General features: G+C 46.7%; 2 protein-coding genes across 5 annotated transcripts; one reads left to right on the top strand and one right to left on the bottom strand.

Moving 5' to 3' along the window:
• Positions 1–81462: 81462 nt before the first annotated feature.
• Positions 81463–112365, bottom strand: THAP12 (THAP domain containing 12). Of its 2 annotated transcripts, XR_004053614.1 has the most exons (6): positions 111987–112365; positions 97325–97445; positions 95833–95927; positions 92472–92579; positions 87093–87129; positions 81463–84303 (listed from the first exon to the last, which is right to left on the bottom strand). XR_004053614.1 is itself a non-coding variant. In XM_010366782.2 (5 exons), exons 1-5 carry the CDS (start codon positions 112073–112075, stop codon positions 82373–82375), a joined length of 2286 nt encoding a protein of 761 aa, XP_010365084.2. In that variant the 5' UTR covers positions 112076–112365; the 3' UTR covers positions 81463–82372. The 2 variants fall into 2 exon arrangements, 1 of the variants encoding a protein (XP_010365084.2); XM_010366782.2 differs by lacking the exon at positions 95833–95927.
• A 151-nt stretch (positions 112366–112516) lies between these two features.
• Positions 112517–142224, top strand: GVQW3 (GVQW motif containing 3). 3 transcript variants are annotated; one of them, XM_030918054.1, is made up of 2 exons: positions 112517–113509; positions 141985–142224. In XM_030918054.1, the coding sequence occupies exons 1-2, from the start codon at positions 113045–113047 to the stop codon at positions 142222–142224; spliced, it is 705 nt and encodes a 234-aa protein (XP_030773914.1). In that variant the 5' UTR covers positions 112517–113044. The 3 variants fall into 3 exon arrangements, with proteins under 3 accessions (XP_030773914.1, XP_030773912.1, XP_030773913.1); XM_030918052.1 differs by lacking the exon at positions 141985–142224 and adding an exon at positions 117202–117313 and having other exon boundaries at positions 112517–113684; XM_030918053.1 differs by lacking the exon at positions 141985–142224 and adding an exon at positions 117033–117082 and having other exon boundaries at positions 112517–113684.
• Positions 142225–144179: the final 1955 nt, after the last annotated feature.

The following is a 144179-nucleotide window of genomic DNA, read 5'->3' as shown; positions in this document are numbered from 1 at the left end:
GGCTGGGGGGGAAGCAGGCCAAGGGGAACTTGGAGAAAGAGCTCTTAATAACATACCTTCCCCAAGCTGCTTCCAAAGAAACTTCTCCTCACAAATCATTCCATAAACACTTAGCAGGCTCTCAGGAAAGCGTGCACAGCTCTCACCCGGCTATTAGGAGGCTCCTCACAAGTAAATTGAGACCAGGCAGCAGAGGCCTGTGCCAAATCCCCCTTCCTGCCCTCTTCCCACATGGCGTCCTCCTCCCCCACCCTGGGCCCTTCAGTTCCAAGGGCCAAGGTCTCCTCCCCTGCTGCTCCAGCCTCTCCTCTGACTCTGGCCCTCTCTCCCTGCTGAGCTCAGGGTGCCTTGCTTCCCTGGAAACCAGACCTCCTCCCCAGCATGGCTGCTAGGTTTCCACAGAGCTCTCCTGGGCCGCTGTGTAGACCTAAATCCTACTGAGACTTCCGAGGGCCACACCACCAGGCCAGGCATGGACAGACTGGGCCAGCCCACAGCCCCACTCTGTCCCAGTCACCCCTTAGCAGAGGCTGCTGGTGCCTCTCAGGCTGTGGCTGCTCAATAGGGAAATAACTCCAGGTTCATCCAAGTCACGAGCTGGAAAATCCCTCCCATCCAACAGTCCCCCTCCAGGGAGAGCATTGTGCAACCCACTCAGCTGGATAATATCCAGCACTTGGCTAATAGCCAATGGGGATCGGGGAATTGTCTGATTGTTCGTAGGTTGACACACTTGCTTACAGGTTAGCAGCTTGCTTGTGTAATGACTTTCATTAGGGTCTTGGAGAACAACAGTAGGAGCTGGCACCCCAGTCTAGCTCTTCATCATCATAGGCTTTGGAAAACACTTCAAGAATGATTGCCCCTTTTTCTAGGTTCATCCAATATCATTTTGAAGAACAAAAGGCTCTACTGTAAACAGAAATCATGGGTGAAATAAATAAAACATTCAGATGAAAATAAACCTGCAGATTTGCGGGCACTGCAATTAGCGTGGATGGGCTTTGAGAGACAGGCCCTGGGCACAGGTCTCCGGTCAAGTCCCAGCCACCAGTGATTGGAAAGCTGACCATGGGCAGGCCCCTGTAAACCTCAGTTCTTCAACTCTAAAATGAGGATAAATCTTACCTATCTCGAAGAGCTGCCGGGACCAGCTCCTCCTGCTCCACCACCTCTTCACAGGAGGTTAGTGGAGGCCTCCCAGGGAACCCAGAGGCTGGAGGCCTTGCTACGGCACCAGGCCTTCTGCTGCCCCCTCCAGGAGTTCAATCACAGGTCACCCATTCAACCTTTCTTCCAGCAATCATTGAGGAAGCCTCTTGTATACACCAGGCACTGAGCAAGACACTGACCAACACAGACACAGGCCTGCCTCATGAGGAGCAAGCAGAGAAGGGGGACAAGCACGAAAGGACAAGTGCTCACCTGCAGCCGCGGTAAGAGTTACAGTGGCCCTGAGTCAAATGACTGAACGTTTCCTTCCACAGGGCAGGCAGTCAGACTCCAGGCCCCAAGCTGCACAGAAATAGAACTCCAGGCCCAAAGGCACCCGTGAGAAGAATCAGGCTTCTTGTGTGTTGGCCGTAGTGGGAGAAAGAACGAAGGAGGGGTCTAGACCACTATGCTGCTGCTGATGATGAAGGCGAAGATGATGGTGATAGCTACAGTTCTCAGAGCACCCATCTAGTGCCAAGCACCATACTTTACTTTCATTGTGGATGATCCTCACCACAACTCTGTAACTACAGATGGGATGCTGAGGTTCAGAAAGGTGATGTGAGTCATCCGATGTTACATGTCTTGGAAGCAGAAGGGGCAAAATGGAAGCCCAGGACTGTCTGATATCAAGAAAATATGGCAGTGGGCCCCTTCTGCGGACCTGAAACAAAGGAGTCACCTCTGGAAACAGTGAAGTGGGCACCACTCCACAGTGTGTGGTCTGCAGCCTCTTCCAAAGCCAGTGTTCCCAGATGTCAGGACCTGAATATCCAGCCCTGGTTCCCTGCCCCTTTGCGCCCACCATTATCCTCCTTAGACATCTCAGTCCCATATACATCCCTGAGGAGTCTTTTCTTTGGTGGGGGTCAGGGGATGGGGTCTTGCTCTGGCACCCAGGCCGGAGTGCAGGGGTATGATCACAGCTCACTCAACTTCCTGGGCTCAAGTAATCCTTCCACCTCAGCCTCCCCAGTAGATGGGACCATGGCCACAAGCCACCAGGCCCAGCTAATTTTTTTATTTTTTGTACAGACAAGGTCTCACTATGTCGCCCAGTTCCTGGCCTCAAGGGATCTTAAGTTCCTGGCCTCAAGGGATCCTCCGACCTCAGCCTCCCAAAGTGCTGGGGGTTACAGGCGTGAGCCACGGTGCTCGGCCCCTGGGGACTTTTAAGTAGAAATTCCTCCACTCGACAGTGAGGTGGTGCTGCCTGTCCACCTGCGTGCCTGTCCTCACATCGCCTGGCTCAATGGGCCCTAGACCGCCCACCTCTCTCCATCACGCCTGTCCTTTCCCTCCCCAAAGCTTTGGCACACATTGTTTCTTTCCCTAAAATGCCCTTCCTGTCTTCTTCTAATGGACTCCTACCCATTCCTCAAGGTTCAGCTCAAACTCCACTTCTTCCCAGAACTTCTGATTCCTCACCTTCTGGGAAGGTGACACAAGAGAGGAGAAAAAGACACTTGTTTTCACTTTAGAAAACCTGGCCCTAGCCCTTACCTAATGTACAACTGTGAACAAATCACATTTCCTCTCTCTGGATCAGTTATCTTAACTATAAAATAGGGCTAATAGACCAGTCTTGGTGGCTCACGCCTGTAATCCCAGCACTTTGGGAGGCTGAGGCTGGTGGATCACTTGAGGCCAGGAGTTCGAGACTAGCCTGGCCAACATGGTGAAACCCCATCTTTACTAAAAATACAAAACTTAGCTGGGTGTGATGGCACGCACCTGTACTCCCAGCTACTTGGGAGGTTGAGGCAGGAGAATCACTTGGAGGCTGGAGAATCGCTTGAACCTGGGAGGTAGAGGTTGCAGTAAGCCGAGATCGCACCACTGCACTCCAGCCTGGTAACAGAGTGAAACCTTGTCTCGAAAAAAAAATAGGGATGATAATTATTACTTTGTGAGCTTAAGATGGTGACTAAATGAGGTATGAATATAAATGCTCTTTGTAAACAACAGAGTGCACCGGGCACGGTGGCTCATGCTTGTAATCCTAGCACTTTGGGAGGCTGAGACAGGCAGATCACTTCAGGTCAGGAGTTTGAAAGCAGCCTAGCCAACATGATGAAACCCCATCTCTACTAAAAATTCTCCCTACAAAAAAAGAAAAAAAAAAAGGAGCTGGATATGGTGGCACACACCTATAATCCTAGCTACTTGGGATTCTGAGGCGGGAGAATTGCTTGAATCCGGGAGGCAGAGGTTGCAGTCAGCCAAGATCATGCCATTGCACTCCAGCCTGGGTGACAGAGCAAGACTTTGTCTCAAAAAATAAAATAAACAAAAAATAAATGACAGAGTGCTAAAGGATATTATTTATAATCAACAATCTCATTGCCACATAAAGTGACAAAAATTGGCTTAGTCAAAAAAAGAAAGAAGGAAAAGAAAAATATCGACTTATCTAACTGCAAAGCCCAAGGGCGTAAGAGCTTCAGGCACAGCTTTATCCAGGGGCTCAAATTCTGTCCCCAGACCTGCTTGCTCCATCTCTCGGTTCTGCTGGTTCCTATGTTGGCTTCATTTTTAGGCTCCATATAGTGAAAAGATAACTACGAAATTAACTTCCAGGTTCAGGTTCAGCCAAAAAAAATTTTTTAAGAGTCCTGCTTTCTTAGTAGACCCAGCAAGTATTCAAATATGTAACCCATTTCTTCTAACAGGTCACGAGTCCATCCGTGAACAAGTCCCTGTGGCCAGGAATATGTGATGCTCTGATTGGTTGGGCCTATGTCTCACAGCCAGCTCTGGAGCTCTGGAGTTGGGGGATGGGGAAAACACTATCTGAAATATAGGAGCCAACGCGTAGGGAAGAGTGGATGAGAGGAACAATTACCCTAGGGCAAAAGCAGAGTCCTGCCACGAGAATAAAAGGGGAAAGGATGTTGAGGACAAGATAGTAACTGCCCACACAGTCCACCCCTTTGATGGGCTGACATTCATGCATGCCTTTACTTGCATACAAAATAATACCTTCCCACTTCCTCCCCTCTCTCAAATAGAAGACAAATCAGAGACTCATAATACTGACTTCAGAATCTCTGGGTGACTTATATTCTTTTCCTTCAGAGTTAGATGTGTTCTGAGGTCCTGCAATCGGTGGTTGAAAGATGATCACTCCAACAGACCATGACTCCACAATGGCAGAGAGAATTGGTTAACTGCAATAACAGTTCCTACTGAAAAGAGAGAAGAAAGAAAAACAGCACATGGCACTACCAGTCGGCAGCATTCACCAGTTCCTGATGAACAGGGATAGCAAAGTCTTCCTGTCCTGGTTGGAGAAATGAGTTACTTGAATGGAGTGGTAGGCAGCATACGCTCCCCACCCCAAAGATGTCCACAGCCTGATCCCTGGAGCCTGTGAATATGTTATGTTAAATGGCAAAGGGGAATGAAGATCACAGATGGAAATCGGGTGCTAGTCTGCTGATCTTAAAATCGGGAGAAAATCCTGGATTATCTGGTGAGCCACTGTAAGCACAGGGTCCTTAAAAATGAAAGAGGAGGCAGCAGAAGAGTCCATGTCTGAGTGATGGGATGCAGGAAAGGCTCAATCAGCCATCGCTGACTTTGAGGAGGGAAGGGGGCCACGAGCCAAGGAGTGTGGGCAGCCTCTAGAAGCTGGGAAAGGAAAGAGGACAGATTCTCCCCAGAGCCTCTGTAAAGGAGCACAGTCCTGACAGAGGCTCTGTCCTGGACTGTCCACTCTGATGCTAACCCAATAAAGTGCATTTTGGACTTCTGGCCTATGGGATTGTAAGATAATACATTTGTGTTAAATCCTTGAGTTTGTGGGAAGTTGTTACAGTGGCCATAGCGAGATAGCGATACAGCAAATCCCACTACCACGATACTCCTTTTGTTCCCACTGTTATGCCTCTGGCTGGAATGGAACAGACACTGCCATTTTTGGTCCCCCTAACAATCTTGGGAGAAGGCGTAATCATCCTTAGGTTACAGATGAGAAAACAGAGACTCAGGTAACAGACAACTGCTAAAGGCAACCAGTTAGCAGAAGAGGGAGCCAACAGGCAAACCCTTGCCTGCCTGACTTGGAGCTGGGCTGGGGTCCTCATATAACTTCCTCACACAGTGGTCCTCTTATCTCTGCTGAGACCCTCCAGCCACAGGGGCTCACACCCTGCAAAGCCCCAAGCCTCCCTGCTCCCTCCTGGCCTCACGCCCTGCATGACCTGATGGATGGCTGCTAGAATAGCCAGCGGAGGGCGGCCAGAATGTCAGACCCTGGCCAGTCAGTGGGCAATGAATCCAGGACGCAGTTGCCTTGTTGGTGGGCCCAGGCGGAGCATCCCTACTCATAGGGAGTAGGTTCTGTTTATCAAAATCTAGACTTCTGCCCTCCTCTCCTGCCTCCAGCCTCCACACTCCCCTTGGCTGAACTGAGTTTTGGAATGCATTGCTTTGTACTAAATGGAGAAAATGTGGAACTTTGTCTTTCAAGATTTATTCTTCTCTGTGCTGTCACCTCCACTCCCATCTAATCCTGGAATGTCCCTGGGGTGGCTGAGGTGAGGGAGGGCAACTAGTTCTCCTCCAATTTCCTCCTGACAAATGTAAAATGGGCCAGGGGGGCCACAGGGGAGGTAAATCGATCCCAAAAAGTGCCTTGTATGCAATTTGGGGATGAGAGAAAGTTCATGTAGAGATAGGGCTCCAAGGATGCACCCCCAGGGGCTGGCCTGGCCAGCTGACGACCAAAACACAGCTGCCTCCCTCCTCCCCAACACACACAACCCGTACACAGGCCCAGGCTTACACCCCCCAACTGAGTGAGAATAGTCAAGATCCCAGAGGCCAGACCACAAAACCTAAAACACAGACTCCAGAGGGCAGATGAGACCCAAGGGAACATCTCCTCCGACCTCTTCATTGGCCCAGAGAAGGGAGATGACTTTCCTAAGGTCACATGACAAAGTTAGGACTACTGCTTCATCAAGCCTCAGTTTCTCAGGGGAAAAATGCAGGCTTGATGAGAAGCTCAAGCGGGGCAGAAATTGCTAAGTGAATGTGAGAGGGAAATAATAACAGCCCAGCAAGGATTGGGAGCAGTTTTCTTTCTTAATGCTGTGAAACTGAGGCTCGGAGAGGACCTTTTTCAAGATCACACAGCTGGCAAGTAGCAAAGCTGAACTTCGGACTGGCTCTGTCTGACTTCAGAGCCCACAGGTGCTACCTTTCACCACATTGTCATGTCACATGTCAGCATCACAGTGACCCTTTCCATACCTGAAATCTGTTCCAATTTGCTGAACCCAAGACCCAAGGGAGTGACTGGGAGGCCTGGGAGCCTCTGGGGAGAGGTGTAAGTCTGAACAAAGGTCAGACCCCGGCTTGACTGCAGTCCCCAGTCCCTCAGGTGGTCCTGTGTGCCAGGGTATACCCTTCAGGGTATACCCTGAAGACCAGCAGACAGCCCTGGCAGGAGGTCTCTGGGTGGGCAGAGCATACATCATACACACTGTGGGCTTGGGCCTGTGGGGGATGCCCTTCTTGACCCACCTGGGCATTTCTGATGTCCCTGTATCTGTCTGGGGCTTGAGGGGCTTCTTTGGGTGCAGGCCCTGAATGGGGTCCTCAGGTGCTGGGCACACACAAGGGGTCACTCAAGCACTCAGCAAATGCCTGGCAGGCCCTGTTCCGGGTTCTGTGTAGAGACCATCAGACCCAGTCCCTTCCCTGGAGCAGTCCCTGAGCAAGTGCAGGAGAGGCAGGAAGAGATAAATGACAGAAAGGGAGCTGGCACCTTCGCACATCCACCAAAGCCGCCCCTTCCTGCAAACACAACGTTGTCTTAAAAAATATACAAATTCCTGTTGACAGTCATGGGCCAGGTGGCCCCCAGAGTGGTGTAGGGTCAACCAGCACGGCGGCCTGGCCCCCTGCACCCCAGATCTTCAGGCCAGAACCTGAATGGAGGGCTCTCTGACTCCAAAGCTGTGCCTTCCTCACAGCTCCACAGGAGGCCTGGCCACCGCCACTGTAGCCCACACCCTCTCCTGTGCTTGCTGCTCCCACACCCGGGCGGCTTCCTGTCCAGGCCTTCCTGCCTCTTCTGCATAGACAGGGGCTAGATGGGGGAACCCCGGCCCCCCCCCCGCCGCCTGGGACGGTCTGGCATGAGTGTATGCAGAGCTGGCCCTCGAGCCAGGGCAATGGTCCTTGAAGCGCCTGAGAGCATTCCTCGTCAATGTGACATGACCACAGGGGTCACTTGGAAAGGGCGGGACAAATGGGTCATGGGAGAGAACAGGAGCATAGCAGGAGCCCCTCCCATCTGCACAGTGGTTTGCCCCTTACGAATCCTGTTTCCATACTGTGGCTCCCTGAAAGAACCACTACAAAGGAATGGGTGAAGCAAGAGAGGCTCAGAGAGCTCAAGTCACTTGCCCAAGGTCACACAGCCACACCACAGCCCAGCTGAGTCTGCCTGTCAGCCTGCCTCTCCATCCCAGGCCTCCTTCACCACCCCCAGCCTCTCTCTGGCTCACGTGGGTGGGCTCAGGGAGGCAGGGGGCTGGGCTCTGTGGCTGGGCCCCTCCATGCGCACTGAGGCATTGGAGTTGGCAATGACGATGGAGCTGCCAGAGCTGCTGTCTGCCGGGAGGTGGTCACGGTCTGCAGATGCCACGGTCTGTTGGCTTTGCGAGCAGGATGAACTGGGGAGGCCCACCTGGTCCCGGATAGGTTGGGGTGCTCTCAGCAGAGCCGGGGAGACGGCAGCTCCACCAGGGCCCTCTTGTTTCCCTGCTTCCTGCTGGAGTGTGGGGGCAAATAGCCCATCCAAGCCTCCTTTGCAGGGCAGGTGGAGTGGGTGGTGCACTAGGTGAGGGGTGCACTGCAGGAGACCAGGGGGACCACAGGCCAAGGGCAGCATTACCTGTCCCCCTTGGAAGCCCAGCAACTACCTAAGCATGGGCACTCTGGAGCTACAATTCTGGGTTCAAATCCCAGCCACCTGTGTGTGACCGTGGGCAAGGTCACATTCACCTCTCTGTCCCAGCTGCCCCATCTGTATGATGATGCTGATACCAATGTTTACCTGATAGGGTTGTTATGACAATTAAATACTGACCCTCATAACCAGCAAGTCAGGCAAGGGCTGGGACATGAACGTAGGATCCCTTTCAACAAAGGCACAGCGTATGCATGGGAAAGGCTACCCTAGAATTGTTTCACAAGCCTCTTCCCCTCTCCAGACCTCAGTCTTTCCATCTAAAAAGTGGGTGGGTCAGCCTACTAAGTCTCCAAGTCCCTGAGGGGTTAGCCACCCGATGTCCTGTGCCCCCTTGAGCACTGATGGAGGATGGAGAGGCAGCAGGATTAGGCAAGTGACCGGCAGGTCTAGGGCTGAAGACAGTCTGTCCTCTCCACTCTAAGGACATTGGGAGTGGTGGCAGAGGAGGGGATGCCCTTATGGGGGTGTGGAAGACCAGGTCCCCCATCTCACTTGCCCAGCTGACTAAGGCCAGGCTCCTTAGGCAATAGGGACAAGAGCAGGATTGGGGCACCCCAAACTGCTCCCCAAATCAACTTCCTTTCTTAAAAAAATGGCAAAATCTTTCTCTCTAGTGTGGATTGACAAAAACTACAGAGCCATTTATGACCAGACAGACGTAGGTTCCCAACCCGCCTTTTCCACATAATGCTGTGTAACTTGGGCAAGACACTCAACCTCTCTCTGCCTTCAATTCCTCATCTGTAAAATGGGGTTTATGGTTCTTCCCTCACAGGTGGATGACAGGTGGGAGAGTTCCCTAACCAGAGCGGGTGCTCGGAAGATGCTGGGCCGCTGGGTCCTTCCCACCTTCGTTTGGTGATTCAATCCAACTACCTCGATGCCACCTAAAATGGACTAGTCCGTGTCGTGGGCTGAGGACTCACATAGACCAGCATCAGTCCTGCTTCAAACCAGCTAAAGGGTCCCAGGAGAAGCCAACGCTGTGACCAAAATGTTGAGATGTGTGAAGGCTTCACGATGGAGGTGGAGGCAACTGGATGTTTTACCATGATCATTGAAGTCAGATGATCCAGACGTGGACTTTAGGACACTATTCTATACGATGTTGTGTTTCATGAATCACCTAAAATGATCTCAAATACTATCGTCCATATGTAATAGTCTCAACAACCAGATGTCAGGAAGCATTGGAGGATCTATCCAACTTTGCCTCCCCTGGACAAGCTCCAGTTTGTCCATGGAGCCCAGAGTAGGCGGTTCTCCAAAGTAGAACATTCCTTCCACGTCCTGCTTTGGAGAAATGTAGGGTCCCGGCCCCCACATTTCTGGTGATACAGCCAGAGATGATAGTGGTGTCCTTTGCAGCCTGCCGCTGTTGGCTCATGGCCACTCTCCCCTCTGCTCCTATCCTGGGTGGCCTGCAGGTGGGCTGAACCACAGGCGGCAAATATTTGCTGACCGAGGGAATGTATTGTCATTGAAGACCACTCAGCAGGTGTCTGCATGTGAGGGGGTGAAACAGGGGGCAGTGGCTGCGGAAGGAATTGCCTGAAGCTTTGCACCTGTGGGGCGGCCCAGACAGTGGATGACCCAGCCCCAACCCTGGTCAAGTTCAAAGGCTGAGGGAGAAGACAGGGGCCAGATCGGATGCTTGAACAACAGGGCACAAGAAGTAAAGATGTCATCAAAGGCTGAGGTGACAGCTTTGCAGCTGTGCTGAGCCAGAAAGAGCTGGGCACGAGAAGACTGGTCAGGTCCCTACAGCAGAGTGAGGGCAGGGCACCAGCAGCTCCTGGGGTAGCCCACATATTCAGAGACACCCCCTCGCAAGGAGAGGGCAGGGTTAAACATGAGTGACCAGGTGGAGTGTGGCATATGAGCGTCAGGACCCCATAGAAAGCCAGATCTACCCTCGAATGTGGGCAGCCTCACAGGGCACTCCTGCAGGCGGGGATAGCAGTAATACCCCCTTGAGGTGTTCAGGGTGGAGTTGATGGTGGGCTGACACTCTGGGTGGGTGCTCGGTGGAGAGGGACTCACCTGCCTCTAAATCAGGACCAGCCCTCAGCTCCGGGGCTGCTCCTAGCGAAGTTGGCCCTGCCCACCACTTGTTAAAAAATATTCAGAATAATACTCAGCTGCATCTTGTCAAGCATCTGCTAGGTGTCAGACACTTGCTAAGTGCTTTGTAGGCCCTAACACATGGCAACTGCATGAAGTAGGTGCTACCACTTCCTCCCTTTCCAGGCGAGAATACTGAGGCTGGGGAGCTGAGGAGACTGCCTGAGTTGCAAAGCCAACATTCAACAGAGGGCTTTGGGGACCGCCAGCCAGGCTGCAGGGCCCTGCTTGTCCTGTGACCATTCCTTCCTGCAGCTTGCCACCTGGGCCACTCAGCTGGCCCAGAACCACCTGCTGCCTTTTGTTATCCTTAAAACAGGGAATAGTGGGGTTCCTTAGAACAGACTGTTGGGGTGCCCACTGGTCCTGTGGGCAGACAGAGACTCTGACCACTACCTTAGGTCTCCCACTCCCAGCAGGGAGAGACTTGGTGGCCTCATGCCCTGTGGAGAGATGAGGGCCTGCGTTGGGGGGAGTGAGAATTCGGCCACTGCTGGGCAGGGGTCCTCAGAGCAGCCACGAGTCCAGAACTTAGAGGGGAACTCACACAGCTTGCCATACCAGGGGCTGCTGAGGACCCTGGCCTCCTGCTCCCAGCCGGGTTCTGGCCACGTCATGGAAGAAGGGGAGGCAGGGAGCAGGAACAGCCAGGTCTCCCGTGATGGGGCCAAGGCATTGGAACCTCCTGCTCACTGTCTGGGATGGGGGCTCAAGAAAGAGCACAAGGGCCTGGAAACTTGGGACGTGTGGAGCGGTCTTTGGAGAGCCCCTTACCGTCTCAGAGCCTCCGTTTCTGCCCAGTTGACCCACTGGCTGAAGTGTCCAGCAAGACAATGTGTGTGAGTGTCCTCGGTGGTCCCCTGCCCAAGCTTTCTACCACTGCTGTTGATACATGACCTCGGGGCACCTGTGTGGCTGTCCTGGCCAGGGTCCAGGTGGGAGCGGAGCTGTGGTCTGCCTAGATAAGGAGCCCCTGGTTCCCAAACAGGATGGCAGCGGCCCCACTGTGTGATTTTAGGGACCATCATAGCAGTTAGGCAAACCAGGAAAATAATACTAACCCGGCCAGCTCCTTCCTGCTGCCAGAAATCACAGACGGGAAAGTGCAGGGTCCATGGTGGGCAAGGGTGCTGGGGAAGCCAGATGCCCTTGAGCCCACCTGCCCTGGCACTCTGTGGGATGTTTCTGGGAAAGGCTGGGCAAGGGGGCTGGTCTCAGCTACTTATGCCCACCCCTCCCCTAGGTGGGACCCTGGGGTGGGGGAAGGGCACCAGAGGAGGTTTTGCTGGGCTGGACTGGGAAGGCCCTGTCCCTGCCTCCATGTGACCGTGGAGGTCCCTGGCCCTCTCCGGATGCTAGGATTTCCACCTACATCAGGGGACTTCTTTCTGACTCCCTGTGATACTGACAGTGGCTGGGGGCGTCACATCTGCAGGGCCCTGCGGCTGACACAGCCCCAGGGAAGGGTTGGAACTCTGTCTCAGGCACTCCCCACCCCCCATCTCCCTGCAGCCCGCTTCTCCCATCCCTCATCCGGACTACCCACTTCCTCCCCCAGGCTCCCCACCTCCGAATCTGCCTCACTCATTCCAAAGGGATGCAGACATCACCCCCAAACAAACAGGCCTCCTCGGGATGAATCTCTGATAGGTGCCTGGCATATAGGAGGCACCTAGGAAATGTTCGCTTTGGAGAGGAAAGTTCTGGGCAGAGAGAAAAACACACTGAACGCCCGAGGAGACCCGGCCCATTTGGGTGCCAGGGTGGCCCATGGTGTGGCTCAAAGAACAAGATGCGGTGGGGACACAGTGGCGGCAGCGGAGGCGGGATGAGGCGTGTGGGGGACAGTGAGGGCGGTGAATGCCTGTGAGGTCTGTGCTGGGGAGGCTGCTGCACAGGACGCAAGTGCTTGAGGAAGAGGCTCTGCCCACAGTGTGGGAGGCACAGCACCGGGCCAAGGAAGAAGACAGAGAGACTAGGGCGGCAGGCCTGGGGAGTGTGCTGGGGTCGGGGAGGACTCCAGAGCCTTGACAGAAGCATCAGGATGGCCCAGAAAAGGGGTACCCACCCTGTGGATAGGAGCCTGGCTGGGCTCCAGCGTCTCCCATCCTGGGGCAGGGGCAGGGAGGGATCTGGTGTTCAGTGGCCTCAGAATGTGGGGCCTGGTGCAGCCTTGGGGTGTGGACAGGGCTTTCATGAACTGCAAGAAAGAAATTTCTGTTCTGTATAAGTGACCCAGTCTATGGTGTCCGTGATAGCAGCAAGAGACGGCCTCAGACAGTGTCATAGACTGTGAGATGGAGTGAGAGTGCTGTAAGTGTGCGTGTTCAGCACTCAGTGTAGCAGAATTCCCAGGGAGCAGCCGGTCAGCTCTACCCTAAAACAGGCTTTGGGCCAGGGATGAGCAGCATTCTCTGTGTCAGAGACCCCACTGTCCCCTGCTAGGGACACGAAGCAGGACCCTGGCTGACACCCCCAGGGGGTCACCCACTCTGAAGACAGAGGTTGGACTCCTGTGCACAGGACTCCTGGACTCCTCTGCCTCAGCAGAGCCTTGGCCTCAACCTGGCCCCTGCCGCTAACTCTGTTGACTACCCTGGGGGCAGAGGGGCTGGAGAGAAAGGCCTGGGGGAGGACATGGGGATGGGGAGAGGGGACTGCGTCCAGGGCCTAGGGTTTTCCTATAACTGCAGGCAGCTCATGAAATCCTTGCAGCAGCTGTCAAAGGAGGCAGGAGAGGTGAAGTGGGTTCCCCAAGGGCATAATGCAGGAAGCCGAGAGTGGACTTGACCCCAAAGCCCTCACCCTTTCTCTTTCAGGGCTGTTGCCCCCAGAAGGAAGGTGAGAGGTGAGAATGAACTTACCATACCACGTGGCCTACCATGGAGGCCACAGGCTCTGCAGAGTTGCCAGCGCTGCTCGAGCCAATGAATTGTTAGTCTCAGGAGGGAGCAGAGGAGAAGGGGGAAGGGGAGGGAGGGATGGAGAGGGAGTGGAAGCATGTGGGAACTCCTGCCTGGCTGCCTGGCACTCAGACACTGCTCCAGGGAGCCAATCCTTGTGAAGCTGATGGCGTCTTTGCCCTGAGTTGATTAGCCTCCCCCAGGGTCTGTGGGTCCCGGTGGGAAAGCTCCATAGGGTGCTGACAAAACACTGGGCTGGGCGCGGTGGCTCACACCTGGAATCCCACCACTTTGGGAGGCCAAGGAAGAAGAATCACTTGAGCCCCGGAGTTCGAGACCAGCCTGGACAACATGGCAAGACCCCATCTCTGCAAAAAATTTAAAAAGTTAGCCGGGCATGGTGCTGCGTGCGCCTATGGTCTCAGCTACTTGGGAAGCTGAAGCAGTAGGACCGCTTGAGCCTGGAAGGTTGAGGCAGCAGTGAGCTGTGATGGCACCACTGCACTCCAGCCTGGGTGTGAGAGGGAGAGGGACCCTGTCTCGAGAAAACCTGCTGAATCAAGGGCACATGTCGCTGACGTTCTGAGGGGCTGTGGGTAATTCATGCCTCTCTGAGCCTCAGCTTCCCAATCCATGCAATGGTATGATGATCACCACCAGGCCCATCCCACAGGCTGCTGCGGCCCAGTGAGCTCGTGGCAGTGAGAGCATGCATGGCCCTCTCAGCCTCCTGCACAAGGAGGGTGTCAGGACCGGTCTCCTCCTGGGGGCAGGTGCTGAGTGTGCTTGGCACCCATGGGATCTGGGTGAAAGGAGGCTGCTCCCTGTCTGGTCTGTGGTTTCATCTCAGCCACCTGCACCCCAGGGCCTTGCTCAGCCGAGCCCAGCCCTGTCCCTCCCTGCCCGGCCCTGTCTGTCCCAGGAGTCCCAGTTCCCTAGGCCTCTATTGTTCTCCCAACCCTTCATCCTGTGGCCCTCCCAGCCTGGAGTTCTGGAGACAATTCACATTCCATTCCATGAATTCCACAGCCCCCACCCCTGCCCTCAGCCTCCTTCAAAGTGGCCGCTGGGGCTGGGGTCTGTCTTTGCAGAGGTGCCAGGCCACATGCCCCGCCCACCTCTGCCAGCTATGCCGCCTCTGAAGCTCCTCCAGCAGCGCTGAGGAGGGGCCCTGTGGTCGAGGGTGCAGTCAAATGAGGCCCGACCAGGTGGTTGAGCTGAGCTTGGCTGCACTTGTCTTCCTTGGACCTGCTGGGCACCCCCAGGTAAGTCACTGCACGATTGGACCTCAGTATCCCCCCCCTGTAAAGTGGGGCAGAGACAGCAGGGTGGGACCGAGACAGCAGGGTGGGGAGGAGACAGCAGGGTGTGGCAGTCATGAGCATGGGCCTTGGAGTCAGACACCCCTGCTCTCTGCTTTGACATGAGCACGTGGTCAGGTCCCTCCATGCCAGGTCATCCAGTGGGGAAGACACCAGTACCTACCTCAGAGGCTGTGGGATTTAGATGAGTTCCGCAGGTCCCCACCGTGATGGACTGCATGTGTGTCCTCCAAAGTTCTATGCTGAAACCTTAACACCCAGTGCAATGTCATTATGGGGCCACTTGGAGGTAATTAGGTTAGGAGGACGGAGCCCTTGTGATGGGTTAGTGCCCTTATAAGAAGAGACTCCAGGGAGCTTACTTCCTCTCGCTCTGCTCTCCACCATGTGAGGATACAAGGAGAACATAGCCATCTGCGAACCAGGAGGCAGGCCCTCACCAGACACTGACCTGCCGGCACCTGGAGCTCAGACTTCGAGCCTCCAGAAGTGCCAGCTCGTTGTCTAAGCCACCCAGTCTATGGGGATCTGGTGTAGCAGCCTGAACAGACTAAGACACCACCAAGTTCAGGGCCCAGCCGAGATGAGCCTCGAGGGGACAGTTGTTTCTAAGGGGCCTTCCAAAAGCCCTCTCCCCAGTGTCACTTCCTGCCATTCTCTGCCCCGACACTGGGTCTCCATGTGGTGCTGCCATCTTGCCTTTCCTCATACTGCCCCCCGCATACCAGGCTTCTCTCAGCTTGTCCAATCCTCACCAGCACGCACATGCCAAATGGGAAGGGCATCCGTCTTCCCTAGGGACCTGCTGGGTGCTAGCCACGCTAATGTCTCCTACCTCCAATCTTCCCACTTCCTCATTCTCTCTGTGGAGCCTAGCGGGTGCCTAGCACTGTATGCCCACCACACTCCCTCAGACAGGAAACCCCTCCAGCACATCTCCTTGGCCAGGTTTCTGCTAGACAGAGACTTAATTTGCGTTACAATTCAGCTCCCCTCCTGAGCTCCTGCCCTGTGCCTGCCTGGCCTGTGAGCTGCCCTCAGGTGGCTCCCAGGCTGTTGGGGATGGCAGAAGGTGACACCCTCTGAAACACAGTGATCTGAGCATATAGGAGGCTGGGGTATCCAGGGAAGGGGACCTAACTCTGTGGGGAAATGGGCTAACCAAGGAAGGCTTCTCAGAGGTGGTGGCACTGAGCTGAATCTTAAAAGATGAGTGGGATTCATCAGATGGACAGGGAGTGGGGGTTCCTGCCTCACAGTGGGAAAACACACAAAGCCCAAAGGCTGAAGCCACCGGAAGGGCTGCAGAATGACACATCTCACTGTTCACTGGGAGGCAGCACAGGGTGGAAGGGCTGGGAGAAGGGCACTGGATTCTAAAAGGGGCCAGAGAGAGCCAGGCTCAGGCACGGGGGTGCTGCTGGAGAGATGCGATTAGTTGGCATTGCAGCAGGGCCCTCCTGGCTGCTGGCAAGGATGACTTGGAATGGGTGAGACTGGAGGTCCAGAGCCCAGGGAGGGGCAGAGGCCCTGGTCTGCACAGGAGCAAGGAGGTAATAAGGAGGCAAATTTTCAGGAGCTACTCAGGCTCTGCACTGAGCCCTTCTATACTCTCTGGCCATTTCTCCTGGGCAGTCTTTATCTCTACCTCCCTATATGTATCTCAGGCCTCTCTTTCCAGAGCCACATGGGCCACCTGACATCTCACAGGTTCTTCTACCTTCCAAGACCAGCTCATCACCTCTGGCACCCCTCTCTATAGTTGCCTCCCAAAGTCTCCCATCTCATACCCACAGCCCCCTTGGCATCAAGCTAGACATCTGGGAACGACCTTCAGCACCAACTCCCCGCACCGGTCACCTGGATTTGCAAAAGTCTCCTTACTGGTCTCCCTGTCATCCAGGAGCCATGGTGAATGATTTAAAAATTCTTTTCTTCAGCCGGATGCAGTGACTCATTCCTATAATCCCAGCACTTTGAGGCTGAGGCAGACAGACCACCTGAGGTCAGGAGTACGAGACCAGCCTGGCCAACATGGTGAGACCCTGTCTCTACTAAAAATACAAAATTATTTTTATTTACCACAGGCGTGGTAGCGCATGCCTGTAATCCCAGCTACTAGGGAGACTGAAGCAGGAGAATTGCCTGAGGGAGACGGTCATAGCCTCACAGATGGCCACCATGGAGACGGCTCTGCAGGGAGGAGTGGAAGAGAGCGAATTTGTCAGAGGAGGAGCCAGGGGAGGGCATCCCAGGCAGAGGGAAGAGCTTGTGGAGGCTAAGGCAAGAAGGAGCAGGTTCAAGGCCAGTGTGGCTGGAGCACAGGCGCCTGGAGAGAGGATGGGAGGTGAGGCAGCCATTCTGTGTAGGGTCAGAAACCCTTGAAAAAGAGAAGCAGAGATGACCGAGTACGCAGTTCTCTGTGCCAGGGCCTGGGCTGTGCAGCAGGGTGATGGGCAAGCATGCCCTGGCCTTGCTGTAAGGCTGGAGAAAAGATTTTTTTTTTTCAGATAGAGTTTCGCTCTTGTTGCCCAGGCTGTAGTGCAATGGCCCAATCTCAGCTCACTGCAGCCTCCACCTCTGGGTTCAAGTGATTCTCCTGCCTCAGCCTCTCCTATGAGGTCGAGGTGGCAGAAAGCAGCACCACTCAGATCTCAGAGCAAGGCAAAGCAAGCAGGGAGCTGAGCCTGCCTCAGGCCTAAGACTTTGCCCAGGGCTGTTTTCAGAGCTCCTCTCCACCTCCTGGGCAGGACGGAGGCTGCTTCTGGTGGGCCCAACATGGAGAACCATCAGGGGCTAAGGCAGAACCAGAACACAGGGATTTGCTCTCCTGCCAGCCCAGGCCTGCAACCCCCTCCTGCCCCTCACCTCCTCCTTAGAGTTCCCTGGGGCCTGAGAACCCACTCACAGTGCCCTGGAGGGTCACTTCCCCACCTGCTCCCCTGTTGGCCTCCTACACCCATCAAGAGCTAACTCACAGCTTACCCTCTTCTGAAGCTGTTGCTGTGCCTCAGGCAGGGCTGGTCACCAGCCTCAGGGCACCCTGTGTCATTAACTCCCTACTCATCAGCCTCCCACCCAACCCCCTATGCACACACCAGGTCTGGAGCCCCTTGGAGTCAGAGCCTGAGCCTGCTCCATCTCCATCTCCGTGTCTGCAGTCCCAGCACGGGGACCTCAGTTGGGGTTGGTGTGGAACAGGGTGAAAGGTGGAAGGAAGGATCGATGAATAGCAGAATCGAAGGGTTACTCTGATCTCCGAACAGCTCCAGCCAGTTCTCCTCCCCATCTGGTACCTCCTGCTCCACCTCCCAGGCAGGACAGCAGTAGACCTGGCCCTCCCATTGCCAGTCCTGATTTGTGGGGTCCCTGAGGTGGTGAAAGGAGTCTGGGCCCCTTTCCCCTTCCTGCTTGGCCCATGTGCACCTCCTGGACTCTCTGAGCCAGAGAAACCCCCTCTGGAGGGAGGCATCTCTCAACAGCGTCAGGGAAGGGACACGGTCAGCTCGTTTGTCAGCCCTGCTGGTCAACACCTGCCCGCCTCACAGGGAGGGGCTGGCGCTGGCCTCCCCTCCGGGGCCTGTTTCCCTTGGAGCCCTTTCCCAGAGCTGTCTAGAGCTCCCCACGAGCAAGTCCTGCTCATTTCCTTCTGAAAATACAAACCACTTCCTGGCTTCGCAGAGAACTGCTCGGATGAAATGGGCCATGGTCTCCGAGTCATCTATGCACCACCCCCCACGACCCAGCTGGTCAGAGCTGTGTGCCCGCCTCCCCGACCACACAGTCAGCCCATCCATAGGCTCCCTCCAAGGCCTCCTGTCTGTCCAGCCCTGCACAAAGGAGCGGGGCAGGCGCAGGATGTTCTTTGATTCAACAGGCCTCCAGCAACATCTCCTCTGTGCCAGGACCTCAGCTGGCCACAGGGGAGCCGAGTCAGCATGCCCTGGCACTGCCTATGGCTCTGCCAGCCTGGACATTGTCATTCCAGATCCAGGTTTGCATCCTGACTCGGCCACTCCCAAGGCCATTTGGCCCCAGCAAATGCCTGGACCTAGGTCCCAGGTTCAGAGAGAACAGGGCTGCGGGAGGAGCAGAGGAAGTAAGGTGTTTCTCACTGCAAAGCCCTCAACAAATCTTAGATAATAAGCAGGTGGCAAGGCCACAAATGCTTGGGGCTCAGCAAGCGATTCACTCTGGAAGGGGTGAAGAGTTTCACAAACCAAGATGTGGAGGAGAACAGGAGCCTGTAGCCCCTGGAGACCAGGACCTGGAGGTCTGCCCCTCACAACCTCTGCCCAGGATCCCAGTGTACAGAAGGGGACACTGAGGTCCAGAGTGGAGCATGACCTGTCTCAGGTCTCACACTGAATCACGGCAGTGCCTGGGGTGGAAGGGACCATCAAAGCCAGGTTCACTGCAGGCGCCCTCACAACCCTAGACGCAGGGGAAGAGGAGGTAGAATGGAGAGGCTATGGAGAGGATGGGGGCCAGGAGAGGCACAGGGGTGAAGCCTGGGGCAGGGATGAAGGGGCAGCAGGTGAATAGATACGCGATGCACACACACACAGCTGATAACCCCTGGATGTCCCCAGGCCCTGCAGACTCCCCATGCCCGTCCATCCTCAAACCTGCTCTCCTCAGGTTGTCTCAGAAATGGCACTTCTGCCCTCCAGAAGCCCAGCCAGACGGTGGACATTCCCCTGAATGACCCGCCTTCCCCTTCCTCCCAACAGTGAACTTCTCTACACCTCACAAAAACCTCTCCACGATGACAATGTGAAGCACCTGGAGCTCACACATTGCTGGGGGAGTATAACTGGGTACAAATACTTTGGAACACTGTGTCACACTTAAAGCTGAACATCTGCTATGAACCAGCAATCTACTCTTAGGGACATATCCAGTGGTGTGCTGGTAAATGTTTAACAACCAGCTCTCAAAAAAAAAAAAAAAAAAAAAAGGTCGGGCATGGTGGCTCACGCCTGCAATCTCAGCACTTTGGGAGGCTAAGGCAGGTGGATCACCAGAGACCAGGAGTTCGAAACCAGCCTGGCCAACGTGGTGAAACCCTTGCATATTTAAATGATTCTTCAGGATAATGGCATGAACCCAGGAGGCGGAGCTTGCAGTGAGCTGAGATGGCACCATTGCCCTCCAGCCTGGGCCACAGAGTGAGAGCTCATCAAAAAAAAAAAAAAAAAAAGAAGAAGAAGAAAGAAAGAAAGAAAGGAAAAGTCCTGATTTGTAGCATTTGCCAATTTCTATGGTGTCAATAATCCCACTATGGCCTATTTGAAACTACCAACGTGATGCCCCAGAATGCACATTTGGGAAGAGATGCATGTAATGGACTCTTTTTTTGAGATGGGGTCTGCCTCTATCACCCAGGCTGGAGTGCAGTGGTGCGATCTCGGCTTACTACAACCTCTGCCTCCCGGGTTCAATCAATTCTTCTGCCTCAGCCTCTGGAGTAGCTGGGATTATAAGCGCCTGCCACCACGCCCAGCTAATTTTTGTATTTTTAGTAGACACAGGGTTTCACCATGTTGCCCAGGCTTGTCTCAAACTCCTGACCTCAAAGTGATCTGCCTGCCTCGGCCTCCAAAAGTGCTGGGATTACAGGCGTGAGCCACCATGCCCGGCCACATGTAATGCATGTGGCTCCAGCATATCACTGAATGTATCCCGTACACTTGTGGACAAATGCACCCCCATAGACAGGTTCTGGCATGTTCAAAGTAGCACTGTTCCTAAAGCCCCAAACTGGACACTACCCAAATGCCCACCAACAGTAAAAGGGAAAATCAATTGTGATCCTTTCACACAACAGAATGCAATACAGCTATGAGAGTGGCCAGCCACTGCTACTACATGCAGCCCCATGGAGGACTCTCACAGATACAACACTGAACAAAAGAGGCCAGGCACGAACAGCACAGGTGGAACTGAGGAGTCCCAACCCAGCGCACGAAGGGCACAAGAACATCGTCCTGTTTGTGGACTCACCTGGTAGTTACCCGCATGTGTTCACTTTCAATAATTTGTTGAGGAATATTTTTATGATTGGTGCACTTTCCTGTATGCATGTTATATTTCAAAAACAAGTTTTCATGAAAAAAATAAACAAATACCAATGCTCTCTGCTGTCCCGTCCTATCCTCCCATGCCCTTGCCCTGTGGAGGCCAGCACTGCCTCCCCGGGATGGCTGCCCTGGCCTTCCTCTCATGTGTCCACCTCCCCACACCTCCCACTCCCACTGCAAATCACAGCCACCAGGCTGATTTGTACACTAATGCCAAAAAAATTGTTCACTGTTTATCTGTAATTCACATTTGACTGAGGATCCTATGTTTGACCTGACAACTCTACTCCCGATGTGTGTTCAACCCCCGCCTCCTGAGAGGTCTTCCTCAAAGGCAAATTGGGCCACGTCCTTCCACTTCCCCTGTTCCCCTCTGGCCTAGGACTCACCAAACTCCTTAGTATGCTCTTTAAGATTCTCCATTTCCAGTACCCCCCATTGTTTTCCAGTCCCATACTCTAACTACACCAAACTTCTTCTCATGCATTCATTCATTCAAAAGATGTTTGCTGAGTGCTTGCTGTGTGCCAGGCCCTCTTCCTAACCGTACCGTTCCCTCTAGAGGACTGTCACTCTGCAGGTGCTGTTTTCCCTGCCTTCGGTGCCTTCCATAGCTGGGCACCCTGATGAACTCATCTTCAGAATGCAGGTCAGGCCTCCGCCTCCCCTAGGGCACACCCCCACCCTCCTGATCTCGGTCTATGTTAGGGGCCCCTCCCTGGGGTTTCTCTTTGTCCCAGCTCTGAGCACACCGCTTTGTCATTGTCACTGCCTGTGTCCACACCTGTCTCCCCACCAGACTGTGACTTCATCCTGGACAAAGGCCAGGTCTGACTCATCTTGGGGTCCCCAGCCCCAGCCCAGGGCCTGCAGAGGAGCTGGCACCAGGAAAGGTGCGTGCAGCACGCGGGGGAATCAGTGATAAATGAGCACAGGGAGCGGAGCCCCGGAGTTTTCAAGACGGTTCTGATTTTGGTTTCTGTCCAGTTGCTCCCATAAGAAGCCAGCTATGGCCAGATCACATGTCTCACCTGCTGGCTTAGAAAGCACAGTCTCCATCTACAGGAGAGGTGTGGGGCCTGGGGTGTTATATCCTGATGCTCCAGTTCTGTCTCTGCCTCAGGGGCTCCCTGCTCCCTCCAGTCCCCAAGCCTCAGTCCCAAATCAGTGACGGGGTCTGGGAAGACTGGGAAGTGTCTGAGGGTCCTTGTCATGCAGCCCCCTCACCCTCACTTGTCTTCTCCGAGCTGCCTCTGTGCCTCACACTCAAGCGCCTGTGGCTCTGGGAGGTGAGACTGACGGCAGCAGAGGTGAAACCCCGGGTGCATTAATGGAGCCCGTGTTTACCCAGGCTGGGCCCATAAAATGCCTCAAGCGGACCTGAGCTTGGCTTGCAGCTCCTGGGCATTGTCCGTTCCGGCTGCTGAACCTTGGAATGGACCACCCGGGTGGGCATCTCATTCCCTTGACACCTTGGAAAACTCCAAAGGGAAGCTTGGGAATGCCTTGAGGCAGAGGAGTAGACAAGGATGGGTTGCAGGCTTGGGACCCTGAGAGGTTGGCCTGTCCAACCTCCTGCCCCATGCTGCATTATGCCCTGGGGCAGAAGGACTTGGACTTTTCCTGCATGCTGCCTCTAAGCGGAACCCTGCAGGAGTACCCAGTAGACGTGGCTCTGTGACTTGTCACCTCTGCCTGGTGTAGGTCTTCTTTCCCGACACTATGGCTGGGCCCTGAGGGCAGGGCCTGGGGCACTTCACCTCTCAGCCTCCCAGCCTGGCCCCTTTCTGAGTTCCTCTTCTCTGTCCTGCCCTGTGCAAGGGAAGCATCAGACTCTGTCTTGCCTTTGGGGAGTTCCCTGTCTGAAAACAGCTAGCAGCTGAGTACCCAGTAAACTAGAGGACGAGGCAGGCGTTCATCTATCCATCCACCCATTCTTGCATCCATGTCTTGGCAACAGTCCCATCAGCTTCTGGGGAGCAAAGTTACTAGTGCAGCCTCAGGGGTCACGTGGTTCTGACTTCAAACCTCTTCCCATCGGTCACATGACTTTTGGCTTCTCTGTCTACCTCTTTAGATCTCAGTTTCTGCATTGTTTAAAAAAAATAATCCCACCTCACAGAGTAGTTACGGAGATTTCCTGAGATAATCAATGCTCATCCACTGATTAGAACAGGGCCAGGCACCAAGGCAGACGTGTCCAGAAGCTAGTAAAGTCTATACTTCAGTCTCCCTTGCTTACTGCTGTCCCTTCTCTGGGAGATAGATACCCTAGCAATGCATTCCCATGGTCATATGTTTTTGTAAAACTTTGCACAAAGCAAGGTATTCTAACCGCAAAGCATTGATACCGCTGTTTCTTTTCACTTTTGCTTCCCCTCCTTCCTTTCCTGTCAAGGGGTGTTGAGTGGCTGAGGCATTTGCAGGGTTTAGCTGAAGGGAAGCTGAGCTGAGGATACATTTACAGTAATTTGGGATTAGTGGTACATATTTATATGGTTCGCAGTCACTTACAGGTAGAGTTATTACTAGACGTTCTGGTATAGGAACAGCTTCCAGAATGAATACCCGTACTGCCTGCCCACCGTGCCGACTCATTTGGCGTCATAGCTGTGACCGGCGCTGGAAGTCTGTGGACAGTGGAGGAGAAACAAGGTTTGAAATGTATAGAGACTGAAGCCAGTCTGTGGAGTGTTCTTGCAGGCATCAGATGTACCAAATTGTAGGCAAAGAATTTGGGCCTCATCAAAACAGAAATTATCAGCCTAGTGCTGTGGCTCATGCCTATAATCTCAGCACTTTGGGAGGCTGAGGTAGGCAGATCGTTTGAGTCCAGGAATTCGGGAACAGCCTGGGCAACATGATGAAACCCCCATCTCTACAAAAAATGCAAAAAAAAAAAAGTTCAATGGGCATGGTAGTGCATGCCTATAGTTCAGCTACTCAGGAGGCTGAGGTGGGAGGATCACTTGAGCTCAGGAGGTGGAGGCTGCAGTGACCCATGATTGCACCACTGCATTTTGGCCTGGGTGACAGAGTGAGACCCCATCTCAAAAAACAAACAAAAAACAAACCCAGTAATGATCTTGCATCAGGAATGTAATAGATAGTGCAGCCTATATAATTAGAAATTATAAATACATCTTTTCTGGGCCGGGTGCAGTGGCTCACACCTGTAATCCCAGAACTTTAGGAGGCTAAGGAGGACAGATTGCTTGAGCCCAGGAGTTTGAAACCAGCCTGGGTAACATGGCGAAACCCCATCTCTACTAGAAATTCAAAAATCAGTTGGGCATGGTGGTGTGCATCTATAATCCCAGCTACTCCAGGGCTGAGAGGTCGGGGGATCACTTGACCCTGGGAGGTAGAGGCTGTAGTGAGCTGAAATCCCACCACTGCATTCCAGCCTGGGTGACATGACAGCATGACAGAGTGACATCCTGTCTCAAAAAACAAAACAAAACAAACAAACAAAAAACACAATAGGCTGGCATGGTGGCTTATACCTGTAATCCTAGCATTTTGGGAGGTCGAGGCGGGCAGATCACTTGAGGTCAGGAGTTTGAAACCAGCCTGGCCAACATGGTGAAACCCTGTCTCTACTAAAAATACAAAAAAAAAAAAAAATTAGCCAGGCATGGTGGCAGGTGCTTGTAATTCCAGCTACTCAGGAGGCTGAGGCAGGAGAATCGCTCAAACCTGGGAGGCAGAGGTTGCAGTGAGCCGAGATTGCACACCACTGCATTCCAATCTGGGTGACAGAGTGAGACTCCATCTCAAAACAACAACAACAACAACAACACAAAACAGACAAAATAAATAAAAAGTAAATAAATACATCCATGTTTTCTTCTTGATGGGAATCATGTGAAATAGAATTTGCCAGAGGTCTACATTCGTAGGACACAACTCTACAGCAGTAGAACAAATAGCAAGTGTATTTGTGTCTGAAGTTGCATATTTTATGCATCTCAGCTGTCAATCATAATACACTAGTTTCAGTCAATCACATGGAAAAAGACTGAATTATCTTTCTATTCTTTCTATAGAAAATATTACAAAAGTTGGCCAGGCGCAGTGGCTCATGCCTGTAATCCCAGCATTTTGGGAGGCCAAGGCAGGAGAATCACAAGGTCAGGAGCTCAAGACCAGCTTGGCCAACATAGTGAAACCCCACCTCTACTAAAAATACCAAAAGAAATTAGCCAGGCATGGTGACAGGCACTTGTAATCCCAGCTACTTGGGAGGCTGAGGCAAGGAGAATCGCTTGAAACTGGGAGGCGAGGGTTGCGGTGAGCTGAGATCACACCACTGCACTCCAGCCTGGGAGAGAGTACGAGACTCCATCTCAAAAAAAAAAAAGGAAAGAAAATATTGCGTAAGTTATTATAATAACTTTATTATTATTTTTAATTATTAATAAGTTTCAGTATCAGGAAGCGAAGAGTATATAGTTCATATTTATAAGAGAAAAGTATTATGGAGATATTTTTGGCACTTAAGAAAAAATATTTTCAGAATTTGGTGATGTTTATGGTATTTTTTGGCATTTAAAAATGTGTAATTAATTGTGGTTTTTCTCATCCTAAATAAATATTCACTTTTGTACTTGATTTTGTCATTTTTAATTCGATTTCTCTTTTCTTTTCTTTTTATATTTTTATTTTTTTTCCCAGGGTGGAGTTCAGTGGTATGATCCTAGCTCACTGCAGCCTCAAACTCAAGCAATCCTCCTGCCTCAGCCTCCTGCACAGCTGGGACTATAGGCACATGCCACCCTGCTTGGCTAATGTTTTAATTTTTGTTTGTGGAGATGGGGTCCCACTATGTTGCTCAGGCTGGTCTTGAACTCTGGGCGCAAGCAATCCGCTCACCTCAGCCTCCCAAAGTGCTGGGATTATGGTTGTGCACTGCGCCTGGCATATATTTTTCTTCTTAAAGAGGATACCCAGAATTACAAGTTTCAGGGTACCCCAAAACTGGATCCAATCCTGCCTAACACATAGTAAGTGCTCAATAAGTGTTGGAAATTTCTGACTTGGCCCTATTAATCTAGCCAGGACTCCAGTCAAAGTTTTCCCCCTCCTCCCACAGTGGAACCCAACGTCCCCTTCCCATTTTGCAATTAGATAAACAGACACATGGAGCCAGATACAGGGGCACATGCAAGATCAGCTCAGCCAGCCAATGTTCCTATCTCTCCCACCAAAGAGGGAGGATCCCTGGTGTATTGGCTGGGGTTCTCTACAGTGTTAACCATCAGGCCTGGCAAGGACATGCCTGACTCATCTGAGTCCCCAGTGCCCAGCAGGATCCTGGCGTGAAGTAGGAACTCAAGCCCACGCGCAATCAGGCTCAGCGTCAGCAACATCTGGGTTTCCCCTAGCTTCCTTCACTTTTTATCTGATGGACAAAGAAGAGCATAGCTTGGTGATTTTAAACTGAGCCCTCCGGATCCTCAGAGGGGCTGGGAACAGCCAAGATGGTCAAGGGAAGGTGAACAGATGGGACTCCAAGCATTCCTCCCTTCCCTTCAACCAGGGTGCTTTCCCTTGTATCTGATAGATGAATTGGGGTTCTGCCTAAGAGTCTCTTGGAAAGCAAGATGCAATGCTAGGAACCAGATAGAAACCAGTGCTGTGCTTCTAGTCTTGCAAGGTTCTGGAAAGCTCAGAGCTGTGTTCAAGGCTCACGTTTAGAGAACCTTTCAGCAGGTGTTTTGTGAGCTAACCTTACCTCTTGCATCCTTGTTACTTATTTTATTTTATTTATTTTTTGAGACAGAGTTTTGCTCTATTACCTAGGCTGGAATGCAGTGGCACGATCTCAGCTCACTGCCACCTCCACTTCCTGGGTTCAAATGATTCTTGTGCCTCAGCCTCCCAAGTAGCTGAGATTACAGGTGCACACCACCTCACCTGGCTAATTTTTTTTTTTTTTTTTTTTTTTGTATTTTTTGTAGATATGGGGTTTCACCGTGTTGTCTAGTCTGGTCTCGAACTCCTGGCCTCAAGTGATCCACCCGCCTCAACCTCCCAAAGTGCTGGGATTACAGGCATGAGCCACCACGCCCGGTCCCTAGTTATTTTATTTTATTATTTTACTTTTTGCCCTGATTGTCTCTTCGCCTTTTAAAAACTGGTTGTGTTCTATATATGTCTGTATGCTATCTCCCTTTTGGAATGAGGCAAGCAAGAAATAAATTAATCTAAGGGTTTGATAAAAGTTTGTTGAATGGAAGATTCTCTAAACATGTGCTCTCCCTCAGCCCAGCCCTCCCCACAATTCTCTTGCTTTCTGTGTCTCACAGAATAATTCTCAGCCCCTGTCTGTTTTCCCCACTAGAAGATGAGCTCCTCTATGGCAGAGGCCTGTGTGTCCAGCAACTCCCCAGATAGTTGAAGTTTTTACTACGTGTTTACAGAGAGCAGGAAGGCAGAAAGGGAGGAGGAAAGAAAGGATGTCCTGTGTGGTAACCTATATCACTCAGGATGTGTGGCAGAGCCCACTTGGGCTCTGGAATCACACACACTCAGGTTCAAATTTTGGCCCTGCTGCCTACCAATTGTGTGACATTGGGCAAGTCACTTCTCCTCTCTGAGCCTCATCTCTAAAATAGAAACAATGGGCCGGGCACAGTGGCTCATACCTGTAATCCCAGCGCTTTGGGAGGCCAATGCGGGGGGATCACTTGAGGTCAGGAGTTCAAGACAAGCCTGGCCAACATGGTGAAACCCCTTCTTTACAAAAATACAAAAATTAGCCAGGCATGATGGTGCGTGCCTGTAATCCCAGCTACTCGGGAGGCTGAGGCTGGAGAATTGCTTGAATCCAGGAGGCAGAGGTTGCAGTGAGCCAAGATCACACCACTGCACTCCGGCCTGGGCAACAGAATGAGGCTCTCTCTCTCAATAAAATAACATAAAATAATAAAATAAAATAAAAACAAAATAAATTAAATTTGTTTTTTTAAAAAAGGAACAATGATCCTTCGCTTGCAAGTCAGTGGTCAGTGAGATAACAGGCAAAGCCTCCAGGCAGGCCTGCCACACAGTAGGTGCTCAGGAAAGGGCTGGAAAATGAACTAAACTGGCTGTGAAGGGGAGGGGCCTCTGGGTGCAGAGCCTGTCCCAAGCTGAGACCTCCTCTCTCCCACAAGTTCCTCAACCCCGGGGCTCCAAGTCTAGTGGGGCAGAACCTTTAATTGGGCCAGGCCTGAAGGGTCGAAGGAGGCAATCAAGCCTGCCCTACCTTTGGTAGGTAGCCTGGCCCCACTAAGCCTGACCATGCCAGCCACCAAGTCTCTTAACAACAGAGTGTTCCAAGGCCTGTCTGCCTCCACCAGCCAGCTGGCCACACAGCTGCTTGGCTCCCCACCTGTGCAGGCTAAAGCAACTCCATCTCAGATGCTGATACACCATGTTGACTTTTGATTAACCCCTGTTCTGGGAAGGCCTCTAAGATTTCCAGTTTCTCCATTGTTCCTTGTGTAAGAGTGCACACTTACTGTAAATCCTGCCCTTAGGCCAAAACAACCTTGATGTTATGGTACTTCGATTGTCCTACACATCCCTTCTGAATCACAGATGCCCTTTCCCTATGGTATACAAGCCCTGGGTCTTTGGGGGATAATGGTGCAGTTATCCACCACCTTGTCTCACTGCCACCCGAGACACCACAATGGCTTCTGTTTGTCAGACCCTATTACATTTTTCTCTCTAAGAAACTGAATTTGCCAGTTTCCTCAGACACTGGGGACAGGTTTGCATATGCCTACGCACTGTGGAACACCATTCTATGGAGTCCTTGAAGCCTGTTGTGCATGGTTAGGAGCCCAGTGTAAAGGCTGGGCACACAGGTGAGTTGAGCACAATTGCCATCTGTGGGCATACTCCCATAGAATGCACAGATACCTCTGTAAGATGCAGAACCCCTGGCCTTATATGGGCAAAATGAAATAACACAATCGCCACTTACTGAGCATCTACAATACATGAAACATATTTATATAATGTAACCACCAACAGGACTCGGTGGCTCACACTTGTAATCCCAGCATTCTGGGAGGTTGAGTTGGGAGAATCGCTTGAGGTCAAGAGTTTGAGACTAGCTTGGGCAACACAACAAGATCCTGTCTCCACAAAAAATCAAAAAATTAACTGGGCATGGTGGCTTGTGCCTGTAGTCCCAGCTACTCAGGAGGCTGAGATGAAAGGATCAGCTTGAGCCCAGGAGTTGGAGGCTGCAGTGAGCTACGAACGTGCCATTGCACTCCAAGCTGGGTCACAGAGTGAGACCCTGTCTCAAAAATAAAGAAAGAAAATATAATTTAATTTCCTCTGGAGTATTATCCCCATTTTATAGGTGAGGAAACTGAGGCCCAGGGAAGTTAAAAACTTGCTCAAGGTCACAGAGATCATAAGCTGTGGCTGGAGTTTAAGCCCCACCACCCACCCTGGAAGTGGGTGTTCTTATTCTGCCTGTTGCCACCCACCTCTCGGTTCAGGCCCATGTTACCCAAACCTTCCTCTGTGCCCAGCCCAGTGTTGGGGCTGGGGTACGTGATAAATCTTCAGGGATCTGCCAGGGCAGGTTTGCCTCTTACACAGTCAATGCCAAGATGAGGTAGCCGTTCTCAGAGCAGAGACTAGAAGAATCTGAGCTGGGGTCAGAGGGCCAGAGGTGGCCTTTGCACAGAGCCTTGAGGGGTAAAGAGCGATGAGCCTCAAGACCATCTGCTTTGAATTCCCATTTTACAGACAAGACCACAGAGGGGTGCAGGAAGCAGAGGCAGAGCTGGGCCTGCAACCCAGGCCCTCACACCCAGCTGGGGGCTCTGGCCCTGCTGTCTGACCATGGCCTCCTACGGGTCCTTGCTGACTGTTCAGATGGCAGCCAGGTGGTAGGAAGCTGGGAGCAGAGAAAGAATGGACCAAGAGTGGAGGCAGCCTCCAGAGAACACAGAGCGCTCCTGTCACAGAGGGGTTGCCTGGGCAGAGGGAATGGTAGACACAGGCTCCACCCACACTGGACTCAGTATTTGCTGAAGGAAAACATGAACAAATGAATGAGGGGGGTCCCAGAGGGCGAAGTGAGGATCAAAGAAAGGAGGCACAGGAAGTCAGACGTTTGAACCAGTGTCTGGAAGCATCTTCTCCCAGGCAGATGGGCCCCACATGAGGTTACCCTGGGAGGAGGGAGCATGCGCCCCATCAAGGCAGGGGTGAAAAAATCACTTCCTGGAGGGCTATTGGTCAGGACTGCTGCAGCCAGGATTCCCTCCTGAGGAGCTGGTATCACTGGTCTGAGCTTCTTCCCACAAAGCCGCCTGGCCCAGAAATGACTTGCATTAGGAGAAGCAATGTGCTTGCAGGCCGGCGATCTACCAGCTGACAGGTACCCCTCTGCTGGGCCGGGGGGCCAGCCTCTGACCTCCACACCAGACACCAGCTCCCACTCCCTGCTGGCCCCATGGGCCCAGGCCAGCCTGCCACCAGCTCATGGCGTGGCTGCATGGAGGGTGGATCCCCTTGGTGCCCTCCCCTGACCTGTCTGCAGTCAAGGGTGTTTTGATGCAAAATTCCCCCACGTTGCAGCCTAAAAACATGTTTACTTTATTTCTTTCATATAAAGGCTGGAGGTGGGGGACCTCAGTGATGGATATAATTTCTTAGGTACAAGAGCCTCCCCCTGTAGCTGGGGTGGGGGTGGTCCCCAGAACAGCCCGGCCTGGGTCATTTCTTTCTCCTCCTCTTTCTTGTCCCCAGGGCCACCTTGTTCTTCAAGTCACTTCACCTCTCTGAGTCTCAGTTTCATGTTATGTAGAATAAGAATACAGCATGATTTTACAAAATCAAAACAAACCAAAACATGTTATTTAGAAAGGAATGATCCTCCGCACCTGATTCAGGGACTGTGAGGACTGGCAGGATGCCTGGCAGGTGCCTGTTTCCTGGCTGGCTCTCAGGTCCCCAGTCTCAACCCCCAACCCACAGCAGGCCTGAATGTGCGAGCTGCCCCACAAAACCCTGTGCCCAGCTCCTGCTCCGCTCATTTTGTGCCTGGGAGACATGGAAACTCTGAGGGCTTCAAACTCAATGTGTTTTATGGGCCCTGCGAACCCAGCAGCCCCATAAAGTTGCTCTAGATGGTTTCCAGGTCCTGAGACCTCCAATCCCCTGACCCAGGGAACCCTGAGCTCGCTGGAGAGCACTGGGCCTCAAAACCAAAGGACAAGCTGCCACGCCCATGGGACTGGGCCGTCGAGATAACTGCCTCTGCCTACCCTGCTGCCCCTGCAGCCTGAGAGAGGCAGGGAATGGCTGTCACCACAGATGGGGCCATCAGAGGACCCAGAGAGGGATTCTACCTGCAGTGATTCTTAGCAGCTTCTGGCTTTCCAAGGAAATAATGTATCAACCCAGCCACGGCCCAGGCGCTGGATGGGCTGAAGGAATGGCCGCGCCACCCACCCATATGGCTCTCACAGAGGTGTGGTGGGGGCCGCTGGAGAACTGCAGCCTCCCTCTGCTTCCCTTCCCAGGAGGGCCATAGTTATAGGCACAGGTTTAGAGTCATCCCCAGCTTGAATCCTGCTTCTGCCACCCGCCCTGTGACCTGAAGCAAGTGAGTCCCAGTCACCTCATCTGTGCACTGAGATGCAGAGCAGCTATTTCTACTGCATGCGGCTCCTGTGGGGACTGAGCGAGAGAGGTCCCGAACAGGTGCTATGATTTTCTCCCTGCTTTGCCCCTCTGGTAAGATGGCACCAACCATGGACCCAACACATGGGCACATCCTGTTGTCGCCATGTCCCAGTTCTCTCTGGGGCTTTGCCCAACCCAGCTACATTCTTTCCATTTTTTTTTTTTTTTTTTTTTTTTGAGACGGAGTTTCGCTCTTGTTGCCTAGACTGGAGTGCAGTGGCCCAATCTTGGCTCACCATAACCTCCGTCTCCTGGGTTCAAGCAATTCTCCTGCCTCAGCCTCCCGAGCAACTGGGATTACAGGCATGTGCTACCACACCCAGCTAATTTTGTATTTTTAGTAGAGACTGTGTTTCCCCGTGTTGGTCAGGCTGGTCTTGAACTCCTAACCTCAGGTGATCCGCCCGCCCCAGCTTCCCAAAGTGCTGGGATTACAGGCATGAGCCACCGCTCCCGACCCTACATTCTTTCTTGTTCCTTGATTGTCAAGGAACTTCCAACAGAAACATCTGCTTTGTTGTCCTCCAGCCATACCTGGCAACCCCCGAGCTTTGATCTGGCCCCAGGTAGACCGATCATTTCCTCCAAGTCCCCCTTCCCTGAGGAGCTGGCATGCTTCAGTCTCACAAGTAATACTATTACTACTGATATGCATAATAGTGATAGGAATAGCTAGCATTTATGGAGGGCGAGCCCCCATGTATTGCGCGTTACACACAACTGAGTTACAGAAACAAATCCAAGTCATCCTCACCACTATCTGTGACATAGGTGCCAACAATATCTCATGTTACAGATGAGGATGCTGAGGCACAGAGAGAAGTAACTTGCCCCAAAGTCACACAATTAAGGAGTAGTTGAGCTGGAATTCAAACTTGCCAAGTTCTAGAGCCCCCGCAATGATCATTCTTGGCACACGCTATGCATTCATTCACGAAACATGAATGGGGACTGGAAGGCACAGAAAACGTGGGACAAGAGGAGTGTCCTCCAGGCTAGACATCTACAAAGCCCAAGTGCAAATGTGTTCTGCAAACATTGCACACACACTATCTCTTTTTTTTTTTTTTTTTTCTTTTTTGAGATGGAGTTTCATTCTTGTTTTCTAGGCTGGAGTGCAATGGCACGATCTCGGCTCACTGCAACCTCTGCTTCCCAGGTTCAAGCGATTCTCCTGTCTCAGCCTCCTGAGTAGCTGGGATTAAAGGTGCATGCCATCACACCTGGCTAATTTTTGTATTTTTAGTAGAGACTGGGTTTCATCATATTGGTCAGGCTGGTCTCGAACTCCTGACCTCAGGTGATCTGCCCGCCTCGGCCTCCCATAGTGCTGGGATTACAGGAGTGAGCCACCGTGCCCAGCCTCCACACCCACTATCGTTGCCATTTTCAGATGAGGTGGCTGAGCCTGGAATGCAGAGAAGTGAGCAGCCTAGGAGCTCACAGAACTGAAGGAAGGAACCCCAGGGCCCTGCCCGCTGAGGTGCACAGATTTCCCTGGTGGTACAGTGCCCTCATGCCTGGTCACTCTGGAGCCGACCCTGTCACCTACAATGTTATTCTCACCATAAAGGCATCAATGTGAGGGTGGTGCTTCCCAGGACATGCTCCCTGGACCACTTACCTGTGCCAGAGTCTCCCAGACACTTGTGAAAATGCAGATTCCTTGGTTCCATTCCTGAGCTCCTGAACTAGAGTCTCCAGGGGTTGAGAAAAAGCATTAGGCTAGAAGGATTTCTGCTCAGACGTTGGAATCCATTCAGATGCTGAATCAAGGAACCCTGGGCAAGTCACTGAATTTTTCTCAACCTTCATTTTTTTCATCTGTAACTTGGAAATGATAAAACCGGTGACTGTGAGATTCAGTGAAATAGTGTGTGTGTAACTGGTATATGGAACAGGCCGAATCAGTGGCATGCAGGTGAAAAACTTTTAGTGGCATGCAAGTAAAAAACTTTTTCACTACCACCTTTCTTTTTTTTTGAGACAGAATCTCGCTTTGTTCCCCAGGTTGGAGTGCAATGGCGCTATCTCAGCTCACTGCAGCCTCTGCCTCCAGGGTTCAAGCGATTCTCCTCCCTCATTCTTCCGAATAGCTGGGACTATAGGTGTGCGCCACCACGCCCAGCTAATTTTTGATTTTTAGTAGAGATGGGGTTTCACCATGTTGGCCACGCTGGTCTCGAACTCCTGACCTCAGATGATCCACTCTCCTCGGCCTCCCAAAGTACTGGGATTACAGGCCTGGCCTCACTACCATCTTTTAAACCTGCCCTATTGGATCTCCCTCCCCACCTCTGAAAAGGACCTAGGGCCAGGCGTGGTGGCTCACGCCTGTAATCCCAGCACTTTGGGAGGCCAAGGCGGGTGGATCACGAGGTCAGGAGTTTGAGACCAGCCTGGCTAACATGGTGAAACCCCATCTCTACTAAAAATACAAAAATTAGCTGGGCATGGTGACGCACACCTGTAATCCCAGCTACTCGGAAGGCTGAAGCAGAAGAATCGCTTGAACCCAGGAGGTGGAGGTTGCAGTGAGCCGAGATTGTGCCACTGCATTTCAGCCTGAGACAGTGAGACTATGTCTCAAAAAAAAAAAAAAAAAAAAAAAAGGAAAGGACCTAGGGTGGACCCGCATCTCCCTGCTCTGCGTTCAGTATTAAGGAACAGGCTCATCTTCAGCTGGTAACAGGTGCACCCAGTCTGACCCCAGGAGCTTCATCTCATGCCCAAATCAAAGTTCCGCCTCCCCCAGCCCAGGCTCATTCCCTGATTCCACTGCTGGGTGGGGAGGGGCTCAGTTTCTTCCTCTCTTCCCTCCTTCCACTCCTCTATGCTGCCCTCTGCCCACAGTCAGGCCTAGAATGAGGAGTGGAGGGCAGTGTGGAACACCAGTAGGGTCTTACCTGGAACTGCTGAATCCAGGACAGGGGAGTCCTCTCAGGGTGGCAGTGTCCAAATGCCAGCCTTCTGTCTCTGGGGTGTCCTGTGTCCTGTGGACTCTTCAGTGACCCCTTTTTGCTAAGAACCTCCAACCCACAATTCATCGGCCTGGGCACGCCTCCTCTTCCTGCTGCTGACTTCCCCAGCCCCGCCCTCAAGCCCACCTGAGGTCTTCAGTCTTCCCTTCAGCCCCACACTGCAGCATGAGAGATCAGCAGCTTCAGAATCCAGCTGGGTGCCATCATTTCACAAATGGGGAAACTGAGCCCCACAGCCACACAGAGAGCAGGCGCAAAGCTTTCTGTTGGGATTCCCCGATCCTGGCAAGCGGCAGACTCCTCGGACTGGTCCTTGCTGCGTGGTTTGAGCCCCACTCCATTCCAGAGTGTCTACTTTGACCCACAGGAAACTTGGCTTTTGCCTGCCAAACTCTGGCAGAAAGGGTTTGCCCCTGCAGCCCCCTCTTCTCTCCCTCCAGCTTCCAGCCTCCAGATGTTGTTTCAAGTGCAAATCAGATACCTGTCCCTCTGCCCCCCAAATCCAGGACTTGCCAGGAAGGGGACAGTCCTTGCATACCAGACCTCTCCTTCCAGTCCCTGCCTCCTTTCATGCTTGGGCTAGAGGTGGGTGCCAGTAATAGAACTGGTTTGGGGTCATCCCTTTCTTCTGTCCTACACAGAGACCTTAACATTTGTGGTGCTGAGCATCCGTGGTGTGCACTTTGGGGCCTCAGCACCTAACACAAAGAAGGAGCCCATAAAGAATCCCAGACCCTTCTCTTCCTAAAACAAGGGGAGTTGGGGACTCAAGGGAGGAAACAGAAGAGCAGAAACCAGGGATATGCAAAGCATCAGGCGGAGCAGGGCACCTCCACAGGCTCCCGGAGATGGACATAAAACCAGGGATTGGGAGGGATTCATTTTTAATTAAAAACCCATCAAGGCCCAGGTATAAAGTATCATGACACTAATGGCTCAGGAAATCTGGAACCTTAAATCACAGCAATTTCTCCCTGGAGGGCAGGCCTGGGACCCCAGGATTAGATAGGGGGCTTGGCATGTGCCAAGGCAGGAAATGCTGAAGGCGAGTGCAGACTCCTCCCTGCTAAGACATTCAGATACACAGCAGCATGAGAGATCAGCAGCTTCAGAATCCAGCTGGGTGCCATCATTTCACAAACGGGGAAACTGAGGCCCACAGCCACACAGAGAGCAGGCGCAAAGCCAGAAGAGGAGCCTGAGCTGGAGGCCCCTCCCTGTGCCAGCCTTGAAATCGCACCCCAGGATGGAGGGCTTTCCCACACTCCCTTGCCAGGGTTCTCCAGCGGGCCCTGGGGGAGGAGAACTCTGCCAGGGTCACTGAGCCCAGAGTGTTGAGTTTCTGCAGGGCTGTTGGGTGGTGGTGCTAGATGGGGCTAACCTAGAGATCTTGTAAACAGGGTGAGCCAGCTGTCCCCACAAGTAGAGGCTGCCGGCACTCACACCATCCAATGTGGTCCTCCCTATCCGCCTGCACCGCCTTCCAATAGGGACTCCCTGGGTGACTCTAGGAACCTTGCCAGCCTCCTTCTACTCCAGCCTCACTTTCACCATCTCTGTGCAGAGGAGGTTGAACTGGACTCTCTGTAGAAGCCCTCCCAGTACTGACAACCTGAGATTCCATGAGTCTATCAGCCTGCTGTTCCATCCCCCAAAGAGTGGTATTGTGAAGGCAGAAGGCAACCAGCAGGGTGGGGGGAATGATGAATGGAAAGACAGGAAGTATTTTGAGCTCCCAAGGAAAAACTGTAACACCACCCCCAGGCTTGAAGATTCCTTTGTGCCCCCTAACTCTCCAGATTCCCTCCTCGGGGCCGGCATGAGCCAAAAATCAGACACTTCATTCATTCATCCCACAAGGATTTATTGCTTCCCTGGAATGTTCTGTGCTTCTTCTACAAATCTTAAAATGTCTGACAGCATAGCCAAAGTGGATGGGTCTCCCTGCTGCAGCCGGGTGAGACGGGCTGCCAAATAACTACTGATCTCTTTAGCCATCTCAATAGAGATATTGTACCCAAATCCAGGGAGGTGATTTTCTCAATCTACTCCATACTGACTAGATTCCTAGAGAGGGGTAGTGACCAGTGTGGAAGCATAGCTTTAAAGTGGAGCCAGAGAAGGTGACCAGGCTCCACTCAAAGTTATGCCACACACACATACATGCACACACCATCTGTGCCTATTATGTTTTCTGACATATAGCAGGCACTCTGTTTGTCTAATCAATACATGAATGCATCAAAAATTCAACTCCACTCTCACCCACTTGGGGAAGTCTTCCCTGCCTCCTGCCTACAGGGGCTGCTGCAGGCCCCCTCCCTGCTCCCACCATAGTCTCCACTAACACCCACATCCATACCCCACACACCCCCCCAGATGACCACTGGCGTCTCTCCTGACATGGCCTTGGCACAGAGGAGGAACCCAGAAAGGAACGTGGAGTTCACTGTAACATTAGACCCCTAATAAAACTGAAAGATGACTACATCTAATCCTCTATTGTTACAAAAGAGGAAACTGAGGCTTGGAGAAGGCCGAGCTGGGAGGACAGGAATCCACGCTCTAAATCCCCATCCATTTAGATGTCCTTACCAAAGAAAAAGGCCAATCAGATGAGGAGGAGGCCTGTGGGGACTTAAGGGCCTGAGCTGGCGCTAAGTTCCCCCTCGGGTCAGCCATCCCCATAGTGGAGCTTGCAAGACCTGCCTCTGGGGCCCTGGAGGGGTGAGCTGAGGGTCAGCGAGAGTTACTCAGGCTCCTGCCTCCCCACAGAGGCCTTTTATTTTCCAGGCCAAGGGCCTCCTCCTTCCGCTGGCTGGAGGAAAGGCCTCTGTGGGTGCTGAGTGGAAGGCTAAGGTTCAAAAGCTGCCTGCAGCAGGCACCAGCCCTCAGCTTCCACCATAAATTTACAACCCCCAAATGGCCCTGTATCCTTCAGGGAGGGGGAAAGGTGGCGAAGGCGGGTTTTTCCATGGCTGGCCCCCCTGCTCTAGAGAGTCAATGACTTGCTGGAAAGTCTGAGTGAGACAAAGTGGTCCATCCATGCTGAGGGAAGCGGTAGGCCTGACCTGGGTGTAAAGGGTCTGCCCGAGGGGCCTCACCTGGGGGCATCTCCAGACAGGATTATAGCCTGCCCCCATCTCATCAGGCCATTTCCTGCTTAGCACAAGCTCCCACACCCCATAGGATGAAGTTCAAGCCCTGGATCAAGAGTCAAAAAACAGGGGTGGGTGGGGTGAAGGAGAGAGGTTAACTCCTTACCTCCAACCCCTGGGGGGCCTCTCTGGGCCCAGAGCCATGTGAGCCTGGCAGAAGCTGCCAGTCCTACAGATGGCAGCCTGGATCCCAAAGTGGAGTGTCCGAGCAGCAGCAGAAGTGGGCAGCACAGTGAGACTGATGGACGGTTGCGGGATGGGGCCCAGCCCTGCTGCCGTGCTCAGCCTAGGACCTCCCCTGATGCCCTCCTCTGTCTTCCTCACCTTCATGGCTCTCAGAAGCCAGTATCCACACTGGCCTCTGCTTGGTAGGGCAAGATTTCCACACCAGAAACTGCAGAATCCCTGAGCATCAGATGCAGGAGGGCCCCGGGGTCCCTGACACCATGTCGCCTTTTGCAGAATGGACAACTGAGGTTGAGAGAAAGAAAATAACTTGTCCCAGGCCAGCAGCTGAGTCACGAGCAAGGCACCTGGTTCTTCATCTAGTGCGGCCTGTGCAGGTGAGTGATGACCCAGCCCGGGCTAGGGACTGGGGCAGAGTCACAGCAGGAGAGCTGCCGGCAACACTCAAATTATCTCACCTCCGCTGATGCCGCCTCCATGCCAAGTCTGGCCTGGCCCTGGGGCCTGGTGCTGATGGTATCTGCCTTTGCCCTCCTAGTCATTTCCTGGCAAGACAGACCACCACATTCCAAGTGCTAAGTGTAGGGGTGGGGAGATGATCGAGTGCTGTCTAGGGAAAGTGAGGAAGAGGAGGTCCTGGGCAGGGGAATAGCACGGGCAAAGGCCGTGCCCAGCCAGGAGCTGCAGGTGGATTCAGTCTCTCTAGAATGTAGGGTGGGAGTCAGGTGGAAGGAAGATAACCAGGAGATGAAGCAGGAGAGCCAGGTGAGTGGGGGCTTTGCGAGCCACATTAAGCAGGTGGGCTTTATCCTGAGCCTGGGAAGAGTTCGAGGATGTCCTCACAACCAGCTGCAGCAGAGCCACCTACGGCCCTGGTGCCCAGCTCTCCCCTGCACCTGCCCACTCAGCAGAAAGAGCCATGGGTCCCCTCGCCGGGGAGAGTGAGGCACTGAGGTCTGGCCACAAGCCAAGGCCACCCCAAATCATCTTGTCAAGGTTCCTCCCTGGAACCTTGGGAAGCTTGTCCTTAGCCAGACCTGCCAGACCTCACCTGAACGAGGAATCAGCTTCTTCAAGTCTTTATTTAATTAAGGTAATTTCCTCCCAACCTGCACATCAGACTGAAAACAAACAGCCCTTGGCCTTTCCCTCCGATGCTGGGGACTGGCTTTCCCACCGCAAGGGCGCAGCCTCCACATTAACCTCCCTGGGGGCTGAGCCTGGGCCTGGGGGCCAAGGTGGGTGGGTCAGGCCGGCCCCCCCATGGCTGAGGGAGGGGCTGGAGCATAGAGTCCATATAAATTAATTTAATCGGGTCCTATTATCACTTTGCTCCAAGCCTGCAAGCCTAATCTAGCGTTGAAGTAATTCATTGGGTGTAAAGTGTCCTGGAGCCAAGACTTCCCTCTGCTCATGGAACAAACCTCTCCACGCTTGGCCCAGGCCCTGGGCCACTGCAGCCTGGCTCAGCAGAGGGGCTGTGTGGGGAACAGGGCGGGCAGGGGAGGCCTTAAAATAGCTCTTTGCCTTGGCTACATCCCCTGACTTTCCCAGAAGGAGGCCCTAGCCCACACCCCACCCCCAACACACACACAGCCACATATCAGGGTGACGGTCGGACCCTTATGGACCTAGAAGATGGCTGAAGAGGTCCAAGGAGACCTGGGTGAACCCCCAAATACTCTAAAATTTTTGACAAGTCTTTTTTCACCTTTCTGTGCCTCAATTTCCCTTCTTGCAAAATTTTCTGACTCCTCCCTTTAGTAGCTACCTGACTTTAGGCAAGTTATAAGACTCAGTTTCCTCATCTATGAAACACAGAATCCAATAATGACCATCTTATAATGCTACTGGAAGGGCTGAATACATTAATATGCATAAGGTGATCTGAACTGTGCCCAGCATACAGTAAGCACTCCATAAATGTTTGCTCATTCCTATTGTGAGACGCGGGTGGCATGGGAGCAGAGAGCCCTCTGTGCAATTGTGATTACTGAGGCCAAGGTGCACGTTGTCGTTATAATTTCAGAAAAGTAGGAGGGTGTGGGATGGTGTGGTTCCCACGGAAGTTTTGTCCCAGAATTAGGGCCCCTGAGAGCTGAGAGAATGCAAGTTGCCCAGCACAGTGTTGTTATGATTAGATTTGCATAACTTGTGGTGCAATTATTTGTACCCTGATGCCAAGCTCATTAAGCAATCAGGCACCATGAACCCACTGGTTGAGGCCCAATCTGAAGGGGATACATGGCTTGGGGGCTCTAGGGGGCCCTGCTCTGGGGGCAGAAGCAGGACACTCATGCATGAATGCAAGTGTGCATACCACATACCCACAGGGGGCCCAGGCACTGCCACAGTCTCATCAGGAACAGGTAAGGCCCATAAGCCCTAAAGCAGGTTAGGGAGGCTGAGGATTTCCCGGTCTGCCTGCCCATTCCTTTATCCCTCCTGAAAGAGCAGCCGACCTTTGCAGGGCTTTTGTGCTCCAGAGCCTGGGCCTGTGCTAACCCCTGCCATCTGGACCATGCAGCATCCTGAAAGACAGCATTGATTAGCACTGCCTCTGGTATTAATACCCATTTAATGGCTTTAGTGCTCAGGCCAGTCTCCGGAGAGGTTAACGGGCAACACACTGAGACCCCCATCTCTACAAAAACTTTAAAAATTAGGCACTAGGGTGGGCGCAGTGGCTCAAGCCTGTAATCCCAGCACTTTGGGAGGCCGAGGCGGGAGGATCACGAGGTCAGGGGATCGAGACCATCCTGGCTAACATGGTGAAACCCCGTCTCTACTAAAAATACAAAAAATTAGCCGGGCGTAGTGGCACGTGCCTATAGTACCAGCTAGTTGGGAAGCTGAGGCAGGAGAATCGCTTGAACCCAGGAGGCAGAGGTTGCAGTGAGCCAAGATTGCACCACTGCACTCCAGCCTGGGCGAGACTCCGTCTAAAAAAAAAACTAGGCACAATGCTGCATGCCTGTAGTCCCAGCTACTCAGGAGGCTGAGGCAAGAGGATCACCAGGAGTTTGAGGCTGCAGTGAGCCATGATCATGTCACTACACTCCAGCCTAGGCAACAGAGCAAGAATTCTCTACCTCCTGAGTTCCTCCCGTCACAACTTATCAGCCGGACATCACCATGCAAGTCACTAGAGCTTTTCAAGCCTCTGTGTTAAAATGGGCTAAGAAATTGTCCCTCCTGCCAGCCTGGCCAACATGTCAAAGCCCCATCTCTATTAAAAATACAAAAATTAGCCAGGTGTAGTGGCAGGTGCCTGTGATCCCAGCTACTCAGGAGGCTGAGGCACAAGAATCGCTTGAACCTGGGAGGCGGAGGTTGCAGTGAGCCAGGATCACGCCACTGCACACTCTAGCCTGGGCAATAGAGCAAGACTCCATCTCAAAAAAAAAAAAAAAAAAAAATTGTCCCTCCTTACAGTGTTGTGAGAATGACCTGCAGTGTAAGTAAAGCACCTGGGGAAGTGCTTGGCAAACAGTAACAGAGGGCTGGCGAGCCGGGGGTTTGTTTTGTTTTGTTGTTTAGCCTGTCTAACCCACAGTCCTGGGAACAGCAGGCCCCGCTCTGCTCACTTGTCTTCCCCCTCAATCATACCACTTACATCACCTGCAGGCTCTCAGCCAGTACCCAGGCTGTGCCTCTGAGGGGTACAGGGGCCACGGATGCCACCAGGGGCCGAATCGTGAGGACAGCTCTGAATCGGTGAGGTCCAAGAGCCCCCACACTCTAAACACAATGGTATGGCCCCTAGAGGCAGCATTTGCAGTGCCCCTCCAAGTACCAGGTGAGGCCAAGTAGCAGACCTGGCAGAGGAACCAGCCCTCGCTGCTCCTCCAGTCCACCCCCGCGGTGCTGGATTATTGAATTCTCTGGAGTACCCCTTAGCCTCTCCAGTGCTCAGCTGCCTCCATGGCTCCCCAGGGGGGAAGCAGGTGCCAAAAGAGGAGAAGTTTGGAAGAAGAGAGACAATTAAAAGGCTGATGAGTGAGCTGTATGACCACAGGAAAGCCTGTAACTCCTGTGAGCCTCAGTTTCCCCACATGCCACGCATGGGTGATAACACACGCCTCCATGTGAGATGCTGGGCCTTCTAGGTCCCTCTTCAGAAGTGAAATGCTGAGAGTGCAGGAAGACAGCCCCCAGCTGTCAGCACTTCGGTGAGATCAGCTCCGCTGAAGAAAGCTGCCTTGGCCAAGATCACTCCCTCTTCTAGGGGCAGCCTCCACCGATGACTGACCAGCTTGCAGGGAGGGAAGACCCAGCCCCTCACCTCAAACTGGGGCAACTTTGAGTCTTGTCTCAGGTCCAGAGCTCCCCCGGGGGCCAGCTGAGGGCTTCATACGACTATCACAGCATCCTGCTTCCTCCCCTCCCTTTAGTAGGGATAATTCCAGGGACACCCTCATCAGCCAGCCAGGGGCTGCCTCTCAGGGAAGCCAATCTGTGACCAATCTCACGTGAGAAGTAGCAAATGCTTGTCTCAATTTGTCTTTATGTCCTGGGCATTTCTCTGCCAACATAAGCCTCCCTCATTGGAATCCAGGCTCCCTGAGGGCCAGGACCCTGCTTATTTTTGTTCATCACTGTATTTTCACGCCAGGTATATGGTAGGCACTTAACAAATGTGGACAGAAAGAAGACAGGCAGGAAATGGAGATGTTAGGGTGGTCTTTTTTTTTTCTTTTCGAGTCGGGGTCTTGCTGTGTTGCCCAGTGAGATCTCAGCTCACTACAACTTCCACCTCCCAGGTTCAAGCGATTCTGCTGCCTCAGCCTCCCAAGTAGCTGAGATCTCAGGCACCCACCACCACCAAGTAGCTGAGATCATAGGTGCCCGCCACCATGCCTAGCTACTTTTTGTATTTTTAGTAGAGATGGGGTTTCACCACATTGGCCAGGCTGGTCTCGAACTCCTGACCTCGTGATCCGCCTGACTCAGCCTCCCAAAGTGCTGGGATTACAGGCATGAGCCACCGCACCTGGCCAAGGATGGTCTTAAGGGAGGAAGGAAGGCAGTCAGAAGGGACATAGGAGAACCTACTAGACTGAGGTTCAGGTGAGAATAACCCCAGGAAGTGCTGTTCAAACTGAGAGCTGATGGGAGGGAAGACACTGGCCAGCGGTGGCTGCCATGAGGAGCAGACGGAGGGGCAGAAGGACATATTCTTCCAGGCACAGGCAAAGGCTCTGAAGCGGGAGTTTGAGGAGCAGAAAGAAGGCTGTCACGAGGGTGACACGAGATGAGGCCAGAGAGGTGGGCACAGCTGGACACTGCCCCATGGAACATGGCCTGAGCCTCGAGGCAATGGGAGCCTGAAAGAGTTTTAAGCAGAGAGAGTCAGGGTTGGGTCTGCGTTTGGAAAGGTCTCACTGCCACTGTGGAGGAGGGGTGAGAGGAGACAGTCACGGCCCAGTGTGACTGTGCTTCTGTGACTGTGGCCATGGTGGAGACGGGAGAATTGGCAACAGCAGCTTATTTGGAGGCAGTATCCTCAGATTTTATTGCTCGCTTGTTTCGGTGTCAAGGGTGAGTGAGAGGAGAGAGGAATCTGGGAAGATGTGTAGAGTTTAAGCCCTGGATGGATCACGGGGCCATTTATTGACCTGGGGAAACCTGAGAGAGAAGCACATAGCAGGTAGGGTGGGGAACAAATCAAGTGTTCTTGTTTGAAAGCCTGTGGGACACCCAAAGGGCAAAGTCAGGGTGTCTCTGAGATATAAGATCTGGACCTGGGAAGAAGTGCCCAGGTTGGGGGCTGAGATGTGAGGGCAGCTTGGAGGTGGATTGTGAGTCTTTGAAGGAAGGACCCTGTGGGAGTCTGCTCTGCAGTCCCACATAGCCTAGGCCTGGGACAGAGACCATGTCGGGTAAATGTTTGCTGGCTGGATAGGTGTGTGGATGGATGAACGAAAGGATGGCGGGGGATGGGTGGAAGAATGGGGGGATGGATGGGGGATGGAGGGATGTGGGGATGGATAGATGGATGGATGGATAGATGACCTATGGTGGATGGATGAACTGACAAATAGATGTGTCCTCCCCTGTACATCCATGGGTTCCCTAAGGGTGGAGACTGGGCCCTCTCTTGATGCCCATAGCCCAACCCAGGCCTGAAAAATAGCCAGCGCACAGGAGGCTCCTCTTGCTACCGCCTTCACTGTGAGGGTGATGAAGCAAGAGTGAGGAGGAAGTGGGGAGGAACAAGGGACAGCCAGGCCCCTCACTCTACAGACAGAGAGCTGAGGCCAGAGAGAAGAAGAGCCAGGGTCTGGCTCCCAGCTGGTGCCTTTTCCATAGTGTCCAGCAGCCCCTCCACCTCTCCAGGCACCTTCAGGAGTACTGGGCAACAGCCATCCCCCTGAAACAGAAAAAGAAACTGAGACCCAGAGGAAATCACCCACTTGCCCAAATTCACACCTTGAGATAGCCACTAGGGATTAAAATAAAGCAGTTTGGAGTTTAAGACTTGAGTCCAGATTCTCAGCTGGGGCACCGGTCACTGGGCACTCAGGGACATTCCAGCCCCTCCTTCCGTGGGTCTCACTTTCCTCAGTAACAGAATGATGATGGAGAGCCCAGCCCTCTGGGGTGTGGGGAGGCTGGGCTGGGTGTGGCACAGGCTTGGAAACCTGCAGAGCATTGTAGAAGCTTTTTGATCCTGTGGGTGGATTACAGGGCCTGGCCCCCAACCCTGGCCCCCAGCAAGTCCTGGCTGATGTCAGCGGGTCTGCCGGCCAAGCTATCTTGCTTGGGGCAGAGAGATGAGAGCTAAGATGGAGTGTTTCTGAGATGAGGCAATGCAACGCAGCGTTAGGGGAATGCAATTTGACGGGCCCTTCCTCCACCCTCAGTAGGCGGGGCTCAGGCTGAGGGGATAAGCACAGGGAGGCAGCTTCAAGCTGAGCATCCGCCAGTGGCACTTAGTCCCTCCCTCGTTACCTGTTTCTCAGAGGCAGTTGGAGGGTCCCATGGCCACAGAGTACAGATGGGACATGTGAAACCAGAGTGGAATGGGGCTTTGCCAGCTGGTGGCAGAACTGAAGCCCAAGGCTTGCAGGCTAGGGATATTTGCACTACTTGTTTTACTCATTCATTCATTCATTCATTCATTCATTCATTCATTCAACAACATTTCCTTCTGGCCCTGTCATGGGAGCTGCAGACTCGGACAGGAATCAAACAACCCCCTGCCTTCAGGAACTCCTGGTCTGATGGGGAAACAACCACGTAACTAGTCGATGACAACATGGAACTTGTGTCACAACAATTCACAAGGGCTGGGAAGCCCAGAGCAAGGCCCAGTCCAGGCTCCAGTGCAAGGAAGCTTCCTGGAGGAGGCTGAGTCTGTAGGAGAAGAGGGGCTCCAGGGCTACATCCCAGCAGGGCAGGGAGTACAGAGAGATGACGGGAACTCGCGGAGGAAACACCCTCCGCCAACTAATTCATGCCCCACCCTAATCCCCGGTTGTCTTCCTGCTCCTCAGATTTGCCTTGCCTACGTCTCAAAGGTGGTGGGACAAGCATGCTGTGCCCACAGGTCCCCGAGCGGAGCCTGCCCTTGCATCGGCAGCTCTCTCCACACAGTGTGGTTTCCAACAGGGCCGGTGCTGAATGCCAAGAAGGGCAGTCATCTCAGCAGCTCCCAGTCCTAACAACTAGTTCATTTGCTCACAACAAGTATTGATTGAGTCACTACTATGTGTTAGTTATTCCTACCAGTTAGAGTCACTTTAAGAAAAAAACAATGAATGAATATTGCTTCCCTATGCATGAATAAGGACAGCTTAGGAAAAGGTGAGAAACTGGATCAGGAAAGACATTCAAGTGCCGATTCCACTTTTAGTGGCTTGGCAATTCGGGATCTCAGCTGGTCAAATGGGGATGGTAACACCTCCACCTCACGGAGCGGCTGTGAGGACTCTGGTGGAAGAGGCCTTTACACCAGGCAGGGGCTCAGCAAAAGTGTGTCTCCTCTCGTGAGCAGCACCCTCCACACACCTCCCTGGGCAGGGAGTGGGAGTTTCAGGGATGAGGCAGGACCAGAGGCAGCAGGAGAGGGTCTGGGACATGCTAATACTCGCCTGACTTCCCCACTCGAGCTGGGATGATGCTTTACCCCTCGTGTCCCCTGGCGTGAGTTGGCGGCACCATCCCAGGGGCCAGTCTGACTTCTCCCACCAGGAAACCAGCAGGGACCCTCACTGCAGCCCACAGCTAAGGACCAGTGCCAGAGGCCCTGCTGTTCAGAACTGGGTGGTGCTTGGAAGAGGCACCCTGCCCTGAGACTGATGATCCAGGGGAAAGGTTTACCCTCCAGAAGTGGCTGGACCCCTTGGATGAGTCAAGGAGAAGCCCTGACCAGGACCCCAAGGGACCCCTAAGAGGCAGCCTCCCAGCAAGAGGCTGACCTCACCAAGTGGTGTGATGCTGGCAGGGGTGGTGATAGGAAGGTGGGCATCAGACTGCACTGGGCATCACCACCAAGCAGACACTCCCCAGCAACTCCCCACACTGTCCTGCCCCAAACACACCCCCAAGAAGAATGGCTGCAGCTAGGGCACAGGGTAAATTAAAGGAAGTTCTGTAGCACGCTCACCAGGAAGGCATCCTGAGTGCTCCCTCCTGGGAATAAAGAGGAAGCTGCAGGCCGGGCATGGTGGCTCACACCTATAATCCCAGCACTTTGGGAGGACAAGGCGGGTGGATCACTTGAGGTCAGGAGTTTAAGACCAACCTGGTGAACATGGTGAAACCCTGTCTCTACTAAAAATACAAAAATTAGTTGGGCATGATGGTGGGTGCCTGTAATCCCAGCTACTCAGGAGGCTGAGGCAGGAGAATTGCTTGAACCCAGGAGGCAAAATTTGCAGTGAGCCAAGATAGCGCCACTGCACTCCAGTCTGGGCGATAGAGCAAGACTCTGTCTCAAAAAAAAAAAAAAAAAAAAAAAAAAAAGATGGGCCAGGCACAGTGGCTCACACCTGTAATCCCAACACTTTGGGAGGCCGAGGCGGGTGGATCACGAGGTCAGGAGTTGAAGACCAGCCTGGCCAAGATGGTGAAACCCCGTCTCTACTAAAACTACAAAAATTATTCAGGTATGGTGGCAGGTGCCTGTAATCCCAGCTGCTTGGGATGCTGAGGCAGAGAACTGCTTGAACCTGGGAGATGGAGATTGTGGTGAGTCGAGATCGCACCACTGCACTCCAGTCTGGGCAACAGAGCGAGACTTTTGTTTCAAAAAAAAAAAAAAAAAAAAGAAGAAGCTGCAGTTGCCCAGCCAAAGAGGCTGCACCAAATGACCACCAAAGGGCTCCCTAAAGGATCTGAACACTCGCCTTGGAAGAGCAGGAGGGAGTGTGCTTTGTGCCGTAACCAAGGCAGACTGAGAATCAGGAGTTCTTGGTTCTGGGCCTGTGTTCGTTGTGGGATGTGGGCAGGCCCAATCCCTCTCTGAGCCTGAGACACCAAGGGCCCTTCTACCTCTGACTTCTATGTAGCATCAAGACTGGGCACCCAGATACAGAGGCCCCTTGGGGGACTTCAGGCTAAAATTTCCCTTACTGGGGCCTAGAGAGGAACAGGGATAAGATCAAGGTCATGCAACAAGTTGAAGACACTCCCATCACTGGGAGTGTCAGGCTCTAGAAGCCTGAGCCCACTCTGCTGGCCTCTGCTTTTGCCCTTCCATGCTCCTGGGTTTTTCTGCAACAAATATTTGCAGTTTGTTACCATGGTTTTTTGTTTTGTTTTGTTTTTTTCTGAGACAGAGTCTTAGTCTGTCACCCAAGGTGGAGTGTAGTGGTGCAATCTCGGCTCACTGCAGCCTTGACCTGCCAGGCTCAAGCAATCCTCCCACCTCAGTAGCTGGGACTACAGGTGCATGCCACTGCTCCCAGGTAAATTTTGCATTTTTAGTAGAGATGGGCTTTTGCCATGTTGGCCAGGCTAGTCTCCAACTCCTGGGTTCAAGCGATCTGCCCACCTCAGCCTCCCAAAGTGCTGGGATTACAGGCGAGAGCCACAGCACCCAGCTCGTTATCACATTCTGCCCACCCATCTTCATGGGCAGCCCCATCGCTGCTTACTTCTTGCTTCCAGGCACTCAGCCTACTGACCACAGGGCCCCTTGGAAGGCCTTGGTATTAATATTTTGGCCGGGCCTGATCCCAGACCGTGTGCTGCTTGACCCACTGGGCCTTGCCTCTCCCTGGATCACTAGGTTGGCCTCTTGGCTGGCTTCCAGCTGCTGGTCTCTACCTCACAGCAGCCATAGAAGTGCTTCTGGTACTCAAGTCTGCCCAGGTCCCTGCCTAACTTGGAACAACTGAAGACTTCCCATGCTCTAAAACAGGGAGGGAACCTGACTTCTTGAGGGCCCAGGCACCTAAGTGGCCTCCTGATAGCTCCACATTAGCTTTGCTCAGACTCTGGGAGATTTGGCCCCTGCTGCCCTGTAGCTCCTGGGAGCAGTCCCACCATGCTGAGCCCATCCCTTTAGCTGCCTGAGGTCTTGCTATGCCAGGCAGCCTGGTGAGTCTGGTTTCTATTCACTCACTTGCTGTGTGACTTTAGGCAAGTCATCTCTCCTCTCTGTGCTTCACTCTCCTCTTCTGCAAAACAGAGTTAGTAATTCTAGTGTGACCCCACCAAGGCTGCTATTAGGATTGCAAGGCTGTGCATGGAAGTACCAGCACAGTGCCTGGCCCATGGCAGTGTACCATGATCTGGTAAGGATCCTCTCAGAGTGCACCTGTCATTCAGACATTCATCCAAAAGGACAGCACAAAGCTCCCACGGGGGCCAAGCCCCATGCCACGGGGAGCAATGTGAATCAGGTGCCAGGGTCCCCACCCTGGATGTGCTCTGGGTGATTCAGCAGAGAAGATGGGAGCAGGGACCCTCACTCACACAGTGTGGTCACAGCTATGGCAGCCCAGAAGGGGCACCTAAGCCCCCATACCTTGGAGGCCCCCACTGAGTCATGGAGGGTTAGTAAGAGTGCGACAGTAGGATTGGCACAGATAAGGCATGAGGGCCAGGGTGAGCAGGGACCTGGGGGCCCAGAGCAGATCCGCATCTGCCAAGCAAACTAAGCAGCCTTTAGGGATGATGAGGGGGCAGGGAAGGGTTTAACAGGGGAGGGTGACCATTGGATCTGTGTGTGAATGAAATCCCTGGGTTGGGTGGGGGATGGATGGGGTGGGGAAAGGCACGGGCAGGCATGGAAGAGACAACACAGCCATCTGTGAGGAGGCTGGGACAGTGGTCCAGGCCAGGTAGATGGCAGGAACTGAGAGGAGAGGGGCCAAGGGGGAGGGCAAGAGGAGGCAAACGGGAGGGATTTAGGAGGGGGAAGGGATGGGATGACCTCCCATGTCAAGCACTGGAACCGGCCCTGAGCTACTAACCCATTCCGTGATTCAGGCAAGCCCCTCCCCCTTGGGGGCCTCAGTTTACCTACACGTGAAATAGGACATGGGCCAGAAAGTCCCTGGAGGCCCTCTCTACTCACACATCCTGTGGTTCTGTAAAGCAAGTGGCCTCCCTGCTTCTGGAGGAGGAAGAGCAAATCCTACCTACCATCCCCATCCTACCCCTCCAAGCCTCATCCCTGGAGATGGGACCCAAGCCCCAGGGCCAAGCGGGACAAGGGGTCTGACCCACCTAGGTGAGGGCAGGTAGCTGCGCCCTAGAGGCTGCATACACAGAGCTGCAGCGCCACCTACTGTCCATGTGGGAAGAGGCCACCAGTCCCAGGAGCCCGGCTCTGACCTAAATAAATCCCAGTGGACTGAAGCACAGCTAAGAGTTCCTACCTGGGCCCACTGGCCCAATTCCCTCCCCGCCACCCCCAGGTCTCTCCAGATGGCTCGATGAATGCAAGATGCTTCCTTCTGTAATGGATTCTGACCACATCATTCTCTTGCTCAGAAACCTTTCATGCGTCCTCACTGCCCTCACTACTCTTGGAGACCGTGCTTGCTCCTTAGCTAGCATTCAAGGCTCTTCCCATCCGGGCCTCTGCTGACCTCTGATGCCCCATTTCCTATACAGCAAAATACTCACCAGCTCCTTGAACATTCCATGCTTTCCCTAGTCTTGTGACTTTGTATTAGGTTGGTGCAAAATTGCGATTTTTGCCTTTACAGTTAATGGCACAAACCGCAATTACTTTTGCACCGACCAACATACATTCTTCTTTTTTTTTTTTTTCTTTTTCTTTTTGAAATGGAGTAGTCTTGCTCTGTTGCCCAGGCTGGAGTGCAATTATGCGATCTCAGCTCACTGCAACCTCCACCTCCCAAGTTCAAGCAATTCTCCTGCCTCGGCCTCCTGAGTAGCTGGGATTATAGGCACACCCCACCACGCCTGGCTAATTTTTGTGTTTTTTAGTACAGACAAGGTTTCACCATGTTGGTCAGGCTGGTCTCGAACTCCTGACCTCATGATCCACCCACCTCGGTCTCCCAAAGTGCTAGGATTACAGGCATGAGCTACCGCTCCCGGCCCCCCATATATATTCTTGCTTCTGCTTGAAATAACTTTCTCTGCCTTCTTGGCTTAAAAACCAGTGCAGGCCAGGCATGGTGGCTCACACCTGTAATTCCAGCACTTTGGGAGGCTGAGGTGGGTGGATCACTTGAGGCCAGGAGTTCAAGACCAGCCTGGCCAACATGGTGAAACCCTGTCTCTACTGAAACAACAAAAATTAGCCAGGCATGGTGGCACATGCCTGTAGTTCCAGCTACTCCGAGGTTGAAGCAGAAGAATCGCTTAAACTGGGAGGTGGGGATTGCAGTGAGCCGATATGGTGCCACTGCACTCCAGCCTGGGCAACAGAGCAAGACTCCATCTCAAACAAAACAAAAAGTGCCAGAGCAAAGTCACCTCCTCCATGAAACCTTCCTTAATATAACTTTCTCCCCAAGTTCACTACTGAGCACAGAGCCTGCTCTTGGTAAAAGTTCAATCCCATCTTCCTCTGGGTCCCCATAGTTCCTGTGGTGTCCTTTATCCCTGCATAGGCCAGGAATGTTTCTGTACCCATCTCTTGCTCTCCCCAGGCTCTGAGCTCAAGGGAAGAGACTGTGTGTGACCCACTGCTTCTCAGTATAAGGTCTGGTGTTCAATAAATTTGCATTTATTAAGCATCTCCTATGTGCCATTGGACTAGATGTTTTCCTGTGCTTTACCTCACTACAGACTTAGGTCACCTGAGTTGAACATGGGAGTCTTGACCACTTTGTTCCTGCTCTTCCTGTCAGCCAAAATGCCTTGCGATGAGCTTGCCACATAACCATGGCTGGCTCACTGGACTTTCATCTGGGCAAAGAGAAGGGTGTGATGACACCACTCATGGCTCCTTCATCTGGGACCTACCCAAATCCCACGGCTTTGCTCACACGCATCTGATCCTGTTGTGCCCAAGATGCCTGCTCCCATGCCTGGCTACCTGCTGTAGCTGCTCCAAGCCAGGATCCTGGCAATCTGTCATCTTAGATCTTCAGCTCTGGGCTGGTCTTCCAGGTGCCTCTGCCTCCCAAGGAAACCCAAAGAACTCCACCAGAAAGGTAACACCTAAAAAGAGCAGCAGTAGAGACTGTAGGAGTCCTCCTGCCTGCCCCCTTGTTATCCAGAGTGCACAGAGGGGCCCTGACTTGCCTGAAGTCACACAGGGACTCCGGTATTCCAATCCTTGGCCTTAAAAATCACTGCTATCCACTGTTGCTTCTATCTAAAAGCCCTAGAGAAGTTTCAGGAGACACTCAAAGGGCCCTTGTCTGGTTTCCAGGCTGACCAACTCTAGTGGAGAAAAAGCTCACTCACTGAGCATACCCATATGCCAGGCATATAGAATCCTTCAACGGAGGGATCATTCTCCCCATTTTACAGAGGAAGAAAGTGAGCTCAGAGTGAATGAAAGACTTTCCCAGTTCACATGTCTGCAGTAGAACTGGGGTTCTCGGGTGGTCATGATCACCATGCCCAGCTCCCTTGAAGGCTGATGCACACAGATTAATTCCAAAGACAAGGCAGCAAATAATCAGATACAGGCTTTGGTGTTCTGAGACCCTGAGGGAGCAGGGAAGACTTACTGGAGGTGGTGAGTGGGGCACTGAGCCAGGCCTTGGAAGAGGGTCCAAGCTGGACCAATGAGGAAGAAGGGTTTGGCAGGAGGGAGACATTCCCACTGCCGTCACCTGGGTGCAGGCACTGTGACCTCTACCTACAGCCTCCTCACCCATTCCCCTGCCACTCCCCCAGTCCCCTTCCCACACCAGTCAGAGTGGCCTTCCCGGAAAGCAAATGATTGGCCAGTCAGGGTCCTGCTTACAATCCCTCAGAGCCGCCCATCCTCCAGCATGGTTTTCCAAGCACCTGCTCGGGACACTCTCCCCACTCTCTCCAGCCCCATCTTGAGCCACTACACCTTGAACTCAGTGTTGTGACAATACACAATATTTGGAATCTCCCCAACTGCCACCCTGTTGGTCTTTGCATATTCTGTTCCCTCTGTCCATCATATCCGTTCATCTTTCAGAGCTTTGCTGAAATGCCTCCAGAACGCCTTCCCTGAGCCCCGGATTGAGTGGGGCACCCTCCCCCAGCCCCCACCTTGGGTCTGTGTCCGCCTGCCTTGCCCACGCCCGCCCCCCAAGGCCCACGCTTGTACCCTCGGGCTGCGCAGGGCGAGGGTTTGGGGGCGCGGTACTGACTGGTGTCCAGGCCTCTCCTCGCAGGGTTCCGCGCGTGGAAAGGTGGACCGCGGCTAGAAGACGCGTTGGAAAGCGTTTTCTGCCCCCTCCGGGCCTCGGGAATATTTATGGACTGCTGGCCGGGCAGGCGGGGGCGAGGCTGCCCGGCGGGCGGAAAGCGCCGCGCACTCGGGTCCCCTGCTGTCCCCGGCAGGGGTCGGCGCGTGCGGAAAGCGGCCCCGAGCCGCCCAGCCTCGGCCCTTGCGCAGCGGAAGAGGAGGCGACCGCAGCCTGGAAGCGAAGAGCCCCCAGCTGTTTCCTTCCACCCGGGCGGGCGGGACCGAGAAGGGGAAGGGAGCCTGGGAGAGAGGCAGGTGTTGCGCTCGCCAGTGCTGTCGGGGCGGCAGGCGGGGCACGGCACCCTCGGAGTCTCGACTCTGCCCACTTCACAGGCAGAAAACTGAGGTGTTCCCATGGCCAGAGCTAAGAAAGGCGATGCTGATTCCTGGGCCGCCGCTGCTCACAGAGCCCTTCAGCATCCCAGTAGGCCGAGGGCAGCTCAGTCGTAGGTGACCACAAGAATCACGGGGACAGTTGTTAAAATGCAGATTCCAGGGCCCCATCTCCCAAAGATGCAGTAGGTCTGAGATGGGACCCGGAAATCAGCTCTTTAAAGCAAGTAAATAGTCCACATGTTGCGAAGCACTGGTAAAGAGATGTTTTGGAATAGGAAGCTTCCCCCTCGGCCTGGTTAAAGCAGAGAGCAGGGACTTGGAAGGGACGGACTTGGACCCTGAAGCCCAGGCTTTCCTGCTGGATGACTAACTTCTCTGTGCCTTGATTTTATCTTGCCTAAAGTGAAGATAACATTCAGCCCACAAAGTTCTGTAAAATCAAAGAGATCTGAGTAAAAGTGCTTTACTAACTTCACCACCACCATCATTATTATTCACTGTCACCGCCCATCCCCTAGGTAAGAAAAGAAGCCATCCTGAACCTGTGGGGTGATGAGCTCAGATGCCACCACCTCTGCAAAGGCAGTCCTGGTTATTCGGGAGGAAGCACTCTTTCCTTTGAACTGCACACCACTCCTTCACCCCCATTTGGTGCTCCTTTTATGTGCCCAGGGCTGACTCTGCAGTACACGTGCCATTTTTTCACCAAAATATGAGCTCCACCTTTGGGGCTCCTCAAAGTCAGCAATTATGTCAGAAAGGCTGCATGGAAGAGACCTGAGTTCAAGTCTCAGGTCTGTCATTTACTGAGAGATCTTGAAACCGCCTTTGCAAAATTATGACTGAGACAGTGAAAGAGATCTAACTTAACTGACTCAATTTTGCTTCTAACCTCCAAGCTGTCCTTGTTCATTCCTAAGCATAGATTGAACTATCTTTGGGAGAAATATAGTTTATAGTTTATTGTTTAAACAAAGATGGTAACAGACCTTTCCCAAAGCAGACCTCCTTCTTGCCTGGGGGTTAGATTGCTTTGGTAGGACTAACATTAGCCACAAGATTAGGAATTATGGTTTAGGAGTCATGCAGCTGAAGGATACAAGATTCTGACCCTCTGTAACCTGCTCTAAGATCTGTGCTTCAGACGTTTTGCAGACCCTGCACTTGATGGATCAGCTGGCACCACCCAGATCAATTAACTGGCTCATCTGATCTTGTGGCCCCCACCCAGGAACTGACTCAGCATAAGAAGACAGCTTCCATTCCCTATGATTTCATCTCAATCAGAGCTCCTGGCACACTGGACCCACCAAGTTATCCTTCAAAACTCTGCTCCCCAGTGCTTGGGGAGACTGATTTGAGTAATAATAAAACTCTGATCTCCCGCACAGCCGGCTCTGCCTGAATTACGCTTTCTCTATTGCAATTCTCGTCTTGATGAATTGGCTCTGTCTAGGCAGTGGGCAAGGTGAACCCCTTGGGCTGTTACGATCTCAGTAAATGTAAACTGTCCCTGTGATTCTTGTGGCCACCTAAGAGTGAGCTGCTCTTGGCCTACTGTGATGCCAAAGGGCGCAGTGAGCAGCGGGGGCCCAGGAATCAGCACTGCCTTTCTTAGCTCTGGCCATGGGACCACCTCAGTTTTCCACCTGTGAAGTGGTTAGGAAGGCTGTGGGATCTTAGTCAGTGCATCCACCTCTCCAAATCTCTAACACTTTAGAGTGTAAAGGTTTAAATGGAATAATGTCTATAAAGTACTGTAATATCTATCACTCAGTTGGCCTAACTTGAATAAAACAAATACAAGCTGGGGAGACTGAGGAAGGCATTGCAAGGAGTGGCTTTTGACCTGGGCTTTTAGAGCCAGGAGTCTTAACAGGTAAAGAACTGGTGGGGGGCCGGGCGCGGTGGCTCAAGCCTGTAATCCCAGCACTTTGGGAGGCCAAGACGGGAGGATCACGAGGTCAGGAGATCGAGACCATCCTGGCTAATACGGTGAAACCCTGTCTCTACTTAAAAATACAAAAAACTAGCCGGGCGACGAGGCGGGCGCCTGTAGTCCCAGCTACTTGGGAGGCTGAGGCAGGAGAATGGCGTAAACCCGGAAGGCGGAGCTTGCAGTGAGCTGAGATCCGGCCACCGCACTCCAGCCTGGGCGACAGAGCCAGACTCTGTCTCAAAAAAAAAAAAAAAAAAAAAAAGAACTGGTGGGGAAGGGCTCCTCTAGGCCCTTTTCCATATTCTGGTTACGGTCTCTGTTAATGTTTATAAACAGAGACTTCCTGCCTGAAATGTGTTGTTGCTGCCCATTTAAAAATTGAACTACAATAAAGATAGCAAGTGGAACTCACACTATGGTCTTCCCTGAAACCAACTAAAACAACAGTAAAGGGATTTATCATAATATTGGAAACCAGACACGGCCAACAAAGAATGGTAACTGATTAAATCCTAAAAGGCAATAAAGAAAGTTGAAAATCAGCCCAATTTACACTGTTAAACCCCCAAATGGTTCAGGAATTGGTTGTACCAGGTACTTTTGGAAAGTGGATGGATCAGGGGCAGGGGGAGGCTAAAAACAGAAAGATTGCTTGGAAACAATCAGATTTCCAGATACTCTGTCTCCTGGCAAAATATTAATACTCCAGACAGGATATGTAGAACACTTCAGGCAGGAGATTGGTGGAGCTTTTCTTTTGACTAGCACAAAAGAAAAGACATGGAATGGCCCAACTAGATCCCTGTGCACAGCCCCAATCATGTTCAGAGGGTATCAAATCTGTTCTAGTGTCTCATTCTTAAATATGAGCAGACTGCAAAGGATGAGTAAGCATTTGAGAAAAGCCTCTAATTAAAAAGAAGTCAAAACAATAGCGGGAAACAACAAAGGAACTTAGAAGATGGCAACCATGCAAAAAGTTAAAGACTTAAAACTATAATTAACATCCTAAGAAATAAGGTATTGCTACAAAAAGCTGAAGACTGAAGACTTAAAAGAAAACTATAATTAATGTCCTAAGAGATAAGATATTGCATCCATAAACAAGAATGGGATGCTACAAAAAAGAACTCTTGGAAATTAAAAATACAATAGCCAAAGATGAAAAAACCTCAAAAGAATGGTTGGAAGATAAATTTGAGAAAATATAGGGAAAAGGAAGAGACAGAAAACAGCAAAGACAAGTTAATTAGAGGGCTACTCAAGGTGATTAAACACCTAAATGACATCAATTCTAGAAAGAGGGATTAGAGAAAATGTCTGAGACTGAAATACATGAGTTTCAGACTGAAATACATGAGTTTCGGACTGAAATAACCCATTGAGGACTCAGTACAATGTATGAAAATAGATTCACACCAAGACATCAAAATTTTAGAATCTTGATAACAAAGAAAAGATCATAAAAGTTTCCAGATAGAAGAGGAAATAAGAAGGCTTCATACAAAGGATTAAGAATCAGAATATCATTGGATTTCTCAATAGCAAGATGGGAATTAGGAGACAATAGGGAAATGCCTCCAAAATTCTGAAGAAAGTTATATTTCCATCCCAGAAAGTTATATTTCCGCCCAGCCAACTGATGATCATGGGTGAAGAGAGAATACATTTCTAGTCATGTGAATTATCTTTGCATGCTTTCTGAGGAAGCTTCTGGAGGGTGTGCTTCAGCAGAAATGAGGGAGTTAACCAAGAAAGAGGAAAACATGGCATCCAAGGAAGAGAAAATGTAACAAAGAATAGGGGCAAAGGAATCCCCAGGCCATTCTATTCTATTGTGCAATAGAAGACAATTCATCCTAATGGGACATGGTGGAAGACTCTGGGAGGGACTTCCTCAGGAAGATGAAATTGGTAGACTAGCCAATGCGTTTAAACATATTGAAAGGAGAATTGCATAACCACAATTGTTATGCAGGGAAGGAAAAATAATTATAGAATACTACACAGCCCAGTTGTCAATAGCATGTCGCCTGATAATGAAAACATGAATGCTGTTCCAATCAAACTTGTGATACTAAGAGGAAGTAGGGAGACACAAAATGCACATGTGAGTGTGGAGAGAGTAAGGGAAAAGAGAGAGAGAAAGAGAAAGAAACTGAAAAATCAAGAAGTAGCAGTATAAGCAAATAATTTAGAGTGAAAAGCAGTAGCCTATGTCAAGCAGAAAATTTGTGTGCGTTTGTATGTGTGTGTGTGTTGTGGGAGGGGTGCAGGGGGATTGCTGCTTTCCATTACGAGCCTTACAGACTTTCTAAACTGTACACATGTACAACTAAATATTTAAATTGCGTAACAACAGGCCCTTAAGTGAGGGCTACTCTTGGCGGGAGGGCAGTATTTTCAGCAGAAGGCCCAGCTGGACACTGGCCAACTCAGCAAGGCTAGCAGGAGAGGAACATTCTGGGGACACTGGGATGCTAAGTTAGCTGAGTAGGTGGAACACAACTCATCCATCTAGGGCAAATTCAAATGCATGGCTTTGAGGAGCCTTCCATGCTCCCCACAATCTCATGTGATGTTTCCTTCCCCTTTCCCCTGTATCCCACTCTCATTACTGTGATCACGTCTAGCTTTGACTGTAGATATTATGTCTGGTCTCATTTCTCCAACCAGGCTGTGAACTCCCCAAAGATAGTGAGTTTAGCCTAGTGACACAGAGAGACTGCTCAATAAAATATTTGCTGAATGCATGAATGGTCAACACCTAGTGAGGGCCAGGCACATATTTATTGAGCATAATGATACGTAAGACTTACTGAACAGAAAAGGTCCTCTTCCTTAGAATCACTTTAATCTATGTTTGGGTACAAAGCAAGTCCTTGACAAATGTGCATTGCCTTGGTTGAGTGGATGTGGCCTCCTGGATTCCCAACCTGTTGTGTGATTTTGAACAAATCTCATAGCCTTTAGAAAGATGCCAGGGTTTCTCCATTAACAATAGAGAAAAAAAGGGTCAGAGAATGCTTCCTGGGTCTCGGAGCTGTGACTTGAGAATTGAGTGGGGGGAGAGGAGATGGCAATGGTGATGCACAATGTGCACCTGAGGATTCCTAGGTGTCCAGAAGACCTGCCCCTGGGGTGGGCAGGTGGAAGGGAAAAGTAACGGCTGATGAAAAGAGGCTGCAAAAGAGGCCTGGGTGGGAGGAATGATTCTTCCCCAGCATCTCCCTTCCAAAGCCACTCCTCATCACTGCGCCTCAGCCCTGGCATCCAGCAGCCAACTCTCCTGAATCTGGAGGGGATGTTTGGGCCAGATTCCCCCTATCTCCTGAGATGGGGTGAAGTGGGTCCCTGGCCCATGTCTGCTTTCCTCTGGTTGTTGTGTCACAGGAGATAATGGCTCCAAGGGCTCCAGCAGCACTGCATGGGACATTATTAGATCAGCTAGCCCAACTGGTAAAATTTAAATGAAGAGGAGGTGACCAGCGTAAAGTTACCAGCTTTTAAAGTTTGCTTAAAAAAAAAAGGAAAGAACATTAAAAAAAAGAACTATCATGATGTTCTGTTTCTTTATCTGGGAGGTGGTTCCATGGTGTGTTTATTTAGTGGTAAAGCATCAAGCTATACATTTAGGAGTGTGATTATTCTGAATACATATTAGACTTTGTGAAAAGTTACTCAAAAACTATCATGTACTAGGCCAGGTGTGGTGGCTTACACTTGTAATCTCAGCACTTTGGGAGGCCGAGGTGGGCAGATTACCTAAGGTCAGGAATTCGAGACCAGCCTGGCCAACATGGTGAAACCCCATCTCTACTAAAAATACAAAAATTAGCCGGTATGGTGGTAGGTGTAATCCCAGCTACTCAGGAGGATGAGGCAGGAGAATTGCTTGAGCCCAGGAGGCGGAAGTTGCAATGAGCCGAGATCGTGCCACAGCACTCCAGCCTGGGAGACAGAGCAAGTCTCCATCCTCTGTCTCAAAAAAATTTTAAAAAAGAAAAACTATCCTGTACTATTGCACCACTATTTCATCTAAAAATTTTTTTTGATGCAAAATGGGAAAAGCATAATCTCAGTAAAGTCCAGTTGGTCCTTATGAAAAGGTAGTGAATAGTGAATGGTAGGTGAAATTACAATAGCATGCTTTACATGTATGATAGTAACATTCTAGGGGAGAAAACCAAAAGCGTCATTTCACAACGTTACTCACATATTGGTTTTTGTGAATTGAGGGATTCAGATGCTAAGTGGAATCCTGTAAATAGCTTGTTCTTAAGCTTTCTCATAGTTGTTGAGAAAAATTCAGTTTCACTTGGTTATCATAAGGCAAGTGGAAGCCACACCCAGTGTAGTTCCACTGAATTTCTAATATTCTCTGACTCCTGAGAGAGGCTGGGAACCAAGACAGCAGCTGCCAGCCCCTGCTCTCCCTACCACTGGAAAGGAGGCCAGGTGAGGGGGGGCTCACAGCTACTGGGCACCCTGATCACCAGGCACAGAGTAGTCAGGTCTTTATTTGAAAGGGATGCTGCAGACCAAGAAGACCCTGACCAGTTAGTCCATCTGTAAGCACTCGGGGACTTTCTGTCAGGCTCCCTTATATGAGAACTGAGGTCCAGAGTGAGGAAGTGATATATTCAAAGACACACAGGAAGTTAGTGAAGAACTGCAGCTAGAACCTGGCCAGCCAGCCCTGTGTTCTCCCCATGCACCCTGGCTGAGGAGCTCCTGGTGGCCACCCTCCTTGACCTTGAAAACTGCTCCCTGCCACGTTGGAGGTAAACTCTTCAGAGCTCCGGCCCTGGTGGCCAGAGCTGGGCTGATGCTGGGCTGTAGGGAATCGAGTTACCTAGCTGGAGAGGATCCCTCAGGAGCCAGCCACTCTCCAGTTGGCAGGAGGACAACTTGGTGAGGCTGGGCTCATGGAAGATGCCAGAGCTGCTACAATGGAGGGCTTTAACCATCCAACACCTCCTTCAGGGCTGCTGTCACCAAACCCAAGCTGACACCCTGGCTCTGGGCAGAGGCTGGCGGGTGTGGGTGGAGGAGGGAAGGTTGTTAGGAAGGCTCTGCCAGGTGGGAGGGAGGAAGTTGGCCTCTGCAAAACGGGCCTCTTTCCCGCCTAGAGAGCTTTGCTCACCCTTGCCTCCTTGCTGCTTCTCTCTCATCATGGACACGCCCAGTCTCCACTGACTGCACAAAGCCTCTTTGATTAATGATGCCATAAAGAGGCTGCTTCAGGGGACCTAGGGGTTGGCCCACTCTTTGGGCCTTCCCCACCCTATCTGTGAAATGGCCAATTGTGAGTACATGAATATACTCAGCTCTGACAGGGAACCTTTCAGCTGAGCACCATGGTTAAGGAGCTCCCAAATGAGGGCATGGGCCTATAGCAGCCAGGCGGCCCATTCCTATGCTGAGTGGAGGCGTAGGGACCCTTAATTCTGTAACACATGTCAGAGACACTCAAAGCAGGAAGCAGTCTGGTAAACCATATGTTCCGGGTGCCTTGAAAGTCTCAATATTTGTTGAATGGGCGAACGAATGAAGTTCAGCTTAAGACTTTCTTTTTTTTTTTTTTTTGAGATGGAGTCTTACTCTGTCACCCAGGCTGGAGTGCAGTGGTGGAATCTCAGCGCACTGCAACCTGCGCCTCCCAGGTTCAAGCCATTCTCCTGCCTCAGCCCCCTGAGTAGCTGGGACTATAGGTGCCCGCCACCACACCCTGCTAATTTTTGTATTTTTAGTAGAGACGGGGGTTTCACCATGTTGGCCAGGCTGGTCTCGAACTCCTGACCTCAGGTGATCCACCCGCCTCGGCCTCCCAAAGTGCTGAGATTACAGGTGTGAGCCACCGCGCCCAGCCAAGACTATTTTAAAGAAAGATGCCATTGCTGAACAATAAAAATCAAAGACCTCATTTAGTAGCCCTCATCTGACAAGAGAAACATGCCCGGTGAAGGGCCCTTCTTGCTGACGTTTCCAAGTAACACAAGGGACCAGGCAGGCATCCCAAGCCCAGGTGTCTGATGGCTGCTCTTCTGCTGGGTGAGAGTCCCCCAACACCCCTACCCAGGGCCTGGGCTCACTACTCCATGAGCAGCCCCACTGTTTGCCAGCAGATCTGCAGCTTCCATAGACACTTCCAGCTTTCAGTTCCTTGAACATTCCTGTCATTCCTTGGGAAAACTCACTCTCCCCCACCTTTCTTTGAACTTCCCCGACTTCCCTGACCCTCTGAGACTAGCTGTATGACCTTGGGCAAGTTGCTCAACTTCTCTAAGCTTGAGCTTGCACATCATGAAAGTGAGACAAGCATTACTGACCCTGAAGGGTTGCTGTGAGGCCCACAGCTCCAGCTGAGAAAGTGCATCATAAAGTCAACATGATGGGACCTTCACTGTGTGCCAGACACATGCAAGACAGGATTATCTCCTGCACAAAGCAGTGTAGGGGTTAAGCACAGATTAGATTCACAGGTGAGGCCAACCTGAATTAGAATTCTAGCCCTACCACTGACTCACTGTGTAACCCTGGGTGAGTCCCCTTAGCCTTTCTAGGACCCTCTTTTCTTGTCTGTAAAATAAAGACAATAATACCTACAGTTGCTTAAAGGATGAAAAGGGAACCCCATAAATGAAGTGCCCTGCCCAACGCTCCGCATACAGCAAGTGCTCAGTGAAGGGCCACCTCCACGCACCTCCTTCTCCATGAAGTCTCCCGCAGGTTGGTCCTGCAGGTCCTCCAGTGACTTAAGAGTCCCAAGTGTGAGCACTGGCCCCTGCTGCTTCGTAAGTCCTCTGCCCAAAGCTGTGAAGTTCTACTTGGGTTTAACTGGGAACACCAAAGTAAAGAGGAATGAGGACGTCCCAGGATGGAGAGTTTGGAGTGGGGCTGCTGTGTAGGATGGCAGCCAGCAGGCCTGGCCCTAAACCCCAGGGCCACTACCTTTTTAAATCAGATGCTTCCCTCCAAGCAAGCAAGCAAGCTGGCTCTGGCGGAGTTCCTGGCCAAGCACAGCAGAACCTTGTGAGCTCTTGGCTCTCCCCCTGCCTCCCCCCTCATCCTTGTCATCACCTGCAGGGAGCTCTAGGGGTGGAGCTCCGGGCAGGGGAGCAGCTCGCAGGCTGCTGGCTTAGCCTGATGTTCAAGGCCTGAGGGGCTGGTCTCACCCTCCAGTCACATCTTCCTCCAGCCCCCTCCTCCCCTCCCAGGCTGCCGCTTGGTCTTTGGAGGTGTAGTTGTCTCTCCCTCTGATACTCTGGAGAGGTAGAACTAAAGTGGAGGCTAGGGCTGTGGAAGGGCAGGGAGAGGTCTTCATTCCAGGAGAGGCCAGCCTTGTCCTCACGCCCTTTGCTGTTCCTGGAGCAAAGCAATACTTCACCTCCGCCCCGGCCAATTCTAACTTCTCAGACCCGAGTTTAAGTCTCTGCTGGCAGGGTAGCTTCAGCCCTGAGAGGTACTTCCCTCCCCTATACAAAGAGGTGAAACTCTCTAGACCCTCACAGGGTAGCTTTCTGTGCACCTCAGAGACTCAACGAGACTCCTGGGACTCCTGCCCTTGCCTTTCATGAGTGGCCATAACAGGTGCTTCATCACCACTCAGTAGAGCATAGGCTGCAAGAACCTGCACTCTGAAACCTCCATCTCTCGGAGGTCTAGCCTTGTATGAGTTACTGCTCAGAACCCTCCCGCTGCAGCCTGGACCCCTGGGAAGTCCCTCTTCACTCTTCAGGTCCAGCTGGGGAGGTGTCCCTGTAACACCTGCGCTGAGTACTGCCCTGCTTACCCATCAGTGCCATGATGGCAGAGCCTCTGCCCACCTCACTCACCGCTGGACACCAGTGCCTGGGCCAGGGCTGGGAACAAGGTAGGGGATCCAGAAACAAGTATTGCCTGCCTGGCCCAGGTACCCCATCCCCTTCGCTGTCAGCACCTGAACCCACCTTCCCTTCACTGACAAGGCGAGCATTACTACATGAAAAAATAAATAAATAAATAAGTTAGTCAAGTAACAAATAGAGAAAACATTTGGATGCAAGACAGACAAAAATGCTAATTCCCCCTTTTTATGTAAAGCAATAAGAAAAATACTTTTGTTCATATTTTTTGATTTTTTGGAGACAGGGTCTCACTCTGTCGCTCAAACTGGAGTGCCATGGCGCGATCTTGACTTACTGAAAGCTCCACCTCCTGGGTTCATGCCATTCTCCTGCCTCAGACTCCCGAGTAGCTGGGACTACAGGCTCCCGCCACCACGCCCAGCTAATTTTTTGTATTTTTAGTAGAGACAGGGTTTCACCATGTTAGCCAGGATGGTCTTGATCTCCTGACCTCGTGATCCGCCCACCTCGACATCCCAAAGTGCTGGGATTATAGGTGTGAGCCACCGTGCCTGGCCACACCTGGCTAATTTTTAAACTTTTTGTAGAGACAGGATCTCACTATGTTGCCCAGACTTGTTTTGAACTTCTGGGCTCAAGTGATCCACCCACCTTGGCCTCCCAAAGTGCTGGGTTTACAGGCATGAGCCGCCACAACTGACCCATATTCTTTATCAAATTGAAAAAAAAATTTACAGTAAAGAGTAAACACACACATTATGTATATATACTATACACACACATATAAATATATAGATATATATAATTTTTTTTGAGACACTTGTCACCCAGGCTGGAGTGCAGTAGCACAGTCATGACTAATTGAAGCTTTGACTTTCCAAATTCAAGCGATCCTCCTGCCTCAGCTTCCCTGGTAGCTGGGACTGCAGGCACGTGCTACCACACTGGGCAGTTATTTGTATTTTATTTTATTTTATTTTAAGATGGAGTTTTGCTCTTGTCACTCAGACAAGAGTGGCACAATCTCGGCTCACTGAAACCTCTGCCTCCTGGGTTCAAGCGATTTTCCTGCCTCAGCCTCCTGAATAGCTGGGGTTACAGGTGCCCTCCACTATACTTGGCTAATTTTTGTATTTTTAGCAGGGACGGGGTTTTGCCATGTTGGCCAGGCTGGTCTTGAAGTCCTGACCTCAAGTGATACGCCTGCCTCCGCCTCCCAAAATGCTGGGATTACAGGCATGAGCCACCACACCCCACCTGGATAGTAGTTTTAGTAGAGACGGAGGTCTCACCACGTTACCCAACTGGTCTTGAACTCCTGCGCTCAAGTTATTCTCCTGGCTCAGCCTCCTAAATTGCTGGGATTACAAGTGTGAGCCATCACACATGGCCCAACACTTTTATGTGTTTAAAAAGATGCTTACTTAACTTCACTTAAAATAAAAGAAAAATTAACTAAAATCGCTGAAATGTGCTTTTTGAGCTATGTCTCTCAGATTGGCTTAGATCAAATGGGCTATTTATGAGAGATCTACTTACATGTTTGCAGTAATGGGGAAAGATATTTGTTGCAGCACTGTTTAAAGCAGAGGTCAGTAACCTTTTTCTGTAAAGGATAGACAGTAACTATTTTAGGCTTGAGAACTATACAGTCTCTTGAACTCCTCGGCTCAAGTGATCTGCCTGCCTCGGCCTCCCAAAGTGCTGGAATTACAGGTGTGAGCCACCATACCCACACTATACGGTCTCATTGTAGCTAATCCACAATGCTGCTGCAGCTCAAAAGCAGTCATAAACAAACATAAATGGATGGGTATGCCTGTGTTCCAATAAAATCTTATTTATGAATGTTGAAACTTAAATTTTGTATACTTTTCGTGTGTCACAAAATATCATTTTTTCAAAATCATTTATAGGATGGTTGTGGTGGCTCATGCCTATAATCCTAGCACTTTGGGAGGCTGAGGCAGGAGGATCACTTGAGGCCAGGAGTTTGAGACCAGCCTGGCCAACATGGTGGAACTGCGTCTATACCAAAAATACAAAACTTAACTTGGTGTGATGGCACCTACCTGTAGTCCCAGCTACTCAGGAGGCTGAGACACGATAATCTCTTGGACCTGGGAAGTGGAGGTTGCAGTGAGCCGAGATTGTGCCACCGTACTCCAGCCTGGGCAACAGAACCAGACTGTCTCAAAACAAACAAACAAACAAAAAAACCCATTTATAAACATAAAAAAAAATTCATAGCTGAAGGTACATAAAAAACAAGAGCTGAGCTGGATTTGGTCAGGAATCCAGAGATTGCCAAACCTGGTTTAGATTAACAGAAGACTAGAAACTATCTCAATGCCCCTCACTGGAAGAATGGCTAAATGCATTATGATACATCCATAGGACCCCTGGATAGTTCCTCCTCATTCCTCAGGTCCAGCCAAAGGAGGTGTCCCCATGACACCATTGCTGAACACTGCCTTGCACCGGAAGCCCTTAAAATACCTGCAGTAGAGATATGTTTATCAGCTGCCTCCACCTGCATTTTGAAAAGAAAACACGGCCATACATCCTTGTATAGCCTGGAACTTGGGAGGATACAGAAGAGAGACAAATGACCACCTTTGGAGAAGGAAACTGGAGACTGAGGGAGTCAAGGGTGGGAGGAAAATGCTTCAAAGTGTACCCTAGTGCACTGTTTGGAATATATGAATACCATAAGCACATAGCTTTTTCAAAAAACAGTCAATCAGCTGGGCACAGTGGCTCACACCTGTAATCCCAGCACTTTGGGAGGCCAAGGCGGGCAGATCACCTGAGGTCAGGAGTTAGAGACCAGCCTGGCCAACATGGCCAAATCCCGTCTCTACTGAAAATACAGAAATTAGCCAGGTGTGGCAGCATGCACCTGTAGTCCTAGCTACTCGGGAGGCTGAGGCAGGGGAATTGCTTGAACCTGGGAGGTAAACGTCGCAGTGAGCCGAGATCATGCTACTGTACTCCAGCCTAGGCAACAGAGTAAGGCTCTGTCTCAAAAACAAACAAACAAACAAACAAACAAAAAACAGTCAACTCCCCACTCCCCCAAATAAAGATGTTCCCTGACACAAAGGGATTTTTGGTGAAATAAGTTTGGTACATGCAGGGTTAAGTGATGTTCAAGTGTCTTTGCTGCATAGGCTTGGGGTGGGGTGGCCTTTAACATGCTGCTGTGTCTGGTGAACCCATCTGAGGCCTGGTGTTCTCTACACTTGCTGCTGGGACCATTTTTCCAGCCCATCTGATGTGGTTTGGCTCTGTGCCCCCACCCAAATCTCATGCTGAATTGTAATCCTCAGCACTGGAGGAGTGGCCTAGTGGGAGGTGATTGAATCATGGGGGTGGTGGTTGTGAACAAAATGCTGATAGTGATATGGACAATGAAGTCCAGGCTAAAGAGGTCTCAGATGGAGATGAGAAACTTTTTGGGAACTGGTGTAAAGGTTACTTTTGCTATGCTTTAGCAAAGAGACTGGCAGCATTGTGCCCCTGTGCTCTAGGGATCACTTGAACTTTGAACTTGAGAGAGATGAATTAGGGTATCTGGTGGAAGAAATTTCTAAGCAGCAAAGCATTCATGATGTGGCCTTGCTGCTTCTAAAAGCCTACACTCACCTGCATAAACAAAGAAATGACTTGAAATTGGAACTTATATTCAAAAGGGAAGCAAAGCACAAAGATGTGGAAAATTTGCAGCCTGGCCATGTGGTAGAAAAGGGAAACACATTTTAATACATTTTCAGGGAAGGAATTCAAGCTGGCTGCAGAAATTTGCATAGGAGGAGCTTTACTTATTAATTACATTAAAGTATGTTAATAGCCAAGACAATGGGGAAAATGCCTCCTAGACATTGCAGATATCTTTGCAGCACCCCCTCCTGTCACAGGCCTGGAGGCCTAGGAGGGAAGAATGGTTTTGCTGACTGGGCCCAGGGCCCTGCTGTCCTGCGCAACCTTGGGACACTGCTCCCTGCATCCCAGCCATGGCTAACAGGGGCCAAGCTATATCTCAGGTTACTGTTCAAAAAAGTGCAAGCAAGTCTTGGCAGCTTCCTGTGGGTGCACAGAGGGCAAGAGTTGAGGCTTGGGAGCCTCCACCTAGATTTCAGAGGATGTATGAAAACACCTGAATGTCTAGGCAGAAGTCTGCTACAGGGTGGAGCCCTCGTGGAGAACCTGTACTAGGGCATTGTGGAGGGGAAATGTGGGGTTGGATCCCCCACACAGAGTCCCCACTGGGGCACTGCCTAGTGGAGCTGTGAGAAGAGGGCCACCACCCTCCAGACAGCAGAATGGTAGATCCATCAACAGCTTGCACCCTGTACCTGGAAAAGCCACAGGCACTCAACTGCAGTCCATGAAAGCAGCCAAGGGGTCTATATCCTGCAGAGCTACAGGGGCAGAGCTGCCCAGGGCTTTGGGAGCCCACCCCTTGCATCAATGTGGCCTGAATGTGAGAGATGGAGTCATAAGAGATTATTTTGGAACTTTGAGATTTAATGACTGCCCTGCTGGGGTTTGGACTTGCATGGGCCTTTATTTTGGCCAATTTCTCCCTTTTGGAATGGGAGCATTTACCCAATGCCTATACCCACACTGTATCTTAGAAGTAACTAACTTGCTTCTGATTTTATAGGCTCATAGGTGAAAAGGATTTGCCTTGTCTCAGATGAGAATTTGGATTGTGGACTTTTGAGTTAAAACTTAGTGAACTGTTAAGAAGGAATGATTGTGTTTTGAAGTGTGAGGACATGAGATTTGGGAGGGGCCAGGGCTGGAATGATACAGTTTGGCTCTGTGTCTCCACCCAGATCTCATGTTGAATTGTAATCCACAGTGTTGGAGGGGAAGCCTTGTGGGAGGCGATTGAATCATGGGGGTGGTTTCTAATGACTTAGGCACATCCCCCAGTGCTGTCTTGTGACAGAGTTCTCATGAGATCTGGTTGTCTGAAAGTGCATAGCACCTCCCCATTTCTTCTCTCTCTTCCTTCTGCTCCGGCCATGTAAGATGTGCCTACTTCCTCTTTAACTTCCACCATGATTGTAAGTTTCCTAAGGCCTCCCCAGCCATGCTTCCTGTATAGCATGTGGAACCATGAGCTGATTAAACCGCTTTTCTTTATAAATTACCCAGTCTCAGGTAGTTCTTTATAGCAATGCAAGAACAGACTAATACAGCATCCCTGAGGACTAGTATTCTGTGGATTAGATGTTGGGGATCACCACCTCCAGGAGCAAGTACAAATGCCCTCACCTTCCTGTTCTCCAGCACATACACACACACACACACACACACACACACACACCCCTCCCAGCTTTTCCTGAAGTGCATTCCTCAGGCCACTGATCAGAGATTCTCTATGGTCAAACATTCTTGGGAAACACTGCTCTGTCAAAGTAAATGACAAATGATCACCAACATTTCTCCTAGACTTTAATACTTCTCTGCTTTAGCTCCCACCATTCTTTCCATCAGGACTGCTTTTGTTTTAACTCGTTTCTCTCTGCCAAAGTTCTGTGTCATCTGTTAAGGGTTGAATCTCATGCTTTTTGCACCATGATGAAGGCTTCTTGGATCCTAGCAAAGTGCTTGAGGTGCCTGACAGGTGTCCCTAGACACTCATTGAAAGAAATAAATTACTGAGTGCAACAGGGGAATGACTGAAAGGAGGGAGGAGGAGGTGATAGGTGGATGGGTGAGTGGAGAATTAGATCATTGGGAGTGATTGTGACTGGGTTAATGAGTAGGGCATGCAGTAGTTTGTTATTCCTGTGTCCACAATTCTACTTATTGTGGGTGGTTTAGGCAGGAGCTTGAGCTCTACAGGTTGGACTGAGGTTCCCACAGTAGCCTGTTGGTGGCTCTTGGGCAGCCCCCAGAAACAGCTGAAAGGTCCCTCTCCTCAACCTTCCCCTTGATCTCTCATTCTTGTCTGAGCCCCACCAAGAACACTGCCAACCACTGGACAGTGATCTAGGAGTGCCTTTCTGCATTGCCTGTTCTTGTCCTTTAGACCATCCCCACGGGCACTCCAGAGGAGAGGGCACCTGAGTTAGTTTGATCAGATAATCTGGTAGGGCTGTGTGGAAACTGGGCTGTACTCACTTCCCACCCAGATTCTGCAGCTCACTGGACACTCCAACACTGCTCCTCTCAGGGGCCATAAGAGAGTGGACCTCCAAAAGGACCCAAAATGGAGAGGCCTTATTGTTTTTTATTTATTTTTATCTTTTGAGACAGGGTCTCACTGTCACCCAGGCTGGAGAGCAGCGGCACAATCATGGCTCACCACAACCTGAACCTCCTGGGCTCAGGTGATCCTCCTACCTCAGGCTCCCTAGTAGCTGGGACCACACGAGTGCACCACCATGCCCAGGGAATTAAAAAAAAAAATTTAATGGAGACAAATAAGACGGGGTTTTGCCATGTTGCCCAGGCTGGTCTCAAACTGCTGGCCTCAAGCAATCAGCCTGCCTCAACCTCCCAAAGTACTGGGATTACAGGTATGAGCCACAGCAGCCGGCCTGACCTATTTACCCTTATAAGCAATTTCCTTTGGAACCATCAGCAAATTGTCTAACCTCTTCGAACCTCATTTCCTCCTAACTCTACAATGGGTCTATCTATCTCACAGGCTAGTCATAAGTTAAAGTAGATTAAAGTGCCTGGCCTATAGGAGGTCCCTAGCAGCTGTTACTTTCCTCCTTTTCCCAGTTCTCATTCTGAGTTGCTAGATAGAGACTGTTCTTTAGTTTTCCATCATGTGGTGTCAGGACACTGAATGTAGGATAAGTTGTGATGATGACAGGGGGCAGCTGTGGCCCAGTACATGTCAGATACAGGTGTGCAAATTTTAAAAGAAGTCTCACCGCAACCCCCCATCCCGCCTCCGCCCGCTCTAGGGAAGGCTTTCCTGAGCCTTTCCCCTTCAAGGATTGCTTTTATCGTGCTATCTTGTAACAAGCCGGTTTTCTCATCAGTCTCCCACTCACTCCCACTCACCTCCCACAGATGTAAACTTCCCTCAGAGCAAGTGTCAGGGATGACTCAGGTCTGTGTCCTCAAGCCCACTCAGGGCTTGGCACAGAGCAGGCTCACCAAATAGAATAGTGAGAAGGACGGTTCTCTGCACTTGTCACTGAAGGTCCCTTAAAGAACAGTTTTACTGGCTGGGCACAGTGGTTCACGCCTGTAATCCCAGCACTTTGGGAGGCCAAGGCAGGCAAACCACCTGAGGTCAGGAGTTTGAAACCAGCCTGGCCAACATGGCAAAACCCCGTCTCTACTAAAAGTACAAAAATCAGCTGAGCATGGTGGCGGGTGTCTGTAATCCCAGCTACTAAGGAGGCTGAGGCAGGAGAATCGCTTGAACCCAGGAAGCGGAGGTTGCAGTGAGCCGAGATTGCGCTACTGCACTCCAGCCTGGCGACAAAGCGAGACTCCAGCTCAAAAAACAAAACAAAAAAGAACAGTTTTACTTGTTGCTGAGAGGGTGCAGAGCTCTTGGCAAGAGTGAGTGGGCACTGGGAGCTGAGACACGGAGAGGAGATGACGTGGTGAGAGACGGGGTAGACAGAGCTCAACAAGGAACAAACTACTTTGTCATTTCCCCTTGTATTCATTCATTAAACTACATTAACAAGTATTAAGTGCCTAGTGTTTGCCAAAATCTTTACTTGTTCTGGCTTGGGGTACTGCAGTGTGTTGGTTAAAAGTGATATGGATCTGACTCTATGCATTCTGGGCAAGTTGCTCAGCATCTCTGGGCCTCAGTGATATCCTCAACAATATGGCCATAATACCCAATGTTTCACGAGGTGCTTCTGAGACACAACTTTAAAAAAAAATTTTTTTTTTAGAGACAAAGTCTTGCTTTGTTGGCCAGGCTGGTCTCGAACTCCTGGCCCCAAACAATCCTCCCACCTCAGCCTCCCAAAGTGTTGGGATTACAGGCATGAGCCACCACACCCCACCAACACAACTTTATTTATGTAAACTGATAGACACTGTTCCTGCTAGATAATTGTTCCCTATTAAAGATAATAAAAACCCTTACTCAGTTCTATGTGGCTAGAACAAGGGCTCCAGCAGGCCTTGGAGTTCAGGCCAGCAATCTAGTTCCTTCATCCAAGAGCTCAGAAAACTGGGGCCAGAGAAGACAGAGGTGGAGCAGGAAGAGATCCCTGGTCAAAGACTTATAGGGCACTCTTTTTCCATCTATGCTGTTGTTTTTCCCAGAGTTTAGTCTGCAGAGAGGGTGTGTATGCTGGTTTGCCAAGCACTCCTTTGGGGAAAGTGGTATGTGAAGCTGCGGCGCAGTTTGCACATAACAGAGCAATAAAGGCGATTTCCTGGACTCACAGCTGAGGATGCACTTAAGGACTGGGCCTGCAACGTGCTGCTCTGAGCACCTCCTCTCTCTGGCTGTCCCTTCTGCTGAGTTACAGCCTGGCCTGGGAGAGTTTATTGCTTCACCCCAGAACATTCTCTTACTGGAAAGAGTTTGAGGCAATAATAATGATACAAGTGTATCTGTAAGATCTTCCACTGTTTTCCTAGTGCTATCATATTCTTGATTTCATTTGATTCCCGAAACGTGATTTTTCATTGTTTTCTGTTTTTGCTTTTTTTTTTTTTTTACAGCTGAAGACACTTTGCCTCATGGAGATAAGTATCTTATCTGAAGTCTTGGTACTGATCACCAGGTAGTTTCACCAAGTCTAGTGCTCACTGAGTACTTGAAATAAGAGCTGGCACTGAGTGCCTCCTGGATGCCAGTCTCTGCTTGAAATGCTCCACCTGTAGTAGGTCCTAGTAATCCACACAGCCACTGTATGTAGAAAACAGTATTATTCCTTTCCCAGATGGAGATGCTGAAGGAGAAAAGTGAAGCAACTGACCCAAGGATACACAGCTAGAGATGGCAGAGCTGGGGTTCAAATCAAGGCAGTTAGGCTCCACAATCTATGTTCTTCACCTTGATGTCAGGGTTTCCTAACCTTAATGGGAATTTTGGGCCAGATGATCCTTTGTTGTGGGGCTGTCTATGGGATGTTCGGCAGCATCCCTGGCCTCTACTCACTAGAAGCCAGTACCCCTTCCTTGCACCATGGTTGTGACAATCAAAAATGCCTCCAGATATTGCTGAATGTCACTGGGGGGTGGGGGTGAGGCAAAATCGCCCCCAGTTGAGAACCTCTGGTCTGTGTTATGCTATTCTAAAAATAACAACATACAGTTATTCAATGGCAACCCATAATTTGACAAAATATGTTCGTGGAGACCTCTTCCCAAAATGAATCAACATTCAGACTCAAACAACCTTAACTGCTCACCTCCTATGCCCAGGCAATTTATACACTATTTAAAAAATGCATTGATGCCTAGAGAAATCAAGTGACTGGCACAGAATAATAAAGCTAGTATGTGACAGAACAGAAACTTGAACATTGGTTCCAAAGTCCACATAACTTTTTTTGGTAGTATTCATTCTGAAGTGAGACAACTGTATTTTTTCCATTCTAAGATACATTTTATCCCCACAGTTTAATGGTTTTGAAATTGAGATGCAACATAAAACTAGTGTATGTTTATAGTTGAAATATTTTTTCATTTCCCTAAAAGTTATTATGTAATCAAAAGTTTGTCTCCACCAATAGCCTCTTAGAATTGAGACTCACAGGCTTGAGCTGTGAGAGTGGAGGATGCTGATGGGGTCAGATGGAAGGAAAGAGACAAAGCAGCAGCCCTCCTGTTCTGATAGGACACCTGGCCTCTGCCCTAGCTGTCCACACCAGTTCTGCATCCTTACCTGCTGACCTATCTAGTCTTTGTGACCTAGTTCACACCACACTCCTCCAAGAAGCCTTTCCAGGACCCTTGGCGCATATCTCACCCTGTTCTAATTTCATCTAGAAGCCTTTTTTCTGTCAGAGCATTTTAGTAACAATATTGCATATAGCTGATTAAATGCCTTCTCCCTCATCATGAGATATTTTAGCATCCTTGCTTTACAGATGAGGAGACAGGCCCAGAGAGGGGTGGCAATTTGCCCATTTGTCTCAAGGTCAATGGAATGGTGGGGAAGATAAGTAGTCTCTGGGTTCTTCACACCAATATTTCATGCTTGTTGCGGGATAGTTAACCACAATCAGCTGGTGAGCAGTCAGGTTAGCCAGACCTTTCCTTGGAGAAAGTGGCATTCCGGGATGTGAAGAGGTTTACCTATAGAGTCCACAATAAAAACTGTAATATATGAGCTCAGAAAGGTAAAGTGGTTTACCTAAGGCCCCACCACTTCAAAGTGACAGCATTTAGATGGGGTCTCCCAGCACTCTCCTTGTTGCTTTCTCTGGTTCCTTGCTGCTGTTTTGTCCAACCCTGACCCTTTTCTCACTCTGATGCTTCCAGGTCCCAGTCACACTTGTCTCTACTTCCTCCAGCAGGAAAGGGACAACAACCTCTTCTAGACCCATGTCTCTGCTCTTATCGATGTCACAGGGGCTGAGGCTCCTCTAGCATCTCCCACCAATGCTCTAACTCTTCAAGAGCCAGATTCAAATCCCTCCACCCACCACAGTGACATGCACAGGACCCTATGCACCAGACTCCAAATCAGAAAGCCACAGAGCTGGCCAGGCGCGGTGTCTCATGCCTGCAATCCCAGCACTTAGGGAGGCTGAGGCGGGTGGATCCCTTGAGCTCAGGAGTTCAAGACCAGCCTGGGCAACATGGCAAAACTTTATCTCTACAAAAAATACAAAAATTAGCAGGGAGTGATGGCGTACATAGTTTGTCCTAGCAACTACAGAGGCTGGGTGGGAGGATCGTTTGAGCCCAGGAGGCGGAAGCTGCAGTGAGCCATGATCACATCACTGCAGTCCACTCTGGGTGACAGAGTGAGACCTTGTCTCAAAAACAAAAAACAAACAAACAAGAAAGCAAGCAAGCCACAGAGCTGGAGGAAAAGAGACATAGAGTCCATCCCAGCAGTGCCGCATTTTGGCAAGCCACTTGGGGATGACACTGCCATCTTACAGGCTGTTACGAGGACTGAAATGACAAGATGTCTGTGCAGACTCTTCGAGTGCTGTGGGATTGAGGCTGGCTGTGTGGTGCAGGGCAAAGAGCACTGCCTCTGGCTTTAGGCAGACACGGACCTCAGGCAAATGATCCTTAAATTCAGTTCTCTCATGGGAATAATACATCAGCCTCATCAAATTGTGGATCCATAGTGCCTGGCATACAGGAGGCACACAATAAATATTATATTCCTTCCTAAGTGTAAGCATCATTATATGAAGCATTATATCAATCCTTTAATTCTATTATTTAAGCACATGGATAAATCTCATGCTATGGGTAGGGAATTTAACCTCAAATGAGCACTAAGATTGCTAATGATTTTAAGGCACAAGCAGCTACTTTTGCATTTAGTCATCTATCTTTCAAGGAGACTGTATGCTGGAAAAGGAATTGCAGTCCAGAAGAAGATGCCACTATGTATGGAGGGTGATTTAAAAATGCACATCTGTTCATCCATACTGTTTCAGGTTGGCTCCCCTTCTGTATTAAAAAGGCGGGAGCCGAGACACAAGAAGGTTCTAAAGAGGGCAATGAAAATTATATGGGTTGTGGTTTCAGAAGGGAAGGAAGAGAAGAAAAAATAAGGCAGAAATTATTTCACTTGGAAAGGAAGGGGTAAGACGGGTGATAAATAGGAGGGTATTATATGGCAGCAGAGGGTGGTGAGTCACATGCCAAGGCTGTTATCGTGGCAGGGGCCTGGGAGACCAAAGGGATCATGTCTCAAGACTTGGAGCGCATTGGAAGAAAGACTATACAAATCACAGACGTTATTAATTATGATTAACAGTGGCCAATGTGGGGTTTGCTTTTCGATTGTGTTCTCTCACTTTTTTTTGACAGTTTCGCGCTTGTTGCACAGACTGGAGTGCAGTGGCATGATCTCGGCTCATTGCAACCTCCGCCTCTCGGGTTCAAGCGATTCTCCTGCCTCAGCCTCCTGACTAGCTGGGATTACAGGCGCCTGCCACCATGCCTGGCTAATTTTTGTACTTTTAGTAGAGACGAGTTTTCACCATTTTGGCCAGGCTGGTCTCAAACTCCTGACCTGAGGTGATATCTGCCTCAGCCTCCCTAAGTGCTGGGATTACAGGCGTGAGCCACTGCGCCCGGTCTCTTCTCTCACTTTCTAAACATGCCCAGAAACTGTAGGCTGTACTCTGCATATGCATCTCACCTGCGAAGGGCACTGTTTCTATGATCAGGCCAACTCGTGAGCAGGGCTTTCTAGGTTTTCATGGATTGGCCCCCAAATCCCTTTCCATCCTCACTCTGGTTGCTTTCCTCCCCTTCAATCCTCTAGCCACTGTTAATTTCCCATTGGCTCTAGGAACCCACCATTTGTTCAACAAGTATGGAGCAACTATTACACGCCAGGTCCTGTTTTACACATTGGGAATACAGCCAGTAAATAGGACAAAGTCCCAGCCCTTGTAGAACTTCCATACTAGTGTGAGAAGACCAATCATTTCCAGGAAAGGTAGGCTACTTTTCAAAAGGTAGTCTGAGAAAGCTTCTCCATGGAGATAATATTTAAGCAAAGACCTGAATGGTACAAAAAATGAGCTAGGAGCTAACTGGGTCAACAGCTTTCAAGGCACATCAAGTGTAAAGGCCTTGAACAAGCCTCTCTCAATGAGCTTTGTGAGTAGATGAAACCAAAAGACCACCATTAATAGCTGGGCAGAATGAAGAAGGTCTAGAAGTTGGCATAGCCCAGCTCACATAGGGCCTTAAGAGTCATGGTCAGGAGCCTGGATTCTGGTCTAAGTGTGGGGGTCAGAGAAAAGGAGGTCCACGCAATCACTCTGCATGCTGGGTGGAAAATAACCTTGTAGGGAATGATAAAGTGAGAGATGATGATGGTTTAGGCAGGTAACAGGAGAGGGAGTGAGAACTAATTGGGGGCCAGACATAGGGGTGCACTTGTTATAGGACACTTGAGCTGGGCCCTGACAAATTAGCAGCCTAAGTTTGCCAACAGGGTCAATGTCTCATCTTTGCAGCCAAAACACCTAGCATAATACCTGGCATTATGTGTGTTAAATGGAACTGGAAAAGTAGTAACAAATATACTAGAAGAAAAATGTTTTCATGAAGTAATCTTGAATTTTCTGTTTCAGAATGCTATTTAATCTTTTTCAAGGTGGCTATATATATATAAAATTTGAAAAATTGAAATGTCAAAGAAAGGAAGTTATAATTCCTCATAGTCCCACCACCTGGAGACAAACGGGTATTTTGGTGTACTTTCCCCCTAGTCTTTCCATACTCATTTGTAAAAAGGTGGGTATTTCCTCTTTGAGGAGTAGCCTAGTCTACCACAATCAGTTGGTTAGGGTCTGAATCCCACTCCACCACTGAGTGGTTTTGGGCAAGCCATTTACTCTCTGGTCCATCCCCAAAATGGGGATAGTAACATCTGATTATTGTGAACCTAAATTACTGTTACAAAGTACCTAAAACGATGTTTGGTACATAGTAAGTGCTCAATATATAGCAGCTGCTATTAATAAAAGTCCAAATTCCACAAACCAATTATAAAAAAAGCTTTCAACATGTCTTTTAGGAAAAAAAAGGCTTTGCAAATCTACAATCTAATCACATGGAGTCTTCTAAAGAAAAATAATCATACCAAGAATAGGAATTTGCCAAAAAAGATGTAAGCAATACCAAGTATTTTTAAAACCAAATTTTATGGTAACACAAAACAGAAGTGGTGCCAAGAACCCCAGATCCTGGCCTGTTTAATAAATCTCTCTCCTATAAAGCTGACGTACTTACAGGATCAGCATTTACACTAGTAACAGTTTAAAGGGCAGACACTGCTCACCTGCCAAGAAATAATTCTTTCAGGTTTTCCATCTTGAGTTACGTCTGTGTGCTGTGACATAGCACAGGACTGAGTGAGGACACTTCTGCTCACCCCCAGCCTCTGCCATCACCAAGCAGTGCGATCCTGAGCAAGCCGTCCTCTCCGGTCCTCTGTCAAATGAGTTGTCTACAAAGTTTCCACAACTCCTTCCAGCTCTAAAACTCACCACCATGAAGAATTTACAATTCAACGTGTGTTAATACTGGTGTGAGGAAAACGTATTACTTATGTATCAGGTACCTTAACAACCTGCAATAGCATGCTGAATATCAGTTTTTGTTGTTGTTGTTGTTGTTGGGGGTACGTGGGGAGTGGAGGATGAATCACACATTATATGGGTATACTTCTAATACTAATATAAAAGCTACATTTTCACTGAGAAGGAAGTGAGAGACTAACCTAATATTTGGGGTCATGAAGTTGCACAGTACACACCACTTTCAAAGGTCCAACTACTGTTAGCAAATACCAATTTCTCAGTGGATTCAAACATGTTTCAACTGGACCTATATTGGCAATGATGGTGGTGAATTTGGCTTAGTTTTACATACCATCATCACTCATTAACTTAATGAGGTAATATATGGGGAAACAAATATTGCTGTTTTTATAGGTTTCTGCAAAGGCTGTTGCCTACCTTTTTGACCTCCTATATTCAATGCTGTCTACTACTCTGAGCTGCAAACTGGGAGACACCTCAGAGTCACAGGTAAGGATCCCCTGACCCAGATTTCAGGGATGAGAAAGCCCCCAGGGGAACTGGCATCTAGACTAAGACCTGCAAGGGTGACAACACACCACACATGCTGCACTCTGATAATCCAGGGCACTGCCTCTGGTCAGTCAGGGCACTTTCCTCTGTGCTCCCCTCACACCGAGTTTACCTCTAGCTATGGTGAACAAAAGTTGTGGTGTGCTCTAGACAGTCTGTTTTATGTTGTCTGGCATAACTATTAATAGTGCCCCCTTACATGCTCGAAAAGTACTTTGGTTAGGATCACCAATTATAGGGTTACCCCACCTTTAGCCCTGATCCTGGCAGACTCCAGCTTGCTTGTTTGGCTCTCCCATGTGACTCAGCTCACTGGGGGCCTGGGGTCAATCTTATTCTCCTGTGTGCCCATGGCATGGGCTCTATGTCATTCACATTTGTATCCATGACAGCCTTGTGCCTGATGCCACAGACTGAGCAACATAGGTGTTCAATATGATATTCAAAATTAGAATGAGAAGCAAATACAATTAACAAATTAGATTTGCAAATCATTATATCATGTTGGGATTCTGGATTTACCTTTCACTAGCTGTGTGACCTTCTGATTCTTAGGTTTTCACCTGTAAAATGGGGATAACAGTACCTTCTTCATAAAGTAGAGCATAAAGTAGAGAAGTTTAAATGAGACACTATAGGTAAAGTGCTTTTGCACATAGCTGGCATATACTGAGCACTGCTAGCAGCAGCTGCCACTGTGGACAATGATGACTGCTGCTGCTACAACCCTGTTTTGGTGTGAGAAAACTGACACCTAACAAGCATCCAGTAGAAACTCAGTAAGTGTGCACTAAAGGAATGCTTGGTCTCATGCTAGGTGCTGGCTTCACACCAGAATCTTGGGTTACGAGATGCATTAATCAAAATTACAATTTAGAAGTCAAAAGTTTTGACTCCTCTAAGCCCAGCTTTAATAACAATTCAAAAAAACTTCATTTCCATAAGAAGCATAGAACACAGCAGCACTATCTGACTGTATCCTTAGATTGCTAATTACCAACATTTAAACTTCACCCTTGTTATAACTATACTCTTAAAATGTACTCATATAAGCATGCCAACTTGGATATTTTGGTCCACCTCTTCTCTTTTTGAACTGTCAACCTCTTAAGCTGTATGTGATTAATGTATATAGAGGAAAGTAGAAAGGCCTCAGATTGAGTCAACAGTTTTCTTGATCCCTCAATTACAATATCCTCTTTAAAGTACATCCTTGTTGAACATTTGGAATGAATTAAGATTTTAAACTTCCAGATGTTTAAACTACTACTGTAAATTCAAATTCATTAAAAAGGAGATTTACTACCTCTACATAGTTTTGAAGTCTGTTGTTCACCCTGTCCAAATAATTTATGAAACTAAATACAGTGGCAGGTAGTGTATTCTATTTATATAGCATTCATGGTGAGAAATAAGGGACATTTAAAAAAGGTCTGGAAATTAACTGCCATTTAGTCAACCTATAGATCACACTTATTGTTACTTCTAAGCTAGTAATTGTTTCCTGAAACTGATCTTGTGGATATTTTTATGCTAATCTGTACTAAAAATTACTTTTTCTGGCCACAAAAAGCTGGCTACAGAGAAGCATTTGATTATGGCAAGACAGCTGCATCCACTCTCATGAAATAAATGGACCTGGATCTAGTCCTTTGTGGTAGTGTCTTGGCAGCCAAACAAAGGTGGCAGCACTTCTACATCCAGTTTGTAAAGTCTCAGAAGTTTCAGGCTCCATTTTTTTTTCTTTGCAAGAAACTCATGTCGACTATAACGAGTGCATTTTAGAGATGCTGTGCTGAAAGCTGGCAATGGATAAAGCAAGAACATAAAAGGAACCTATTCCTAAAGCAAATATTCCTTTTACAAACCTTAAGAATGAAATGGCTTTCACAATCAATTTCAATATCGAAGTATTGGACTGAAGTACTTGCCTCTGGCACTTACTTGCCATATAATTTGAGGCAATTAATTCATCTCTGTGAGCATGATTTCTCAACAGAAAAAAGTGGGCTAATATCTGAGTTTTTCTGATAACTTGAATGAGATCATTCAAAGTGCCTTGTAAGCTCTAAAGTAACATATAAGTATTAATAAACACTGCAAGTACAATTTTCCTATGACTTACTTAAAATAGCACTTAAAAAGTGGCTGCCCCTAATATCAAGCAGCAATAAACCTGATCCAACTAAGTTACTGCAGAGGAACTGGTCTCAGAAGGAAGACTCTTTCAACCCAACCAACTACTTACCTCACAGGAATTATTCTAAGAATTAACTGAAAATTACATAGAATTATTAATAAAGCATTTGTTCCCACTTATTTCACAGGTCTCACATCCTAGATCAGGCTTCAACTGTGTAACTTTTTTTTCCAAAAAAAAAAAATGATATATGTCAAAAGCAAAAATTCCTCTGATTAGATATGCTAAATCTTGAATGTCTTTCCTAGTACATTTGCAAACTATTTAGATATGATACAGACCTTATTTTTAAAAAACTGTACAAGGCTTTTGTGGATACTCTGTTATTTTCCTTTCCTTTAATTTCAATAAATCTGATTTACTGAAGTCTATGAAGTTTGTGTGTGTATAGTTGTAAGTATGTACAATTTTATGTACTTATGGGCCAACTCTAGGCTGTAAGCTTGGTGAGTCAGAAAATGTACTGGGTATTGCCAGCACTAAGCCAAGAAGCCTGGCACACAGTAAGCATTCAACTTATATTTGTGGAATAAATGGTCATGACACCTACCACTTTCTAAATTATCTAATCTTGCAAAAGACAACCTGTTTCATCAGTGAGATTACCACTGATTCAACCTACCATCAAAGATCAGTTTGTTGAAAACATCTTTTAATAAATTAGGCTTTTAATAAGCTTTCAATAGACTCCCAAACTAGAGAACATACTTACATTATAAAAACAAATGATGGGCATCTCAAAAGCTTAACTAATGCTTATTGCATGAATATTTTTGAATACATTATTTGGCACACTGAAAAGGGGGCCATTATTTTGTAGCTCCTCCCAACAAAAGCAGTCTATTTCCTCATCCTTCGAATCCAGACTGGCCAAGTGACTTGCTTTGACTAAAAGAATGTGGTGAAAGTGATGCTCTGAATTACTGAGTCCAGGTTTTGAAGCCACTGCCTTTGCTTTCCTGGTACTCTGAGACCACCATTACATAGCGCAAGATAAAAGACCACATGGAGAGGCCCAGTCATCATATTCAGTCCCCAGCCACCCTCGCAGCTGAATGCAGAGAGCCCAGATGAGACTAGCAGAACCACCACTCAAGCATCCCACAGAACTGTGAGAAATGGTCAGATGTTTAAGCCATTAAATTTGGGGGTAATGTTAAGCAGCAATAGGTCACTGATGATAAATTAATTAACCCTCATTGCACAACCTTAAGGTAGATTTTGTAGTTGAGGAAACTGATGCAGGTTAAATAACCTGCCAAGGTCACACCACTCTTAAGTGCCCTAAGAACAGGATGAATGTACAGAAACACCAGCTTTGTGTCTCCTTCATTGTCATCCTGCCATCATGAACTTGATCAGTTCTTTCTGCCAAGGACAGAGGCATCTCTTAGAGCCCTGGCTACAAGATAAACTGTTATCTTTTTGATAAGCTGCATGCATAATGTGTCTTGATTTGACACATCTGTGGGCTTCCCTAGGACAGAGAAATGGACTGTGAGCTATCATTCTCAGCAGTCCAGCAAATACACACCACTCTGGTTTCTGAAGCTCAAGAACACTTACTCCCAACATGAAATAATTCATTAACACCTCTGTATTCATTTTAGCCAGCAATAATAAGACAAACTGACAATTTATACCAGGGCCCACACAGTACATCAAAAAAAAAAAAAAAAAAAAAAAAAAAAAAAACACCTAGTTGGGTGAACCTTACATTTAATACTTTCTTAATTGTTTTTTTCTATAACCCAATTAGTAAACCACATACAAAAGACTCATCCTGAATTGTGAAGCAGTTTATCAAATGTTTTTTAAGAGAATTTAAACAAGAATGTTTTGACCCCACCAAAAATAATGTGCCTAAGCTTTAAACAAAATTCACATTTTATTTAGATTGAAATAAACTATACAAAATTGATTTTCTTCACCAAAAATAACAGCAATATTTTCCATATTTTTCTAGATAAACCACAACACTTATTTTTGTAGGTTTTCCAGGTTTTGCTTATAAATCAAGATGAGGCAGTAGATAAGAGTCATGGAAAAAGACAGAAAAAAACAGACAAATCAGTTGTCAGTATCCATGGCCTCTGATTCTGTCTCAATCATGAAACAGAAGTGTTCAACATATACCTGCTAAAAAACTTAGGAAGATGTAGGCTCCAGAAAGGAATGTAAACAGCAACAATGAGATGTGGAACAACAGCAGGCCTTTCCATTCAAACTCTGTCATTTGTTCCTTTAAGTTCGAGAAACACAAAATCTACACTGAAATCCTTGTTTGGCGAGCTCGTAAGCTTTTCTCCAGTAATTTCTTGTAACTGTCCAGTATAGATTTTTAGCACACTTAAAACTCCTATTAGTCAAAGATCAATTGTGGGCTTCACTATACCATTTTATAAAATGTATTCCTCCCTCCCACACCTCTTCAAAATATATTTCTTCGAAGAATTCATAACACCCAAGAAGTAGAGATCCACAGTGATAATAAATGTTATGTCTAAAATGACTTAACTAAAACAATTCCAGAGTGCCGTCAACAGAGATCACGCAGAAGGAAATACGGCACTTTCAATGTTCTCTTCTGGAAGGACAGGTAGGTCTTCAAAGCATGAGAGTTCAAAAACAGGGGCCATTTAAACAGGTAGATTACCAATGGCTAATGTATTCAGTGGAGTCCTATAGGCAAAGATATTTAGTGATTAAGTGGCCTACATACACCTTACGGCTTTTCTTCCAAATATCAAATATAAGAAAGCCTGTTTTTAAAAGTCCCTTAGGTATTTTCCACAGTTTCAGAATTATCTGTGGGAAGCTCTGACTTACTTGTATAGAGTTTAATATATGTGTCCACCATTAAATCCAGGTCATGTTTTATATCAAAATTTATGTTAAGCAAAGCCAAGTTACTCGACCTTTGGTCTGTCAAAGTGTTCCTCAAATATGCTTTAAGACGCTTTCGTCCATTTTCATATCGCTCATTCTCAACCTTCATCACAGGAAGAATACACAGGACCTTCAGCAATGCATACACATTAGGAAAAAACTTGATGTCAGGCAGGTGGAGGGCTTCATAGATGGTGGATGGAAGCTCTATATCTTTCCCCCTGTGTTTCCATTTGATTCTCCAACAATGAAGCTCGGCTGAGAGCGTGTCAGGATTGGGTAAGTCACTTCTATACATGTCAGCATGGTGTTCCTCCGATGTATTGAATTTGAGTTGTCCCATGACTGAGGGTACCAGAGACAAGCATTTAAGAGCTTTGAGGTGCTGTTCTGAGAATATATCTTTAAGTTCCTGAATAATGTGCTCCACTGTTGGGACACTTAGGGTTTCTTTATAGTAACTCTCAGAGGTTAGCTGAGATTCCAAGTTACCCTGGTGAGCTCTGCGGAATTTCCCAGGGAGTTTCATTTGAATATCAAGTTTGGTTGCCAAATTTGTGGCTTCCTCAAACCAAAATTCATGATAAACTTCAATATTTTCCATCACTTCGTTGAGTGAATGCAGTACTGCAGTCAAGCTACCAGCTGCAAAGAAGACATCAGAAGTTTGCCCCTGGAGATTTTTCCCAAAGGCTCTTGTAAAAGATAGGACATTTTTAAGAACAACAATAGTAACAATGAAATCAAAATCTGTTACTGCACTGCAGAGTACAAATGCTCGGCCAGCTATACAGTTATTCCATCTAATATTTGTGTCACTATTTATACCATCTAAACATAAAACAAGTGCTTGCAGGAGTTCCACTAAAATTTCAAAAGCATCATGCCTGCCTGTCCACTGAGAATGGCAGATTTCCTTCAGTTCTTTACCCCTTTCTTTACTGTTCTGAAAAAGAACAGAAATTACGTTGTCAAGTTCTAAAAGCAGTTGCGGTGATCGATGGAAAAAAGAACAAACTTCCTCAATTGTTCCTAATGCAACAGATACTCCCATAACAGGTACTGATTTTGCCAACCACGTATTTAAGGCACAGGAAGAGCAGAGTGTGTAGATAGCTTGGGGATATTTCTCTAAAAGTCTAGAAGCAACAACTTTCATTTTGGAAGAAAATCCACTAGACACAATGTAAGCCTGGCCACGACAATACTCCATATTTAATCCCCACTTCTCAGTTATCATAGTGTGAAATTTCACAGCCAAAATTTCTGCATCAGCTTCATAAGGCAGGAAGCCTATAAATTCCTCTCTTAGGTTATGAGATTCATCAACAAACCTAACCAACACAGGTAGGTGCTCTTCCCCTGCTATGTCCACTACATCATCAGTGATAATAGAAAAGAAGTGTGAGTCTCTCACTTCCCTGAGAGTTTCTTCTCGAATACAGCTCTCACAGATCTCTAGCATCTGCCTCTGCTGTGTTTTCGAACAAAACAACGTGTTAACTGCTGTTGTCTCAAATCGCTTTCTCAGAACCTCTTCACCAGAATTTATCCGACACTCTAGCAGTGCCTGAAAGTTATCTGGAGTAAAGAGACCTTCTGGGATTTCATCAGCCTCATGTCCATCCAGAGGTATGTTTTGCTTTCCCATCAGAATCAGTATTTCAAATAGAGATTTTAGGTATTCTTTGTTTTCCTTCTCTTCAAGGGTTAGAGGTAAAATGTCCTCATCTTGCCCTTCACCCTCTTCTTCACTGGGGTTCTGAGCATTGCTATTGTTGGTTTCTTTATGTTTCTGTTCCTGCTCAGAAGTTTCATCAACTGGAAAACAAAGAATTAATGTTACAAACAGGCTCAAGAAAAACCATACAAAACAAAAAATATTACACCTTTGGTTAAATATTTAAAATCCACAAACTCATTCATTCAATATTCATAGGGCATTTATTAGACTACAGACTAAGATAGAGATTAAAATTAGACACATTCTAGTGGGAGAGACAGTGTAAACAGATATATTTTAATCCTAGATGTAAATGCTGTTATAAGATAGGAATAATTTTTTTTTTTTTAAAAAGAAGAAGGGGGTCTCAATATGTTGCCCAGGCTGGTCTTGAACTCCTGGCTTCAAGTGATCCTCCCATTTCAGCTCCAAAGTACAAGGATTAAAGGTGTGAGATATCACATTCGGCCTAATTTTTAAAACACACTTAACAAAACATTCCACACATGTAATGAATGACAGTCCATGCCCTCAGAAAAACCAAGTGGGACAGAACTAATTACTAAACTACTGTGCTTAGTATTTTATATGCATCACATTACTCTCTCTTCAGGCAGGTGGTATCAACCCCACTTGACAAATGAGGTCACTAAGTAAACTTGCCCAAGATCACAAATACAGTTAGAAGAATGGAAGTAAAGTTGAAATCCAAGTGTGTCTGGCTCCAAGGTCCATGCTGATGCTGTTTTTATCAAACCATTATGCCACACATTTATATGGGAGATATGGGACAACTGTACAAACCAGTATAATATAAAGGAGATTAATGTAATTCTTAGGGCTAGTATTAGAATATCACACAGCCTAATCTCTTCATAGGGGATAGGAAAACTGAGGCCCTAAAGGCTAAACGCCCTGTCCATAGTCATACAGGTCACTGGTGTCTGCTGGAAAATAATCCAAATCTGAGGAGTCACAGTTAAAACCTAGTTCTCAGAACATAAGACTATGGCCGGGTACGGTGGCTCACACCTGTAATCCCAGCACTTTGGGAGGCTGAGGTGGGTGGATCATGAGGTCAGGAGTTTGAGACCAGCCTGCTCAATATGGTGAAACCCTGTTTCTACTAAAAATATAAAAATTAGCTGGGCGTGGTGGCATGTGCCTGTAGTTCCCGCTACTCGGGAGGCTAAGGCAGGAGAATCGTCTGAACCCGGGAGGCAGAGGTTGTAGTGAGCCGAGATCGTGCCACTGCACTCCAGCCTGGGCAACAGAGACTCCATCTCAAAAAGAAAAAAGACTGGGGAGGGCGGCAGGGAGAAACAAAAATTCAGAAGTTGCATTTGATGACAAGGATAAATAAGGGGTCATGAACAAGGAGGGCATTTCAGTTGGTGAGAATTATTCCAGCAAAAGCACTAAGGTAGAAGAGGGAAGCAGGCTGTCCAAGTACAAAGGGAAATCTAGTCTGACTGGAGCCTGTGTGAGCCATGCTTCAGAGCTTAATAAGGGTTCAGCAAAATGCAGGGAGCATCCTTCCCTCACCCCTCCTCAAATCAGATGACACTGCTATTCATCATACGTGACACAGCAGTGGTTCTATTCTAGGGAGGCTTCCCAAGCCAGAAAGCAAGAGGCTTTCCTGGATGCCTGCCTGTCTGGCTCCCTCCCTCTCTCCTCCATTGTTTCTCTACTTCCAATTAACTAGTACTAATTCCCTTGCTTTTATTTTTTTTCAAAAAGAAGTTCATTAAAGAGCAAAGAGTACAAAGTGAAAAGTGAAGTCCCTCTTCTTTTGGGCATCTTTCCTAGGTGTCATAGGTATACAAATTTCTTAAGTTCCCTGAATCTATTCTCTTTACTCTCTCTACCACTGCCTTAATTCAAGGCCTGTCAACTTTTATTTGGTCAGCTGACAGCCCAACTGGCCTCCCTGCCTCCAGTGTTACCTTTTGTAATCCAACAGAGTACTCTATGTATCATGGAAATCAGGTCCCTCTTATCACCTACTTACAAACCCCTAAGTGGTTTCCTATTGCTAACAGCCCACAAGTCTGCAAGTTCTGGCCTTTGGGGTCCTCTCTAGGCTCATTTTCTAACCATAATGAGTTATCACAAACTTTAACAACACTAAAATGAGTGTAGTTCCCCAAATCTAGCACCCTGTTTCATGCACAGAATACCTTTCCCTCTCTTTGCCCAAGTCCATATCTCCTCATCCATGAAGAGGGAAATAACAGTACTTATCTCAAGGCTATTGTGAGAATAAAATGAATTAATACAAGTAAAACACTTAGAACAATGACTTGGCATCAGTAAGCACTCAATAAAATGCTATGTTAATAACAACAGCAATAAATAGAGGAGGAGTAACTAATAACTGATAAGAAGAAAAACAGCTTTTAGCCCTCGTCCTTTGGTGACATAATTCGGGCATCAGCACCTACAGAAAGGCTGTTGTGACCACTACTCCCAGTGGCACTATGTGCCCCCACAGCATTTAGTCCTTAAACATTTACCAAGAATTCATTACGCACCACAACTGGGTGGACAGAAAAGAGATTCAGTGCATGCCTCTACTGTTGCCCTTCCTTCCCTACAATGGAGCACTGTGTGCCTGCCACCCCTCTACCACACTGAGAGAGGAGGCGTCACCTCTGTGAGGCCTGCATATAGCATAGTGTGTGGCATAGCACCACTCAATAAAGACAAACTAAAATTAGACTTTATTCTCATAGATAATTTCAAAACACAGGACAAAGTTGAGCACACTCTTACATCCATTCTCAAGGTAGGTTTTTGACACAGAACATATTTATTTGTCCTTACCAGGTCAAGGCCTTTTTAAAAGGCATTCAGAAGTTGAGTCATTAACACTATCACTTACTTTTTTTCTGTTTCAGTGTCCTGATTTCATCTTCACTCTAAATGTCAAGAAAAAAAAAGAGGAAAAAAAAAAAAAAACAAATCATCTTTAAAAAACTGACCTCTAGTCTATCATCTTAGACTCACAAATACAAATGTCTAGTCTGAGTCAATTTAATTCTTTCAAGAGGATAAATTCTTTATATAGATAGTATACATTCTTTAAACAGACAGACAATGAGAAAACCAGAATAAGCTGTTAATGACTCCAAGGTTATAACAAAGTCCTAGGGAGAAAAGAATACATCATTTTACTTATTTTCTACCTAAATCACCGTAACTTTGGGTTATCTAAGTGTTTCCTGGCTAATGAAAGTCACAAAAATACACCATGGCACCTGGAGTTAAATTCAAGAGGACACAAATCATCTTGCTTCCCAATTTAACCCTGGAGATGTCCCATAAGAAGGAGGTTGCTGAATCTCAGGACTCAACACAAAAGTGATGAGAAATCCCTGTGAAGGAGAAGGTGAAAGAGTACCAGCATGGAAGAGATACACAGAGCATAGTAGGCCAAGTGGCACCAATAGCGTTAGACAAAGGAAGAACTTTCCAGCTGCATCCTTTACTTTCCTTCCAACCCTCTACAATGCTTAAATCATAAGCCACTTTGTTGTTTTCCGTGGCAGAAAAGCAGCAATGCCAGTGACAGACAGCAGGATGCCTGTTGGGCAGCAATGGACATGGTGCTGATAACAAGAAACATCAGCAGGCTGGTCAACCTGGACATCCCCTCCTTATCCTATGGACTGCATGTTTATAAGGATGGCAGGTCAGGAAGAGTATGCCTGCTGTGAGATTATGTGAGGCTCTCGGAGGGACAGACTACAGGGAAATGATAGCTACAGGACAGCAAGTGATTGAGCTCCTCATCCTGATACATATTATACTTCATATCTATGGATTCAACCAACCATGCACTGAAAATGCTGGGGAAAAAATGGATGGTTGTATCTATCGTGAAAATGTGCAGACTTCTTTCTCATTATTCCCCCATATAACGCAGCATAATTATTTACATACCATTTACATTGTACTAGGTGTTACAAACACATAAATGTATTAAGCATCATAAATAATCTAGATATTACTTAAAAATGGATGGTTCTGCCAGGCACAGTGGCTCACGCCTGTAATCCTAGCATTTTGGGAGGCTGAGGTGAGAGGATCACCTGAGGTCGGGAGTTCGAGACCAGCCTGACCAACATGGAGAAACCTCGTCTCTACTAAAAATACAAAATGAGCTGGGCGTGGTGGCGCATGCCTGTAAATCCCAGCTACTCGAGAAGCTGAGGCAGGAGAACTGCTTGAACCCGGGAGGCAGAGGTTGTGGGGAGCTGAGATTGCACCCTTGCACTCCAGCCTGGGCAACAAGAGCGAAACTCTTGTCTCAAAAACAAAAAAAAGTTTGGTTGTGTCTATACTGAACACACAGACTTTTGTTCTTGTCATTATTCCCTGAACAATGTAATATAACAACTATTTAGATAGCACTACACTGTATTAGGTATTATAAATGATTTAAAGTACACAGAAGGATGTGTTTAAATTATATGCAAATACGACACCACTTTATATAAGGGAATCAAACATCTGTGGATTTTGCTCTCTGAGGGAAGGTCCTGGAATCAGTCCTCCATGGACACCAGGAAGAAAGCTGAAATGGAGGACTGTAATGTAGGTGTCAGTATTCATCTAAGAGAAGTCCCAGGAAAATAGAAATAAACAAATAGAGGGGAAAATGCATAATGAAAAATAAAAACTAAGGATTTCTCAGAATTTAAGATGTAAGTCCTCAGCTGTAAGATGACAAATTAAGGTACATAAGAAAAAAACTCACATCTAGATATAGGTTAGCCAAATTTAAAATGTCAAATATAAAGAAAACTTTTAAAAAGCTTTGAGGGAGAAAAAGATGATTACCTAAAAAGGAACAAGAATCAGGCTGGCACAGACTTCAATAGCAATAATGGATGCAAAAAAATCAGAAAGAATCAACATCACATAGACTATACGTATCCTCTGTGTATCTCTTAATAACATTTAAAATTTAAAATATCAAATCGTTTTTAAAAATAATTCCACATCTGGAAACTAAGAAAAACAATCCTGTGTTAACAAAATAGAGAAATTACAAAATACCTACAGCCAGATATGACAGCACTATCTGTCTAAAGTTGTGGGGTACAGCTAAAATGGACCTAAGAGACACATTTACAGCTTTGAATACACATAAATATGAGCTAAACATTCAAGAAGCTAGAAAAAGAGTCAAAAAGTAAATCACCCTAATCAAGGAAAAACCAGTAAGAAAACCAATATTCACAAGTACAACAATCACTGACAAAACTACTGGTTCTTTGAAAAGATTATTAAAGTTTCATAAACTTACAACATTACAAACATTAACAAAACATTAACAAAACACAAGAAGAAAGAGAAAACCAATAAAGATATCAGAATGGCAATCAAAACTTTCCCTCACCCACCCCAAGCCCTCTAATGGTTTTACCAAGTTCTACCTTAAAGAGCAGATAACATCTACCTATACAAATTTTTCTAGGAGAAAAAAAAAAGATATCCAACTTATTTTATGATGGTAATAGAACCTTGATATTATAAGTGGATAATGAGAGTACATGAAAAGAAAGTTACAGGCCAAGATTCACAAATGTAAAATCCTAAATAAAATACTGACCAATTGAATCCAATGGCATACAAAAGCAAACAGACATATTGCAATCAACTAGAATTCATTACAGAAATGCTGATGGTTCACAGAAAATCCGTTAGTATTACTCATTGCATTAAAGAACGAAAAAAAATGAACTTTTCTATTAGATACATGCAATGAAAGCATGTGATAAGTTAAATACAAAAACGGAATATAGGTCAGGTATGGTGGCTCACTTCTGTAATCCCAGCATTTTGGGAGGCTGAGGTAGGAGGAATGCTTGAACCCAGGAGTTTGAGACCAAAGTGGGCAACATGGCATGATCGCATCTATAAAAAAAAAAAAAAAAAATACAAGCACACACCTGTGGTCCCAGCTATTTGGGAGGCTGAGGTAAGAGGATTACTTCAGCCCAGAAGGCAGAGGCTGCAGTGAACAGTGTCTGCCCCACTGTACTCTGGCCTGGGTGACAGAGTGAGACCCTGTCTTAAGAAAACAAACAAAAAACAAACAAGAAAACTCTGAATATGGGAGTAGAAGGGAATTTCCTTAACTTGATAAAAACTATCTAACAATACCAACAGCAAACATTACACTCAATGGGGCAAGGCAAGTATGACATTACTAGAATTGTTCAACGTAGTACCAGGCATCTTGACTAAACAAGACAGGCAACAGAAAAAATTAAAATAGTAAGAACTGAAAGTGACAAATTTCTCCTTATTTACAGATGATACAATCAGTAACAGAGGAAAAACTCAGAAGACTTATTAGGATTAATTTAAAAAGAAGTTCTTCAAAAGTGCTGGAAACAATTTCAACCAGAATATATCATCTATACCAGTAAGAACCATAATGTATTTAAGAAGTGATCTAAGGAAGAATGTATACATTCTCATTTAAAGAACTGTAACAAAAGCCCTCGAAATTTTTCATTTTCTGTACTCCTAAAAGTATTCTAATATTCTTTTCAAAAAACTAGTATTTAGTTTTGTCAATGACTGCTGTTATTTGACAGGTATTTTATGGGATTTTTTTTCTATTCATGGATGGAACTAGTTAATACTTTACAATAGTTTATACCATAATAGTAAACTAGTAATATTCGTTTACTAACATTAGTAATACTAAACTAGTAATAAACTAGTAATAAATTTACAATTGCTAATATTGTAAAGATGTCAATTCAAAGCAATTATAATGAAAATCCCAAAATAATTCCTAGGAGAACTTGACAAAAGGACTTTCAAATTCAAAAGCCCAGGCACGGTGGCTCACGTCTATAATCCCAGCACTTTGGGAGACCAAGGCGGGCAGATCACTTGAGGTCAGGAGTTCGAGACCAGCCTGGCTGACATGGTAAAACCGTGTCTCCACTAAAAATACAAAATTAGTCAGGCATGGTGGTGAGTGCCTGTAGTCTCAGCTACTCTGGAGGCTGAGGCAAGAAGAATTGCTGGAAACCGGGAGGTGGAGGTTGCAGTGAGCCAAGATTATGCCACTGCACTCCAGCCTGGGTGACAGAGTGAGACCCTGTCTCGGGGAAAAAAAAAAAATTCATATGGAGGAATAAAGGTCCACAAATAGTTAAGAAAAAGGTTAAACAATCACCTGATTTGAAAGTTAGATATATTACAAAGCCAAGGTAATAAAACAGTGCAGTATAGTTGCAAACAAATAATACAGTGAAATGGAACAGAACTCCCCAAAACAGCCTTATGTAAACTTTTTATATAACAGAGGTGGCATTTTACACCAGTGGAGGAAAGGAAGGATTAACAGACCATATTGGGAAAACAGTTTCTCTACAAGGAGAAAAAGTTATTATAGATCCCTACTGTATGTCATACAAACTCCAAATGGATAAAATATCTAAATATGAAAGGTAAGCATAGAATAAGGAAAATCAGATAAATGCTATCTTTAAAAAGCACACAGTAGGTGAACTGATAGAACATATATTAAATACACTAGCATGGACACCAACTGGTAGGGGAAGGAATGGTAATGGTAATACTGGGTGAAGAATGAAAAATAATAAAGCAAAATAAGGGCCTTGCTAGTGGCAATGATGACAGAAAGCCATGGACTAAGGAGTTACTATACTTCTGTTCACCTAAGGTCAACAAAATACAGATAGGTGTCAATCCTCAGAACTGAAGGATATCTAAGGAATATAAGAATATGTGTAAATTATGCCATAAACAGAGATTTCAATGTTTTTTTTTCTAAACTCTGTCCATATTTAATAGCGACAGAAGCCTTATCTTTAAAACATTCCATGTCTCCACTTTTACACTTTCCCTCTCTTTATTCCTTTGTGCTGAACTCTGGAAACACCTCAGCTCTACTTTCCTTACTACAAGAGAAAAGGTAGTTTTCTCCTTCTTCCCCAGAAGGGAATGAGCTAGTGGCCTATAATTAACAGCACACTCTGGACCAACTCAACAAGTATCAACTGGCTAAATTTGAGGGAGATTTTCCAATTTAAATACTAAAACTCATCATCTCACATCCAGGCCACTATTTAACAACTATAACATTTATTTCCCATTACATTACTTCTGAAATAGAGAGTAACTTGGATTAATTTAACATAAATGCATCCATATTTGATTTCATAGTATTATGGGGGAAGGTGGGAAAGGTGAAAGTACATAGACATACCAGTTCTTTTATTCGTTTTCTGTGTCTGCTATGTGGGTTGTTCAAATGACTGGTAAGATCAAATATTGTTGGTATTGCATTATCTCGAAGAACTGTCCTATAAGGACTCTGAAAAAGAAGAACGTGTTAATTCAGAGATGATCCTTATAAATACATTATACATCAATAAAATTCTATGTTAATGACCTCCACAATATTCCTTCAACTCCAGCTCTAAAGTATAGAGACTTATAGAACTTGACGTCAGTTCAGGTCAGTCTACTATTTCCAACAGTACCTGCATTTGCCCTTCTGGTAATCTTATTATAAATTAAGAAACTGAATTGAAGGTAGGCATAAAACATAAAATATGCTTGCATTTTGCGTATCTGTTTCTAATTCGGCATCCCAGCTACTTTATCTTCCTGTCCTTCCAAGAGCCCACCAAATCTACAGGAGGCACAAGTCTCCCAAAATAATCTGTACTCTTGTATGTTCCATAATAACGCATCCCTATTTTACCTAATGTTCCACTTTTGCTAATATTACTGAGAAGTATCAAGGCACAGTGAAAGTATTGGACTGGGACCCAGGAGACCTAGGAACTAGTCCAAACTCTACCAGTGAGTGACTCACTAAGACACCTTGGCTAAATTACTTTCCCTTTTTGGGCCCCAGTTTCTTCTTCTGAATAAAATTCTGGTATGGAACTACATCAACATTTCCCAAAATGAAATTATTCACATACTAGCGATCATAATGCTTGCCATTTCAGTTATATTACCATCTGTATTTTTACACAATCTACTCACACTGTCTTAAGTAATAAAAACTGTAGGAAGAATGATCTGATGTTTTTATCTTATGTTTTTAAAAATTTTACGTTTTTAACACATATTACAAAACTTCTAAAATAAAAATTGATTCATGTGCCACATGAAACCAACTCTCACACCACAAGTGATACTGATATACATAATCACATTTTTGCAAATGCTAATCTAGGTATTTCTATATTTCTTTCAAGTCCTAATGATCTTATGAAAGAATGATCATACTCTACCCTACTTCCTGTTAATTTCATCCAACTTGGCTAGAAGCTGGATATATACTTAGATGGTAACAGCCCTACTGCCAGCCCTGAGGAGGCTGGGTAAGAGACAAGAAGCTTATTAAGAGGGAGAGTAATAAATAGCTGCTATTACACTCCTCTCAGACAGTCCAGAGAAATAGTGCCTTTAATTTCTTCCTCAATTTGCAATGATAAAGATAAAACATACTTCATTTAAACAAGCTTTCTTGGAAGCAGTGATTATTTCAAAATATCTAAGCATGTTCAAAGAACATGCCAAACAAAAATAACAACTTCTAAATTTGTTCACCCAAGGAAGGGAGGTCGGGAAGACATGAAGGGAAAACATGTATCTAAATGGAACACACTATCTTGGGTTGTACCCAAAGAGTTGTTAAACACATTTGGGATGAATTTCTATTCAGAGTCAATATTTTCTAGTTCAATTCCATGCCATAACAGAAAGCACAAAGATAATTCTCTGACTTCCTAGTAACCCTCAACTTCTAGTTCTGGGCTCGTGATCCTGAGTCTACCAGGGAGGCTGAATGAGGAATTGGTTAGGGACACAATCACTGAAGGGGGTACAAGTTATTATACTCAAAGCTTCCCTATCTTTCATACTGAGCAAATGTCCCCAAAATAAGCAAATGCACATATGCAATCAACTTTTGATATCTTACCAATTATTAAATAAGGAAGAGAGGAAAAAAACATTTTAACAAATTTTTAAAAGTCAAATCAAATTGATTTTCTATTTGCAAATAAAGCAAAGACATTATAGATCAGAAAACAGAATATGTAAAAGAAAAAAATGACATTTTATAAATATTTATTTTGGCCAGGAATGTTGGCTCACACCTGTAATTCCAACACTTTGGGAGGCCATGGCCTGGTAGATGACTTGACCCCAGGAGTTCAAGACCAGCTTAAGTAACATGGCAAAACTCAATCTCTACAAAAAATACAAAAATTAGCCAGGTATGGTGGCACATGCCTGTAGTCCCAGCTACTTGGGAGGCTGAACAGGAAGGATTGCTTGAGCCTGGGAGGCCGAGGCAGTAGTGAGCCATGATTGCACCACTGCACCCCAGCTTAGGCAACAGAGTGAGACCCTGTCTCAAAAAATAATAAGAAAAATATAAATATTTATAAGGACACATGCCAAAAAAGACAATATTCCATTACTGCTTATGATATCAAGTATCGCATTATCAAGATTTAATTTTTAACTGCTGAATTAAGGTTTGAGCATAAAACAATAATCTTACTCTAGCATCAAAATAATAAAATATTTGGCTCTGGCCAAATTCAGTAGTCATGAATGTTTACTGATGAGATTTTTTTATTTTTTTTGTCTGTTTGTTTAAAGACAGGGTCTCACCATCATGTTGCCCAGGCTGGCTCTGAACGCCTAGGCTCAAGCAATCCTTCAGCCTTAGACTCCTGAGTAGCTGGGACTACAGACACGTCCCACTGTGCCTTGCCACTGATGAGATCTTCAATGTCAAACTAATAAAGCCAAAACTCTTAAACATTTAGATATGGATATCAGAAAATCCAGGGGTTTTTGTTTGCTTGTTCGTTTTTGAGACACAGTCTCACTCTGTCACCAAGACTGAAGTACAGTGGCACAATCTTGGTTCACTGCAACCTCAGCCTCCTGGGTTCAAGCGATTCTTCTATTTCAGCCTCCTGAGCAACTGTGATTACAGGCATGCACCACCATGCCCAGCAAATTTTTTTTGTTGTTGTTGTTGTATTTTTAGTAGAGAAGGGGTTTCCCCGTTGGCCAGGCTGGTCTCGAACTCCTGACCGCAAATGATCCGCCCGCCTCAGCCTCCCAAAGTGCTGGGATTACAGGCATGAGCTACCATACCCAGCCCAGAAATCCAGTTTTTAATAACATCTCCTAGATGTATAGAAAGAACATTTTCTCACATTTGGATTCATTTATTCAAGATTGAAGAATCATTTAGAAATTAAAAAAGCAAACCTGGCTCATCTTTCTGTTCTATTCTCTAACAAATTTAAGAATGAACTATGCTTTAAATTTCTCACAATCTGGTTAGAATTATCTAATTAAGAGACCATATTTATTACTAAAATAAAAATGCAAAAATGCATATGGCAAATGTATTTAAAATAATTTGGGATATTTTTACTTAATGTCAAGAACATAAAAGTAGTTTGCCTTTCAAACATATGAAACCTTTTATCTTGGTTGATCATTATTACCCTCTTAACAAATTAAGGCAAAAATATTCCTCAAATATTTGTGATTAAACTGTTGAACCGGAATTGGCTCACCTCCCAATGACTTCACAAGTATCTGCTTCAATTAATTTTGAGAAATAAAATAACCCAATCATTCTTTAGTTTTCTGATGCCTCTGCAAAATGTATCTGAAAAAAATATCAAAATAAATTGCTGCATAACAACATATAGTGTACCTTCGAATCAAGTTTATGTCTATCCCAATATCTGAGGTGTTACATTAGTTACACTGAAACAAGTCTGCTTCATTTCAATCAAATTTGCCTTATTTGTGCCTTTTATAAATCATAGCAAGAGAATCACAGAGGGTTAAAAATCTTAGAACTCAGGAATTACCTGGTCTAATCTCCTTATTAGGAACTGGGGCCCAGAGAGGGGAAATGACTTAGCCAAGCTCACACAATTAACTGGTCTTGATATGAAATTACATACTATTGATGGAAATGTTTTTCCACATTACCTGGATAATTTGTTTACTATTACATCTAGCACATAAAAATTGAGTTGGTTCTAATAGTACATCCAAAAACATGAAAACAAGAGCTCCATTCCAAGATGAAAATCTTTTACTCATAAAAAAGCTCTAAACAGCTCCAAATAAAAACACCAACTTTTATAATCATCTAAAATTTTTCTGAAAACTAAATAATATTTAAAAGTGGTTACCTTGGCCGGGTGTGGTGGCTCATACATGTAATCCCAGCGCTTTGGGAGGCTGAGGTGGGCGGGTCACTTGAGGTCAGGAGTTTGAGACTAGCCTGGCCAACATGGTGAAACCCCACCTCTACTAAAAATACAAAAATTAGCTGGGCGTGGTGGCACGTGCCCGTAATCCCAGCTACTTGAGAGGCTGAGGAGAGAGAATCGCTTGAGCCCAGGAGGTGGGGGAGGTGGCAGAGGTTGCAGTGAGCTGAGATAGCACCGCTGCACTCCAGCCTGGGTGACAAAGCAAGACTGTCTTTAAAAAAAAAAAAGAAAAAAAAAAAAGTAGTTACCTCGGGTGAGTAGAAACGGGGCATCAGAAACAGAGGAGTTTTTCTTTCTTTCTTTTTTTCATCATTTTGGGTTTTTTTCCAGACAAGCTCTTACTCTGTTGCCCAGAGTGGAGCGTAGCGGCATGAACACAACTCACTGCAGCCCTGACTTCCTAGGCTCAAGTGATCCTCCCGTCTCAGCTTCCCAAGTAGCTGGGACTACAGGCATATGTCACCACACCTGGCTAGTTTTTTTGGTATTTTCTGTAGATATGGTGTCTGGCCATGTTACCCAGGCTGGTCTCAAACTTCTGAGCTCAAGTGGTCTTCCTGCCTCGGCCTCCCAAAGTGCTGGGATTATAGGCGACTGGCAAAATCAGATTTTAAGAATAAAACAGATATTATTCAGCTCCAAATCTGTCTTCATCTTAAAGTGGCAGGATATAGGAATACTTTCCAACATTGGCAAATACTTACATTTCCAACCACAGAGAGTGAGAGAGAGAGAAATCAAGACAAATAGAGAGACACCAAGCTCTTCTATTACTCACAGTTCTACAGATCATAGAGGTCTCAAAATGTTTGGCACATAATCGATAATGTTTATTTAGCTGATCAGGTGTTTTATCTTCTAAGTCTGCTCTCCTACAGTTCTCCACCCACTTCTGGCATCTATAAATAAAACCAAAATACAATTATGAAAATGAGCTCAGCATTTAAATTTCAGCCTTCAGTTTTAAGGCAAACATATATTAATAACAACGGATTCCTGCTCCCCTCCCTGAGAACATAATTTGGAGAATTTTATTAATAACAAAATAACAGTTTGAAAAAAACTTCTAAATCATTTAACAACACTTCAATTACAGACAAGGTTAAGAAGTAACTTGCTTGGAGGCAAGTACAAAATCAGCAGCAGAATTAGAACTGAAACCGGCATCTTCCAACTCAGACATCAGAGAAGATCCAACCATCAGCAGAACAAGCAGAAAGCTGCACAGCGACAAGGCTAACAGCCTAACATTCCCTTCAGGATTTCAACTTCAACAAGTAAACGAAACAACACTGTCACTGTAGAAAATCAGTAATTAGATGTTCTTTAAATAACTAGTTTCTAAGGGAAGCATAAAGGCTGTATTTGTTTATCTTCCTATGAACACAAATTATTATCTGTAGTAATATGTGTTGACTAGATTGCAAGCTCCATGAATGCAGGGACTGTGTCTACACAATCCAGTACACAAAAAGTACTGAAGACAGGGAACAAGACAAAGTCCATGCCCTCTCGGTGCTTAAATATTTTCAGAAAAACTAATAATAAGCACTTATTATGAGGCAGACACTGTTCTAAGTCCTTTCCAAAGATGGGTACTATTATTATCTCCCTTGTGCAGATGAAGAAACCAAGGCACAGAAATATTAAGTAACCTGCTAAAGTCACAACCAGATCTTTCATCGAATTTCTTTTTTTTTTTTTGAGACAGAGTTTTCCTCTCGTTGCCCAGGCTGGAGTGCAATGCCACGATCTCGGCTCACTGCAACCTCTGCCTCCCAGGTTCAAGCGATTCTCCTGCTTTAGCCTCCCATGTAGCTGGCATCACAGGTGTGCGTTACCACACCTGGCTAATCTTGTATTTTTAGGAGAGATGGGGTTTCTCCATGTAGGTCAGGCTGGTCTCGAACTCCCGACCTCAGGTGATCCACCCACCTCGGCCTCCCAAAGTGCTGGGATTACAGGTGTGAGGCACTGTGCCCGGCCCATCCCTCAAATTTCTAAGAATAAAAGTTCTGCCACGGATAAACAGTGTCACAAATTATTTTTCTGAGATGGTGTCTCGCTCTGTTGCCCAGGGTGGATTGCCCAAGGTGGAGTGTAGTGGCATGATCGTAGCTCACTGCAACCTCTGCCTCCCAGGTTCAAGCGATTCTCCTGCCTCAGCCACCCGAGGAGCTGAGATTATAGGTGTACAACACCATACCCAGCTAATTTTTGTATTTATAGTAGAGATAGGGTTTCACCACGTTGGCCAACCTGGTCTCAAACTCCGGATCTCAGGTGATCCGCCCGCCTTGGCCTCCCAAAGCGCTGGGATTACAGTCGTGAGCCACCGCGCCCGGCCCAACATATTCCTTTATAATTACATCACAATATTTTTTTTTTATGTTTTAACACTATTGTCCACCTTTCCCCAACACACCTGCCCCTGACACTTAATTCTCTCTATTCTAAAAATGTAAAATCATGGTAAAATGTTATGATTTTTAAAAAACTACAGCTAAATTGTACAGCATTTCATTTGACCAACAAGTATTACACTGCTCACAGTAATGATGCCTAAGATGTTCACAATTTCATCACACTTGTACACAGTTGTACATTACGATTATAAACATTTCATGTTTCAAAATCCAAATATTAAGTATAAAAACTATTTCACTATAAAATAATCTGCCATACTGCTACAGTTGTTTTTTAAATTCTTAAATCTCTGGAGACCTTCCACACAGAGCAATACTGTACATATTACCTCTGAACTGAGTTGAAGCAGCTTTCTGATATCAACAGCAACTCTTATTCAGACAATCAAGAACAGAATGGGCATCAGGCAGACAGTCTAATTAAATACACCTGTCTTTCTATATGAACTACTTAAGAATAAATCTAGTGAAAGATGTGCAAGACCTCTAATAATCTTTTTAAAGCAAACTTAAATACATAAGTTTATGAACTGACACACTAAATTATAAAGATGTCAATTTTCCCCAAACCCATTTACTAATTCAATATAATCACAAGCCCAATAAGTTTGTACAAGAGAAAGAAATGACTAATTATTCCAAAACTTTTTATACACAAATTTAAAGAACCCAGGATAACCAAGACAATCTCGAGAGAGAGAGAGAAAAAAAAGGAGGTTGAAGGAATTACACTACCAGATATTAAGACTTACTGTAAAGTTTATTAAGACAGATACTGGCAGAAGGACAGAACAATGAAACAAAATAGGGCACTGCAGATACTTAAAGGTAGCTTTGAACAGCGGCAAATATGGAGTTTTCTTTTTCAATAAATAGGGCTGAATGAGTTGAATATCCACATGAAAAAAAAAAAAACAAATCTTAACTCCTATTTGTACACCATACACGAAAATAAATTCCAAGTGATTGTAGATCATATATGAAAGGTAAGACCGGGCGCGGTGGCTCAAGCCTGTAATCCCAGCACTTTGGGAGGCCGAGACGGGCGGATCACGAGGTCAGGAGATCGAGACCATCCTGGCTAACACGGTGAAACCTCGTCTCTACTAAAAAATACAAAAAATTAGCCGGGCGAGGTGGCGGGCGCCTGTAGTCCCAGCTACTCCGGAGGCTGAGGCAGGAGAATGGCGTAAACCCGGGAGGCGGAGCTTGCAGTGAGCTGAGATCCGGCCACTGCACTCCAGCCTGGGCAACAGAGCGAGACTCCGTCTCAAAAAAAAAAAAAAAAAAAAAAAAATATGAAAGGTAAAACAATAAAGCCACTAAAAGATAACACAGGAGATTATCTTCATGACCTTGGAATAAAGATCTCTTAAGGCAACAGAGAGCACAAACACTAGAGGAAAAGATTTATAAATTAGGTTACTTTAAAGTTAGTAACTTTTCTTCACTAAAAGAAGCCATTTAAGAGTGAAATGGCAGACCACAAAATGTCAGATATTTGCAATACATATATCTAACAACGGACTCACATTCAAAATATATATGAAGAACTACAAATAAATAACCCAACATAAAAACTGGCAAGGGGTCTTGAACAGGCACTTTGTAATAAAAAGGTAATAAAAATGGCAATACATAGATGAAAAAAATGCTCAATCTCATTTGCCATCAGGGAAATGCTAATTAAAACCATAAGAGGCCAGGCACGATGGCTCAAGCCTGTAATCCCAGCACTTTGGGAGGCCGAGATAGGCGGATCACGAGGTCAGGAGATCGAGACCATCTTGGTTAACACGGTGAAAACCCATCTCTACTAAAAAATACAAAAACCTAGCCTTCGGTTTCCTAACTGATAATGCAGCTCAATGTGCCTAGACTGTTTGTGCAAACAACATGATTTATGCTGAACACCTGCCATCCCTTCTAGGAATCTGGAATTTTATTATATGCCAGGCAGAGGCTGCCTATGTGATCAGGCCCCAGTGAAAACTTTGGACACTAGGTCTCTAACGGTCTTCTCTCCACAGAAACATGGCACATGTGTTGCTACATTTCCACCACTGGGGAAAAATGGGCTCTGGTTGACCCCTCATGGGAAGGAGAGAGCATAGGAAAGCCTATACATGAATTCCTTCAGACTGTGCCTGTGTCTTTTTCCCTTATGATCCAGATGTGTATTCTTACTACAATGCTGCAATAAATCTTCACTGTGAGTACAACCATATACTGAGTCCTGTAAGACGTTCCAGTGAATCTTTGAATATGGGGTGGTCTGGCCCTGCCTCAACAGTGATGGAATAGTAGACACATTTGGGGAGGGAAACAACTGGTAGTGGGCACAAAAGAGGCTTACTGAGGTGCTGTTTATGTTCTATATCTCAAACAATAATAAAGCTTCCATTCATTCTCCCTCTTTCCCCCAAAACCTAACTAATCCAAGGTATGTGAAGTCACAGTGACTACCACTGGGGAGAATGGGATAATGGCTGGGAGGACCTTGGAGCAGAGGAAGTTTGGGATGCTAGTAATACTCTATTTTTTAAAAATCCCGGTGAAATTTTCATGGCTATGTTACTCTAAAAATCCAACATGATGTACAGTTACCATTTGTGATCTTCTGTGCATATGTTTTTCGGGTTTTTTTTTTCTTTAGAGAGAGAGAGAGAGAGAAGCTCACTCCGTTGCCCAGGCTGGAATACAGTGGTGCAATCTCGGCTCACTACAGCCTCCACCTCCTGGGTTCAAGCGATTCTCCCATCTCAGTCTCCCAAGTAGCTGGGACTACAGGCATGCGCCACCACGCCCAGCTAACTTTTTGTATTATTTGTAGAGATGGGGTTTCACCACGTTGCCCAGGCTAGGCTCAAACTCCTGGGTGAAGTGATCGTTCTGCCTCGGCCTCCCAAAGTGCTAGAATTACAGGCATGAGTCACCGCACGTAGCTCTTCTGTGTATATGTTTTTACGCAAATAAAATTATAAAAATTATATATGACTGGGAGGCTGAGGCAGGAGAATCACTTGAACCCGGGAGACGGAGGTTGCAGTAAGCCAAGATCGCGCCACTGCACTCCAGCCTGGCAAGAGAGCGAGACTCCGTCTAAAAAAAAAAACACAAAACAAAAAAAATATATATATATATAAACCACAATAAGTCTTTTCACATATGTGTATTATGAACGTGTATATATATTTATATACATATATACCCACTTATATAATTGTCTCAAATTTTTACCAATTCCTCCCCTTTCCCAGCTCCCCCTGTCATTGCTCTGTTCTCTGTACTCCAGATTCTGTAGACTTTTCCCTTAGCACAGTGGAATGACTCCCCAAATCCATTTGCTTCTCTCCATTAATAACACCCTGGTTCAAGCTACCACAATTTTTTACCTGGTCTACTAGTATCTCTTCCAAACTGGTCATCTGCCCTTCTCTAACCCCTTCTCCATGCTGCAGGGTATTTTTTAAAGCCAATTTGAGAATGTCTATTCTGTGCTTAAGCTTTTAGTGGCTTCTCATTACTCTCAGGATAAACAATTGTGTTCACTTCTATCCTGGGGCCTTCCCAGTGCTGTTTACTCAGCCTACTACATTCTTCTTGCTGCTTTTTATACACTTCCTATGCACAGTTAACTATGACTCAGCCTTCACATCTTAGCTCAAATGTCATTTCTTGAGGGAAACTTTTCCTGATTCACAAGTGTACATGTATGTGGGTATATGTGTATGAATACGTATACACCCAGAAAACTCTGGGTAGTTAAGACTTTCCACCTCTCCATATATAATATCTGAATTCCCTACATTTATCTTACTATATTATTCCCACCGTGTAAACATGCCCTAATGTCTCCCATCTTTAAAACTCTCTTAACCCTGATACTCTTTATAGCAAAACTTGTTAAAGCATCCATTTGGACTGCATCCACTTATCTTGCTGTACTGTCTCCTTAATCAATGCCAAGGAGGCTCGTGCTCTATCCCTTTTCCACTGAAACTGCTCAAGACAATTACTAATGACCCCATTCTGCCAAATCCAATGGTCACTTTTCTGTACAGATTTTATTTCACTTTTAACTTTTCCTTTTTTTTAGGTGGAGTCTTGCTCTTGTTGCTCAGGCTGGAATGCAGTGGCATAATCTCGGCTCACTGCAAACGCTGCCTCCTGGGTTCAAGCTATTCTCTTGCATCAGCCTCCTGAGAAGCTGGGATTACAGGCACCCGTCACCATGCCCGGCTAATTTTTGTACTTTTAGTAGAGTCAGGGTTTCACCATGTTGACCAGGCTGGTCTTGAACCCCTGACCGCAGGTGATCCACCCACCTCAACCTCCCAAAGCACTGGGATTACAGGCGTGAGCCACTGCACGCAGCCACTTTCTGTACACACCTTAAACACGTTCAGCACTAGTCAACCATCACTGACCACTTCTTTGTTTTGTTGTTAATGTTTTTCCCTCAATGGTTTCCTACTAATGTAGCACTTCTAAAAGTATATTCCAAGGAATCCTGGTCAAAGAATTGTTCCTTTAAAAAAAAAAAGGAGGGGGGGACCTCAACCTGTCGCCCAGGCTGTAGCACACCGGCGCAATCATAGCTCATTGTAAGTTCAAACTCCTGGGTTTAAGCCATCCTCTTGCCTCGGCCTCTCAAAGTGCTGGGATTACAGGCATGAGTGACCATGCCCAGTCAGAACTGTTCCATTAAAAAAAAAAGGACTGGACATGGTGGCTCATAATACCAGCACTTTCAGAGGTCAAGGCAAGCGGATCACTTGAGCCTAGGAGTTCAAGACCAGCCAGGACAATATAGGGAGACCTTGTTTCTACAAAAAATTAAAAAATTAGTCAAGTGTGGTGGCGTGCGCCTATGGTTCCAGCTACCTGGGAGGCCCAGATGGGAGGACTGTTTGAGCCTGGGAGATGGAGACTGCAGTGAGCAATGATTGTGCCCCTGCACTCCAGCCTGGGCGACAGAATAAGAATCTGTCTCCAAAAAAAAAAAAAAAAACAAGGTTCCATGGTCAAATAAGTTTGGGTAATACATATTTTATCCCGTCCTACTCTTAAGGTTTTAGACATTCCTGTAGGGCCTTTAAAAAAGTTAGCTAACCTCTCTGTACCTACTTTGGTCATCTGTAAAGCAAGGACTACCTCAAAATTTACTGCAAGGGTAACATGAAATAATGTATATATAACAGAGAAGTATATAACAGAGCAGTGTCTGTCACAAAGAATACAGTATATAAATACTGTTCCAGCCTGGGCAACATGGTGAAATCCTGTCTCTACAAAAAATACAAAAATTAGCCAGGCATGGTGGTATGTACCTGCAATCCCAGCTACTTGGGAGCATAAGGCAGGAGAATTGCTTGAGCGCAGGAGGCAGAGGTTGCAATGAGTGGAGATCGTGTCATTGCACTTTAGCCTGGGTGACAGTGAGACACTGTGTCAAAAAAAAAAAAAAAAAGGAAAAAAAAAGAAGTACTATTATTACAACTCACAGCATTGTTTGGAAGATTAAATGAGTTGATATGAAAGTACTTCAGGCTAGGCATGGTGTCTTACACCTGTTATCCTACCACTTTGGAAGGCTGAACAAGGGGGGACTGCTTCAGCTCAGGAGTCCAAGACCAGCCTGGGCAACGTGGTGAGACCCTGTCTCTACAAAAAAAATTTTTTTTAAAATTAGCTGGGGGTTGTGATGGGCACCTATAGTCCCAGGTACTTGGGTGGCTGAGGCTGGGAGATCACTTGAGCCCAGGAGGTTAAGGCTGCAGTGAGCCATGAGCCATGCTCCAGCCACTGCACTCCAGCCTGAGTGACAGAGCAACACCCCTCAAAAAAAAAAAAAAAAAAAGTTTGAAATGTGCTGCTCACATTTTAGAGCAGCAATTCTCAAAACTTCATAGTTCCCAGATTCCTCTGCACTATTACATTATTGAGGACTCCAAAGACCTTTTGTTTATGTGGATTTTACCTAACAACATTTATTAGAGAAATTTTTTAAATATTTATTAATTCATTAAAAATACCAACCTTATGTTAACATAAATAATGTTTTAATAAAAAATTACGTTTCCCAAAACAAAAACATTTAGTGAGAAAAATTACACTGCTTCATTTTTGCAAATCTCTTCCGTCCAGCTTAATAGAACACGGCTAGATTCTCATATCTGCTTCTGTATTTAATCTATTGCTATATGTTGTTTTGGTTGAAATATATGAAGAAAATCTAGCCTCATAATGATACGCAGTTAAAAAGGTTATTACAATACTCTTCTTTTTTCCATATAATTGTGAATTCTCCACAAGTGGTAGTTTCTTCAAGATTAGTTGAAATGTGAAATCTGAGACCAGACCAATGAGCTTTTTCATGCCCTAGTACATAAAAAATCCCATAGTCTATCTTGCACTTCAAATAGATCTTTTATCCATGTATGTCTCTGTAAAAACATAAATTGGTCATTTGGAAAATATTAGTTCAGTGAGTTATACATACCATATAAATGTTAACGCAATTAATTATACAATATGTAAAAAAACCCCACATCAGTATCATCAGTGATCTCAACAGAAAAGTCTTCAAGTATTAGAGAGCTGCCAAGCTTACAGTGGCACATAAATTTTCCAAAATTCTAATTTTCAACTTGAATGCTCAAATGATCAGTTGTTCTCCTTGAAGTGGCAGGCTTGTTTATTTCTGAGAAAATGTCTATCAAACACCCAGATCTGAATAATCATATTTAGAAAATTCTAGAAGACACAATATACAATTTATCAAAGCAAGGATGCCATCATGTTATGTAGCACTCCAAAAATTCCACTGTCTACTCCTGAGAGACCGAATATGAAAAATGGAAATAATATCAGTGTTATTATGAAAATAGTTTTGACATTGTGGACTCCCTGAAAGGGTCTTGGGGGCTGCTATGGTCTGAATGTCTGCATTCCCTCAAAATTCATATTGAAACAATCCCCAGTGCAGTGGTGTTGGGAGGTGGGGCATCTGGGAGGTGACTTCCATCATGAAGGGGAAGCCTTATTTGCCCCTTCCGCCATGTGAGAACACAACAAGAAGGTACCATCTAAGAAGCCGAGAGTGAGCCCTCACCAGATGCCAAATCTGCTGGTGACCTCATCTTGGACTTCCCAGCTTCCAGAACTATGAGAAACAAATTTCTGTTGCTTAAAAATCACCCAGTCTAAGGTATTTTGCTATAGCAGCCCAAACAGGCACCCTCCTGAGTCCCCAGAAAACCACTGATTTTACATTTCACAAAGTAGAGTACATCAACTCTCAATCAGCCTTGATTAAACTGCCAGAAGAACCTTGGAAGCCCTCACCCATCTTGGGTGAGTTAGTACTAGCTGCCTGAAGAGGAAGAAGAGAGCTTCAACGCCCAACTCACTCTAATCAAAGCAATTCATTAGCTCTACCTGCACCTTCTCCTGGTTTAGGAAGAGCTCCACTGTGAGCTGCCTCAAAGTGGCAAGCCTTGGCATTAGGCAAGCCACCCTGCTGGGGCAATCAAGATTTAGGCAGTTGTTTTTTTGTTTGTTTGTTTGTTTTTACTTAAACCCTGCCACTGACCTAAGGTGGGTTGATTATATTATTTCACTTTTTTAAAAAAGCAGCATATTAATGCCACTTTTTCTAAAACAGTAAGAACTATTATGGTATGTAAATTCCACACCATACACTTTATTAATTACACTCTTGAAGTTTAAATTATTGCTAAATAGCTGTTTCTAAAAGCATGCATGGGATTTATAACTGATGACTGAGAAATGTACTGTTTTAACAGCATTAAATATATTCATCTTTATTGTTAGTTAACAATGCTAGCATTTGAAGACTAGACTGGCAATGTCACCTTTTATCAACCTTCCCTACAACCTGTTTACAGAAGAAAAGGTGTGGGTGGGGTTTAGAACTAATAACCCTAAAAACACTGTTATTAATTCAATAACACCTCTGGAAACTACTTCTTTGTTATAAATAACTCTGGGCACAGTGAAAAGGAAACTATCAAATACAGTAGAACTTGAAATCATGCAGTACAAGGAGGTTCGATTTGGATAAAAAGACCTTGAACATATTATGTTAAGCCAGACATAAAAGGAGAAATATTGTATGATTCCACCTATAGGAGGAAGCTAGAACAGGCAAATTTATAAAGACTGAAAGTGGATTTCAGGTTACCAAATGCTGGAAGGGCAGGGGAATGGGAGGTTATTGCCTAATGGTTACAGTTTTTGTTTGGGATAATGAAAAAGTTTTGGAAATAGTGAAGACTGCACAACACTGTGAATGTAATTAATGCCACTGAATTGCACATTTAAAGATTAAAATAGCAAATTTTGTTGTATGTATTTTACCAAAATTTTAAAAATTAATGTACATACCCCAAGTCGTACACTTTACATAGGTGAACTATATGTGAATTGTATCTCAATAAACATCTTTTTAAAAAGAAATTCATGATTTGGTCTTGAAGCATTCAAAGGAGTCTAACACTGAAAAGGGCACAGACTTAGTGTGATCCTGGGGACAAAACTAGGACCTCCAAGGCCTCAATTACAGGAGGCAGATGTCCACTCAATACAGGGAAGAAACAACAGCCAAAGTTGTCCAGGATTATCAGGTGTCTTCTCACAAAGGGGAGGACTGTCATTAGAGGTGTTTTAGCCAGGGCAGAGATGGCCATCTGTCAGGAATGCACAGGGCCTATAAAGGTCCATAAACACCTTTGTCTTCGAATGCTAAATTGTGTCTATTTTTTTTGCTTTTGTTTTTTCGGGTAAGAGTCCTTATGTTAGATTCTCAAAAGGATAATAACCCTAAAAATGACTAAAAGTCATTATTATTGAGAAAATTCCAGTATTTCAAGTGAGATTTCACCAGATCTAAAAACTTCTTTCAAATCTGAAACTGTAACTCCCCATAGACCATATTCCCCTTAAGGAGTGTAGTAAAACAGGATTCACTACATATTAACACAAATGACCTGTGGTCCCGAACTGACTAGAGGTGCCCTCATTATGGAAGTGAAATAAATCTGTAAGAATGTCTTTGGACTAAAATTTGGGAAAAAGGAAGATCATGCATAATGGGGCAAGGCCAAGTCAGACTAAGATGCTCCTCTCCTCTGTTCCCATGGAACCCAACGGCTACTTCTCACTCTACTGAGCGAGTTCTTTCCCATGTCTCAGAACTTAAAACACCGGGAATGCCCCACAACTCAATCCTCAGATCCACTCTTTGCTCACTCCTTAGATAACCTTAACCCGTACCATGGCTTTAAATACCCTCTATCAACTGAGAACACCCATATTTACAATTTCCAGTCTGAAAGTCTCTGAATTTCAGACTTGTATATCCTACTCTCTCTTCAAGACATCTGTTTTCCTTGAGGTGAAATTCTCATAACATAAAATTAACCATTTTAAAGTAAAAAACTGAATGGCAATTAATACATTCATCATGTTCTGCAACCATCACCACCACCTAATTCTAAAACATTTTCATCACCTCAAAAGGAAACCCTGTATGTCTAGTATCCAGAATATATAAAATACTCTTACAATTCAGCAACAAAAAGACAACCCAATTTTAAAATAGGCAAAGGACTTCTTTCTTTACATAAAAGATACAAATGGCTAAAAAGCACATGAAAAGATGCTGAACATCGCTCGTTATTAGAGAAGTTCAAATTAAACCATACTCTTTCCCCCAGCCCCAGGCAACCACTGATACGCTTTCTGTCTCTCTGGATTTACTTATTCTGGATATTTCATATAATAGAATCATACAACATCCAAGCTTTTGTATCTGGCTTCTTTCACTTAGCATAATGTTTCTGAGGTTCACCCATACTGTAGCATGTATTGGCACTTCATTCCTTTTCATGGCTAATATTTCATTGTATTGATATACATTTTGTTTATCCATTCATGCACTGATAAACATGGCTTGTTTCTACCTTTTGACTATTGCGAATAGTGCTGCTATGAATGTGTGTACATTTGGTTTTTTTGATTATCAGTTTGCAATTCTTTTGGATATATGCCTAGGAATGGAATTGCTGGGACACATGGTAATTCTATGTCTAACTGCCACTTGTGGTTTTGATTTGAACTTCTCTAATAATGAGTGATGTTCAGCATCTTATCATGTGCTTTTTGGCCATTTGTATCTTTTGTTTAAAGAAAGAAGTCCTTTGCTTATTTTAAAATTGGGTTGTCTTTTTGTTGCTGAATTGAAAGAGTTCATTATATATTCTGGATACTAGACCCCAAATGTATAATTTGCAAGTACCTTCTTCCATTCTTTTCACTTTCTTGGTAACGTCCTTTGATACACAAAAGTTTAATTTTGATGAAACCCACTTAGTCTATTTCTCTTTTTACCGCAAGTATTTTGGTGTCATATCTAAGAATGTGGTGCCAGCCAGGTACGGTGGCTCACGCCTGTAATCCCAGCACTTTGGGAGGCCAAGGTGGGCGGATCACCTGAGGTCAGGATTTCGAGACCAGCCTGGCCAACATGGTGAAACCCTGTCTCTACTTAAAAAAATTTTAAAATTACCCAGGCATGGCAGTGGGCGCCTGTAATTCCAGATACTTGGGAGGCTGAGTGAGTAGAATTGCTTGAACCCCAGTGGCGGAGGTTGCAGTGAGCTGAGATCGTGCCACTGCACTCCAGCTTGGGCAACAGAGTGAGACTCTCTCAAAAAAACAAAAAACAAACAAGAATGTACTGCCAAATCTAAAGTCATGAAGATTTAGCTGTATTTTTTTCCTAAAAGTTTAATGATACAGCTCTTATATTCAGGCCTTTGATCTAAATAAAACTATAGGCCACTTGGAGTTCATTTCTGTATATGGTATGAAGAAAGACATCTATTCTTTTTTTCTTGAGACGGATCTTGCTCTGTCACCCAGACTGGAGCGCAGTGGCACAATCTCGGCTCACTGCAACCTCTGCCTCCCGGGTTCAAGCGATTCTCATGTCTTAGCCTCCTGAGTAGCTGGACAGGCATGCATTACCATGCTTAGCAAATTTTTGTATTTTTTAATAGAGACAGGGTTTTGCTATGTTGGTCAGGCTGGTCTCGAACTCCTGACCTCAAGTGATCCGCCTGCTTCGGCCTCCCAAAGTGCTGGGATTACAGGTGTGAGCCACCGTGCCCGGCCTAGACATCTATTCTTGAATGTCTATCAGGCCTCTCAAACCCAAACTTTTAGTATTCCTCTACCAAACCTGCTCTTCCCAGTGTTCCCTATCTCAGCAAACGCTCGCGTTAAAAATCTTGAAGTCGGCTGGGTGTGGTGGCTTAGAGCCTGTTCTAGCACTTTGGGAGACTGAGACAGGAGGATTGCTTGAAGCCAGGAGTTCAAGACCAACCTGACCAACATAGGTTTTTAAAATCTTGAAGTCGCCTTGAGTTCTCTTTTTCTTTTACAATCTACCTCCAAACCATTAGCAAATCCTGTTGGCTTCACCTTCAAACCATATCTCAAATTTACCACCTCCTCCTCTACTAGATTATTGCAACAGCCTTTTAACTGGTCTTCCAGCTTTCACCTTTCACCCCACAATCTAACTAGCAGCCACTGATCCTGTTAAAATTTAAGTCTCTGCTCTAAACCCTTCAATGACTTCCTATTTCACTCAGAATAAAAACCATAGTGCCTTCCAAGACCTACAAGGTCCTACCTAAAGAATTTGCCCCTACCATACACACACCTTTCTGGTCTCATCTCACTTCTCTCTCAGTCCCTCTCCCTGGACTCCTGGCTGCCCTGTCTTTGCCTTCTTTGGAATGCTGCTGCCCAAGGTATCTCCATAGCGGGCCCCTTCACCTGGTCTTTGCTCAAATTCACCTTCATAGTAAGGCCTTCTCTAATCACTGTATTAAAAATAGCAATTGTGCGTCCCTTGATACTACTTATTCCCCTACCCTCTAACCTTTATTTTTCTCCACAGTATTTATCATCATCCGACACACTATGTATTTTACTTGTTTATTCTCCCCCATTAGAATGTAATCTTCATGAGAGCAAGGACTTCGATTTGTTTATCTGTAACCCCCACCGCTCACAACAAGTAGACCTTCAATAATTAATTGAACTAATTAATAAATAATACACATTATAATCGCCCGTTGCTGTACCTGTTCCCTTAATGGACTGAGAGCTTTCTGCAAGCAGTGACACCCTTATTCACCTGTGAACTCCCAGCACCTAACATTTGCGCTCGGCACATAGGAATTGATTTTAAATGAATGAACCAACAAGACAGGCCTATGAAACATGTCAGCCTTCCAAACACAGTCCCTATGCTATGATTCCCTAAATAGAAGTCAGTGTGTGGGGGTTATCCGAAAGAAGAGGTTCCAATACCAATTCCCACGCCCTCACGCGTACACCCTGTTATCCCTACAATAACCAAGTGAGAAAATGAATAACGGTGACAGCCATAAAATGAACCCTGAACCGTGGAATGACAAGTCCTTAGGAGAGAGCAGTTGTGACAAGATAAAAGAAGGTAGCGGGACTCAAAACAGAAACACTGTCCCGGGGGTGGTGGCAAGGAGACGGAAGGGCCCTAGTGGCCACAACCATAGAGTCCTGCTCTCTTTTGACAGCTAAGGAAACTAACGCCCAGAGAGGAAAGCGACTCGCCCGAGGTCACACAGCAAGTGAGCCACAGCGAGAACCCACAGCATCCCGCGTCCGCGCGCCGCCCCAGATCCCTCATGTTCGGGGTGGTGCCCTGCGCGCAGAGCCCCCACCAGCGCACGTGTTCCGAGGTCCCCGGACGCCCGTCCGCCCATCGCTTGGGGCCGGCTCCCCATCTCGGTCCAACGCTGGGGTCGACGGCAGTGCGCTGCGCCTCCCTCCTGCGCCCCTCTCAGCCAGCCCAGGTGCCCGCCTGCGGCCGGCGGCTGGCAGCGTTCACCTCGGAGGTGGGCCTGGGCCGTCCGCTCCGTGCCCGCCGCTTACCTGGCCGGGTCCCGCGGAAACCTGAAGAAGGCCAAGTCGGACTGCGTGCTCTTCCGCGTGCAGTTGGGGGCAGCGCAGAAGTTCGGCATCGTCGTCCGCCCGCCGGCCGGCCCAGCCCTCCCCTCCCCGCCTCCTCAGGGCAGTCCGCCCGCCCGTCGGGGCCGAGGAGGGGAGCCAGGCCGGCCGGCCGGCTCGGCAGGGCCGACGCGCGGGGGAGGGGCGGGCGGGCGAGAAGCCGCGAGGGCCAGGAGGGGTGCCGCGGTCCGAGGCCGGGCTGGGGACGCGGCTCCACAGTGCTGTGAGCGGCCGGGAGGATTTACCGCCGCCGCCGCTGGTGCACCTCCCGCCCGCCCGAGACGCTGCCGCCTCCTTCCCACAATGCACCCTGACGCCCGGGGGTGCCCTCTCTTCCCTCAGCCTTCCTCCCCCGCCCCTCCTTTCCGCCTTCTCCGCAGGCGGGCACGCGCAAGGAAGCGCGCCTGCTGGGGTGTGGCAAGGCGGAGGAGGGACCTAGCGCGCGCTGGCGCAGTGCGACTGCGCACAGTCTAATGCGCGGAGGGGAGAGAATTGCGCATGCGCGCATGTCTCCCGGGACACTAGAGCAGGCGATACCCTGGCTGCTCCGGTAGGTTTGGCGTGCGCGGGTTTTTGCAGATCTAGGGCGAGCTTACACGTTACATCACCGATGCATCTCTTCTTGCTTGCTTAATTTGCCAACACTTAGGCCTTTCTTGCAGAATTCGCCATATACTCCTAAGGGCCGCGGAATCGGAGCAACCTTGTTGACTGATTGGCAAACTCTCGGCAGATGTGCGTGCACTGGTTGGATGCAGTGGTTGTAGGCGATTTAATTTTTCCCAGCTTTGCAGCGACTGTTGGCCCTGTTAGCTTCCCAGAACGGATCTCCCCAGCCTCGACTGGAAGCTGAGGGACAAAAATTCTTAAAAGCAATTACTCTTTCCCGGCGAGGCTTCTAGAAGAGCAAGAATAGCGATATAATTACACCTGCAGGCCTATAGTCGTGGCCTGTTAACGTTCCTGTGTTTTTCAGTGCCAGAATGAGTGACCGCTATTTAGAACAAAGGATTAGTATCAAATTTTGCGTGAAATTGAACAAGTCTGCAAGTGAGACCCACCATCTTTTAAAAGAAGCTTATGGGGAAGAAGTCATGTCAAGGGCCAGAGTTTTTGACTGGCACAAAAGGTTTAAAGAAGGACGGGAAGATGTTCGAGATGATGCCAGAAGTGGGCGTCCGGTCACCCACCGAACAGATGACAATATCCAGAAGGTCAAGGACTTGGTTTGTTCAAACAGGCAGTTAACCGTGAGGATGATGGCTGAAGAGTTAAATTTAGACAAAGAAACTGTTAGGCTCATTTTGAAAGAAAACTTGAACATGAGGAAGGTTTCTGCAAAAGTTATTTCGGGTGTTTTGAAGGGTGAGCCTAAACCACGAAAACTTGACTTTCAGTCCAATCTTTCAAAGGAAACTAGGAAAAATAGCTCATGTTTGAGGAAAAAGGTAACAGGTTCTGAAACATGGAGTTATCTCCAGGGTGAAGCTGATGGGGAAATGCCCCTGTCCGTATCCCATCCCAGAGTCCACTACCCTGCCAGCCAGCTTCTGCAGGAGTCATCTTCAACAAGCCTTGCCCCCAGGGTAGCTGAGGATTGGTTCACCCCATGGTGAGAGGAATGTGAGTTAGCTGAACCAGAACTAGGATGCTGCCTCACTGTTAGGCACCTTCTTTGGCTGCTCACCTATTTTTCAGTCTTCACCACTCCTCCCTATGTACCATGGCCCTCCTCATTACTCTTTGCTGGACTATTGGACCATTTTCCTTGCTGTTCTTCATAACTGAAAAACTTCTGGCTGTTCCCTTCTGGTATTTGCTTGTTCTTGATTTCTTTTGCTCAACAAGTTTGAATTTATTCTCTGCCCAGACCTTAGCTTGTTGTGGCTGTCCTGTTCCTTTGTTCTCAACATTCTGCCTCAGAGGATCATGCCAGTGAGAAGAGAGGAACAGGATCTCCTGGAATCTGTATCTCTGTGCCCAGGGAGGCATGCTCTTCTGGGAGGACCCCAAAAGAAGGCTTACAGTTTCAGCCTCCTTCACAGTCAGGGCCTGAGGTATGGTACATAATACAGTGGCATGCTGGTGTTACTGAACAGTGCTGGGCCTAGGGGCTGATCTGGTCCGGATGACTCAGTGGGCGCCCCTTAGGAATCAGGGGTTGGCCACCAATACTGATCTTCTCACAGGCCTACATCTCACAGAAGAGCTGGGTTTATTTCATTCTAGTCCTATTCTTTGGACCTCCACTCATTTGGGTATCTCCTCTGTTGGAAGAGGAGTATCTGGTCCTAGAAAATATAAACCCAGGGACCCAGCCCTAGGCCATGATGTGTGGGGAGGAAGACCAGGTGGCTCTCTAGTCCCTGAATTAAGAGAATCTGCTGCCTACGTGTGGATTCCCACACAGCAGCCTGTTTTTAGTAACTAATGCCTGTAGTTTTGAGAACTTACTGTTTTTAGAACACTGCTGGGCATTGACAATGTGAAAGTTATGAACAAGATCTCCAAGGGCTGATGAGCTTCATGGATGAGATGGTTCTTGAACTGGATCCATGAGGATGGGTGAGACGGGGCTGTGACATTACGGAAAGCTTCCGGGGCAGGTGGAACAGCATGAGGCTTCCAACCTGCATCAGTAGAAAATGACACTGGCCAGACACAGTGAATCACGCCTGTAATCCCAGCACTTTGGGAGGCTGAGGCAGGCAGATCATGAGGTCAAGAGATCAAGACCATCCTGGCCAACATGGTGAAACCCCGTCTCTACTAAAAATATAAAAATTAGCTGGGTGTGGTGGTGTGTGCCTGTAGTCCCACCTACTCAGGAGGCTGAGGCAGGAGAATCACTTGAACCCGGAAGGCAGAGGTTGCAGTGAGCCAAGATTGTGCCACTGCACTCCAACTTGGCGACAGAGCTAGACTCTGTCTCAAAAAAAAAAAAAAAAAAGGAAAAATGATGACACTATTGGCAAAATAACAAAGTTCCAAGAGGAAGATAATGGTGTTGCAGCGGATGAACAATTTGGGATAATTTGCTTCCTCTCCTATACCTCCAACTCTATGCCAGTTGTTATTAAATTGCTTCCCCTGAGTCTGTGAATAGATTTGTAACAACTAATTTGATATGTGATTTTCCATTTGGACTCCGACAAGCAGTTTCTGCAAATTCAAACTCTGTCTCTTCTCTTCCTACCTCTGCCAGATTTATGGAATGCAACTTTTCCCAAGTGGGTTCCAAGTAATACCACATAGACTAGAAACATTCAGGGGGCAGGGGTTTGGTAATAGAGTTTCACAGAATTGACCAGTCTCTGTTTTACTCAAGGATTTTTACATATTACAGCTCCTCTTGGACAATATTGCTTGATAGTAGAGGCACAGCACTCATTCATCACAGTTACTTTTAGTGCTGTTCTTTCACTTTCTCTACTCACCTCCAAAAATTACAAGTTCCTTATTAACACCTGTTTTTGTTTTGTTTTGTTTTTTGAGACGGAGTCTTGCTCTGCTGCCCAGGCTGAAGTGCAGTGGCACGATCTCAGCTCACTACAAATCTCTGCGTCCCGGGTTCAAGTGTTTCTCCTGCCTCAGCCTCCCGAGTAGCTGGGATTACAGGTGCATGCTGCTACACCCAGCTATTTTTTTGTATTTTTAGTAGAGGCGGAGTTTCACCATGTTGGCCAGGCTGGTCTCAAACTTCTGACCTCAGGTGATCCACCCGCCTCGGCCTCCCAAAGTGCTGGGATTACAGGCGTGAGCCACTGCGCTGGATCAACACCTGTTAGTTTTGAGACACTTTGAAAGCTAGACTTTGTTCCATGAAGACGAGATACTGTGTAAGAAAACTCTTAAACCAAGCAACAGCTTATAGACCTCCAGCTCCTTAACAGTTTCTAGACGTTCCATTTCAGGACCATTAAGTCCTCCTACATCAGATGCAGCTCTAGGTTGCCCACAAGCACTTGGCACCAGGGACACTGCACTTCAGGAACAAAGTCCCCACCACTAGTTCTTGCAGCTTTGTTGCTGAACCTCATATTAATCCTTGCTGAGGCCCACCCAGTGGTAATCGTTGCAGATTCGTATGCTCCTGGACCCAGGCCAGGATCCCACAACCATACCTACAGGAGTTGTTTCTAACCTGTTATAAAACAGAGGTCCTGAGACAACTTACTTCTGGATTTTATTCCAGTCCTATGAACAGGGCTGGTGTGACCCTGCCAATGATGCTGGACCAAGACCTATGGTGGAGTATAGAGTACCAGAAGCTATGGTTTAGACACAGCAACCAGAAGCAGGTAATTAGGAGTGTGAATTCAAATGGTTCCAGTTGGCTATAATGAAAAGGAGTTATCCAGAGCAAAACATTCACATTTGGCTGCTCAGAATCTCTAAACCCAAGGGTAGAGCATGATCTAGGCATCCCCAAATAGGAAAGTTCTTATATGAGTATTTCTAAGGTGCCCACCCACCAAATCTGTTTTATTGCTGATCCACGTTTTGCCCTGGCCTGCACCTTGCTGCCTAGGCCTCTTGAGCTCCTGGTCCGGTAGTCCCACACATCCAGCTATGTGTCTGTCGCACCCCAGACTCTTGTCCTTGACTGTTTTCAGACACCTCTCAGTTTATTCTCCACCATATTGCTCTTACTCCTCTCTTTCCTTGTTGCTTTGTTTTCTGGTCCTGGGTCACATCTTCAGTAGCTGCTTTTGGTCACTTTGGTGTGCTGATCCTTGAATTGACTTTTGGGTCATGGTTTTCCACTTAACTTACACCTCTTCTGTCTGATTTTTTGGATCCTTCTTTCAGCTCCCTGCGTCAGCTGCTGAGTAAGGAAATTTGTCTGTTCCAGCCCTGGCCCCGGGTTGCCTTCCTATCTTCAAGAAGCAGGGTGGGGTGACATAGGGGAATTATGTATTGATTTTGTTTTTTCTTTTTTTTTTTTTTTTCGATTTTGTTTTTTCTAAGGGACATGGGCACCTTAGCCACCCTCAGTTACACTCCCCAGAGGCACCCAGTGTCACCAGTTTCTCAAGGAGGCAATATGGTTACCTCTAAAGTAGCAAGAGTCATGAAACTTTTTCAGAGCTATAATATGCAAAGCCCATTCTCCTAGCAGCTGTATTTTCCCTGGCAGGAGAAGCTCCGCCTAACCACAGGAGATCAAGCCTGGCTTTCTGTGGGATGTCAGTAGGAGAGCTGGCCATCTGCAAACTTTCTGAAGCTTAACACCATTGGTCAATGACGCTGTTCGGCTTTCGGGTTGATCTTTATCCCCGTCCCCACGCTCTTTCTAATTCAAAGTCCACATGGAATGTTTTATGCCACAGTTGAGAGTCTAAGAGGAATACATGCCTTCCGGGGCAGATCATCCTAACACTAATTTTATGCAATTCTCCCCTTCCATCACCCCACCCTACCTTGCTTCATTTGCCCCACTAGTAATGATCAAAAAGAGAAAGAATAAAATGTTCACCAAATCTGTGACTTAGAAAAACTTGTGGAGGGTTCTGCTGTCTTCTGAATTCTGATCCTCACTGAGTCTTCATTGAAGTGTTATCATTTGGGGAAGAATGTTTACCTGGGGCCTCCTTCCCAGAACCTTTTTTTCAGATCAATTTTTTCGTCAAAGTCTAGACTTGCCTTTGGAAATGCCTGGATAAATCTGGATGCTAAATGACTTGAGGACACCTAATAAAGGAATGGGGTACTATTGGGAAATTGTCTGTCATTGCATTACAAATGTTACTCAGCCTCCCTGCTATTTGCAGACATCATCACCAGCGAGTTTCACTGGGCTCTTTGGGATTGGGTCTCAGCAGGGTCCCATGTGACTCAATAAGAGCCCACCTTTGCTGCTAAACTGTGTATGTTACCCTGCATTCTCCAATTGCTGCTTCTTCAATCAGCCCACCCAGATTTTACTAGGCGTTTGTATCTTTTCTGAGGTAACCATCATGTATTTATGTTCTAGAATGTCTCCCTTATCAGATCCTTGCAAACACTGTCCTAGTTGTATCACCCCTTTACCAGTATGAATATCTGGAAACAAAAAATCTATAGTGAGGAGCTCCAGTGGGTCCCCTCCAAGGACTCACTTGGGCATAGTACAGTGGTCAACAGACTTGTGTAAAGGAGTCTTTATGGACCATATGGTCTCTTTTGCCACTACTCAACATTTTAGTGCAAAAGCAGACATAGTTAATACAGAAACAGATGAGGACAGCTGTGTTCCAATAAAACTTTATAAGTGGATACTGGAATTTGAATTTTATATAGTTTTTACAAAATACTATTTTGATTTTTTCAAACCATTGAAAAATGTTAAAAAGAGGCCGGACACGGTGGCTCAGACTGTAATCCCAGCACTTTGGGCGGCCGAGGCGGGTGGATCACCTGAGGTCAGGAGTTCGAGACCAGCGTGGCCAACATGGTGAAACCTCGTCTCTACTAAAAATATAAAAATTAGCCAGGCGTGGTGGTGTGTGTCTGTAATCCCAGGTACCCGAGAGGCTAAGGCAGGAGAATCGCTTGAACCCGGGAGGCAGAGGCTGCAGTGATCCAAGATCTCACCGCTGTACTTTAGCCTGGGCAACAAAGCGACACTCCATCTCAGAAAAAAGAAAGACATTCTTAGCTGTTAGGCCATAGAAAAACAGATGGCAGGATAGATTTGGCCCATGGACTATAGTTTGATATAACCCCCAGTCTAGTGTATATAGTGTGTATATAAAAATGACAGATGATTATTTTCCGTCAATAACATTATTAATGCCACATTGATCTGGCAGTATCTGGCAATTTATTATGTAGAAATTGTGGGCCAGCCACGATGGCTCACGTCTGTAATCGTAGCACTTTGGGAGGCTGAGGCATGCAGATTGCTTGAGGCCAGAAGTTCGAGACCAACCTGGGCCAACATGGTGAAACCCCGTCTCTACAAAAAAAATACAAAAATTAGCCTGGCATGGTGGCACGTGGCTGTAGTCCCAGCTACTTGCAGGGCTGAGGTAGGAGGATCACTTGAGCCCAGGAGGTCCAGGCTCCAGTGAGCCATGATTGTGCTACTGCACTACAGCCTGGGCGACAGAATGAGACCCTGTATCAAACCAAAAAAAGGAAATTGTGGAATACTGGAGAGAATCTGTGGAGCCAGGAGAGTAAACTATAGCTGAATGGTTGGCTGTTTTACCTTGAAATATTCTGGTTCACAAAATAAATTTTGTGCTATTTTTGACTAAAAATGATATTATAAAACCACCTAGCCGGGCGCCGTGGCTCAAGCCTGTAATCCCAGCACTTTGGGAGGCCGAGACGGGCGGATCACGAGGTCAGGAGATTGAGACCATCCTGGCTAACACGGTGAAACCCCGTCTCTACTAAAAAATACAAAAAAGTAGCCGGGCGACGCGGCAGGCGCCTGTAGTCCCAGCTACTCGGGAGGCTGAGGCAGGAGAATGGCGTAAACCTGGGAGGCGGAGCTTGCAGTGAGCTGAGATCCGGCCACTGCACTCCAGCCTGGGTGGCAGAGCGAGACTCCGTCTCAAAAAAAAAAAAAAAAAAAAAAAAAAAAAAAACCACCTATATTATTCCCATGTAAAATACCAAAACCTGTGTTGGCAACACTGAAACTGATGCCAAGCTGCAACCAACAATAATAGAATGAACTGAAGGTAGTCCCAAAAATGATTTGACCATGGGCAGCATTTGAATAAGCTTATGTTATCACCTATTAAAGTGTGTACTATGGAGATGACAAAACTCACTGAAATGTATTTTTCGCATGCTTGCAAATATACATAAGTATTACAGATACATATGTGTATTTGCACCTTGCAACTGGTGCTGAGATGTGTCCTTTTAGGTAAGTGTATTTGTTTTTCCCCTAGAGATCTCTTTATTGTGTCACCTTTATTTAAACTGATTTTCCAAAGTTGTAATAGAATCTCAGTATTGAACAGACCATTACAAGAGTGTCTGATCCAGCCAGTCATGTTTCCTGTGAGTTCAGGAGTAACTAAACCCTACAGCTGCTGAAAGATTGCATCTGAAAGAAGATTCTGTGTTAATTCATTCAACAAACTTTTATTGAGTGGTTGTATGTGCCAGATGCTATCTTGTGTGCCGGGATACAGCAGTGGACAAAATAGATACAGGCCTTGGATTAGATGGTCTGAAATCTAATTATATTACTCTTCACTCTTGCAAAATTTCTATTCCGTGTGTGCACACTAACCCATTGTTAACTGCATACCTGGAAATAGGTATGACCATTGCCACATGCCTTTGTGCTCTGGTCTTGATGCCTTTCCAGCTGCATTAATAATTTGAGGACTGCGTGTTTAATTTAAATTTTATTATCCTTTAGACAGATCTATATTGGTAGAAAAACACACTGGCAATGTTGGAAGTATAGACTGGCAATGGTTTTCTGAAAAGCAATTTGGCAGTATCTATCAAGAGCTTTAAAAATGTTTAGATCCTCTGATCCTCTAATTCCACTTCTGGGAATCTGTCCTAAAGAAATAGTCTAAAATGTGGGCAAAATCAATGCTTAACAATCTTAAAGTCCAACAGTGGAAAATTAGTTAAGTAAATTACAGTATGACTATCCAGTAGACTGTTGTGCCATCATTATAATTTATGTTTCTGAAGAGTATTTGACAGCATGGCAAAGTGCTTATAGTGTTAAGTGAAAAGAGTGATATACAAAATTGTATGTATAAATCCAGAAAAATCGGCCGGGCGCGGTGGCTCAAGCCTGTAATCCCAGCACTTTGGGAGGCCGAGACGGGCGGATCACAAGGTCAGGAGATCGAGACCATCCTAGCTAATACGGTGAAACCCCGTCTCTACTAAAGAATACAAAAAACTAGCCGGGCGACGAGGCGGGCGCCTGTAGTCCCAGCTACTTGGGAGGCGGAGGCAGGAGAATGGCGTGAACCTGGGAGGCGGAGCTTGCAGTGAGCTGAGATCCGGCCACCGCACTCCAGCCTGGGCGACAGAGCCAGACTCCGTCTCAAAAAAAAAAAAAAAAAAAAAAATCCAGAAAATGTCTTTTAAAAAGATGGAAAGGATAGGCAAACTCTGGGTAGTTAGATTATGGGTTTTCCTGGTTTTATGCTTTAAAAAAATTTCTCCAGTATATTATTACTTGTATTATCAGTAAAAATCAATAGCATCTAGAGCTGGCAGTGGAGAGATTGAGGCCAGATCACTAGTTTGGTCCCTGAACAATTAACTAGGCTGGGTGGACACAGAGGCTGTATGATCTTGTGTTGGCAGCAAGGCTGGGCCAGAAGGGAAAAGGACCTGCCCAGGAGGAGAAGAGACCATGTGACCATGTGACTATAATCCCTACAAAAAAATACAAAGTGTTAAGGGAAGACACCATGTGTGGCATGCTGTTGTGATGTAGTCCTAGGTAGGTAAAAGACCATTTATGAATCAAGTATATTCTGACAAGTGGAAAAGGATATGAATGCTCTCCTGGGTAAAATTAACCTCCTTTGCATTTCATTCTCACGTTCTCACACAAAATGAATTCTTGAGATGGATTTTGTAATAGCTGATTCTCTGAAGAATCCCTGAGACTTCGTATGATTCTTTAGTATAGCGGTGACTTTCGATGTGCCAAGTCTACCTCCTCCCATACTGGGACACTCAAGCAACACAGATGTACACTGAAATTTTGGGTATTCTATACTGAGAATACCGCACACATATCGTTAGTCATCTTAATGTTGTAAGTTACCAAACTCTTAAGGTTTGCAAATGTGATTTTGTTAGCATCCAGAACCAGTGTATTTTTTATTTATGTCTGAAAAATAATCATTGTGGGGTTTTAAAATGAAAAATCATGTAGCTAATGCCTATCCATAGGTGAAATTGTTATGTTGGAAAAATGTGTGCTTAATCTTTGCTTTAGTAAAATGATTGTTATAAAAATGTTAAATGTCTCCTTAGTGAAATTTTAAACCTCCAAATGAGTACACAAGGTAAAACACATATTTTATAGGCCTATAGCTCATATAATTGCCAAGCTGAAAGAGTTCTTTAAGATCTAAGTATAAGTCCTCTGGTCTATAGAATGAGTGAGTGAGGCTTGGGTTTCAGTTCTGGCTTCTTAACTAGCCATGTGACTTTGGGCAGTTCATTTGTACCGTCTAAGGTCTTCAGTTAATTCATCTGTGAAAGGGAAATAATACCATCTGTCTCATGGAGTTGTTCATTTTGTTCATTTCAACAATATTTATTGAGTGCTTATCTGTGTATGATGCCATTGTAGGCACAATAAACAAGACCCCAAGAAATGTTCCTCCTCATGAGCACACGTTTCATTGAGGGAGACAGACAAGAAATAAGATAAATTAGTAAAAATATCTATGTTAGATAGTGATTATTAGATGTGAGGCTTACATTAAACAGTGTATATGAGGCACACAGCACAACACCTGGCATGGAGTAAGTGCTCAATGGAGAATAATTTCGTCTGTTTCTTGAGGCATCTTAACAGCTCTGGAATTACTCTACAACGTGGTGGTAGTCAGTAAGAAGCCTGACTCATAGCTTTCTATCTCTTGCCAGTTAAGGCCTAAACCTGTTTTTGCTTAAGAAGACAAAAGAATTCTTACAGTGGTGTTTTGTACTTCCTGTATGGCAGATGAATCAAGGTGGTGCCTAAACACTGTTGATAAATGACCTTTTCTGGAGCCAGTTGGCAGGAGTCCTTGCCTGGGGCAGGATGGCAGGTGTTAAGTCCACAAAGACAAATGCACAGTGTCATAGCTATTTAAGCAAAACAGACCAGAAGATCAAAATGGCTGTTTCTCTTAAAGAAAAGAGGTGTGCCCTATGTCCTGGGCCAGATGCTGGAGCACTGAGCAAAGTTAGCAGTATTAGAAGGAAACTGCCTACTGCATTATTTATGGGAGACAAGGGCATTGACAGAAAGCCAGGAAAAGGAGAATTTAATGCTTTGCGGTTTTGATATTTTTGTCCATTGTAGAAAATTTGGAAAGTTTAGAAATGTTTAAAGAAGCAGCCAGGAGTCCACTCCTAGGGTTCGGGTCTTTCATCAGACCCATCTCCTTGCCTCAGCTTCCTCCTTCAAAAACAGCCAGCCAGGCCGGGCACGGTGGCTCACGCCTGTAATCCCAGCAATTTGGGAGGCTGAGGCGGGCAGATCACTTGAGGTAAGGAGTTTGAGACCAACCTGGCCATCATGGTAAAACCCTGTCTCTACTAAAAATACAAAAATTAGCTGGGCGTGGTGGTGCACGCCTGTAATCCCAGCTACTCAGGAGGCTAAGGCAGGAGAATTGCTTGGACCTGGGAGGTGGAGGTTGCAGTGAGCTGAGATCACACCACTGCACTCCAGCCTGGGCGAGAGAGTGAGACTCTGTCTCAAAAAAAACAAAAACAAAGAACAGCAGTCATTTGCTGAATTCCTTCTTCGAGCCTGGGCCTGCACTAGGCACAGAGTACAGCCCTTGTCCTTGGGCAGTGCCCAGCATTGTGGGTTAGGGAAGGGGACAGAGGTTGAGAGGAGCACCAAGAAAGGGTTTCTACCTTAGACTGTCAATTTTTCCCAGAGGACAGAGCTGAGGAACAAACTTTTGTAAAGAATTGGAACAAAAAGTTGTAATCATCAACTGAGGGTGATTGTGAAAATGAGACAGTGGACTGTAAAGGAGCAAAACATAGAATGATGGTAACTGTAGCTCTTATGTAAGAGAGCCTGGAGCTCGGTCCACAAGGATTTAGTGTGTAATATTACCTCTCAGAAGAAACTGGACTTGAGGCTGTGGGCCAGTACCCCTGTACCTCGCATTAACAACCTAATAAGTGAAAATTCAGAATTACAACCCCAACTCGATGAGAGAATTGGCCCAGGGAGGTTGAATGATTTTCTTGAATCACACATTTAGTTGGTGGCAGAGCCAGGATAATAATGAAGGACCTTGAACTTCACTCAATCTGTGAGTTTTTTCTGTTACTCCATCGGTAATTATTTCCTTTACTAAAATGTACATTCTTACGATATCTTTAAAATCATGCCCACCCTCGCATTTAACAAATGATTTACCAACAGTTGATTTACATACAATGTTTAAGGAACATATTTATAGCATAGAAAGTGGTGCAGAGGGTTTTACCAAATTTCTCTGGGGTGTCCAGGTCCCCTGGTCCTTCCAGAGGTGTGTATTCATAAGTAAATGTTGGCATTCTGTCATTCATTTTTTCCAGATGTTCTTCCCAAGTAGTGTGTTATGTTTTGTGTTTTTAATATTTCTCATATACGTTTTTAAAAATCTGGGCACATAAATCCTGATAAACACTCAACTGTCTCCTCTGTGCTGTCTCAGATTTCTAAGTATGCTTATATTCATGACACAGTGTCTGAAGTCATGAATGCTATCACATAATTAGGACTTACATCCCTAAACCCCAGTCTTATGTTTCTAGATGTTCTGAAAATTCTTTACACTTCACTTATAAATGCCACTATACTGTGCCATGACATTTCCATGGTAACATATATTTCAAACATGAAAACAGGAAGCCCAAGGAAAAGGGAAGTTGGTTTCCAATGCATAAATAAAAAAATTAAAAATTGTAGAATACATAAAATGAGGTGATGGGTGTAGTATGAGGGGATACAATTAGGGGACTGTGTATTTTATTCTACTTTGATCTCTCCTGAATAGAATGTTCCTGCAGGCTCACGTTAAGGATGGGCAGTACCTACCACCCACCCAGTGACCCAATCTTGGAATCATGCTTTCTTTGACCCTGACATCCTGGCAGGTCCATGTGATTTCCCCAACATTGCATACTGTCACCTACTGCAACTGGACAGGGGTGGCCACCCACCTCTCACCTCACCGTCTGAAGACCATCCCCCACACTGCTCCTATGCTATTTGGCTTGGAGTTTGCTGAAAACTGGAGGCTTTGGACACCAACTTTTTTTTTTTTTTTTGAGACGGAGTCTCGCTCTGTCGCCCAGGCTGGAGTGCAGTGGCCGGATCTCAGCTCACTGCAAGCTCCGCCTCCCGGGTTTACGCCATTCTCCTGCCTCAGCCTCCCGAGTAGCTGGGACTACAGGCGCCTGCCGCGTCGCCCGGCTACTTTTTTGTATTTTTTAGTAGAGACGGGGTTTCACCGTGTTAGCCAGGATGGTCTCAATCTCCTGACCTCGTGATCCGCCCGTCTCGGCCTCCCAAAGTGCTGGGATTACAGGCTTGAGCCACCGCGCCCGGCCGGACACCAACTTTTTGAGCTTGCTCAATCATGCCCCACTTTGTGCCTGGAATCCCTCTCTGCTGCCATCCACCTGGCAAACTCCCCTTTTGGACTCAAGCTTCAGTCTCACCATTGCTGTTCTCCCCCACCACCCACCAACCCACTCAGTGAAGAAGCCACCCTCCGCCACCATCATGTACAATGCACATTCTTTATTATTATTTTTTTTTAGCTTTAGCTTTTGTGGATACATAGTAGGTATATATATTTATGGAGTACACTGGATATTTTGATACAGGCATACAATGTATAATAATCACATCAGGGTAAATGGGGTATCCATCACCTCAAGCATTCATCCTTTGTGTTACAAACAATCCAATTATACTCTTAGTTATTATTATTATTATTTTTTGAGAGGAGTCTTGCTCTGTCACCCAGGCTGGAGTGCAATGGTGCCATCTTGGCTCACTGCAGCCTCCACCTCCTGGGTTCAAGCAATTTTTGTGCTTCAGCCTCCCGAGTAGCTGGCATTACAGGTGCACGCCACCACACCTGGCTAATTTTTGTATTTTAGTAGAGACAAGGTTTCACCATGTTGACCAGGCTGGTCTTGAACTCCTGACCTCAGGTGATCTGCCTGCCTTGGCCTCCCAAAGTGCTGGGATTACAGGCGTGAGCCACCACGCCCGGGCTTCCTTTAGTTATTTTTAAATGTACAATTACATTATTATGACTATAGTCACCCTGCTGTGCTATCAAATATTAGATCTTATTCATTCCTCCTAATTATTTTTTGGTACCCATTTACCATCCCCTCTTCCCCCCACCCCACCCTCCACTATCCTTCCCAGCCTCTGGTAACCATCATTCTACTCTCTATGTCCATAAGTTCATTTATTTTAATTTTAGCTCCTACAAGTGAGAGGTTTGTCTTTCTGTGCTTGGCTTATTTCACTTAACATAATGACCTCCAGTTCTATCCATGTTGTTGCAAATGACAGAATCTCATTCTTTTTAATGACTGAATAGCACTCCATTGTGTACATATGCCACATTTTCTTTATCTATTTGTCTGTTGATGGACACTTGGGCTGCTTCCAAATCTTGGCTATTGTGAATAGTGCTGCAAAAAAACATGGGAGTGCAGGTATCTGTTTGATATACTGATTTGCTTTCTTTTGGGTATATACCTAGCAATGGAATTGCTAGATTATATGGTAGCTCTATTTTTAGTTTTTTGCAGAACCTTCAAACTGTTCTCTGTAGTGGATGTACTCATTTACATTCCCATCAGCAGTGTATGAGGGTTCCCTTTTCTCCACATCCTTGCCAACATTCATTATTGCCTGTCTTGAATAAAAGCAATTTTAACTGGCGTGAGATGATATCTCATTGTAGCAATGCACATTCTGACGTCAAGAAAACTATTAACACTTAACTGAACTTAGTTGTTTGCAGGATGTTTTTCTTCCCTACCAGCCCAGGACCTCCTAAAAGCCAAGCCCACATCTGATTCTTCCGTGTTCCCTGCATCCAGAATAAACCTTGCCTGGAACTGCTCAATAAATATTTGATAGATGAATGAAAGAAGGGATTTTTCTGGTAATTTTTTTATTGTAGTAAAATTCACATGACAAAATTCACCATTTTAACCACTTTAAAGTGTACATCTCAGTTGCATTTAGTACATTCACAGTGCTGTGCAACCATCACCACTATCTAGTTCAGAACATTTTCATCACACTAGAAGGAAACCCTATACTTATTAAGCAGTCATTCTCCATTCTTTCTTATCCTTGGCCCCAGCAACCATTAATCAACTTTCTATCTCTATGGATATGTTTGGACTCATGTATGTTTGTTTTATATTTTGAGTAGTAATCCCATACTGTGTTATTTATTTTGTTGCTCAAGTTGTTCCAGCTTTGGCCATTGGATGTTTTTTCAGGTTGGCTTCTGTGTCCCTTTGATGTGCTCCTAACCTTTTGTTTTTTCTTAGCAGGTCCTTACCTTCTGGTACTACAATATGCTCCAAGATTATCTTGTTTTTTGCCTCTCCACACCTGTGACCAGCCATTTCTCTATTCTTGATTTCTCTGTAGCCCTGGTTCCTTTTATTGGAGAATGGTGTTTAGAAACCAAGATATGGGCAATGAGTGTATTGCTACCAGAATTTGGGTTTTTTTGATATCTTCCATTTCTCTACTTAACACGCTCAATTTTTTTCTCTAGGTTATTGATCACATGGAATACAGTTATAATGGTTTTAATGATGTTATCTACCAATTTTACCTATCTCCCTCAGTTTCAGTTAACCGATTTTTGGAAATAGTTTTTGGCTACTACTTTTAAGCTTTGTTAGTTGAGACCAGAGTAATATTAATCTAGGGCTAATTTTGCCCCAGTGTTGAGGGCACCTGAAACCTTATGAAATATGTCTTGCCACTCTAGATGTTAGGAATAGGAAGTGGACCTGTGTGATCTCCAAAAATAGTTCCTTCTAATCCTTTTAGGTAGTTCTTTCTCTGGCCTCTGGTAGTTTCCTTACATGCATGCTGAAGACTTGAGGGGGCTTTGTATATTTGGAAGCAGTGTTGCCAGGTGGTACTCAGAGGTTCCGGGATGTATCTTCCTGGTCAACTTTTCCTTTTATCATTATCATTATCATATGATTCTTTATCCCTAGTAATTATTTTCAACTTAAAATCTGTCAATATTGCATTACTTTGCTTAGCATTTGCCTAGTATATTTTCCCATCCTTTTAATGTTTCTGTGCTATTATTATTATTATTTTATTTTATTTTATTTTTTTTGAGACAGGGTCTTACTCCCGTTGCCCAGGCCGGAGTACAGTGGCACGATCTTGGCTCACTGCAAACTATGCTTCCTGGGCTCAAGGGTTCCTCCCACCACAGCTCCCCAGGTAGCTGGGACTGCACATGCATGCCACCACACCCAGCTAATTTTGTATTTTTTTGTAGGGATAGAGTTTCATCACATTGCCCAGGCTGGTCTTGAACTCCTGGGGTCAAGCAGTCATCCCACCTTGGCCTCCTAAAGTGCTGAGATTACAAGCATGAACCACCATGCCTGGGCTCAAATTAGGTGTTTTAACAGCCAGTGTTTCTTTAGATTTATAAACCTGCCTACCAGTTTTGTTGCCTATCTTTCTCTCTTTTTACTGAAATATAATTCATATCCAATAAAATCGTTAGTATATTTACAAAATTGTAGAACCATCACCACTAATTTTAGAACAGTTACAGCATTCCAAAAGGAAACCCCCTACCCATTAGCAGTCTCCTCATTTTCTTTAATCCCCTGGCAACCACTCATATACTTTCTGTCTCCATGGATTTGCCTATTTTGGAGGTTTCATATAAATGAAATCGTAATATGTAGCCTTTATGTCTGGCTCTTTCACCTAGCCTAATGTTTTTAAGGTTCATCCATGTTGGAGCATGGGTCAGTCCTTCATTCCTTTTTTTCTTTTTCTTTTTTTTTTTGAGACGGAGTTTCGCTCTTGTTGCCCAGGCTGGAGTGCAATGGCGATCTCAGCTCACCACAACCTCCACCTCCAGAGTTCAAGCGATTCTCCTGCTTAGCCTCCTGAGTAGCTGGGGCTACAGGTGCATGTCACCATGCCCAGCTGATTTTTGCATTTTTAGTAGAGACGGGGTTTCACCGTGTTGGCCAGGATGGTCTCCATCTCTTGACCTCGTGATCCACCCACTTCGGCCTCCCAAAGTGCTAGGATTACAGGCGTGAGCCACCACACTCAGCCCCTTCATTCCTTTTTATGGCTGATAACATTCCATTGTGTGGATATACCACATTCTATTTATTTATCAGTTGATGGACATTTAGGTTGTTTTCAGCTTTTGGCTATTATGCAGAATACTGCTATGAATGTTCATGTACAAGTTTTTTGTGAACATATATTTTTAATTCCCTTGGGTATACACCTAGGAGTGGTATTCATAAATAATTCATTATTTCGTGTATTCAGTGGTATGCTGGTAAATATTTAACACCAGTTTTCATTTGGTAGGGTTGGGGATCTCTGATTTGTAACGTTTGTTAATTTCTAGAGTGTAAATATTCAAATTACCAATGTGGCATCATTGAATGTAGAGTTGGGAAGAGATGCGGAGTAGTACACCATTCTATGGTATGTCTACTATATAAACACAGGAGATACAAATAAAAGTTGCATGGATAATAGCATAATGTGGTAAAATAATTAAGACATGTATTGTGAGGATTTTTGACCTTTATATTTAAAGTGATTCATTTAATTGTAAGTTTACATAATTTAATTTTTGAAAATGGGCCGGATGAGGTGGCTTATGCCCGTAATCCCAGCACTTCGGGAGGCTGAGGCAGGTGGATCATCTGAGGTCAGGAGTTTTGAGACCAGCCTGGCCAACATGGTGAAACCCTATCTCTACAAAATTATGAAAAGTAGCTTGGCGTGGTGGCCTGTGCCTGTAGTCCCAGCTAGTTAGGAGGCTGAGGTAGGAGAATCCCTTGAACCCAGGAGGCAGAGGTTGTAGTGAGCCAAGATGGCACCACTGCACTCTAGCCTGGGTCATAGAGTGAGACTCTGTCTCAAAAAAAAAAAAAAAAAAAGAAAAGAAAAGAAAAGAAAGAAAATGACTGTGTTACAACCAATTCTCAAAATTCCTGAAAGTTTTAACAGTCTGCTATCTGGGCTCATGAGATCTAGCTTCAGGGCCTCACTTGTATCCCACACCTTACATGTTACTTCTTTCTGGATTACATTTTCTTTGTTCTTTTTTTTTTTTTCTTTTGAGACAGAGTCTCACTTTGTAACCTAAGCTGACAAGCTAGAGTTCCGTGGTGCAATCTCAGCTCACTGCAGCTCTGCCTCCAGGGCTTAAGTGATTTTCATGCCTCAGCTTCCTGAGTATCTGGGACTACAGGTGCATGCCACCACGCCCAGCTAATGTTTTGTATTTTTAGTAGAGACGGGGTTTCACCATGTTGCCCAGAGTGGTCTCGAACTCCTGAGCTCAGGTGATCTGCCTGCCTCGGCCTCCCAAAGTGCTGGAATTACAGGTGTGAGCCACTGTGCCTGGCCTCAATTTTCTTTTTTTTCTTTTTTTGAGACGGAGTCTCGTTCTGTCGCCCAGGCTGGAGTGCAGTGGCCGGATCTTAGCTCACTGGAAGCCCCGCCTCCCAGGTTTACACCATTCTCCTGCCTCAGCCTCCCGTGTAGCTGGGACTACAGGCGCCCGCCACCTCACCCAGCTAGTTTTTTGTATTTTTTTAGTAGAGACGGGGTTTCACCTTGTTAGCCAGGATGGTCTCGATCTCCTGACCTCGTGATCCACCCGTCTCGGCCTCCCAAAGTGCTGGGATTACAGGCTTGAGTCACCACACCCGGCCAATTTTCTTTAAAAAAAATTTTTTTTAATGGAGCTGGTCTTGCTATGCTGGCCAGGTTGGTCTTGAACGCCTGGCCTCAAGCGATCCTTCCACCTCAGCCTCCTAAAGTGCTAGGATTATAGGCATGAGCCACCATGCCCAGCCTGAATTCAATTTTCTTTTCCTTTTTTTTTTCTTTTTTTTTTTTTTTTTTTGAGACGGAGTCTCACTCTGTCGCCCAGGCTGGAGTGCAGTGGCCAGATCTCAACTCACTGCAAGCTCCGCCTCCCGGGTTTACATCATTCTCCTGCCTCAGCCTCCCAAGTAGCTGAGACTATAGGCGCCCACCACCTTGCCCGGCTAGTTTTTTGTATTTTTTAGTAGAGACGGGGTTTCACCTTGTTAGCCAGGATGGTCTTGATCTCCTGACCTCGTGATTCACCCGTCTCGGCCTCCCAAAGTGCTGGGATTACAGGCTTGAGCCACCATACCCGGCCTCAATTTTCTTATAGAAGTATATCTATTAATGGTTAAAATACTTCCAGCAAGTTTCTGTGAGGTAAACTGTCTTTGTTCATCAGAAAATGTCTGTAAGTTTGGCTCTCACTTGTTAGTTTGACTGCATATAGGATTCTGGTTTGAGATTTGTTTTTTGTGCACACTTTGAAGATATTATGCTACTGTCTCCTGGTTCCCATTGTTGCTGATGAGAAAGCTGATTTCATTGTAGTTAACATTCCTTTCGATAATCTGACCCTTGTCACTGCAGACTTTTATATTTGCCTTGTGGTTCTGCAGTTTCATCAGTATGTGACTAGTCGTGTAATTATTTATTATTTTATTTTATTTTATTTTATTTTATTTTATTTTATTTTATTTTATTTTATTTTATTTTATTTTATTTTACTTGAGACAGGGTCTCACTCTGTCGCTCAGGCTGTAGTGCAGTGGCACAATCTCAGCTCACTGCAACCTCTACCTGCCAGGTTCAAGTGATTCTCCTGCCTCAGCCTCCCGAGTAACTGGGATTACAGGCGTGTACCACCACTGCCTGGTGAATTTTTGTATTTTTAGTAGAGATGGGGTTTCACCATGTTGGCCAGGCTGATCTCCAACTCCTGACCTCAAATGATCCACCCACCTTGGCCTCCCAAAGTGCTGGGATTACAGGCATGAGTCACCGTGCCTGGACTGTTTATTTACTGTCTTGGTATGTTTCTCCAGTTTTGGAAAATTATCAATAATTCATGATGGTTAATTTTATTTGTCAATTTGACTGGGCCATGGGGTGCCCAGATATTTGGCCACACAATTATTCTGGGTGTGTCTGAGAGGGTGTTTCTGGATGTGTTAACATTTGAATCAATAGGCTGAGTAAAGCAGACTGCCCTTTCTAATAATGAGAAGGGGCCTCATTCAATTGTTGAAGGCCTGAATGGAACAAAAAGGCTGACTCTCCTGCAAGTAAGAGGAAACTCCTCCTACCTGGCTGCTCGAACTGGGACATCAGTCTTTTCCTGCCTCCAGACTCAAACTGACACATCAGCTCTTTTTTTGGGTCTCAAGACTGCAGGATTTTGAACTGGAACTTACACCACTGGCTCTCCTTTTCCTCAGGCCTCTGGACGCAGGCTGGAAAAGTCACTGTTGGCTCTCCTGGGTCTACAGCTTGCCAGGTACAGATCTTGGAACTTCTCAGCCTCCATAATTGCGTGAGCCAATTCCTTATAATAAATCTCTCTCTCTCTGTACACACACACACACACACACACACACACACACACACACACACACACACACATCTTGTTGGTTCTGTTTCCTGTTTCTCTGAAGAACCCCATGATATTTTAAATAATGATTTTCCAGCATTCCCTCTGTCAAATCTTTGTTTTTTTTTTGAGTTGGAGTTTCGCTCTTGTCACCCACGCTGGAGTGCATTGGCGCGATCTCGGCTCACTGCCACCTCCGCCTCCCAGGTTCAAGGAATTCCCATCTTAGCCTCCCGATTAGCTGGCATTACAGGCAGCTGCCACCATGCCCAGCTAATTTTTGTATTTTTCAGTAGAGACAGGGTTCCACCATGTTGGCCCAGTTGGTCCTGAACTCCTGACCTCAGGTAATCCTCCTGCCTCAGCCTCCCAAAGTGCTGGGATTGCAGGCGTGAGCCACCGCGCCTAGCCCTTTTTTTTTTTTGAGATGGAGTCTCACACTCTTGTTGCCCATGCTGGAGTGCAATGGTGCAATCTCAGCTCACTGCAACCTCCGCCTCCTGGGTTCAAGTGATTCTCTTGTCTCAGCCTCCCGAGCAGCTGGGATTACAGGTGCACGCCACCACGCCTGGCTAATTTTTGTATTTTTAGTAGAGCTAGGGTTTCACTATTTGACCAGATTGGTCTCGAACTCCTGACCTCAGGTGATCCGCCCATCTCAGCCTCCCAAAGTGCTGGGATTACAGGCATGAGCCACTGCACCCGGTCCCTCTGTTAAATCTTTCTAGAACTCCTGTGAGACATCTGTTTGGCTCTCTCTTTTTATTCTTCATTTCTCTTAAATTCTTGTTCGGGTTTTCTCTGTTTATCTGTCTTTACTCCATTTTGGGTCATGTCCTCAAAATGTCTCTTCAGATTCCCTCTTCAGCTCGCTCGAATATGTAGGTTAACTCATCTTTGAGTCTTTAATTTTAGTAATTATGTTTTTATTTCTGGAAGTTCTATATGGTTCTTTTTCAAATTTCCTAACTCTCCTCCATACTATTCTGTTCCTTTATTATCCTTTATTATACCTTCTATTTTCTTTATATAGATATAGATATAGATATAGATATATAAAATACATGGGATAAAATACATCGCACTATTAGAAAGGGCAGTCTGCTTTTCTTCCATGAAAAGTAGACAGGCGCGTGCCACCACACCCGGCTAATTTTTGTATTTTTAGTAGAGACAGGGTTTCACCATGTTGGTCAAGCTGGTCTGGAACTCCTGACCTCATGATCTGCCTGCCTCGGTTTCTCAAAGTGCTGGGATTACAGGCATGAGTCACCACTCCCGGCCTTGGAGGTAGACATAATATCCTGTATTAGGGTTCTCCAGAGAAACAGGACCAATAGGAGACATATGTAAATAGATTTATTTCTGTCATATGATTTATTGTGATTATGGAGGCTGAGAAGTCCTTTGAACTGCCATTTGCAAGCTAGAGCCCAGGAAAGCCAATGGTGTTGTTCTAGTCCAAGCCCAAAGATGAAGACCTGAGAACTAGAGTTTAGTAGGTTTTGTTGTTTGTTTGTTTGTTTAGAAACAGGATATTGTTCTGGCACCCAGGCTGGAGTATAGTGGCACGATTTTAGCTCACTGCAGCCCTGCATTCCTGGGCTCAAGCAGTCCTCCTGCCTCAGCCTCCTGAGTAGGTGGGACTACAGGCATGTGCCGCCATGCCCAAATAATTTTTTATTTTTATTTTTTGTAGAGACGGAACCTCACCATGTTGCCCAGGCTGGTCTCGAACTCCTTGTCTCAAGGGATCCTCCTGCCTTGGCCTCCCAAAGCTCTGGGATTATCAGCATGAGCCACCATGCCCAGCCAAAACCAGGAGTTCGATGGTGTAAACTCCAGTCTGAGTCCAAAGGCCGAAGAGCCAGGACTGCTGGTGCACAAGGGCAGGAGAAGACAGATGTCACAGCTCAAGAAGCAAAAACAAATTTGTCCTTCTCCTATCTTTTTGTTCTATTCAGGTCCTCAATGAATTGGATGATGTCCATGCACATCCTAATGAAGGGGTGCCTCTTCATTACTCGGTCTACCAATTCAAATGCTAATCTCTTCCAGAAACATCCCCACAGACACACCCAGAAATAATGTTTTCCCATCTATCTGAGTACCCCAGTACTCAGTCAAGTGAACACACAAAATTGGCTGTCACATCTCCATTTTGTTTATTTATTTATTTATTTTAGACTAGTTAAGTTTAGTAGTGAGAAAGAGGGAAGGAGTAGAACGAGGAGTTCAATCTGTGACTGACTGTGAACAATCGATTGAGATAACTCACTACCTTTGGACCAGCCATCTCCATTTTATAAATAAGAAAACTGAAGCTCAGAAAGGTTGTCTAAACTGCTAAGGCCATACAACTTTAAGTACGGAAATAGGTTTTGTGTTCAATCTGTTTCTCTATAAAAATCCCATGCGGGACATCCAGGCATCTAAAAGGTAGCTCAGTACGTCTGCCTTCTCTCCATTGTTAGCCTTTATGGACAATTTTTGCTGGAGCAAATATTCTGAAAAAGATTCCTCCTGTTTCCTATGGGCGTAAACAGCAAGCAGGTGAAGCCAGGCTCTCTTGAGCCTGGGAGCCCCTGGTAGGAGCATTTGGCTGGAAAGATGTGGAAGTCAATAAGCATTTCCTCCACCACCCAGAAGCATCTTCAAGCTTCTGCAGGAGGTGGGCATTGAAGGGGACGTACCAAGCATCACGCGCATAATCTTTGGTCTGCCTCAGGCAGAAGGAGGAAGCCCAGGCCACGGTAGGACTTACCTGTTGAGTCCTTCTGGGTTTGGGCCATGTCTCAGCAGAGATTGGCATACTCTCAGGCTTTTCACTTCCTTCCTTAGATTGGGGGCGCCTCTTGCCCTGTGCATCTTGCACAAAGCCTGGTCCTGAGTAGATGCCCTGCAAAGGTGCAGGGGATCAATGGGGATGACTGAGGTCTAACTGAAGAAAAAGAAGGCATTTCAAGTCTCTACAGGATGGGAACTTTAATGAGTGCAAATAGCTACCCTTTATTGAGCATTGATTATGTGTGGACACTTTTTATGTATGTATATTGCAATATTTTTAGCTGCAAGTAATGATAACTAACAGTGACTTAAATAGGTAGTTATTTTCTGGCATAACAAAAATTCCAAAGGTGCTACTTTGGTCTTTCCATCTTGGTTACAAGATGACTGTGACACCCAGCCCTCACCTCCAAGTTCAAGGCAGGCAGGGGTTGGGAGGCACAGACAGTTCAGACTCAGCAGTCTTGTTTCATCAGGAAAGCAAAAGCTCTCCCAGTAACTCCCAGCAGAGTTCTATTAAATCTCATTGGCCTAAGGGAGCTGCAGTGGTAGGTAACAAGGAGCAAATGGCTTTTGGGTAGCCAGTCAACAGGGTCTGCCATGTGCATAGAAAGCACAGTATGTATTTGGCATGAAGTCGGTACTCAATAAGCATTAGCTATTTGGCGTGCCTGTGCGTGTTTGTGTGTCTGCGTGTGGTTATATGTATGTTCTCCATTTTCCCAAACAGTCCTTGGAAGTAGCATCCTCCTTTACTAATGGGACCTATCACACAGCTGGCAAAAGGCACAAGCAGAGCCACACATCAGACTCATTTCTTTCTGACTGAAGTCTAAGGGCTCTTTCCATTGCCATGCCATGTTCTGCCCTCCCCTTAAACTGCACCTCTAAAATATTGTCTTGGAGTCACATCAGGTCCGAGTGGACTTGAGGAAGAAAGAAGAGGGAAGGAGATCAGATCAGTACTGTTGTTCAGGCTGGAGTGCAGTGGATCGTAGCTCGCTGCAGCCTCCAGTGATCCTCCTGCCTCAGCCTTCCAAGTAACTAGGACAACAGGTGCATGCTACCATGCCTGGCTAATTAATTTGAAAAAAATTTTTTTTTGGTAGAGACAGGGTCTCACTATGTTGCCCTGGCTGGTCTTGAACTCCTGGGCTCCAGTGATCCTCCTCCTTCAGTCTCCCAAAGTGCTAGAATTACAGGCATTAGCCACCATGCCTGGCCTGGAGATCAGTTCTTTTTTATTTTTTTGAGACAGGCTCTCCCTATGTCACTGAGGCTACAGTGCAGTGGTTCAATCACAGCTCACTGTAGCCTCTACCTCCTGGGCTCAGGTGATCCTCCCACCTCAGCCTCCTGAGTAGCTGGGACTATAGGCATGTATCACCATGCCCAGCTAATTTTTGCATTTTTTATAGAGTCAGGGTTTCATCATGTTGCCCACTCTGGTCTCAAACTCCTGGGCTCAAGCAATCCACCCACCTAGGCCTCCCAAAATGCCGGGACTATAGGTGTGAGCCACCACACCTGGCCTGGAGCTCAGTTCTGAAATAAGTTGACACCTGGTCCTGGGGCTAGCCACAGAGTAACGACAAAGTCATGAGAGGAGGTTCCATAACTGTGTGCTACAGTCATAACTGTGTGCTACCTCCACCTGAGTGCAGCCGCTTTGGAATGGTCATGCTAGAAGGCTCAGCCTTTATTCTGATGATGCCACTACTGCCCAGAACTCCTCTGGGACTTGCTTTACAAGTTGCAAAAGACCTCAATCTCATTACTGTAATACTGCACCTCATTTCTGACCCCAAACCCAGCTATAGCTTCTCATCTCACGAATTTCAAGTGACTTTTGACTATTGCCAAAAATCAAAAATCATTCCCTGAAGACAGAATATATTGTAATTTAGATGCAAAAAAATGTGTTGTCTGCTTTGCAGCCAATTTTCAAATAAAAAAGAAATGTTTAAAGCAGTGGAAGCACTGTTTAAATAAATATGCCGGCCCAGGCGTGGTGGCTCATGCCTGTAATCCCAGCACTTTAGGAGGCTGAGGTGGGTGGATCACGAGGTCAGGAGATCGAGACTATCCTGGCCAATACGGTGAAACCCCGTTTCTACTAAAAATACAAAAAATTAGCCGGGCGTGGTGGCGAGCGCCTGTACTCCCAGCCACTTGGGAGGCTGAGGCAGGAGAATGGCGTGAACCTCGGAGGCGGAGCTTGCAGTGAGCCGAGATCGCACCACTGCAGTCCAGCCTGGGCTACAAAGTGAGATTCCGTCTCAAAAAAATAAAATGAATAAATAAATAAATAAATATGCCCACCCAGGTTGACATCTTGGAAGAGGATAACTCTAAGTTTGGTTGTATAATTTCTGCTGTGTTTAAGAAAAATTACTTAACTTGTGAGACATTGTGAAAAGGACACTGGACTTGGTAAAGATACAAATGGGATTATAATGTTGGTCAGGTGAGACATGTTGTTGCATTGGTGAAATTATAAATTGATTTTTTTTCTCAGAGCAATTTGGCAATGAGCATCATGAAGCTTTAAAGAGTTTAAACCGGGCTGGGCGCAGTGGCTCACACCTGTAATCCCAACACTTTGGGAGGCCGAGGTGAGCAGATCACAAGTCAGGAGTTCGAGACCAGCCTGGTCAATATGGTAAAACTCCGTTGCTACTAAAAATACAAAAAATAGCTGGGTATGGTGGTGCATGCCTGTAATCCCAGCTACTCGGGAGGCTGAGGCAGGAGCCTCGCTTGAACCCGGGAGGTGGAGGTTGCAGTGAGCTGAGATCGTGCCACTGCACTCCAGCCTGGGCGACGGAGCAAGACTCCCTCTCAAAAAAAAAAAAAAAAAAAAAAAAAAAAAAGTTTAAACCAGTTGACCTAGGAATGAGTCTTCTAGGAAGATTTCTTAGGAATCTTTCTTAGGAAAACAGTCAGAGATGCAGACAAAGATTTATGTAACAGCTATTCATTGCAGACTTATTTGTAAAAATAGTAAAAAGAAGGAAATCGGGCCGGGCGCGGTGGCTCAAGCCTGTAATCCCAGCACTTTGGGAGGCCGAGACGGGCGGATCATGAGGTCAGGAGATCGAGACCATCCTGGCGAACACGGTGAAACCCCGTCTCTACTAAAAAATACAAAAAAACTAGACGGGCGAGGTGGCGGGCGCCTGTAGTCCCAGCTACTCGGGAGGCTGAGGCAGGAGAATGGCGTGAACCCGGGAGGCGGAGCTTGCAGTGAGCAGAGATCCGGCCACTGCACTCCAGCCTGGGCGACAGAGCAAGACTCCGTCTCAAAAAAAAAAAAAAAAAAAAAAAAGAAGGAAATAACCCAAATATCCCACAATGAAGAAATTGTTAAGAAAATTATGGCATACTCATTAAGAGAAATAATGCAGCTATTTAAGATGATGTTTTTAAAGAACTGTCAATGATGTCTGAAGATGTTCACAATAAGATAGGTGATAAAATCAGACTGTAAAACCACATGCATTATATGGTCCCATTTTTACTTTCTGTATGCTAAAAAAAGCCCTCAATATATATCCAACACTTTGGGAGGCCGAGACGGGCGGATCACGAGGTCAGGAGATCGAGACCATCCTGGCTAACACGGTGAAACCCCGTCTCTACTAAAAAAAATACAAAAAAACTAGCCGGGCGAGGTGGCGGGCGCCTGTAGTCCCAGCTACTCGGGAGGCTGAGGCAGGAGAATGGCGTGAACTCGGGAGGCGGAGCTTGCAGTGAGCTGAGATCCGGCCACTGCACTCCAGCCCCGGTGACAGAGTGAGACTCCGTCTCAAAAAAAAAAAAAAAAAAAAAAAAGATATATCCAAAACGTTACCAGTGGTTTGATCTGGGTGATGAAATTATAAGTGATTTTCAATTTGCTTCATTATGCTTTTATATATATAATTTTTATTATTATAACTGTAAATATTATTTTTGTAGTTAGAAAATATGTAAAATGAACATTAAAATTACTTTTTAAGAAAGAAAGAAATGTGTTTTACTGGGAGAAAAGAGATCTGTCCCCAGGGTTCTGATGGTTTAGTGGAGGAAATGAGACACGTACACAGATACGTTTATTACAAGGCAGTAAGGGCTATCATGGAGGTTTTATCAAGTGTGGAGGAAAGGATTAGCTCTGCCTGGGAGGGTTGAAAGTTAGTGAAAAGAGGTAACATTTGTTCGGGCCTTGAAGGATGAATAGGGGTCCTCTAGGGCTTTGTAAACTGTGAAGCACTATCTAAGTGTAAGTTACTCTTTGACTTTTATGATTACTGTCAAGGCTTACCTCATATAAAGCTCTCTTTCTTGTCTCTTTCCCATGCTCCCTGAAGCCCAGGATCCCTGGGACAGGAAGCAGCAGTAGTTAAACAGTCACACATCAGTGCTCCAGCAAGTGAACTGAGGTGCATCCAACTAAGGAGCAGATCCAGGACCAGAGGAAATAAAATTATCTGGGAGCAGGGCCAGGAAGGTGCTGGTGGGTAAACAGTTCCCCCTTATTTGCCACCCTGTGGTAAGGCTGGCTTTGCTCGAGGCCTCCACCCTGAGATTTGGGGCCATCTCCATCTGGGGATGGTAAAACCTGCGAACGAGCATCACACAGCAGTCTATGATTTACATTGGCAGGAAATGGTGCGTCAGATGTCCTTACAGCCTCCAGACAGGGTGGAGTGGAAAGGAGGGGTGTGAGTGAGGGGATCAGGAAGGGTGACAAGAGATTATTTGTTCAGGAGAAATTCTCAGAAGCTCAAGACTGGAAGGGACTTAAAAGTTCTATGATTTAATCCTCCCGATCCCCTTCCTAGCATCCCTATCACATTGTCATTCTTCCTGGGTGCATCTCAGAGGCCACCTCTTCTATTACCTTCCACTTCAGTTCCTCTGGCCTATGCTTCAGGCATTTCCCATTATTGAATTTTATAAAAGAAAATTCAGTGTCTGCTGCGTGCCAGGCACTGTGCTTAGAATAGGTCCTCAATTTCAGTATGCCGTCCTGTGCCTCCTGTTGTTTATTTATTTATGCAACAAATGTATACTGAATGCCTACTATATGCCAGGCAATGTTCTAGATGTTGTAACAGAGTGGAGGAAAATACAGCCAGGATCTCAGGCTCTCACGGACCTGTCATTCTAGTAGGAGAGATATACAATAAACAAACGAAAACATAAAATATTGGGTTATAAATGTCAAGGAGCCAGCTTTGGGAAAATTTAGGGGAAGAACTTTCTATACAAAGAGAACAGCTAATTCCAAGATTCTATGGGGGTAACCCCTGTTTGCTCTAGGAACAAAAGGAGGGAAACTGTGGCCTTGTGCATGGAAAATGCTTCCTTCTTTATCTGTAAATGAAAATCTTCTTATGTTTCAGGACGTAGTTCCAGCATTGCCTCTTTAGGCAAATCTATCCTGATTTCCCAGGTAGAAGTGACCCCTATCTCCTTTTCTCCTCATTGCTCCCTGAGTAGATTTCTGTGAACACACCTGTGACACTTTGCCATTCTTACCACCTTAAATCACTGTGACTCCCTAGTGGACCTCAGTCTCATTCAAGGGCAGGACTGAGCTTCCTATCTAAATCCCTAATGTCCAGGATAGAGCCTGGCACAGAGTCTGTGATCAGTAATGGTTTGTTCCTTGAATACTGAACTGTCACCCAGCACCCTATCAGAGCCTCACTAGTGATGCTTATTCGGAATTGGCAACAATTTATTGATCAGTGCCAGGCCCTGTGCTGGGTACTTTCCACCCTGCTCATTCTTATAAGTCTCACAGTCGACATGTGCAGTAAGTATCATTATTTTATTCTATAATTAAAACTCAGGCCAGATTCAGTGGCTCATGCCTGTAATCCCAGCACTTTGGGAGGCTGAGGCAGGAGGATCGCTTGAACCCAAGAGTTCAAGACCAGCCTGGGCAACAGAGTAAGACCCCATCTCTAAAAAAAAAAAAAAAATAAGAAAAAGTTGGGTGTGGTAGTGCACGTCTGTAGCCCTAGCTACTCGGGAGGCTGAGATGGGAGGATCACTTGAGCCCAGGAGTTGGAGGCTGCAGTAAGCTGTGATTGCACCACTGCACTCCAGCCTCCCAAAGAGAGAGGAACTTTGAGAATTAAAGTGATTATCTGAGGTGGCTCAGTAAGAAGAAACAGAACTGAGATTTGAACCCAAGTCTTCTTGATGCCAAATCCCGGTGTTTCCTCTTTTATGTGATGTCACTCATCATGCATCAGTTCATCTGTCCTCTCTTTTCTCCTATATAATCATTCTCCTGGGAAAAGGGTCCTTTTTTTTTTTTTCATTCTACTATATTCCTTATGACACCAGAACAGTGCTTTGTATTTAGTACACGGTCAATACATATGTCTTAAATCTCCAAGAGGTAGAAAAGAAAGAATGAATGTGTGAATGAATGCTTCACCCAAAGTGAATCAGTCTCTGGTAACAGTTCATAGGATGGAGATGGGCTGAAGGGAGGCGTTTCTGAGGGGAGGTGCTTTCCCAAATACCTCCAGGTGTCGATTCCAGGAGGGAGAGGTGAGGATGCTGTCTCTGTGCTAAAGCACTTGTTTCTTAGAAATCACACCTTTTGCTCAGCTGCATATCTCGGCAGGCAGGCAGGGCAGAGGGGAACATGCATGGCTTCCAGTGAGTTGGGAAAATGAGGTTAGGTTTCAATTCAGATACTTATTTGTGTTTTCTAGGTCTGCACAGTCGATGAATTTTCAACGAGCAGTGATTCTGTTCCTCATCTTTCATTGCTTTATGGGACTTCAGGGAATGAAAGCATAACATCCTGCTTTCCCATAAGTTCTCTGGCTGCTACACTGGCACCAATTAAAGACAGGTCTATGCAATTAATCAAAACCAATTTGGAAGCACTCTGGCGCTGTTCCTCTGATGTACTGCCTACTCCACATACAGTAGTTCCTCAGCTGCGGTGATGGAGCCAGGCACATAGGAGCTTTTGATGAACTGGCTGTACCGGCCCCAAGTGTTAACTATGTCATCTGACATGACTAATGAGGCTCCGGACTTGATCCGCATGAGCAGAGCAGCCCTGCTGTCTGGAGGAGGCTCAGTTTCCACAGCCAGCCTGGGAAGAGGCTGCAACGTGCAGGGTACACACTGCATCATGTCAGCTGGAGTCCTGGAGGCCTCTAGTGTTGGAACTGAGAGTCATCCATGGAGAGGGTGATGGAAACTGTGCACCAGGCTCTGTGTTGGGTGCCGGTGTGAATGTGACCCAATTTAAACTTCTAGCTCAGCCTCCTCATTTTAGACCTGAAAATCAAGACCCAGCAAAAGTGTGAGGCTTGCCAAAGACCTGAACTTTGGAGAGAGAAATGATGGAGAAAGCATGGTCTCTGCCCTGGATGAGAGGTAAATATGTATGAGGGTAACAACTGGGGCCTGGTGCAAGTATACTTCATCAAGGTTAACCATAGGCTTCCTTTCTTCCTTCTGCAAACATTTATCAAAGAGAAGAGTTGCTTGTGCCCTTGTCATCTCAGCATTTCCAAGAGCGTGGAATTTGGAGTCAACAGATCTGGGTTTGAGTCCCAGCCCTACTTTGAGTTGATGTAATCTTGCAAATCACTTCATTTTTCTGAGCCTTGGTTTCCTCAGCTGTAACACTGGAACAGGCCAAATACTGCCCAACCAACCTACCTCCATGAGCCCTTGTGTGACTCAACTGAGTTAATGGGTGTGAAAGTGTAAGTAAGAGCCTCTGCACATGTTAGTTATTATTCCAGTTATCATCCCCCTAAGGAGCACTGGCTGAAATCTCTGGAATATGGATCCACAGATAGCTTTAACTCTCTTCCTCTTCCTGCCTCTTTCAAATGGACATAAAAACCAATTGGTCATCTGCCTATAATCTCAACAGCTTTCCCAGAGAGCCCGTGCATAGAAAGAGGAAGAATTCAACCATTATAAATTAATGTCATTCCATACATTGATTGAGCACCTACCACATGCCAGACATTGTGTGAGGGATCAGAGTTGGATAAGACATATTTCTTGGCCACCTTGAGAAGCTCACCATTTAGTAGGAGAAACAGACATGGGCATAAATAATTATAATGTACTGCAGACAAATGCAATTGCCATAGGAAAGATACAAATCAAGTGTTTTGGGAGCCAGAGGATGGAATGATTCATTCCCCAAAAGGAGATTGGAAAAAGGTTCATCAATGAAGTGGTATTGAAGGATGGGCAGGGCTTAGTTCTGTCAGGAAGAATGAGACAGGGCATTCCAGACAGAGAGACCAGCATAGGCAAATGTGTGAAATCTGGAAAGGAATGGCGATCTAAAGGGTAGAATAAAATCAAATGAGGTATGGGGTGTGAGCATGAACCAAAGAAAAATCACTGCACCCCAGGCATAAATGTTGCTGTTTCACTGTTCTCTTTGCTGGCTAAAGTCATCTTGGCCTCTGTTCCTCAGTTAGAGAGAATCCCACACTGGCCCTTCCTCCAGCAAAGCCAAACCCAAGCCCCAGCCAGCAGAGGCGAAACAAATGAACAGGGATCAACAATACCGTTAGATGCAAAAATTCTTGAACTGGGAAGTGCCAGGTCACAGGCATACCTCCCCAGCCAGGGTAAGAGCTTGATCAGATGTGGCAATGACACCAACCCTGAAGCATGATGGCAGGGAACTTAAGCCTCTTGGCATGGGTCACACGCTACATTTTTCACCTTCCCCCCTTCATCCAAAAGGAACTAGCTTCTTCTTTATGAGTGCTGCTGTCAGAATGGCTTTGGAAATCCTAGAGCTGCAGCTGGACTCAAGGCATGGCCATGGGCCACCCCAGGGACTCGTATTTTCTGTCTTTCTATCTTTCATTGTGAATTGTTTTTTTATTGTGCAAATAATACAGTGTTAAGAACG

This window comes from Rhinopithecus roxellana, chromosome 15, assembly GCF_007565055.1.
Source record: "Rhinopithecus roxellana isolate Shanxi Qingling chromosome 15, ASM756505v1, whole genome shotgun sequence".
Taxonomy (NCBI): Eukaryota; Metazoa; Chordata; class Mammalia; order Primates; family Cercopithecidae; genus Rhinopithecus; species Rhinopithecus roxellana.
This window is presented reverse-complemented; position numbering and strand designations above follow the sequence as displayed.

Bases quoted from the DNA above. Each gene is read 5' to 3' on its own strand.
- THAP12 (XM_010366782.2), bottom strand. From the start codon at position 112,075: ATGCCGAACTTCTGCGCTGCCCCCAACTGCACGCGGAAGAGCACGCAG. The intron at 87,130-92,471 runs GTATGTCTATGT...CTTGACATTTAG, and splicing joins GAAAACGAATAAAAGAACTG to AGTGAAGATGAAATCAGGAC. The intron at 84,304-87,092 runs GTAAGTGATAGT...TTTGTTTTCCAG, and splicing joins GACACTGAAACAGAAAAAAA to TTGATGAAACTTCTGAGCAG.
- GVQW3 (XM_030918054.1), top strand. From the start codon at position 113,045: ATGAGTGACCGCTATTTAGAACAAAGGATTAGTATCAAATTTTGCGTG. The intron at 113,510-141,984 runs GTAACAGGTTCT...TGTGTTTTCTAG, and splicing joins GCTCATGTTTGAGGAAAAAG to GTCTGCACAGTCGATGAATT.